The sequence below is a fragment of the Cherax quadricarinatus genome, chromosome 48 (assembly GCF_038502225.1).
Source record: "Cherax quadricarinatus isolate ZL_2023a chromosome 48, ASM3850222v1, whole genome shotgun sequence".
Classification (NCBI taxonomy): domain Eukaryota; kingdom Metazoa; phylum Arthropoda; class Malacostraca; order Decapoda; family Parastacidae; genus Cherax; species Cherax quadricarinatus.
This window is the reverse complement of record NC_091339.1, coordinates 23,190,721-23,305,077: the sequence shown is the minus strand read 5'-3', so window position 1 is coordinate 23,305,077 and position 114,357 is coordinate 23,190,721. Positions and strand designations below refer to the sequence as shown.

Sequence of the window (114,357 nt, the reverse complement as noted above, 5' to 3'; positions counted from 1 at the left end):
TTGACTTCTGGGCAAATAATCAGTAACTTTAGTGTAAAATTCTGACTTGTTCTGAAGACCTTGCAATATTGTTTCAAGTGATCAGACAAAGCTTTGCAATTTTTCTTGACCTTGAGAATTTCTTTAGTTTTAATTTTTTTTAAGCATAGAAGCTATGCTCTATAGATGTAGTCATTGCAAGAAATATTAAAAGTATTATAATTATTATAATCAAAAAGAAGCGCTAAGCCACAAGGACTATACAGCAATATTAAAAGTAAGTAATTAACAGATGCTAGCAACTTCACTGTAAGCCATGTCTAAATCATTCAGCTTTATAGAATTCATATTTTCTACTAGTACAGTTATTATCTTTGAATTCTTCTGACATATAAACAACTTTTAAGGAGTGATTTCACTTATCAAAAATCGAAGAAACAGTAATGGCTGCATTTCAGCTATTGCAAAATAAAGCTCTGGAAATTCTTTTCTCAATCCACATAATGAAGGAGAGTATAAAAGCTCTGAGAATATTAATGAGTCCAAATTTGCAAATGTAATATTAACCAGGTTATATATTGTCATATTTCTACAGCATTGCCAGCAGTGATCTACTGGGATTAGTAATAGGGGGAGGTGGGTAGTAGTAAGAGATGGACCACTGAGAAACATGGGGGTGGTAGTAGTGGGCAGTGGTTGCAGGAGAGGGCAACTGGGAAATGCAAGGGGTAGGATAGGAGTGGGTAGCAGTAGGAAGATAGTAACAGGGAATGGTAGGAGGACAACCAGGAGGACAACCAGGAGTACTTGCAGGTTTCATTGCACTATCTCTAAAAAAGGGAATGCTCAATGATGACTACAAATATTACTGAGTAAAAGGCTAGAATTGGAGTGCTTTTTCACAGCATAGTAGATTGATCTGAATCCTAATTTAGTGGCTTTGAGAAAAAATTCCATAATTTAATGTAAATTAATAGTTTTCATCTTATGTCTGGCAGTAGCATATTATTTTACAGTGAAAGAGTGGATTATGACTGCAAATCCAATATTCTATACCTGAAGAAGGTTTTGGGGGTCAACACCCCTGTGGCCCAGTCTGTGACCAGGCCTCATGTATATTCTAACAAGTTTTAAGTCTGAATTCCTTTTACTTGGAGTTCAAAATCACTGAAACAAATAATAAAAATGTAAGATACTATATACAATAATTTTTTTAACTCAACAAGTAGATATTTTGGTTGGAAGAATTGTTAAGAGTAAGCAGTGCTTACTTTGCTTCTCATAAGTACACACCACTGTTGATAACACATTCCCAGCACCAAAACCCAGCAGATTTTGATAGTACATGAGGTCCCCACTTATACAGCAGGTTAGGTTCCAGGCTACTGATGTAAAATGAAACGGCCTTTTTACACTTTCAAATGCATATAAGAGCCTGATAAAATGTGTATACTATCATGTATTAAGTAAGCAACAGAGCTAGGCCTAAAAAATGCAGTACACACATTACTTTAAATTATTATTATAATCAAAAAGAAGTGCTAAGCCACAAGGGCTATACAGCACATTACTTTAAAATATTTTCATCCCTAGCTTATAGTGAGTGGTGAATGTATTTATTGTAGGAAGTCTGAATAAATGAAGAATAGGTATAACTGAGCTAGGTAGTAGGTTGGTAAACAGCAACTGCCAAGGGAGGCACTACTATCCTGCCAAGTTAGCCTAATATGGAAGCCTGTACTTGTTTTACATGATGGTAGGATTGCTGGTGTCTTTTCTCTGTCTTATAAACATGCAAGATTTCAGGTACGTCTTGCTACTTCTACTTACACTTAGGTCACACTACACAGGTACAAGCATATATATATACACACCCCTCTGGGTTTTCTTCTATTTTCTTACTAGTTCTTGTTTATTTCCTCTTATCTCCATGGGGAAGTGACACAGAATTCTTCCTCCATGTTGTAAAAGGCGACTAAAATGCCAAGAGCAAGGGGCTAGTAACCCCTTCTCCTGTATAAATTACTAAATTTAAAGAGAGAAACTTTTGCTTTTCTTTTTGGCCACCCTGCCTCAAGTGAGATACAGCCAGTTTGTTGAAAGAAGAAGGTATAACTGAAAACCGCAGTACAGTGGACCCCCGGTTAACGATATTTTTTCACTCCAGAAGTATGTTCAGGTGCCAGTACTGACCGAATTTGTTCCCATAAGAAATATTGTGAAGTAGATTAGTCCATTTCAGACCCCCAAACATACACGTACAAATGCACTTACTTAAATACACTTACATAATTGGTCGCATTCAGAGGTAATCGTTATGCGGGGGTCCACTGTACGTATTTGCGAAATGCTGTAAAGCGAAGTACCATAAAGCAGGGACCCTCCTGTACTCCATTTGCCCTTACCACACATACAATTACTTTTTCTCTCCACTCCAAATCTCCTGTCACTTGTTGTACATGTATTAAACTTTAAAACTGTGGTTACTCAGGAAGTACTGTAATAATACTTTCTTAAACAGGATGCCCATATTTTTGCACTTTTTATTTCCACACAGTTATCAGGGCAACAAAAGTTACACCATATCCTAAATATTTAACTTAGTAATAAGGTGCACATTACAATAATGTCGAAAATTTTATAGCCACCACTGTTTTACTAGAGGATGTTCAATTGATGTTTATAGTTCTGTAATATCAGATTGGTGCTTTCAATTAAAACTGTATCTAATTGTATGAATCACAATAATGTAAAAAGTATAAATTATTATTCTTTGTATTATGAAGTGTATATGTATTGTAAAATTTAAATTATATTGTATACCAGTAGTATTACTTCCCAAGGCATTTATTATAGATCTGTGACTGTTTTGAGTTTTTTTGCTCCCATAGCCCAGTCTGGTGTTTGCCTAGTCAACCAGGCTGTTGTTGGAAGCTCACTGTTTCACATATCTATCACAGCCTGGTTGATCTGGCAATTCTTGATGGATCTGGTAGTAGCAAGATATAGCTCTGCTTACTTATTTAAAATAAAAATATTGTTTCACAGGTAGCAATAAGCTTTATCACATCACTTGGCTTTAAACTAGAGAGCAACAGGTTCTTAGAGAATTATGCCACAAAATTATCAGCAATAGGTAACCGTTCACTGGCTACTCATTCTACTTGTTATTTAATTTTAACATACTGTATGTACATGTATTGTTATTTGATTCCTGAATTTATTCTCTTAGCACTAATTATTTTGGCACATTTTTGGATTGGATTTTCTTAATCTGTATTGTGCTTTATCAGAGATTATACCATGAGGGGTAGGGTTCGTCCTAGGAAAGGATGGAGGGAGGAGGTTAAAAAGGTTTTGTGTGAAAGGGGCTTGGACTTACAGCAGGCATTTGTGATCATGTTAGATAGAAGTGAGTGAAGACGAATAGTTTTTGGGACTTTATTAACTGTTGAAGTGTGAGCAGGGTAATATTTTATGACAGAATTTGGGGAAACTGGTTAACCAGACTTGAGTCCTGGGTGTGGGATATTTTCTGTTTAGAGTGACGTCTAAACTGTCATATCTGCACACCTCTGCAAAGACGGTGATAGTGTGAATGATGGTGATTTTTTTTTTTTTTTTTGGGGGGGGGCACCCTGCCTCGGTGGGAGAAACCAGCATGTTAAAAAAAAATTGTCCTAATAAAGTTTACTATATATATTTTTTCTTTCAATTTTCAGTGTCTCATTTTAATTTTGTGTATTAAATAAAAAAAAACTATTGTGAACAAATCAAAACTTATGCTTCTAAAAGGAGAGGATTGCCTTTTGTTATGGTCACATTGCTCTTCTATATTACGTCTAAGCAGTTCATCTCTTACATGGAGTTTTTCAGCAAGGTTCTTCATGTGAGCAGTGCTGTGCATTGGAAGCATTTCAGAAATATACTGATTTGATTGCTTTCTGTACTTATTATTGTATTGTTGCTTATATCTCGTCCAGTCTTTCCAATCAGTTACCTTGTTTAGGCAGCAATCTTGACACAGTGAGGATGGGGAGAGCTTGTATTCCTATGACCCAGCAAACTATGTTAACTGTCACCGTTACAGAGAAGTTCAGCAACATAGTACTATAGTTTTGTAAAGATTGTCATCTCCACCACTGGAGTGGTTATCCAGTGTTGGACGATAGGGCATTCAGACCGAGATACAGTGGGGAAGGAAGTCTTTGGAATGGCATGGGCAACACCATGAACTCATGTTTGGGGAGCTCCTTGGGAATATAAAGCTTGGCAACTTCAGTCCATGCTTAGGTCCATGTCTCTTGGCTCTAAACTCCAGTTATTTTGAATACTACATTACATGTATATGGATTTGTGTGTCACTCCCAGGACTCATAATGCAGGCGATTAGGGCTGAGAGCTACTTCAACCTGGAAGATTACTAATGACTGGTCTACTACCCCAGTCAGTCCAGAACATCTATTGTAACTATCATCAATATGCATGTGCATCAGTACAGATAATGAGAACACAATAATATATTGTTTTACCAATAATATGCTAATATCAAAGCACTGATAAAGCTACATTATGGAGGATACATAACTTGATACCCTCCCACACCTGCTCAATGGTAAAGAGTTTGGGGAAGACACATCCATGCAATGAAGCTTATGCTAAAAAAGGTTCTACATGTTCCTTATCAGATTAAAGTCTGATGAGTTACCAGGCTAGTCATTAAAGAATGATAAATCACCATCATGTAGCTAATTTTTTACGTCTTGCAGCATAGCATGGGGCACCATCTTGCAAACAAAATTTGCCTTGGCACTTCTCAAACTGTCAGGCAAATTGTCTGCTAAAAGAATATGGAATTAGGAATTAGGCTGACGAAGGTCGCATCCTGGGACAGAACTAACCTAATTTGCCCGAAATGCACAGCGTAACAAGGGGCTTTCTACATAGTGGTATGTCATTGATGTCAGCTAGGCCTGTACGATGTACATGTACTTGTACATTATTATTTTATTTTATTTTGAGAAGTAAGGTTTGCAATTTTAGTCTTACTTTATAAACTCAGAATTTTATAGTAATATACTTCAGTTATCATTTAATTTACCTTGCATTTTATTTGTTCTTTCGCTATCTTAACTGAACTACAGTACAGCAATTCAAGATAATATGCATAGCTGGGATACTTGGCAAGTAAATAAAAACAAAGAAAGTCAGAATACAATTGCCATTCCAAATGTATTGTTGCAATTATAATACTGTATTCACAATACTTATTATTATTCCTGAATTTTAAATTAATACCATAGTCTGAGTGCTTAGAAATACCTATTAGTGCTTTTGGGATGAATATGAAAAAATCTTTTGGACAACTACAAGTATTATATTATGTACATGATAATCATTCAAGGCCTGATTTACCATTCATAAACTACATACCGTATTTTCCTGCATATAAGGCGCACGATCATGAGATATATAAGACTGTTTCCAAGCTACCATATATTTTTTAAACTAACCATACTCACTAGGATAATAGTTTAGAACACTCTGAGATATGCTTGGCCAAAGACTACATGTTATGTTCTGACCTTAATTTTTGGCACAATATACTGTACTGTATTACTGCTATGGGTAACACGCAACATGCTTAGAGTTTTTGTTTAAGGGTGATTTAGCCACCCAGTGGCAGTTTCTCACCAGTATATTTTCTTCGTAAGTACAAGAGCTCAGCATAGAGGTTCATTTGAACCCCATCTACTATTTCATATTGGGGATTTAGCATGTTCTCCTCATAGCTGACCAAGTGGAACCCCAAGGCAGCCAGACCTTGTAGAACCTTCATGTAGGAGGCAATGATGGCTTGCCGACTCTCTGGCTCTTTCACATTTCGCAGCATGTCTAAGTGGATCTAACAACACCCAGCACAAGCCACACATGAAAAGCCAAAAATGGCAAATTAGTGAAGTGGCTCAAGTAAAAGAAGATAACACCATTAATAAGAAAACTAGTACAGTAAACCCTCTTATAATGTGACTTCATATTATATGAAATTATTGCAACATGATTCAAGAAGTGCAATAAAGAACTTAATAGAAAGCAAAAATTTTGATATCACGTATGTACTAAAAAGCTTCCAAGAATCTGTTAACTTGTGAAATATTGGAAATATTTGCCATTTCATTAAGTTATACAAAAAATTGGGTACTACATGCCATAGTATACAACTGCAACCCTCTACTGACAATCTACATCACTTTCACTCGCACCCTGGAAGTGTCATTTGCCTAACTTTTTGTTTATGCTGCTATTATGAATATTTTTATCATTATCTGGTCTCTTGGATAGTAACAATGGAGGTGCTAAGAAGAAGAAGCGTGAATCTATGAATTTTCTGAAGAAAATCAAAGCGTTAGATAGGCTTAGAAGTTGTGCATATGTGATGAAAACTGCTTATGAGTTTTGTGTGAATGAATCAACCATTCATACATTTAGAAACAATTAGAATAAACAAGAGCTCATGCATTAAGAGGTCTCTAGCTAAATAAGAATTACTAAATTTGTGGATTGAGGGGACACAAAAAAACTAACATCAAAGACCTGGGAGTGATCATGTCGGAGGATCTCGCCTTCAAGGGCCATAATATTGTATCAATCGCATCTGCTAGAAAAATGACAGGATGGATAATGAGAACCTTCAAAACTAGGGATGCCAAGCCCATGATGACACTCTTCAGGTTGCTTGTTCTATCTAGGCTGGAATATTGCTGCACACTAACAGCATCTTTCAAGGCAGGTGAAATTGCTGACCTAGAAAATGTACAGAGACCCTTCACAGCACGCATAACTGAGATAAAACACCTCAATTACTGGGAGCACTTGAAGTTCCTGAACCTGTACTCCCTGGAATGCAGGCAGGAGAGATACATGATTATATATACAGGAAAATCCTAGAGGGACTAGTACCAAACTTGCACACGAAAATCACTCTACGAAAGCAAAAGACTCGGCAGACGATGCAACATCCTCCCCAATAAAAAGCAGGGGTGTCATTAGCATGTTAAGAGACAACACAATAAATGTCCGGGGCCCAAGACTGTTCAACTGACTCTCAACATACATAAGGGGGATTACCAATAGACCCCTGGCTGTCTTCAAGCAGGCAATGGACAAGCACCTAAAGTCGGTACCTGACCAGCCGGGCTGTGGCTCGTACATTGGATTGCGTGCAGCCAGCAGTAACAGCCTGGTTGATCAGGCTCTGATCCACCAGGAGGCCTGGTCACAGACCGGGCCACGGGGGCGTTGACCCCCGGCACACTCTCCAGGTAAACACTCGCCTCATATACTGAGTGTCCGTGGTTCAATCCCCGGCCGGGCGGAAATGTTGGGTACGTTTCATTACACCTGCTGCCCCTGTTCACCTAGCAGTAAGTAGGTACCTGGGTGTTAGTCGACTGGTGTAGGTTGCATCTTGGGGGACAAGGTTGAAGGACCTCAATGGAAATTAGACGGACAGTCCCCAATGACGCACTGACTTTGGTTATCCTGAGTGGCTACCCTTCTGTGTTAAAAAATCCGAACAAATCCTATGGCAGTACTTGTCCTGATAATGCCAATGCCATATATAAATGATTTGCCTTGATACCAGTGAGAGGCTCTTGATCCAGGGAATCAGAGCTTCTCACGACTTCCTTGACTTGTGATCCAAGGAATTGCACTTATTTTCCTCTTCCTTGAATCAAACCCGAATTCCTCACGTTCCCTAGATGCTGTATGACCCATATAGATTTGGCACTTTCCCAATAAAAATTAATAAAGTAACTCCACTTGCTTGGGTAAAGATTTTGAGTGCTGGTGGCTAGAGCATCCAGTAGGCTTGTGCGAGCATGTTAGGTCAGAGTGAGTGGAATAACCTAGTTTCTTTGGCTTCTGCTGGAGTGTGACCAGGGTAATACTGATGAAAGGATTCAAGGAAACGGGTAAGCAGGATTCATCACCTCCAGGATGCTAAGTACAATGCCTGCATACTGAAGTGGAGGTTAGGATGTTACAATACACAAATAATCTGCACAAAGGAGGATGAAACTTATGACAATGTTTTGGTCTAACTTGGACAATAGTCATTTGAAATATGATGAATGTGTTTCCTTCTGAATCATCCTACCTAGGTGGGAGATAACTAGTGTATTTAATAATAATAAAAATAATACTGTAGTATATAAATGATCTGTCAGAAGGAATAAAATACAGTACTATGTGAATATGACTGTGGATGGTGCAAAAATCCTATGGAGAATAGCTAATAATAATGACTGCAAATCCCTAGAAAAAAAAGATGAATAAATGGAGCAGTGACAGAGGTAATGAAGGAATTTTAATGCTGATTAGTAAAACACAATAGAAATATGAGAATATTATAGGCTGTGAAAATTTTAAAAGCATTAGATACGAATCTAGGTGTAATTATTGACAGAAGATAGTCACCAGATCACATACATGAAATCATAAGAAAAATCACATTTTACCCTGGCAAACTTAAAAGTAGCCTTCAGATACATGAATGCAGATATGTTAAAAAAATTAACAAAGCTAAGCCAAAACTGGTAATGACAAACAGAAAGGGCAGATTCTGTGATACAAATGCAGTACTGTAATAAAATAAGAGATACAATTAAGTTCGAGTAAATTTAAGATAAGATAAGATAAGATTTTGTTCGGATTTTTAACCCCGGAGGGTTAGCCACCCAGGATAACCCAAGAAAGTCAGTGCGTCATCGAGGACTGTCTAACTTATTTCCATTGGGGTCCTTAATCTTGTCCCCCAGGATGCGACCCACACCAGTCGACTAACACCCAGGTACCTATTTGCTGCTAGGTGAACAGGACAACAGGTGTAAGGAAACGTGTCAGAATTTCCACCCGGCGGGAATCGAACCCGAGCCCTCCGTGTGTGAAGCGGGAGCTTTAGCCACCAGGCCACTTTATACCACAGTGCTATACAGTACTGTTACTGGATATATATACTTGCTCAGTGTACATTGCTGTACCTGATAGGTTAGATTATAAAGGGACTCACCTCAAAGGAGAGCTGTGTGACAGAAGCGAGAACAGAGGTGTTGAGGAGCACCTGCTGCAGCACTCCCCACTCCTCACCTTCAATATCCAGCTTCATGTAGTCCACCGGACGTCCTTCATGACCCAGGCTCCTGTAGCGGTGTGTGAGGGTAGTTGTGGCAGTGATTATTGTGGCGGTGTGTGAGGGTAGTTGTGGCAGTGATTATTGTGGAGGTGTGTGAGGGTAGTTGTGGCAGTGATTATTGTGGCGGTGTGTGAGGGTAGTTGTGGCAGTGATTATTGTGGAGGTGTGTGAGGGTAGTTGTGGCAGTGATTATTGTGGCGGTGTGTGAGGGTAGTTGTGGCAGTGATTATTGTGGAGTGTGTGAGGGTAGTTGTGGCAGTGATTATTGTGGCGGTGTGTGAGGGTAGTTGTGGCAGTGATTATTGTGTCGGTGTGTGAGGGTAGTTGTGGCAGTGATTATTGTGGCGGTGTGTGAGGGTAGTTGTGGCAGTGATTATTGTGGCGGTGTGTGAGGGTAGTTGTGGCAGTGATTATTGTGGCGGTGTGTGAGGGTAGTTGTGGCAGTGATTATTGTGGCGGTGTGTGAGGGTAGTTGTGGCAGTGATTATTGTGACGGTGTGTGAGGGTAGTTGTGGCAGTGATTATTGTGGCGGTGTGTGAGGGTTGTGGCAGTGATTATTGTGGCGGTGTGTGAGGGTAGTTGTGGCAGTGATTATTGTGACGGTGTGTGAGGGTAGTTGTGGCAGTGATTATTGTGGCGGTGTGTAAGGGTAGTTGTGGCAGCGATTATTGTGGCGGTGTGTAAGGGTAGTTGTGGCAGTGATTATTGTGGCGGTGTGTGAGGGTATTTGTGGCAGTGATTATTGTGGCGGTGTGTGAGGGTAGTTGTGGCAGTGATTATCGTGGCGGTGTGTGAGGGTAGTTGTGGCAGTGATTATTGTGACGGTGTGTGAGGGTAGTTGTGGCAGTGATTATTGTGGCGGTGTGTGAGGGTAGTTGTGGCAGTGATTATTGTGGCGGTGTGTGAGGGTAGTTGTGGCAGTGATTATTGTGGCGGTGTGTGAGGGTAGTTGTGGCAGTGATTATTGTGGCGGTGTGTGAGGGTAGTTGTGGCAGTGATTATTGTGACGGTGTGTGAGGGTAGTTGTGGCAGTGATTATTGTGGCGGTGTGTGAGGGTAGTTGTGGCAGTGATTATTGTGGCGGTGTGTGAGGGTAGTTGTGGCAGTGATTATTGTGACGGTGTGTGAGGGTAGTTGTGGCAGTGATTATTGTGGCGGTGTGTAAGGGTAGTTGTGGCAGCGATTATTGTGGCGGTGTGTAAGGGTAGTTGTGGCAGTGATTATTGTGGCGGTGTGTGAGGGTATTTGTGGCAGTGATTATTGTGGCGGTGTGTGAGGGTAGTTGTGGCAGATTATCGTGGCGGTGTGTAAGGGTAGTTGTGGCAGTGATTAGTGTGGCGGTGTGTGAGGGTAGTTTTGGCAGTGATTATTGTGGCGGTGTGTGAGGGTAGTTTTGGCAGTGATTAGTGTGGCGGTGTGAGGGTACTTTTGGCAGTGAAAAGTATGGTGTGAGGGTAGTTTTAGCAGCGCATAGTGTGGCGGTGAGGGTAGTTGTGGCAGTGAATTATGTGGCGGTGAGGATAGTTGTGGCAGTGATTAGTATGGAGGTGGGTGAGTGTTGTTAGTAAATTTATTCAGGTATACACAAATAGTTGCATAGATTATCATACATAGCTGCATATGTGTAAAGAACCTAGGATAACCCAAAAAGTGACTTATTTCCACTGGGATAAGTGGCAGTGATTAGTGTGGAGGTGTTTGAGGGGTAGTTATGGTTGTGCTAGTGATTGGTGTGGCAATACTAACGGTCTGTGATAAGATAAGATAAGATAAGATTTTGTTCGGATTTTTAACCCCGGAGGGTTAGCCACCCAGGATAACCCAAGAAAGTCAGTGCGTCATCGAGGACTGTCTAACTTATTTCCATTGGGGTCCTTAATCTTGTCCCCCAGGATGCGACCCACACCAGTCGACTAACACCCAGGTACCTATTTGCTGCTAGGTGAACAGGACAACAGGTGTAAGGAAACGTGTCGAAATGTTTCCACCCGCCGGGAATCGAACCCGGGCCCTCCGTGTGTGAAGCGAGAGCTTTAGCCACCAGGCCACCGGGCCTGAAAGTGTATCAACGTGTGTAAGACAATGTGGACAGGCGTGACAAAGACAAGTACAAAGACATTGTCAGCTTCAAACGTCAGAATGAACATAAAAAATGAACCATCCTGTATACTGAACAGTTATTTTAAAATTCATTATACACGTTTTTTCAGACATGATTTGACACTAAGTACAGTACATATGTTTTTTTTTTTTTTGTAGTTGATCCCTTAAGATAGGTTCTTTGATATCAAACCAGTGAGGGGCTCTTGATCTTAAGAACTGGACCTGTGCTCCCCTTTCTGAGATCAAACTTCCCTACTGGTTTAGCGCTCCCCAACAAATACAATTGTAACAATAATAATTTGTATTTGAAACCAAATAGTTTTACAATAAGTACAGCTGATAAAGGCAAGGAAAAAAAAGGTACCCAATATACTGAAGGGAAGCTACCACTCACTTTGCTATCCACTCTAGCTACGCCATTGTACCCCCCTATATAATAATAATAATAATAATAATAATAATAATAATAGTTTATTTCAGCATGACAATGTTTGTACAAGGGTGAATGACAGGGTATACATGTAGAAAGCCCCTGTATATGAAGAGCATTTCTGGCAAACTTAAGATTAATAAGCATTAAGCGTTTATAATGAATACAAGAGAATTGAATATCGTTTTAGTTCATCCTATATGGCTTTAACAAGTTTAATTGAGAGGAATTTCAGGTTTAATTATTAACATAAAGAGGACAATAATTTTTTTAATAATTAAGGATTACAGATATAAGTAAATCTATAGTCTACATGTGCTCGTGACACTGAGAAAATGCATGTGTAGTTTTCACATATTTAGAATAATAATAATTTAGCTGATGTTGGGATATGTTAGGGAGATAAAGTATTTTTTAACGGTAGTCTTGAAAATGCTGGCCGAGTCAGTGGGTCTGGAGATTTCCAGCAGAGAGTACCAGATTTTGGGTCCTTTCACGTACATTGAATTTTGAAGATTTAGCTCATTACCTTTGTAAATTGTGAGTTCATTACCTCTGTAACTTGCTCAGCTATCAAAACTTTGGAGTCCAGTCCCTGGACCAATTATGTACCTCTGTAATCTTTTGACTACCGCCCACAGGATGGGTATGGGGTGCATAATAAACATATTAAACTAAAACTTATGTCTTTACTGACGATGTTGTAGGATAACCTGAAGAAACTTTAGGATTGGTCCAATATGTGGTTGCTGGTGCTCAGCCTGAACAAGTACTGTACAGTCAAAAATAGTAACTAGGAAAAGGAAACGCGAGATAAACTACAAGATAAAATTTCGTTCGGATTTTTAACCCCGGAGGGTTAGCCACCCAAGATAACCCAAGAAAGTCAGTGCGTCATCGAGGACTGTCTAACTTATTTACATTGTGGTCCTTAATCTTGTCCCCCAGGATGCGACCCACACCAGTCGGCTAACACCCAGGTACCTATTTGCTGCTAGGTGAACAGAACAACAGGTGTAAGGAAACGCGTCGAAATGTTTCCACCCGCCGGGAATCGAACCCTCCGTGTGTGAAGCGGGAGCTTTAGCCACCGGGCCACCGGCCCAACGGGATAAAACTTAAGTCATTGGAAAAAATGACCTTGGGGATAATATCCAACCCAGTATCCATCCTGAGGAGCACAGACTAAAAGAATAAAAATTTTATTTCTTTGTAATGGTTACAGTGTGTAATTACAATTTTGGTTTGCTAAGTACAAAGAAAGCTACTCTCATGTCGGGGCATTTCGAACAGACATATGCAATGCTAGCAAACATAATTACATTATTATATTTCTGCGAGATCTAAAGTCGCAGAAGTCAAGCAGCGTTTGAGGAAATGGGAAGCTATGAAATTCGATCCAAGGAAGGGAAAGTTTGGTCCAGTTCTTTCGATCAAGAGCTCCTTATCGGCATTAAAGAATCTCTCCTTGGGGAGACAAAACCTGTCTTTAAAACAAAATCTCATTCAAGACACTATACACCATGTACCCCACGGCGCCGTATACCCTACAGGGGTTATATAATGCACATATGTCATGTCGGTCATGGTCGATTTACAACCAGCGTGGAGCCTACACCGAGTCAAGCAACCAGGATATTTCTTGATTATTTCTTGAGGTTCAAACTAAAAAAACTGAACCTTCACCATGACTTTAATTAAAGGATGTTTAAGAGTCTCTGATAGAGTGGATAGGGAGTGTTTGATATTATTAAAAAGATGCGCTAAACCCATGTGGGTGATGTAATACCAGTGGTTGAGATGACCAAGGAAAGAACACCGTGCCATATATGTAAAGCTGGACCTTAAGACGAGCCTTAGGAACAGCCCTCGGGGTGCCTTGATGTTGGTGAGGGGCTCTTGATCCAAGGAACTGCTCTTTCCTTCCTTGGATGGAATCTTGACTGCTTCTCTTTCCTCGGAAGTTGAATAGCCCAAATGGGTTAAGCGCTTCCAATAATTGAAACAATAATAAAAAACCTTAAGTACATTAGGAAATACGTTAGACCAAGAGATGTAAAAAAAAAGTGGAATGAAGTATATGAGGTGATGGCAGAAACCAATTCCAAACATGGCTTTGAAAACATATGTTTTAAGGCTCGTATGGTAAGTTTTTTTTACTATACCTGCGAATGTCAGTCATAGTTTGATAGCGGATAAAAGGGTCACAACGGCGGCCTTGGGTCGAGTTCTCGCAGTACCTGATGGAAACAGAAGAAATTTGATAATTTTGTACTGTGTGAATCCTTGATATTGTATTTTCAATCAGTAAAATACTGTTCATAGGGCTTATATGCACAACCCGTCATAGCCCATAAACTATAGCATTACGATACATAAATCAAGCATTTAACTTAGAAAAATCACTTGGTACAATTAAATGAAACATTGGAACACTCTATAGCTACACTATTTAGCTTTGTTCGATCTTTATAACATATAGGATCAATACAGAGTAATCAATATAAAAAATCATGTTATTTACCCTTTTTTTTTATTCGCCGGTATTCTTATTATTATTATTAAAGATTCGCCGGTATTTTCCCGGCCCGGGCCTTTTCCAAGTGGTGGCCCGGCCTTGGCTCCCTCTTTAGGGAGTGTCTGAGACCTAAGTCTCCCATGGGAGGAGGCACAAGTACCTCCTCACGCCGGTATTCTCCCTTGAAGGGAGTGATATGTTAAAGACTGCTTGGTGATAATGCGTTCTGCTCACAACTAAAAGGATCCAAGTTCGATCAAAGGGCAAGCCGAAACGAATGAGCAAGTTTTCTACAACCTGTTGCCCGTGATCTGCCAACATCCTACAGGAGAGGCAATAGGGTTAATAACCCTTCGGGAACAATTCAAAATCCTTTTTTTTTTCCTCCATGCATAATGAATTACTGAAAAATGCACGGGTAAAACAATATATGAAATCTATACAGGGTTATCGAGTGTTGTAATATATTAACGCATAAAATTAACTAGTGGGAGCTCTGCCTGATCTGTAGTAGTCTCAACTGAATTCTCTTTTGGAAACTCAAAGAAAACTGTCAACCATATCCTTCTACTTCGAAAGATTCTCGAAATAGCTTGTCTTGTTACCCTCTAGGATGTTTTGTGTTCCATGAAGTGTATTCAACAAGAGAGGTTGTTGGAGCTTGATCCTCATTCAGGCTGTTGGTTATACATGTACCACCTAAAATTAAACCTTATAAGCTAGCAAGATGGTCACCTTCAAACTCCAAAGCTCAGGGACATTTTCACTCTAGAATAGCTTCATTAAAAAGCCTAGAACAGGGCACACCGTAAGTAGCCTGGGACAAAACTAACTAGAGACAGCCTGGGACAGGACTCACCTGAAGTAACCTGGGACAAGACACACTAGAAGTAACCTGGAACAGGACACACTAGAAGTAACCTGGAACAGGACTCACCTGAAGTAACCTGAGACAGGATACACTAGAAGTAACCTGGGACAAGACTCACCTGAAGTAACCTGGGACAAGACACACTAGAAGTAACCTGGGACAGGACACACCTGAAGTAACCTGAGTCAGGACACACTAGAAGTAACCTGGGACAGGATTCACCAGAAGTAACATGGGACAAGACACACTAGAAGTAACCTAGGACAGGACACATCTGACGTAACCTGGGACAAGACACACTAGAAGTAACCTGGGACAGGACTCACCTGAAGTAACCTGGGACAGGACACACGAGAAGTAACCTGAGACAGGACGTAGCAGAAGTAACCTGGGACATGAAACACCAGAGGTAGCTTGGGAAAGGACTCACCAGAAGTAACCTGTGACAGGACTCACCTGAAGTAACGGGTCCTGGTGCCTATCCTGGTCTTGTGGAAGAAGGCGGTGGGACCGATCCTAAAGTCGTAGATTTCGTGATGTTCGTCGTGGTCGAAGGCGTGTACCTCACAGCCGAAGTCCTACACCATGAAGGCAATAACGAATTATCATTATTATGATCCATTAGGATCATACAGAGGCTAGGGAAGATCCATCAAAGCACCTACATCCCCCGAATGGTTAATGAAGTTTAGCATATAGCTCAAGTTTCATACATAATTAATTTACCTGCATGTGTTCATCAAAGGTGAAGTCGTTGCCAACCCCGAAGGAGTAGACGAGGCAGTGGAGAGGGCGTATCATTACGTCGTCATCCAGGCACATGAGCTGACAAGAGTGGAATAGTATGATAAAGCAAATAAAAAATCAGCCCCTCTTTTAATACCAATATGTATGTATGTATGCGTGTACTCGCCTATTTGTGGCTACAAGAGTCGATTCATAGCTCCTGGCCCCGTGTGTGTGTGTGTGTGTGTGTGTGTGTGTGTGTGTGTGTGTACTCACCTAATTGTGGTTGCAGGGGTTGAGTCATACTTCTTGTGTGTGGATATATATATATATATATATATATATATATATATATATATATATATATATATATATATATATATATATATATATATATATATATATATGTCGTGCCGAATATGTAAAACTGGTCAATTAGCAAGAACTCATTTAAAATTAAGTCCTTTCAAAAATTTTCTCTTATACGTTTAAAGATATATTTTTTTCATTAATGTTAATGTAAAAATTTTTAATTTCGCACCAAAAGAATCTTAGAAAACTTACCTAACCTTATTATAACAAGAACAATTTATTTTAGTCTAACCCAACTAAATATATTTTAGATTTGTTTACAGTAATTTAATACTAAACAAACACAGTGAAATATATTTTTTTCGTTAGGTTCAGAATGATTTTGGCGAAATTATTGCATACACAAATTTTCGCTTGTCCTATATGGCAAGATGAGCGTTGCTATTTAAGCCAAGATTGCAAGTTCTGCCTATTCGGCACGACACACACACACACACACACACACACACACACACACACACACACACACACACACACACACACACACACACACACACACACACACACATATATATATATATATATATATATTCTTTCTTCTTTCAACACACCGGCCGTATCCCACCGAGGCAGGGTGGCCCAAAAGGAAAAACGAAAGTTTCTCCTTTTACATTTAGTAATATATACAGGAGAAGAGGTTACTAGCCCCTTGCTCCCGGCATTTTAGTCGCCTCTTACAACACGCATGGCTTACGGAGGAAGAATTCTGTTCCACTTCCCCATGGAGATAAGAGGAAATAAACAAGAATAAGAACTAGAAAGAAAATAGAAGAAAACCCAGAGGGGTGTGTATATATGTGCTTGTACATGTATGTGTAGTGTGACCTAAGTGTAAGTAGAAGTAGCAAGACGTACCTGAAATCTTGCATGTTCATGAGACAGAAAAAAGGACACCAGCAATCCTACCATCATGTAAAACAATTACAGGCTTTCGTTTTACACTCACTTGGCAGGACGGTAGTACCTCCCTGGGCGGTTGCTGTCTACCAACCTACTACCTATAAATATATATATATATATATATATATATATATATATATATATATATATATATATATATATATATATATATATATGTATGTATATATATATATATATATATATATATATATATATATATATATATATATATATATATATATATATATATATATATATATATATATATATGTCGTGCCGAATATGTAAAACTGGTCAATTAGCAAGAACTCATTTAAAATTAAGTCCTTTCTGAAATTTTCTTTTATACGTTTGAAGATATATTTTTTTCATTAATGTTAATGTAAAATTTTTTTATTTTGCACCAAAAGAATCTTAGAAAACTTACCTAACCTTATTATAACAAGAACAATTTATTTTTGCCTAACCAAACTAAATATATTTTAGATTTGTTTACAGTAATTTAATACTAAACAAACCTTATTATAACAAGAACAATTTATTTTTGCCTAACCAAACTAAATATATTTTAGATTTGTTTACAGTAATTTAATACTAAACAAACACAGTGGAATACATTTTCTTCGTTAGGTTCAGAATGATTTTGGCGAAATTATTGCATACACAAATTTTCACTCGTCTTATATGGCAAGATGAACGTTGCTATTTAAGCCAAGGTCGCAAATTCTGCCTATTCGGCACGACATATATATATATATATATATATATATATATATATATATATATATATATATATATATATATATATATATATATATATATATATATATATGTCGTGCCGAATAAGCAGAACTTGCGATCTTGGCTTAAATAGCAACGCTCATCTTGCCATATAGGACAAGTGAAAAATTGTGTATGCAATAATGTCGTCAAAATCATTCTAAACCTAACGAAAAAAATATATTTCACTGTGTATCTTTAGTATTAAATTATTGTAAACAAATCTAAAATATATTTAGTTGGGTTAAGCTAAAATAAAGTGCTCTTGTTATAATAAGGTTAGGTAAGTTTTCTAAGATTCTTTTGGTGCAAAATTAAAATTTTTTACATTAACATTAATGAAAAATATATATCTTTAAATGTATAAGAGAAATTTTTAGAAAGGACTTAATTTTAATTGAGTTCTTGCTAATTGACCAGTTTTACATATTCGGCACGACATATATATATATATATATATATATATATATATATATATATATATATATATATATATATATATATATATATATATATATCTTTCTTTCAACACACCGGCCGTATCCCACCGAGGCGGGGTGGCCCAAAAGGAAAAACGAAAGTTTCTCCTTTTACATTTAGTAATATATACAGGAGAAGAGGTTACTAGCCCCTTGCTCCCGGCATTTTAGTCGCCTCTTACAACACGCATGGCTTACGGAGGAAGAATTCTGTTCCACTTCCCCATGGAGGTAGGAGGAAATAGACAAGAACAAGAACTAGAAAGAAAATAGAAGAAAACCCAGAGGGGTGTGTATATATATGTTTGTACATGTATGTGTAGTGTGACCTAAGTGTAAGTAGAAGTAGCAAGACGTACCTGAAATCTTGCATGTGTATGAGACAGAATAAAAAGACACCAGCAATCCTACCATCATGTAAAACAATTACAGGCTTCCGTTTTACACTCACTTGGCAGAACGGTAGTACCTCCCTGGGCGGCTGCTGTCTACCAACCTACTACCTAATATATATATATATATATATATATATATATATATATATATATATATATATATATATATATATATATATATATATATATATATATATATATATATATATATATATATATATGCAGAGCAACCAATTGGGGATGGAAATGTTTAGTTCTAGATATTTCGAATTCACGTGCGTCGTCAGGAACTATGCAATGTTGCAAGACAGCAACAGGTATAAGGGGAAATTCTCTGAGGCAAGGCAGAAGGTATCAGAGAATTTCCCTTGCTACCTGTTGTTGTCTTGCAACAGTGCATAGCTCCTGACGATGCACAAGAATGCGAAGGATCTAGAGCTAAAGATTTCCATTCCAATTTGGCTTGTTCTGCGTTGTTAAGATCGCCTGTTTGCAACTGTATTGCATATTTCGCCTGCCCTTTCGAATTCCTTGCATATATATATATATATATATATATATATATATATATATATATATATATATATATATATATATATATATATATATATATATATATATATATATATATATCTTCTTTTTTCAACAAACCGGCCGTTTTTTCTTTTTTTTTAATTTAGTAAAGCATACAGGAGAAGGGGTTACTAGACTCTTGCTCCCGGCATTTTAATCGCTTCTTACGACACACAGCTTACGGAGGAAGAATTCTACTCATCTTATCCAGGGAGAATATATATATATATATATATATATATATATATATATATATATATATATATATATATATATATATATATGTATATATATATACATATATATATATATATATATATATATATATATATATATATATATATATATATATATATATATATATATATATATATATATATATATATATATATATATATATATATATATATATATATATGCAATAGTTGCAAACAGGCGATCTTAACAACGCAGAACAAGCCAAATTGGAATGGAAATCTTTAGCTCTAGATCTTTCGCATTCTTGTGCGTCGTCAGGAGCTATGCACTGTTGCAAGAGAACAACAGGAAGCAAGGGAAATTCTCTGATACCTTCTGCCTTGCCTCAGTCTTACCGTATAGGTAAAACTGGTCAATTTGCAAGAACTCTTAAAATTAAGTCCTTTCTAAAATTTTCTTATAATTTTAAAGATATTTTTTTCGTTTATGTTAATACAAAAAGAACCCTAGGAAATTTACCTAACCTTTTTATAACAAAGATAATTTAATTTAGCGTAATCCAACTAAATATATTTATATAAGTTTAAATAATTTAATAATAAACAAGCACAATGAAATATATTTTTTCTCGTTAGATTCAAAATGATTTCTGCGAAATTATTGCATACACAAAATTTCGCTTGCCCTATTCAGCAAGAGGTGCGTTGCTATTTAAGCTAAAATCGCAAGTTTTACTTATTCGGCACACACACACATACACACACACACACACACACACACACACACACACACACACACACAGTTTTAAGACGAGGTTTGATAAAGCTCATGGAGCGGGGAGAGAGAGGGCCTAGTAGCAACCGGTGAAGAGGCGGGGCCAGGAGCTAGGACTCGACCCCTGCAACCACAAATAGGTGAGTACAAATAGGTGAGTACACACACACACACACACACACACACACACACACACACGCACAAACACACACACACACACACATGCACACACGCACACACGCACACACACACCATCAGAGGATGCAGATGGAGACTCAGTGGGAGGAGGAAAGGGCGAGGTCAGTTTTTGTGTACGGGCTCCAAGAAGCCAAGGGGGCCAACTTTGAAGAAATAAAACAGGAGGAGAACAAAATGATTGAAGGCATCATGAAAACAATAGGGGAGGGCAATATGACCCAGGTGACAAATTTTCAGAGAATAGGGTGGTTTGCGAGTGGAAGGATACGGCCTGTCAGAGTAATTTTCAAGGAAGAATCAGTTCGAACCAGGATTCTGCAAGAGAAAGCAAGACTGACAAAGAGGGGTACCAGAGAGTATACCTCGACCGCGACAGAACACAAGAAGAAAGGACTACACTGAAAGAGAGGGTACAGAGACGCAAGGAAGAACGAGAAGCAATGAAAATGAGCACAGACACAGGAGGAAGGGCAAACACACCCCACAGAATCTCCCACCAAAAGACTCCACCCGCGACATTCCCAACGCAACTGAGCAACCTATACTACAACCCACTCACTGTTCCCTCTGCCACCAACCCCCATATCACAAACCTCACCCCAACAGCTGTCCCTTATGGGCATTCTGACCCCACCCCCATCAACACAAACCCCACCTACACCACAGCCCCATATAGGCCCCCACCAAGGCTCTCGCTCCCCCAACCCCAATATTCTTGCATGACCACAATGATAGAAAAGAAACTAAAGGTTTGGTACACAAACGCGGATGGAATAACGAATAAACATGAGGAGTGGAATGAAAGAATCAGTGAAAAATCCCCAGACATCATAGCAGTCACAGAAACAAAACTCGCTGAGACAATAACAGACACAATCTTCCCAACAGGATACCAGATCCTGAGGAAAGATAGAAGGAGTAGAGGGGGAGGAGGGGTTGCACTGCTCATAAAACACCGATGGGGATTTGAGGAAATGGAAGGCATGGACATGATTGGAGAAAGAGACTACATTGTAGGTACAATTCAGTCCGGAGAACATAAAGTAGTCATTGGAGTGATGTATAACCCACCACAGAACTGCAGGAGGCCAAGAGAGGAGTACGAAGAAAACAACAGGGTGATGGTGGACACACTGGCTGAGGTGGCAAGACTCGAGTCACACACACACACACATGCACACGCACACACGCACACACACGCACGCACGCACGCGCACACACACACACGCAGGAAGGCCTCTGTGGGTACAGAACAGAGGGGGACACCAGCAAGGAATATGCCAATAAGTGTTGGATGACATACATACAAATGAGGAGGAGGTGAACAAGCTGCTAAGGGACATCGATACCTCATAGGCAATGGGACCGGACATCTCCCCGTGGGTCCTTCGAGATGGAGCGGATATGCTGTGTGTGCCACTTACCACAATCTTCAGCACATCCCTGGAAACTGGGCAACTACCTGAGGTATGGAAGACGGCAAATGTAGCTTCCATTTTTAAAAAAGGAGACAAAAAAGATGCACTAAACTATAGACCTGTGTCACTGACGTGTATAGTATGCAAAGTTATGGAGAAGATCATCAGGAGGAGAGTGGTGGAGAACCTGGAACGGAACAAGAGTATAAACGCCAACCAGCAAGGATTCATGGAAGGCAAATCCTGTGTCACAAACCTTTTGGAGTTTTATGATAAAGTAACAGTAGTAAGTCACGAGAGAGAGGGGTGGGTTGATTGCATCTTCTTGGACTGCAAGAAGGCCTTTGACACAGTTTCTCACAAGAGATTTGTGCAGAAGTTAGAGGATCAGGCGCATATAACAGGAAGGGCACTGCAATGGATCAGAGAGTACCTGACAGGGAGGCAACAACGAGTCATGGTACATGATGAGGTATCACAGTGGGCACCTGTGGCGAGCGGGGTCCCACAGGGGTCGGTCCTAGGACGAGTGCTATTTTTGATATATGTGAATGACATGATGGAAGGGTTAGACTCAGAAGTATCCCTGTTCGCAGATGATGTGAAGTTAATGAGGAGAATTAAATCAGATGAGGGTCAGGCAGGACTTCAAAGACACCTGGACAGATTGGACACCTGGTCCAGCAACTGGCTTCTCGAATTTAACCCCGCCAAATGCAAAGTCATGAAGATCGGGGAACGGCACAGAAGACTGCAGACGGAGTATAGGCTAGGTGGCTAAAGACTGCAAACCTCGCTCAAGAAGAAAGATCTTGGGGTGAGTATAACACCGAACATGTCTCCGGAAGCACACATCAATCAGATAACTGCTGCAGCATATGGGCACCTGGCAAACCTGAGAACAGCGTTGCGATACCTTAGTAAGGAATCGTTCAAGACACTGTACACCGTGTACGTCAGGCCCATACTGGAGTATGCAGCACTTGTTTTGAACCCGCACTTTATCAAGTACATCAGGAAATTAGAGAAAGTGCAAAGGTTTGCGACAAGGTTAGTTCCAGAGCTAAGGGGAATGTCCTATGAAAAAGGTTAAGGGAAATCGGCCTGACGACAATGGAGGACAGGAGGGTCAGGGGAGACATGATAACGACATATAAAATACTGCGCAGAATAGACAAGGTGGATGTTCCAGGGAGGGGACACAGAAACAAGAGGTCACAATTCGAAGTTGAAGAGTCAGATGAACCAAAGGGTTGTTAGAAAGTATTTCTGCAGTCATAGAGTTGTCAGGCAGTGGAATAGCCTAGAAAGTGACGTAGTGGAGGCGGGAACCATACATAGTTTTAAGACGAGGTTTGATAAAGCTCATGGAGCAGGGAGAGAGAGGACCCAGTAGCAACCAGTGAAGAGGCGGGGCCAGGAGCTAAGACTCGACCCCTGCAACCACAAATAGGTGAGTACACATACATACATACATATTTTTTTCTTTTCCAACAAACCGGCCGTATCCCACCAAGGCGGGGTGGCCCAAAAAGAAAAACAAAAGTTTCTCTTTTTAAATTTAGTAATTTATACAGGAGAAAGGGTTACTAGCCCCTTGCTCCTGGCATTTTAGTCGCCTCTTACAACACGCATAGCTTACGGAGGAAGAATTCTGTCCCACTTCCCCATGGAGATAAGAGGAAATTTACAAGAACAAGAACTAGTAAGAAAATAGAAGAAAACCCAGAGGGGTGTGTATATATATATGCTTGTACATGCATGTGTAGTGTGACCTAAGTGTAAGTAGAAGTAGCAAGACGTACCTGAAACCTTGCATGTTTATGAGACAAAAAATGGACACCAGCAATCCTACCATCTTGTAAAACAATTACAGGCTTTCGTTTTGCACTCACTTGGCAGGGCAGTAGTATCTCCCTGGGTGGTTGCTGTCTACCAACCTACTACCTAGGATACATACATATATGTATGTATGTATATATATATATATATATATATATATATATATATATATATATATATATATATATATATATATATATATATATATATATATGTAGAGAGAGAGACGGGGGGGAACTTTTTTTTAATTGGTTACACTGGGTAACTAAGCAGATCATCATGATATCCACCTCAGGAGAAATACGTACTATCTTGACAAAATATTCCTTAACTGTACCCACCTTTGATCCATCGAAGGCTCCAAGGCAGGAACGACCCCCTACTCTCACAAGCCTTCTACAAGTGGTGGAAGGCTGTGTTAGAAGACGCAGCAGTTGAATTGTACTCTCTCTTGGTAATCTGGGGCTTTCGTTCACTTTCTGAAGACCATCGTTAAGTCCATAAAAACTCGAACGTTTGAGTGAGTGCTGAATGTCATTCAGACTACCCTCCCTTGAAATACCCACACTCGATAAAGGAAGACTTCCTGGTACTTTCTTATCCAAGAACCCAGTGTGCTTCATATCTTCATTCTCAGGTATTTGGTCAATTTCGTTGTCATTAACAAACGCTCTTTTCTTATTCCTCCCAACATCAGTGGCATGGATAGTTGGCTGTGTTAGGTGGAGGTTGTAGAGGTAGTTAGTTCTTGAAGAAGGTAGTGATGTCTCCACAGTCACCAGTATGGAACTCAACACTAAATATATCATGAGCTGATACAACTCTAGTCTTACATATTCCCTCATCATCTCATCTCAGTAACCATACGTTTCCCAAATTTTAGTAATGTGTTCTTTGCTCAGCCTTAAATTTACTTTCCTTTCACCGTTTGTTTCTTTAAATATTAATATATACAGTATTTTACGTCCGTACTTCCCACGTTCATAGCTTTTCTTGTAGCGATGAATGGGCCCAGATGTTTTTACAGCCCTCACATTCTAAAATAAACTGTGCACATCTTACGGTATATTTTTTCTTCGTCTTTATGAGCTTGCACCAGTTATCTAGCTAGAACCATGTATGTTCAGTGACTAGTTCTCTCGGCTTCCATTACCCACTTCTCTGATGACTGACAAATCCCTCCAGGAAAAGCAAACGGTATATTAAATTTTGGTGTTGTTTTCCTTGAATTTTCATGTTTATACTGTTTATATTTTTTTGTTTTATCTTTACTTATTTTTGGCCCATTTTAATATTATTATTAATGTCATTAAATACACTACATTCCTTTGCCTTCTCCTTTATTATTATTATTATTAGTAGCAGTACATTAATTCACAGGGGTCATGCAACTCCTGGGGAATGGGAGACATTCAGACTCGATCCAAGGAAGGGGAGGACAGGTTCAATTCCTTGGATCAAGGTCCCTTACCAGCATCAAGGCACTTACTTCCCTTGAGGGATTCCTTTTAACCTTCTTAATAAACATTCCCACCTTTCCTCCACTACCCAAGCGAAGTCTTGCCTCGTGTCACCCATCATTCAACAGTTTAAATGTGATAAGGAAAACATGCAGACATATTTCGACCTGGTGCTGGAGGGCTCCATATAAAACAATTTCTCATTGATCTGGAAAGTCAATAAAAACCTTCTGTGTAGATCCAGACCACTACAGAATTCATATATGCAATAGAATTTTTTTATAAATATTTATTTTACTGAAATTGTACTATGTCACTTCTCGGGCAGGTACGAAAATTTTCATACTTCCTTTGTTGCACTTTTTTCAACTGCATGCTACACTCACATTATGCTTCACATTATGCTTCTGGCAAGACAGTGATGGAGTGAATAATGGTGAAAGTTTTTCTTTTTTCGGGCCACCCTGCCTTGGTGGGAATCGGCCAGTGTGTTAATAAAAAAAATTATATATATATATATATATATATATATATATATATATATATATATATATATATATATATATATATATATATATATATATATATATATATATATACGTATATATATATATATATATATATATATATATATATATATATATATATATATATATATATATATATATATATATATATATTTACACAGCAAAGTGTTTACTTCGAAATGTGCTTCTTATCATTAAGAGGGAAATCAAGATTATTTGCAACGTCATCATTATTTTCAACATTATGGATTTTCACCTGGGTTGACTTTCAGCAAACCTGGAATTAATATTATGTAGGTAATACTATTTTGTATGGCATACAACACTTATATTTACTGTAAATGGTGGCAACATCGTCATGAAAAATAAAAGAGAATATAGACTGGTTAACGTGGCTCCAGTGAGGTATTACCACGCGTCACACACATGAAGCAAGATCTTTTTTTGTTTATCACTGATAAGTAATTGAGTGAGCCACTGACGCCACATATACACTGCCTCCCACTACTGCCACTGATCAGCTGATTCGTCAGGTAAATGTCAAAGCTGGAGTTTAAGGATTATATAACAGGTAATACTTGTAAGTTTAGTACTGTTATTAATTTGACTGATTTTAGTAAGCAAGTCTGTTTTTATTTTTAAGTCTTGTACATAACATAATTTTTTAACGTTTACGATTGTTTATGTAGTAAATTATGTATAATTTAATTTAAAATAAGCTAGTAAAGTCAAGCTATGTGGCTAATGGTTTCCCATTTTTTTTACAGTACTGTTCAAGGACCCCAATGAAAATAAGTTACTCGACAATTTTGGGGGGGTGGGTTATTCTAAGTAATTTTCACATATGTTCCTGTGTAAGACTTATAATCATCCAAAATTGTACCTAAACAAACTTAAGGTATATCAGTCTTACTGTCATATATGCAAGTAAGTTATCATTTTTGTTCTAACAAAATAAAAGCTTTATTTCTCATAAACATAGGCAGAAGTTACAGTAACACTGCATTTGGTTAGTTATGATACAAATAAAATCTGATACAATTAATGTTTAAAAGAATGCCATCTATGCAAAGCATTTCTGGCAAACTAATCCTAACACTTACATACTTCTTAATATAATTCTGTCATATAAGCATTATGCAACGGTACAGCATGAGTAACTTATTTCACTTTTAATTAACTTATAATTCATATTTTCTATAGCGGTATCTGGCTAAAAACCATAACTGACATACTACATTATGATTACTTAACCTAGAAAATATCTGTGTATGATAATAGCTAATTTACCTATATGGTAATGTATTTGTTTTTATTAGCATGTACTCTATGGTCATTAGTGATGCCTTATATTGTTTTTGACAGCTCTACTATCCACTTGGTTGGATGGAAGAGTAGCATGTCTGTCTTAAGATTAGTGGATGGAGGATCAAGCCTCCACCACTCCTTGTGCTGAATGGCTCACACAGGTTTAGCACATCACATATTGTGAAAACAGCACTGTAATTTACTATATGTACACCCAATACCCATACTTTATGGTTACTGCTTGAGATTCTTTGTAAAAGGCACTGCAGTTTAAATTTTTAGCTATTCAGAATAGACAAAAGTAAAGTGGCTTGGTTTGAGTGTTTTCTGTTGGCTCTCCTGGAGAAAGTCTGAACAACCTAGCTGTTGCTGCACGTGGCTTGCATGCCCTGGTCTACCCACATATCCATTACAGTATAATGGGGACCAAAGTGCTATCCTTGGTCAACAAAAATACCAGCCTGATAGTGGCTGAAGTGCTATCCTTGACCATTGAGCAACAGGATGATCTCTTAATTTTTGTCATTATGTTATTCAACATGGCAATGACCAAAAAAACCTATTGAGCAAATGAGCTCTCACTCTTTAATGACAGTAACAAATGGTGTACAAAGTACTGGATATTGATGCAGCATCCTTACAATTGCAAGCCTATGGCTATACCAACTTTAAAGACAGACAAATGAAGTAACATAAAACTTAATTATGATAATTCACTACAAGACAGCTTGATAAAGCATTCTTTGAGTGAAACATTTGTAATTAAGGCTTATGCTCTTTCCTTACTCTTTGTCATCTACTTGTTGACTAGTACTCCTACTGATTCTGACTTAACCACAGAGTGGCAAAGTTGGTATACTATGAATTCATGGCTTTGTAGTAAGCAAATGAAATGAAATTGTCTATTTCCTTGCAAAGCTTACAATATGTGGTTTATATACTGTAAAATATTAATTACAAAGAAAGCCACTATCATGCCTAGACATTGCTCCATTGTTTTCTACACACAAAGCAAAGTGTCTCATCATATCATGTCCTTCAAGGGGGAGGGTTACCTTGAATTAGTGAAGGGCTCTTGAGCAAATTTATTCTCTCATTTTCTTAGGTAAAACTTAATTATCTCACACCTCAAGTGGGATTTTTTTTGTTTACATATTGGTGGTTTCTGTAATATGACTGCTGGTCTATGTATATGAGCAAATTATGGATATTGATTGTAGAATGTGACTCATGGGCTTTGAATTGTTTTAATTCTCTACATTGTAAAAAATGCTTTTTGTAATATGAAAACAAATTGCTCACATTAGTAGCAATCTGGTTTTGGTAGTATGTATGTCACACTTGTTTAATTTGGCTGGGCTATCCTTGGATATAAATACATAATTTGTCTTTAATGTTTGCCTATAAAATTTATGTGCAGTATTCAGACCATTGTAATAATTTATATGGTAATATTTTCCTGACAATAATTTGTAGATTTTCTAAGTAAAGTTTATCTTATACTTGTAGTAGGAACTTATGATAGCAATAAACTGGTACTGATAGCAGCATAGGAGTTCTTACAGTTTGTCATATAAAAGTCACATACCACAAACTAGATAATAGAGTATATTTTTTGTCTCTGAGATTTGTTTCAGCCTTCTAAATATTTATTCTACTGTCATAAGTCAAGGTCAGAAGATTTTGAATGAAGGCTTTGTAGGTTTAGTAATATTAGGATCTGTACTTCTAAAATCATAGCTAGTTCTGCTTACTGATTTTTGTTGCATAAATGGTTTCAGATACAATAGTTATTCAATACCACATTGATTCAGTAGAGAAGAGCTTGAGAGGTAAAGTTGATATATGTATTATTCAAGGGAAAAGTTTAGTTACTGGCCTTACCCATCCAGATACTGCCCAATGGCATGTCATGAAAAAAATTGCTAGGGTAGGCAAATAACATTTAAGGTTATTTTGATAAGTTGTGGCATGAATAGTATTAAATATTTTTGTTAATTGATTCATAGGCACTGTATTTTCCACCTCCAGGAATCAAGTCTAGCTAACCAGTTTCCCAGAATCCCTTCATAAAAACTACTTACCTCCTCTTAATCCAATCTAACATACTCACACATGCCTGTTGAATGTTTAAGCTCCGAGCACTCAAAACCTGCTTTACCCCTTCTCTTCAGCCCTTCCTGGGACAACCCAGGAAGGGTTGTAGAGGGAAGGGGTTATATACGTACATCCTCATTGTTGTCCTCTTTTGCTCCATCCTCTATAAATGCTCAAGCTTCGCATTCCAAATTCTTTGCACAGTATTCACACCACTCATTGCTCTCAAACATGGCATTGTCACTGCCTCTAGCGTCCTCCTCACTGTAATTTTTGAAACTCATGCCACAGACCCATATAAGAGTACAGTGGACCCCCGCATAACGATCACCTCCGAATGCGACCAATTATGTAAGTGTATTTATGTAAGTGCGTTTGTACGTGTATGTTTGGGGGTCTGAAATGGACTAATCTACTTCACAATATTCCTTATGGGAACAAATTCGTTCAGTACTAGCACCTGAACATACTTCTGGAGTGAAAAAATATCGTTAACTGGGGGTCCACTGTATTTGTACAGTATATGCAAGTGCCTCAACTTACAATAATGTTTTCTTGAAAATTAAGTGTTAAGTTGATTGTTCAGTACAGTACTCAGAACACATTTTCCCATAACAAAAAATGCAAAATGGGGTTAGTGCCTTCCAGAGTCCTAATTTTTCTTTTAATTCCCAAAAGAATTTTTACCCAACCTTTTACCTTCAACATGCATTTTTTTAACTGCCTATACTGTACATAAATTCAGAGGGCATAGATTTCCTTTTCCATGGTACCTGGGTATCACTACCATTACTCTTTCACTGTTCAGTCATGATGTACTGCTGTTTTCTAAGAGAAATTCTCAAAAAATACAGCAAACACATGGAGGTGAGAGTACACAGCATGAGCAGAATGTTTACTTCTAACCACCAGCCAAAGCACCACCTTCTGCAAATGTTTTTCTGCCAGCTTAAGTAGTCCCCACTGTCGAAGGTATGTCACTTATTCATAGGATATTAATTAGGTCCAAAGTGCCAATGCCGCAAGTGCTAAACTTCGTAACTCGGAACCTCATAAATCGGGGCCCTACTGTACTGTGGTACATTCCCATTATTTTACCTCTTCAGATGCCACAGCACACCGCCTAACTTTTTTCCTTGCCTATCTTGTGGTTCACCTTGTATTTCATAGACACCTTTGCCACTGTGTGTTGTACATATACAGACTGTTAAATAATCTATAATGTAAGTAGCATTTTTGACTGTCTAGAACAGAAATACCTAATAGGTGTAAAAATTTTTTTATAATCCATTTTGTCTTACAGGATTTTATCAGCTTTAAAAGAAGTGTACAGGGTTAGCTGTTTATAATGGATGGTGGAAAGTAAAAGCTGGGAGATCAAATGACAGATGAGGGATTAGGCATACATAAGATTATCAGAAGTGGTGCAATGTACATGGCGAGGTCCAGGCATGCACACATAATAATTGAGTGTTTCACAGTTATATATGATAGTCCTATTTGGCTAGAGATTATACCCTTTATTTTTTATCACTTCTGTTCTTTTATTTACCAAAATAAAGGTCAGAATTTTAAATTTCACAAAATAATTAACTAAAAATGCATTGTGGTTTTAAAAAATTTCTATTTACACTTTTTAAAATTTGCTTCTGATGCTATAATATTTATAGTGATATACTGCATATTTTATAATTTATTACAGACTGTGTTTGCACTATCATTGGACATTATAAACACTGAGGTAAAATGGATATCTCAGAATTGGTACCTCTTAACAGTGAGAAGGAAATAACTAAGCAGTGGCTGGGAAAGCTTCTCTCACAAAAATTTTGCTCTTCAGTTACTCCTCTCTCATGGCAATGTGTGTTACCAACTGTATGTGAAGGATTTTTAAGTGATATTGCCTATGTAAGAGTGAGGTATAAAAGTGAATGTTTGGAAGAAGCAGAAATTCAACTAGTGTTCAAGTTTCTCCCTCAACTTGAAGCAAGAAGGAAGTTTATGTTGGATGGAGGCTTTGCAGAACGTGAAGTAAAATTCTATGAGATAACTAGAAACCCAGAATATCAGAGGATTTGCCTCAAGAGTGGAATGGTCTTGCCAATTCCTGAATGCTACTTCGCTACCTATGCACAGGACTGTGCAACCATCGTGATGAATAATTTGAAAGCTGAAAATCACAAAACAGTGATTATAAAAGAGGGCAGTACATTTGCTCAGACTAAAGCAGCACTCAAGGCTATTGCTTTTATACATGCCACTGGATACATTTTTTTGGCACACAATGCAGACAGAAAAAATCTTGGAGAAATTACTAAACCACTCGACACAGATGTTCTTGACCAGTTTTTCATTCCCAACCTTAAAACACTTGTGGAGATGTATGAAGGTACTCCAACTTCAGAGTCCTTTAAAGCTTTAATACCCGCAACCAAATCTATTTATAGTTACCCACTGAAGTATCCGCTTCTTAACACAATTATTCACGGGGATTTTTGGGCAGGCCAACTTCTATTTTCTGATGATGAAAGTAATGCCATAGTTATAGATTGGCAGTTTTGCAATATTGGTAACCCAGTTGGTGATATAATGTCCATGTTTTTTATGAGCAGTGATATTGAAGTTTTAGACAATCATTTAGAAGAGGTGCTAAAAGAATACTGGTTCATATTCACTAACGTTCTCAAAGCTAATGGAACTGAAGCTGGTATCACTTTTGAGCAACTAGTTGATAATGTAGAGGAACTCTGGGTATGTGGTTTCATTATTCTTGCATGCAGCATTCATGATTTCCTTCCTGGTGGAAACCTAACTCATGAAAGACTAAGAAGAGCCATTAAGTTTTTGGAGGATAGAGGAATGTTTACAAAGCTCATAGATGATATAAACTGTAAACATGGATAAATTTAGTACAGTATAGGTACAATATTTTAAATGGAAGAATGAGGATATGGTAGTTAAATCATACAGCATGCAACAAATTCAAAAACTAATATTCTGATGCGAGCGTGAATAGAAACCTATAAAATGTTTTATGTCTTTAGGTTCTCCTTATGAGCATGTAAAATGGCAGGTAAAGCTTACTAGCTTCTATGTAAGGCCTGCTCTGAAACGGGCAAGAGGTCAATTAAACTTATGACCAATTGACAATTAATGTCTCTTAGACATTAAATTGCAATATAAATAGACAGTGGTTGAGGCTATTTCATTTATACCATAAAGTAATATATCCTTATCAGTCAGTAATCAAACATATGGAGAACTTTTTTATAGTTTGAAGTGTAGTATGCTAAAAGTACATATTTACATGGCAGGTTCATAAAAATTGCTAGCACCTTTTGTTAATAGATATTAGATTTTAAGTACTGGCAGTAAGATAAAAAAAAAGTACAATGTATATACAGCTGAGTTACTCCAGAAATGTGACTGTAATTGCTTACAGCATTATGAAACAGTCTAATATTATGGATGGTTATATTGTATACTAAAGGAACTGAGAAGCAATCTTTATGTTTCAAAGCTTTAAGACTCCAGTTAGAGGAAATATTGCTGGTATTATATAAAATATTTACGTTGAGACCTTTTACATCATTTTAAATAATGTATTAATGTAAAACATGCAGTGCAGTAACATAATTGACGATGTAGAGCAGAAGCACAAAATAAGGAAACAGATAATAGTTGTATCATATATCAAGCCAAATCGCTGTGACTGCCTCTAAACCCACATACAGTACAAATATTTTCAATCATACCTCAGTAACAAACAACAGTATATAGCCATAAATGGCACCTCTTTTTAGTACACAATGAATTTAGTGTCCCTGAAGGTAGCATTCTAGGTCCAGATCAATGATATGCCCACTGCCATTCAAGATCTCAAACCTATACTGTTTGATGTTGATGCAGTTTTTATATTATCAGGCCAAGACTTATTGCAATACATTACAGTCACAGCACAATCTTTATTTCAATATAATATACATGGGAATTACAATGAATAATTTAACAGTTTGCTTGTGCACAGATTTAGTCCAATCTTTTATGTTCAAAGTTATGTCATCACCCACTCAAAGGCAGTTATCAGAATCATCACATTAAAGTTTTTAAGCTACCACTGTAAATGTGAATGCTGTTCATACATACTACTGTTCACTCTATAGTTTTAGAACTGCACTGTAATGCTGATGCTGACCTGAAATATTTCTTGGAAATTTGTAACACAAAACATAGGCTTACACACTAGAAATACCGTTAAATAGGCTACAATACTTTTTTTTATGTCTTTTGTTAGTTTGAACAATTACAGAAATTCTATGCCAATTGAAGGATTAAAATGTAGAATAAGTATCTGATGAATAAAAAAATTGTAACATACTGTACTTGAGGAATTCAAATCAAACCTAAAATAAATATGTACTGTTTCTTTAAATACATAGTTGAATCGTGAAATTTATGGAATTAACCAAAATGAATTTCTTCAACTATAATTTTTTTTTTTTTATAAAGTTACAGCGTTACATTCTACTGCTATCTTGTTAATACACCATGTATCCTTTGTCTTTAATCCTGCCCCTGATTTTAAATTTATTAACTATAGTTTAATCACATCATTATTATTAGTGTTGCCTTTTATTCCTCTCTTGAAACAGGTTACAGTGTATCATGATTTTTATCCTGCCCATTCCACTATTAATTTTGATTCATACATAAATAATATTACCAACAAATTATTTTTTTTCTTGTGAGTTGTGACCAGTGTTACACATGTTTCTTACCTGTCAATATGACTCACGAAATCATAATGACACGATTGCAAACAAACCATACCACAGGCGGGGATAGAACCGGCGATCAGAGACTCTCTGATCGCTGGTTCTATCCCCGCCCGTGGTATGGTTTACCTGTCAATACTTTAACAGCTTAAACTGCTTTATAACCATGTATTTTATAGCATTGTGTTAATGTTAGTTTAAGTCTGCTCGAAATGCTGTGTATAAATGGGTTTCTTTACTATCTCCTGCTAAGACAGGGTGACCCAAAGAAGAAAACAGCCATCGTTCATTCAGTAGCTGTACTCGCTTATTTGTGGTTGCAACGATTGAGGCTCAGCTCCTGGCCATGCTGTTTTGCCTTAAGTGTGCTGACATCTTAATTCAGATTACCCTCCAATTGCAACATCCCCACAGATTTTATTATAATTATTATTATTATGGTATTATTATTATTAGTAGCAGTAGTATTAAATTTAAATTAGTATATGGACTAGTTGCCTGAAAAGGTTAGGGTGAAGGGATGAAAAGCAAGGCCTAGTTAGTGGTGTATTAGGCATGTAGTATATAACAATGATCCTAAACACTGATGCAATGTACATAGTGAGGTCGAGACATCCACACGATGTTCTAAAAAGTTTCACTTATAAATACTGAAGACTTTTAGGGCTAAACATCTTATCTAACAAAATAGTTGTTTGTTTATCATTTGCAAGGGTCATAATTTTTTTAGTTATTTAAACTGATGTCACCCTTGTTTCTGACATATGTATATTACACTAAGTAATATACCAATAAAGCAGTGACATCAGACTGTTGGGTTTATTTCTATTGAGAACCCTTTAGTCCTTTACCTAGGATGTAACCCCACACCAGTTGGCTAACACCCAGGTGTTAGCCAACTGGTGCTAGATGAACAGGGGCAACTGGTGTAAGTAATTATACCGAACATTTTTGGTCCTCCAGGGATCAGTGTGAGGCAGCTATCTTGCTGTTCAATTTTTTTAAAGTATTCATTAATTAATATATTACAATCTACTGCTTAACTGAAAATACCTGTTTACCTGTATCTGTTTACATGTACTTTTATATTTAATTATATTTTTATGCTATAGTATTTAATATTCTTATATTTAATATTCTTTTATGTTTAATATTCTTTTATATTTAATATTCTTATGCTATAGTATTTAATATTCTATTATATTTAATAAACTTATGCTATAGATGTGCAATTCAGTTTTGTACCCATTTACATGAATTGTTCTAATTCATTGCATTGAATAATTTGGCATAAATAGCAAAACTTTTCAACTGGGTATTTTGTGTCCACTTTTTAATTCGTCCTAGTACGTATATTATATTTTTTTGTTTGGTGTTAGATGTTATGTTTCATTACACTGGACTAAATAAATAAACCATATTAACGATTGAGCGGTAAAAAAGAAACACTTTCAACAATGAAATAATTATATTTTAAAGGTTGTCAGCAGGCGATAAATGACATGCCCATGCACTCTGCCCCAGGGCCAGACTCATGGAACTCTGTGTTCATCAAGAACTGCAAGAAGCCCCTATCACGAGCCTTTTCCATCCTATGGAGAGGGAGCATGGACACGGGGGTCGTCCCACAGTTACTAAAAACAAACAGACATAGCCCCACTCCACAAAGGGGGCAGTAAAGAAACAGCAAAGAACTACAGACCAATAGCACTAACATCCCATATCATAAAAATCTTTGAAAGGGTCCTAAGAAGCAAGATCACCACCCATCTAGAAACCCATCAGTTACACAACCCAGGGCAACATGGGTTTAGAACAGGTCGCTCTTGTCTGTCTCAACTATTGGATCACTACGACAAGGTCCTAAATGCACTAGAAGACAAAAAGAATGCAGATGTAATATATACAGACTTTGCAAAAGCCTTCGACAAGTGTGACCATGGCGTAATAGCGCACAAAATGCGTGCTAAAGGAATAACAGGAAAAGTCGGTCGATGGATCTATAATTTCCTCACTAACAGAACACAGAGAGTAGTCGTCAACAGAGTAAAGTCCGAGGCAGCTACGGTGAAAAGCTCTGTTCCACAAGGCACAGTACTCGCTCCCATCTTGTTCCTCATCCTCATATCCGACATAGACAAGGATGTCAGCCACAGCACCGTGTCTTCCTTTGCAGATGACACCCGAATCTGCATGACAGTGTCTTCCATTGCAGACACTGCAAAGCTCCAGGCGGACATCAACCAAATCTTTCAGTGGGCTGCAGAAAACAATATGAAGTTCAACGATGAGAAATTTCAGTTACTCAGATATGGTAAACATGAGGAAATTAAATCTTCATCAGAGTACAAAACAAATTCTGGCCACAAAATAGAGCGAAACACCAACGTCAAAGACCTGGGAGTGATCATGTCGGAGGATCTCACCTTCAAGGACCATAACATTGTATCAATCGCATCTGCTAGAAAAATGACAGGATGGATAATGAGAACCTTCAAAACTAGGGAGGCCAAGCCCATGATGACACTCTTCAGGTCACTTGTTCTATCTAGGCTGGAATATTGCTGCACACTAACAGCTCCTTTCAAGGCAGGTGAAATTGCCGACCTAGAAAATGTACAGAGAACTTTCACGGCGCGCATAACGGAGATAAAACACCTCAATTATTGGGAGCGCTTGAGGTTCCTAAACCTGTATTCCCTGGAACGCAGGAGGGAGAGATACATGATTATATACACCTGGAAAATCCTAGAGGGACTAGTACCGAACTTGCACATGAGAATCACTCACTACGAAAGCAAAAGACTTGGCAGACGATGCACCATCCCCCCAATGAAAAGCAGGGGTGTCACTAGCACGTTAAGAGACCATACAATAAGTGTCAGGGGCCCGAGACTGTTCAACTGCCTCCCAGCACACATAAGGGGGATTACCAACAGACCCCTGGCAGTCTTCAAGCTGGCACTGGACAAGCACCTAAAGTCAGTTCCGGATCAGCCGGGCTGTGGCTCGTACGTTGGTTTGCGTGCAGCCAGCAGCAACAGCCTGGTTGATCAGGCTCTGATCCACCGGGAGGCCTGGTCACGGACCGGGCCGCGGGGGCGTTGACCCCCGGAACTCTCTCCAGGTAAACTCCAGTGAAGACGAGTTTTTTGGATGCCTCTTTGACAGAGATCCTTGTTCTCATTATTTGCTGGAAACCTGACAAAGCTTCCCATTGTGGGTTGCTGTTATTAGATGACCATTCCATTTGTAGAATTACAGGATGATGTTTACCTGGAGAGAGTTCCGGAGGTCAATGCCCCCGTGGCCCGGTCTGTGACCAGGCCTCCTATTGGATCAGAGCCTGATCAACCAGGCTGTTGCTGCTGGCTGCATGCAAACCAACGTAAGAGCCACAGCCTGGCTGGTCAGGAATCGACTTTAGGTGCTTGTCTAGTGCCAGCTTGAAGACTGCCAGGGGTCTGTTGGTAATCCCCCTTATGTATGCTGGGAGGCAGTTGAACAGTCTCGGGCCCCTGACACTTATTGTATGGTCTCTTAACGTGCTAGTGACACCCCTGAGTGATTTTCGTGTGCAAGTTCGGTACTAGTCCCTCTAGGATTTTCCAGGTGTATGTAATCATGTATCTCTCCCGCCTGCGTTCCAGGGAATACAGTTTTAGGAACCTCAAGCGCTCCAAGTAATTGAGGTGTTTTATCTCCGTTATGCGCGCCGTGAAGGTTCTCTGTACATTTTCAAGGTCAGCAATTTCACCTGCCTTGAAAGGTGCTGTTAGTGTGCAGCAATATTCCAGCCTAGATAGAACAAGTGACCTGAGGAGTGTCATCATGGGCTTGGCATCCCTAGTTTTGAAGGTTCTCATTATCCATCCTGTCATTTTTCTAGCAGATGCGATTGATACAATGTTATGGTCCTTGGAGGTGAGATCCTCCGACATGATCACTCCCAGGTCTTTGACGTTGGTGTTTCGCTCTATTTTGTGGCCAGAATTTGTTTTGTACTCTGATGAAGATTTAATTTCCTCGTGTTTACCATATCTGAGTAATTGAAATTTCTCATCGTTGAACTTCATATTGTTTTCTGCAGCCCACTGAAAGATTTGGTTGATGTTCGCCTGGAGCCTTGCAGTGTCTGCAATGGAAGACACTGTCATGCAGGTTCGGGTGTCATCTGCAAAGGAAGACAGGGTGCTGTGGCTGACATCCTTGTCTATGTCGGATATGAGGATGAGGAAAAAGATGGGAGCGAGTACTGTGCCTTGTGGAACAGAGCTTTTCACCGTAGCTGCCTCGGACTTTACTCTGTTGACGACTACTCTCTGTGTTCTGTTAGTGAGGAAATTATAGATCCATCGACCGACTTTTCCTGTTATTCCTTTAGCACGCATTTTGTGCGCTATTACGCCATGGTCACACTTGTCGAAGGCTTTTGCAAAATCTGTATATATTACATCTGCATTCTTTTTGTCTTCTAGTGCATTTAGGACCTTGTCGTAGTGATCCAATAGTTGAGACAGACAGGAGCGACCTGTTCTAAACCCATGTTGCCCTGGGTTGTGTAACTGATGGGTTTCTAGATGGGTGGTGATCTTGCTTCTTAGGACCCTTTCAAAGATTTTTATGATATGGGATGTTAGTGCTATCGGTCTGTAGTTCTTTGCTGTTGCTTTACTGCCCCCTTTATGGAGTGGGGCTATGTCTGTTGTATCTACAAATATCATAGGAAATACGAATAAAAAACTAAACCACACCAATCACGTGATTGTATTTTTTTTGTTGTTGTTGAAAACTCAATTAAAGATTACATGTATGTTTCTGGTTTCATTAAAATGCATACTTATGGGTCTGATGTTTCCAAAAGTCAACGGAGATAAAGGTATGTGGGAAGAAACTTACATTACAGTATCGTACAAATTTAAAGAAGCACAGTGAACTCAGTACATATTATACTACCATGTCTTGACGTAGACATTTGTTTCCCTTAAATTGTGCAGCATTAATACCGTTTGACATATATGCACAATGCATAAATATGTACAAATGTACATACACATACTGTGCTTGCACTAAAGGAGGGGTTTGTGATATTTGCTGTTTAGTGACGTCTAAACTGTGTATATATACATAGATACTATGTATATATGTATGACTCGATCCCTGCGAGTACAATTAGGCGAGTACATATGCTTATATGCATACAATTGTAAGTGTACATGCATACATCGCCCTGCATTATTCTTTTTGCCTTCACTGAGGTAGTGGGGGCTGAACTAAAAGAATACGGGTATTATTTCCCTGATCTCAGTCACCGAAACACATTGTTATGTAATATGCACACTGCATTCAACTTAATGTTGGCAGCCCTGAGCACTAAAACAAGTCTACTGCCCTACATTATCAAAATTAATACCTATGTTAAAATGACTGCCAAGTTAAATTTATCATGGTTAAAGATCATAATTAACGTATGAGCTGTTAATGTAGTTAAGGATTAGAGTAAATGGCTGTGTATGATAAGTACTTGTAAGTTGTTGCTGGCTACTGCTGGCATCTCCACCTAGTGATGGCTGGCCAGGACGATGTCTGCTGTCAGTCTGCTCTTGACCTTCGTGTAGTGAGTGAGGCTGCGAGGTAAATACTGCGTTACTCTATTAATCGTTTGATAGCAATTGCAGTTCTGTTGTGTAAAATTTAATAGCAAGCCATTATGAAACATTACATTTTTGTCTCTTCCATTTTTTTTCCTAAGACCTCTTTTATTTCTTAAGTTTTCGCCATTGTGTCAAACATTTCCTCTCCCCCTCCCATTATTCCTGTCTTGAACATTTTCTTATTTTCTCTCAAAATGTGATTCATCCTCCCCTCTTTTATTTCCTCCTTTCTCTTATTTTAATTTCTCGCTTTTCTATTTCTTTACTCTCATTTCTCCCTCCCATCAATTTTTCCTCGTTTAGTTATATCTATTTCTCCCTCTTCCATTTTTATTCTCATTTCTTCGTCTTCCATTTTCCTCCCATTTTTTCTCGTCTTTTCCACTGTTGCTCTCATTTCTTCCCCCTCAAGGAAGGTTCCTTGATGTTGGTGAGGGGCTCTTGATTTAGGGAATTGGATCTGTGCTCCAGTTCCCCGAATTAAGCCTGAATGCCTTCCACATCCCCCCCCCAGGCGCTGTATAATCCTCCGGGTTTAGCGCTTCCCCCTTGATTATAATAATAATCTCATTTCTTCCTCTTATCATGGTTCCCCATTTCTCCCCTCAAGGGAGGTTCCTGGATGCTGGTGAGGGGCTCTAGATCTAGGGAATTGGACCTGTGCTCCAGTTCCCTGAATACGTTCCACATCCCCCGACAGGCTCTGTATAATCCTACAGGTTTAGCGCTTTCCCCTTGATTATAATAATTCCCCATTTCTCTCAATGCTCTTCCTCTTATCCCTCGCATGCAGCGCTGAATAATGTATGGGTCTGGTGCCCGTCAATTAGAGGTTCTCGATCTAAAGAATTAGATCTCTCCTCCCCTTCTTTGGCTCGAACCTAATTATCTCCCATTCCCCAATTGCTGTATGATCCCCTATGGGTTTAGCGCTTCCTTAGATATACTCTATTTTTTGTCTCCCATACATCTCTCCGCCATCTTCATTTCTCTCCCATCTCCCTTTCCCTACACTGCTATTTCCCCGACTTGTTACTGATTTTCTCTTCCCCTCTGCCATTCTTCACTTTTATACTCTCCACATCTCCCTGTATTTTCCTTCTCCGATTTAGTCTCACTTTTTCACAATAATTATTTCTCCACCTGTTTTTCTTAAGTAATAGAGATAGCGAAATCTCGTTCAGACCTTTAGGTACTAAATAAATCTGATGACACTCATTTAGAACTATCAGAAGGAAAAAGCAATTCAGTAATACGAGATAACATGAAACTCTGAGGAAAGAGGTGCAACACAAATGTGGGTGAACGTCTTTATACCGCTATAGAACACAAGAACAGATTGTCTTAAGGATTTTAACTGAAAAACTGTTCGGTCGTCGAAGAACTGGTTGGGCAAGTAAACCTCAACTTCGATATTCAACTAGATAACATTTTAATTAAAGAGTTCATTATTTGCAGTGCAGTAGCTGGCTATCAGACTGTGGTCACTGGACTCAAGGGGTGGGGGGTTACCTTGATGCTGATGAGGGGTCCTTGATTCAAGGAATTGGATCTATCCTCCATTGAACTTGAGCGCCTCCCATTCCTCAGTCGTTATATGACTGAATTTAGCCTCTTTCTCCGATTTAAAATTCACTTATACTTTTCCCCATTTCATGTTCTTTTTTCCATTTCTCACCCTATCTCGGTTCTCTTTTTACCCTTTCCGTCTCGTCCCTCTTTCCCATTTCCTCTCGCTCTCCATTTCTTGCGCCCACCTTACTGAGTGAATAAGCTGGAGGAGGCCACTGGTTCAGTGACTTGTAGAAGGCTTTGTTATCGGTTTTGGGGAAAAAAAAATTTTTTTGATGCTGTAACGTAAGGTTCGCCTTTTTCTCTCAAGCTCCATGTAACAGAAAAAAATCTTTATACCGTCAATGCGTTTGGAGCTGCCTGGTTAATCTGGATCACATTCTGTGAAGATGACCATGGATGACCAGAACTTTCCTATAAATTTTTTCTTGCTGGATTATCTGTATATTTGATAACATGGGACATTATTCTGCTCTTGATCCAGGTAATTATAGCTGTGTGTTCCTTCTTTGGATTGACCCTATTGCATCCCATTCCTCAGGCACTATATAACCCATACGAGTTAGGCGCTTCCCATGTACATAATGATAATATTACCTCCCTTTCAGGATGCAGACCATGACTACTTGCAACTAATCTAATGTATCAGTTGTGACTCCTATTCTTTGCAAGGAAAGTGTTTGTACACCAGTGAATGCCTCCTGATCTAGGGAATCGGAGCTACCTTTTACTTCCTCTGCCCTTCAAGGATGTCTTGATCCAAAGAATTCGAATTACGCTCATTTTCCTTGGATTGAATCTGATTACCCCCACTCCAATAGGCGCTATGACCTCTATTGGTTTAGCGTGTCTCGTTAAATATTTTAATTACTTCCTCTGTGGCTGTATAGCCCTTGTGGCTTACCGCTTCTTTTTTGATTATAATAATAATAATACTTCCTCTGTGATCTGTATGACCTTCGTGAGTTTAGCGCTTAGTTTTGATTATAATAACTTCATCAGTGATGCTGGGGAGGGCTCTTGATCAAAGGAATTGAACTTTCCCTTCCCTTCACTGGACTGTACCTGAATTCCTCCAGTTCCCCTAGGAGCTGCGGGGTTAGTGTTCCCCACGAATGTATTAATAATTCATGGTATGCCTTTATTCAGTTTTTTTCCAGCCAGCGGTTGTCAGAGTGGAGTTTACCTGGAGAGAGTTCCGGGGGTCAACGCCCCCGCGGCCCGGTCTGTGACCAGGCCTCCTGGTGGATCAGAGCCTGATCAACCAGGCTGTTGCTGCTGGCTGCACGCAAACCAACGTACGAGCCACAGCCCGGCTGATCAGGAACTGACTTTAGGTACTTGTCCAGTGCCAGCTTGACAAGCACCTAAAGTCAGTTCCTGATCAGCCGGGCTGTGGCTCGTACATTGGTTTGCGTGCAGCCAGCAGCAACAGCCTGGTTGATCAGGCTCTGATCCACCAGGAGGCCTGGTCACAGACCGGGCCGCGGGGGCGTTGACCCCCGGAACTCTCTCCAGGTAAACTCCACTCTGACAACCGCTGGCTGGAAGGGGGTAGAGAGCCTTCTGTTTTAATTTCATCTATCCGGAGAGGAACCATAATTTAATAGCATTATCAAGCAGATGCTCTCGTCAAAAATAGTTTCCATATAAGTAAGGCGTGCAACATTGTAGTTTATTGTCGACAATAAAGATACCTAATTGTTTCTCACGTGTATCCTATTCTACATGTAGGTATTGTGTACCAGCAATATAAAAAAAAAAGCTATCGTAATTTTTTTTTCTGCATGTTCACACAAAAATGTCCTCATTCTAAGTTAATCCCTTCAAGGGAAAGTGCTTTGATGCCGATGAAGGGCTTTAGATCCAGGAAATTCGAGCGGGTATTTTCCGTGAATCAGACCTGATTACCTTTCATTCCCCAGGCGTATAAGCCATGCAGCTTAGCCCTTCTGTGGATAATAATTCCAGATCTCTGGTATTAAGCGCTTACATCAGGGCAGTCCGTGCATGCAGACGTTAGGGTTTAGTGAGACATTACGAATATAAACAAGTGGCTCTCCTGAAGCTGCTCATCTCCCTCCTACCACAACTAAGATAAGATAGCCTTCATCTTCTGTAGTCGGCGCTACACCTGAAGGTTAGCTGAGTCACCTGGAGGAGCAGCAGCAGGAGGTGGTGAGGGAGGAATGGGCAGACACTCTCACAGACAGATCCTGGTGTTCGCCTTCATCACTTACACCATCCTCACCCTCACCACAGACATCTTCGACCACAGCCATCCCAAGAAGAACATCTTCAAGCTCGAGAAGCTGGTGAGTGTTCTTATTGTTTGTAAACGCATTTATTGAGAAGCTTTTGAGCTCTTGTTTGTTAGCGCTTTTATTAAGCTGGTGAGTTCTTATTGTTTATTTGTTAACGTTTTTATTGAGACGCTGATAAATGTTCTTGATGTTTATTAGTTATATTATTGAGAAGCTAATGAGTTCTTCTTGATGTTTTTGTTAGTTTTATTGAGAAGCTGGTGAGTGTTCTTGTGTTTATTAATACTATTATTGGGAAGCTGCTGAGTATTCCTGTTATGCTTTCCGTACTATTATTTAAAAGCTGGTGAGTGTTCTTGTTCATTTTTTTTTTTCAAATACTGTTATTGTTATATAAACCTCGTTGTACCTTCCACCTCTTTATTGGTGGTACCTTGATCTAGGTGAAGGGTTCTTGATGCAAGGAATCAGAGCTGCACTTCCCTGGTATCAATCCTGATTACCTCTCATTCCCCTGGCCCTGTATGGTCTTAGCGGGAATATCTAATCATAATAATAATAATAATTACTAGTATAGAGGTCTTTCGCCCTTTCCTTCCTTGTAACAAACTTCATTACTACCCGTTCTCAGTCATTGAGCAAAATAATAATTGGAAAAGTGGGTGACGTAGACAGTAAATATTGATATACAGTTGAGCTTGATGTTGAACTGTGTTGAAATTCTTGTATAACAATTTGATTATTTTATACATATCGTGAACAAGACATTCGTAACAAGACGACAGAGAAGACCCGGGCCGGAAGTACCGGCGAACCTCTAATGAATGAATGAAGACGACAGTCTCAACAGGACATCATCCTCTGGTTTGACGCTTAACACAGCAAAGGACAAAACCAGCAACATCAAATAGACGTAAACAAATTAAAGTTCTCTTCCCTTCGAGGGAGGTCCTTACTGCTGGTAAGAGGCTCTTGAACCAAGGAACTGGACTTATTTCCACCCTCCTTGGATTGGATCTGAATGTCTCCTATTCCCCATGCGCTTTTGATCCCCTACGCATTTAGCGCTTCCCTCTAATAAATTCAGATAGTCTTGCTTAAAGATTTACCGTAGATATGTCTTTCAACCCGTCCTCATAAAGAGATCTTTCGCTTTCTGACCCCTATTACATCGTATATTTCTGAACGATACAGCACCTGCTATTATAATTACATCAACCAAAAATGAGTAAATAATGATATAAACAGTGAGTATGATATCAAATAGCAAAAGGGCTGGGTAATGCCGTAGTCAAATACGCTAGGAACCAAACTCTGGTTATGAGTACACAATACATTTTTAGCCAAATATGCTAAGTGTCATATACACTGCCTTAGGAATGGAAGGCAGTAAGATTCAATCCAAGAAGGGGGAAGGGTTGCTCCGAATCGTTGGATGAAGAACTCTTAACCAGCATCAAGGCACATGTCCCTTGAAGGGTGGTGGGTATGAATTCGGCCAGCAGTGTTCGGCACCTGGGCCTCTGTTAATTCGTTAGTTTTAAGGCCTGTTTACTACCCGAGAGTCATTAATGTCTTGTCTCTATTATTATTGGTGACCTGAAGACTGGCTTCCCACAGTCACAACTTTTGAAGGCCGCTACCAACTACGAGAAAGAAATAATATAATTAATATAAAATCGCTCACCTTCTAATGTAAGCGAAGGGAGGGAGGTCTTGATCTCAGTGAGGAGTTTGTAATCGCAAGACTTCGAGCTACCGTTCCCTTCCTTGGACCAAACCCACTTATCTTTATTTTAAGGTAGACCTTTCTGATATTTAGAATGGTTAGGAATGTGAGGGGGGGGGAGGGGATAGATGAAGGAAGGTAGGGAGAGGGAAGCAGGAGAGAGAAATAAAAAAAAAAGGTCATGAAGGTATGTGGAGGTGATTAATTAGGGCTATTGTAGATTTCAGAGTTTTTTTTTATCTTGCCCTCCGCCTTCTCTAGCTACCTTTTCCTCACACTCTCTGACCTCTTTCCCTTACCCCTCCAACAATACCCATCTCCCATTATCTTATTGCCCTTTATTCCATTGCTGTCACTTATTCATTATTGCCAACCGGTATTTGGAAAATGCCTGAGCTCAAAGGCCTTGAAGAAGAGACCTGGGCGTAATGGAGGTGGAGTTTGCAGGCGTGGTCAACAATAACAATAATAATAAATCATTATATTATTATTGTCATTTTAAATAGGAAACATTTCGCTTAGTTGCCCGTGGCCTGTTGGCAAAAGCTCTCACTTCACACGGTGAGGCTCCGGGTTCTATTCCCGGCTAGGGTTGAAACATTGGACGTGTTTCCTTACACCGGTTGTCTGTTTCACCCATCAGTATAAAATTGACCTCCCCGAAATGCTCTGCATAACAAGCGGCTTTCTATACAGTAGTACATATCTTTGATGTCAGCTAGGCCTGTATACATTTTACATGTACTTGTAGAAATAAAGATTATTATTATTATTATTATTATTATTATTATTATTATTATTATTATTATTATTATTATTATTATATTATTATTATTATTAACACAAATTTTCTAGCACTGCATAAACGTTTTTCTGTTCTTGTACAGCACCTTCATTTCGCTCCTTAGGCTCTCCATAGGAAGTGTACAATATGTATTGGAAAAAGATACGTGAACAAACACTTCAGACATTTATTAACAAGCTTTTCAGTCTTGGGACTGATAAAGCTGAAGTTATGATTTGATAAACTTTAAGATATGAAACTTAAAATCTGCTAAAGATTAAGATTTGAAATAAAGTTGCACTTGTGTCCTTTTACTTTACAGATTAAGATTTAACGAGCAGCGCTGTATGACCCTAGTAGGTTTAGCTTTTTTTTCATAATAATATTGAAGCTTGGTGTCCATGTGAAAGGTCATGTTAATAATGTTGCTACAGTGTCAATTCAATATAGAGAACATAAATTTACCGAGTATGTATACTGTTGAAGTGCTAAACTCATACGGGTCGTACATCACCTTGAGAATGGGAGATAACTGTTGGATCCAGTGAATGGATATTGGAAGCTCCGTTTTTTGGGGAATCAATAGTGCTTAAGCCACGTCAAGGCATCTCACCTCAAGGGTTGAAATTTAATAGTGGTGGTCACGGGTTTAGTGTTTTATTCGTCAGGAAACAAGTGTCTTCTGACACGGGTCTGAATCAGGTTAAGCATCACTGGCGTACCCCAGTTAGGTTTCATACCCCATTTGAAAAAAAAGAATCACTGCATAGTAAAGCAGCTTAGGATATTGTGCTGTCCCTGGTGGGCTTAGCGGTTAGCTCTGATCGTAATAATAATAATAATCATAACTATGAGATATTGTGCTAAGTTAACTTAAAATTTAAGATATGCATTAAATCTTTGATTTTGTCGAAAATTTTGATTTTCTTGAGTATACTTACGTTATCATTGGGATCTGAAAGATCAAACTGCTACAGTGTTTTATCCTGGCTAAATTTTAAGTCTCGAGGAAATTTGTAATACGAAGAGCTGTATAGCCCTTGTGGCTTAGCGCTTCTTTTTTATTATAATAATAATGTAATGTCATGTGGGTTTCTTTAACGTGGATGGGGTAAGAATACTCACATAGGCTGGTAGTACGTATAATATATAACGGGAAATATGGGAAGTGCCAACAGCCGACCTGCCTCTCTCTGCTCCCTATCTTCGACTGACCCACAAGTGCCTACAGGGTGAGGGGTGTTTGAAATCCTGCTATGGTCAGCAGCAATATGAACAGTCAATGATTCACGCAGACGGTTGGTAGTGAGTTATCTACTGGTACACTGGTTACTGGTAACTGGTTACTAGGAACTGGTACTACTGCTGAGAGCTCGGCGACGCTAACGTATGTCGTCCCGACATACAACTAATACAAACTAGAGATGGCAGGTGTACGGCTTGGGCTGATTCTATACAATGTCAAAGTACACAACAATTGAACATTATAACATACATGAGTAGAATATTGGAATGGAAGCTTATGTAATTGAAACTGTAATAAAACTGTAACACATTACAAGGTATGATATAGCACAACTCATCGAATGAAACTCAACATTGGGATTACACAATAAAAGTGATAAAAAAAAAATTTGATCGATTGATCTGTATTCATGTGATCTACGGATTCTGAGGAAGGAATATATACAAAGAAAGAAGTGTATAACAGAAAGGCAGATTCGGTGCACTCAAATCTAGACTGTTAACTCTCAGAATTCGGAGAGAACGTGAACACAAAAAAAAATTCTTGAATACTGATAAGTTGATACTGTAATTATTCATCTATACAGGTTATTTACATTTAACCCCAACTCTGCTAGGGTGAGATTGATATATGCAGAATGGGTGTCATCTCTGGGAGGATCAAACTCCGTTGCACTGGCTAACTCATGCTGTATTTGAGGCAAATCTGAATTGGAAGTAACAAATGAAAGTTTTTCTTTTTCGGGCCACCTGCCTTGGTGGGAATCGGCCAGTGTGATAATAAAAAAATAAATAAATAAATGATACTTGAGGATTTCTCAATACCTGTCGTGTACGTAGGGAATAACGACATTCAGGTTGATCGTCTGACTGAGTATCAGAGGTAGAGAGTACAGGATCAGGAGGATTGTCAGAGTCTGTCACATTAGTCTGGGTTGGAACATCATTATCATCACATACTAACTTCATATGATCTAAATGTGATTCTTTATACTGACCAGTACTAATTTCTCTAACCTTATACTTATTACCAGTGATATGTTCAACTACTCGATAAGTACCAACAAACTTTTGATCAAGCTTAGGCATTGCAGATGTTTTGTTAAAGTTAGTCAGCATAACTCTCGAACCTACTTTGATTTTGGACGGCTTTGCTCGAGTGTTAGCGACTTGTAAATTCTGCTGTTGATTTATGAAGTGTTTCACGGATTCTTCTAAAGACACTTTGAGCTAAGCTGGTACGAATTGCTATGAAATCATCAGGGTTGTAATTTGGTTTCAGATTAGAATATAACAACTCTTAAGGCAAACGTTTATCTACACCGTACAATGCATAATGTTGAGTGTCACCTATAGAAACATTGTAAGCAGAATTTATAGCACACTGCACATCAGGTATAACTTCATCCCAAGTTTCACTGTTGGGATTGATAGTGGCTCTCAAGACATCAAGTACTTTCTTATTGGTACGTTCCGCTAACCCATTGCTGGCAGGATGATGAGGAACAATGGTGGATTTAGAGATCTTGTACAAGGTACACAAATTTTCAAGAATCTCATTACAGAATTCACCTCCATTATCTGTTACTAGGGACTTAGGGGTGGTATGCCTGCAGATAATGCGTTCTTTAAACGCTTTAGCTACTGTCTTGGCAATCTTATCTGCAATAGGAACTAACTCTCAATATCTGGTGAAATGGTCTACCATAACACATAGATGTTTGTTGCCTTGGAGGGAACATTGGAAATTAGTTAACAAATCTAGCGCAACTCTTTCCCATGGTTCGCTAGTACAGTGGACCCCCGCATACTGTACGCATTGCATACCATACAATCCGCATACTGGACGCTTTGATCGCTAAAATTTTGCCTCGCATACCGCCCAAAAACCCGCTCACTGCCCTTCGTCCGAGACGCGTCCAGTGTGCGGCCTGAGCCAGCCTCATACGTTCCGCCGGTGGCATTGTTTACCAGCCAGCCTCCGCGGTAACATCCAAGCATACAATCGGAATATTTCGTATTATTACAGTGTTTTCGGTGCTTTATCTGGAAAATAAGTGACCATGGGCCCCAAGAAAGCTTCTAGTTCCAACCCTACAGCAATAAGGGTGAGAATTCCAATAGAGATGAAGAAAGAGATCATTGATAAGTATGAAAGTGGAGTGCGTATCGCCGACCTGGTCAGGTTGTACAAGAAACCCAAATCAACCATCTCTACTATTGTGGGCAACAGAAAGGCAATCAAGGAAGCTGTTCTTGCCAAAGGTTTAACTGTGTTTTCGAAACAGAGATCGCAAGTGATGGAAGATGTTGAGAGACTCTTACTGGTGTGGATAAATGAAAAACAGCTAGCAGGAGTTAGCGTTTCTCAAGCGATCATAAGCGAAAAGGCTAGGAAGTTGCATGAGGATTTAATTAAAAAAATGCCTGCAACTAGTGATGATGTGAGTGAATTTAAGGCCAGCAAAGGTTGGTTTGAGAGATTTAAGAAGCGTAGTGGCATACATAGTGTGATAAGGCATGGTGAGGCTGCCAGTTCGGACCACAAAGCGGCTGAAAAATATGTGCAGGAATTCAAGGAGTACATAGACAGTGAAGGACTGAAACCTGAACAAGTGTTTAATTGTGATGAAACAGGCCTGTTTTGGAAGAAAATGCCAAGCAGGACCTACATTACTCAGGAGGAAAAGGCACTCCCAGGACATAAGCCTATGAAAGACAGGCTTACTCTTCTCATGTGTTCCAATGCTACTGGTGATTGCAAAGTGAAACCTTTATTAGTGTATCACTCTGAAACTCCCAGACCGTTCAGGCAAAAGAATGTCCTCAAGGAAAATTTGTGTGTGCTGTGGAGGGCAAACAGTAAGGCATGGGTCACTAGGGACTTTTTCTATGACTGGTTACACCATGCATTTGCCCCCAATGTGAAAGATTACCTAACTGAAAAGAAATTATAACTTAAGTGCCTCCTGGTGTTAGACAATGCCCCTGGTCATCCTACAGACGTGGCAGAGCGACTTTATGGGGACATGAAATTCATTAAGGTGAAGTTTTTGCCTCCTAATACCACTCCTCTCCTGCAGCCCATGGACCAGCAGGTTATTGCAAACTTCAAAAAACTGTACACAAAAGCTCTGTTTGAAAGGTGCTTTGTAGTGACCTCAGAAACTCAACTGATTCTAAGAGACTTTTGGAGAGATCACTTTAATATCCTCAATTGTATAAACCTTATAGGTAAGGCTTGGGAGGGAGTGACTAAGAAGACCTTGAACTCTGCTTGGAAGAAACTGTGGCCAGAATGTGTAGACAAAAGGGATTTTGAAGGGTTTGAGGCTAACCCTGAGAGGATTATGCCAGTTGAGGAATCCATTGTGGCATTGGGAAAGTCCTTAGGGTTGGAGGTTAGTGGGGATGATGTGGAAGAGTTGGTGGAGGAGGACAATGAAAAACTAACCACTGATGAGCTGCTAGATCAACTTCAACAGCAAGAGGCCAGACCTGAGGAAACTGGTTCGAAGGAGGGGAGAGAGAAATTGAAGAAATTGCCTACTACAAAGATTAAGGAAATCTGTGCAAAGTGGCTTGAAGTGCAAACCTTCATGGATGAAAATCACCCTCACACAGCTATTGCAAGCCGTGCTGGTGACTATTACACTGACAATGTTGTGAAACACTTTAGGGAAGTCATAAAGGAACGAGAGGTACAGGCCACTATGGACAAATATGTTGTGCGAAAGAAGTCCAGTGACTCTGAAGCTGGTCCTAGTGGCATTAAAAGACGAAGGGAAGTAACCCCAGAAAAGGACTCGACACCTCAAGTCTTAATGGAAGGGGATTCCCCTTCTAAACACTAACACTCTCTCTCCCCTCCTCCCATCCCATCAATCATCACCAGATCTTCAATAAAAGTAAGTGTCATGTAATTGTGCATGCCTTTTTCAGTTTGTGTGTATTAAAATTAACATTTCATGTGGTAAAAATTTTTTTTTTTCATACTTTTGGGTGTCTTGCACGGATTAATTTGATTTCCATTATTTCTTATGGGGAAAATTCATTCGCATACCGAACATTTCGCATAACAGCCAGCCCTCTTGCACGGATTAAGGTCGCTATGCGGGGGTCCACTGTAGTTGGATACACTTGGATTGGATTAGGGCCATTAGCATTACCTTTATGTTGCATGCAGACACTACATTTCTTAACATACTCAGAAATATCAGTTGCCATACGAGGCCAAAAGTATTTCAATCTGGCTTGTTTTACTGAACGATCCATACCAGGGTGCGCAACACCTGGTACATCATGAACTAGCTGTAAGGCTACATTCACTAGTGACTGAGGAATTACTAACTGGTATACTCTTCTGCTAGGAGTACCCAACTCGGCTGTTCGATACAGTAATTCTTGGTTCATGACAAAGTCACTGATGGGTGCTGGTGGCTTCACAGTCAGAATAAGATCTTCCTGGAGCAGGAATCGAATCACACCAGACCACATGGGATCTGTTCGTTGAGCATTCTTTACATCCTCAGCACTAAATGGAGGGTCTGCAGTTACTATACTAACATGTCGCGATAAGGCATCTGTGACTACATTTGACTTGCCAGGTAAGTGTTCAAAGGTGGGATTGAACTCTTGGATAGTCAAGGTCCATCTGGCTAACCTTCCAGTAGGTTGTTTGTTCTGGAATAAAGGTATCAGTGGAGCATGGTCTGTCAAGGCATGAACAGAGTACTGATAAATAATGTCTCGGAAGTGCTTTAAAGACCATACTATTGCTAAAGCTTCTTGCTCAGTTATTGTATAATTACGTTCAGCCTTCGTAAGGACTCGGCTAGCAAATGCAACTGCGTTGTACTTGCCATCGGTCTTCTGAGCTAGTACGGCACCTATGCCAATAGAACTAGCATCAGTTGTCAGATAGAAGGGCTTAGAAAAATCTGGAAATTTCAAAATTGGAGCAGATGGGTATGGTTTCTTTTAGAGTTTGGAATGCTCTTTCTTGACGGAAGGTCCAAACAAAAGGAGCATCTTTCTTAAGCAACTCAGAGGAGCAGCTATAGAAGAAAAATTGGCAATGAAAGATCTATAAAAACCTGCTAAGTCCACAAAGGATCTTACGGCATCAGCAGTTTTGGGAGTTGGAAAATTTAGTACTGCAGTTACTTTACTTTGGTCAGTCGTAACCCCTCTAGGAGTGACTACGTGACCAAGAAACTTAATTTCTGATCTGAAAAATTTACATTTAGACAGTTTGATCTTTAAATTGGCTTCTTCAAGCTTACCAAGTACTACATCAAGTCTTTTCAAGTGTGTATCCACGTCTTTAGACATGACGATTACGTCATCTAAGTACACCATAAGTGCATTACCTATGAGACCTCTAAAGATATTAGTCATGAGCCTTGAGAACGTGATAGGGGAGGATCGTAATCCAAATGCCATAAGAAGGAAGTGATAATGACCTGTAGGAGTGGAGAATGCAGTTAGCTCTTGGCTGTCCTCGTGAAGAGGGACTTGCCAAAACCCTTGTAACAAGCCCAGGGTTGAAAAGACTGTTATCTCTGGTGTTACGTAAAAGATCACCCAGTACAGAGAGTGGGAAGCGATCTGGAATAGTTTTCGCATTTAACTTCCTAAAGTCAATCAATGGGCGCCAAGTACCATCCTTCTTAGGTACTAGGATCAAGGGCACATTCCAAGGTGAATTGCTAGGTGCAATAACTCCATCATCAAGCATTTGATTGATCAATTCTTCTGCGACAGCAACTTGTGAATGAGGCATTCTGTACGCAGGTATACAGATAGGTCTAGTACCAGGTTCAAGTGGAATACGATGGGACAATAAGTTCGTTATACCCATCATCTGGGAAGTCAGCGGGAGCTAAGTCTTTCTCCTCAACTGGTGGAACAGATTGATCCAGTGAAGTGGATGAGGTCTCCCCGGTAAAAATAGCACCGACCCACTGGTCAGGTGACAACTCATCCTCTACCTGAACAGGGTAAGGATAGTGAACAAGGTCAACAAGATTGGTATTTGGTGTTAGCTAGGAAGAAATGGATCTTACTATCTCTTACAACATGTAAGGATGGTTCAACAAATAGACCTTTTACTTTGCAAGAATCACTGTCAACTAGGATGTTATCACCATCTGGAACACTAGGAACAACAACAGACACTCTAGTGAGGGCACTAGCTGCGACAGAAACGTCTTTCTGCAGACGGCATGTGACATCAACAAGAGATGGCATTACTAGTTGCAGGTAATCGTTTTCCGACAAGGCGTCCCCTGTGGAGAAACTACTACTTGAACTAGCAGACATTGCAGGGATAGGCTCAGCACTCAGCCGGGCTGTGGCTCGTACGTTGGTTTGCGTGCAGCCAGCAGCAACAGCCTAGTTGATCAGGCTCTGATCCACCAGGAGGCCTGGTCACAGACCGGGCCGCGGGGGCGTTGACCCCCGGAACTCTCTCCAGGTAAACTCAAGGTAGTCAGAGCGTCCTCGGACACTTGAGGTAACTGGACACTATCTTGCAAGTCTGAAGTTGCAGGAACACAGACAGGAGTGACAGGATCACCAGTGCCTGACCGCTTGGGTACGCTACTGGAAAATGCACTGGCCTGTAAGGACTTAATCCGAATGTCGTACTCTGCGGCAGTATGGCAGATCTCGGATCCAAGCTAGTAACCCCAAAATGGTACGATCAAGTCATCAATTTGGGCATGCCATCGATAAGGGTCGAGCACAATGCGTAAGTCTCGCATGGAAGCAAATCCCAGTAGAAGGTCACCAGGGAAAGTAATCTGGTCGACAACAAGGAAGGAAGCAGTGAAGTCTCTACCTTGGATAGAAAAAGTGAGGGAAGTCCGACCTCGGACACGCATGTGAGAACCAGCTACTCCACTAAGGGAGGACACATGTGTCGGTTCTACGAGAAGGACATGTCGTAACTGCTTATCCCTAAACAAACTAGACCTGATAATATTGACTTGCGCACCAGAGTCCATGAACAAATGAACAGGCGCATTATGAACAGATGCTTGCACTATAGGGCTTATGGTTGCATTGGAAGTTATGTGCAAACAAAAAGGTGGATTGTCATCAGAAAAGATTTGTTCCACTTCATCCCCAAAATCATCTACGTCAGAGACATGTGAAGCAACATGATCAGCAGGATTGTCATTCTCGAGACTGCTTAAGGCTTCAAAGGAATTGTGAACGAGGATGGTGTACTCATTATCACCTACTGTCACCATGGGACGGTTTGACTGGGGTGCTCGAATTCCCCCGAATTGGAAGAATGAGCCTGGTTCTGGTTAGTTTGAGAACCACGATGTCTGTTTCCTCTACGGGTTCTGCGGTTGGAACGGCCACGGAAAGACCTAGAGTACTGAAGGTTGTAGAGAGCATTGCGCTCAGATGTGTCATGTCCATGTATTCTATGATAAGTACAGTAGGGAAGATCTGACTGGTACTCATCATCAGTACGACGCCTCTTAGGGTGACTATCAGGACAATTGCAATATGGCCACGGAAACCACAGTTGTAACAAGTCCGCTGACTATGGTTACTGAATGTACTATGAATACTACGAGGTTTATAATGACTCTGTACACTGGTCCTTGGTGATCGCTGAGATGGTTGATGACCACGATTTGTCGCTGTGGCGCAAACAAGAGTTGGTAGTGAGTCATCTACTGGTACACTGGTTACTGGTAACTGGTTACTAGGAACTGATACTACTGCTGAGAGTAATACGAAGAGAGAACAGGATTATATGCCACACATTACTGATCCTCTTAACAAGTAAATCATCTAAAATGAAATTGTAAATGTAATTCAGTGCTGAAAGTCCTTAGGATCAAACATTCTCAGTTCTCCGCCCGTGAAGAGACACATTGAAGAACAATCTTTTACTGGGACAACGTTTCACTTGGTTTAGAGTTTTACACACAAATCAATAAGTAAGACATGTGGAACAGTTAGGTAACTTTATTCCAAAACGTTTCACCTACACAATAGATAACTACAGTCGAATATAGAGGAGGCAGCAGAAGCAGTAGAGATATAAAGACGATGTTATCAGTCCATCGCCCTGGAAGTCGTAGTTTTGAGGTGGTCAGTCCCTTATCCTGGAGAAGAGTCTGCTTCATAGTCGGAATTAAGATACCTAACTGTTGCACATGTGTCTTACTTATCAACTTGTCGGTATTGTATATCATTATCATATTCACACTGTCAGACACTGCAACAAAACGGTATCTTGGTACAGAGGACATCTTCGACAACCTTATTGCCTGATAACTAGTTACCAGTGAGAAAGGATGCATTTGAGAGGACCTACCCATTAGGTTTGCTACAGTGCCTCTCAGTGATTACATGTTACTTCTGTCAAGATATTCTGCGCCTTACCTTTGACAGTATATAAGTCTCCATTCTGTTGCTCCAGCTTCACATTTTTCTAGACCATGGAGAACTCTTCTCCAGGCTGAGACTGGCCCGGTGGCCTGGTGGCTAAAGCTCCCGCTTCACACACGGAGGCCCCGGGTTCGATTCCCGGCGGGTGGAAACATTTCGACACGTTTCCTTACACCTGTTGTCCTGTTCACCTAGCAGCAAATAGGTACCTGGGTGTTAGTCGACTGGTGTGGGTCGCATCCTGGGGGACAAGATTAAGGACCCCAATGGAAATAAGTTAGACAGTCCTCGATGACGCACTGACTTTCTTGGGTTACCTGGGTGGCTAACCCTCCGGGGTTAAAAATCCGAACGAAATCTTATCTTATCTTACTGACCACCTCAGTGATGAGCTGATTACATCGTCTTCACATCTCTACTGTTCCTGCTGCCTTTGTATTAGACTGAAGCCTACTGTGTAGGCGAAATGTTTCAGAATAAACACCCACCTATTTACACACGTGTCTTATCAACTTGTCGATATTGTATACCATTATCATATTTACATTCAAACCTGTCTCTTCTTCATTATGCACCATTTGCGAAGTATGGTCCTACGGGCTTATCTCTTTCCCATGAAAATAATAATAATGTTTTTCTCTAGTACACTCATTTTGACTAAGAATTCAAAGAGAATTCAAAGCACATTGGTTAGTTAGACAAGTTATTTCCAGTGTCATAATGAAAACACTTCTATGTTACATTATAAAAAAAAACTGCTAAGTGTTATGTTAACTACCAAGTGCAATAGCTATCAGTTATTATGAAATGTTGAATACGTAGGCAATGTGTTGTATGTATGTAGCAAGTGTTAGCCAGTGATAGTTACCTAAGCATGAAACGCCCAGAAATTTTTAGATGAGTGGGGCTGCTGGACAAGAGAGCGGGGTCAACAATGATACCAGTGCTTGAGGCTACATACAGACTTGCAGCGGGTACTAAAGCTTTCTGTCGGGCTGAGTGACGGCAAGAACTGTAGTAATACATCGACAAGCATATGCATCTCTCGGTGTTTATATACCGAGAAGTCTGTAACTTTAACAATGTTAAGAAGCAGGGCCAGGAAGTGGACCTTGATCCTCGCATTAGTAATTCCATGAATAACACACACACAGTTGTATTATAGTTGCGTGTATGAGAGTATCGCCCTTGTCACACCGGCTTTCTATTCCCTGTGACTGGCTTACTATTCCCTCAGTGACTGGCTGTTTACACTCTCCCGCCCTGCATACCATAACCTATATAAACAACCAAATGTATCAACTGTGACCCTTCAAAAGTGAGGCCTTGATGCTAGTGAACAGCGATTGATCCAAGGAACTGAAGCTACCTTTTCCTTCCTTGGATCTGCCCTGATTACCTCCCATTCCCCAGGTTCTGTATGACCTTAGAGTTTTAGTTTTTTCTCATGAATGTAACAATACAGTATCCTCCTTGACTCCTAAGCAGAAGGCACACGTGTGTGTGCCAGGGTAAACCAGTTTTACTTGATAATAACCAAAGAACGGTCCTTCACTGGCTGCAATCACTGCATCATGCAAACTAGGCTGCAGCCGGATTCAGCACTTGAATACTTGATATCAGGATAAGTCATGCAACTTAGCTCTTACCTTGTAAAAAGAAAAGAACATGAGAACTTAAAAGGGTATTGCAGCAGGCCTACTGGTCCATCCTAGACAGGTCCAACGCACACGCATGTACTTAATCCTACCTGTTTTTAAAGCTACCAAAGTTCTCGCTTCCATAACGCTGCGTAAGTTTGCTCCACTCATCGACAACTCTGTTGCCAACCCAGTTCTTTGCTATATCATTTCCTTGGCTTTCGTTATTATAATTATTGAGAGTACGGGGTCAAAAAGTTTTTTATTCATATATAGACATCAAATTTGTATTTATTTTTACATATTTTAGCCTTCAAGGTGCCTTGGTGCTAATGAGGGGCCTCCTGATCCAAGGAATTAGCGCTACCATTCCCTTTCTTGGATCAAACCTAATTGCCTCCCGTTCCCTAGGCGTTATATGGCCAATACATATTTAGAGCTTCTCTGTAATAATAATAAGTGATATGACCAATTTTGTAACAAAACTGGCCATATCAATTGGAACAAAACTTGTCATGCCATTGTAATAAAACTGGCCACACTATTGGTACAAAACTGGTCATCCCATGGGAGCAGAATAAGTTATTCGATTGGTACAAAACTGATCATATAATAGGAACAAAACTATCAATTAAGATTTTTTAAATAACATTAAAATATAGGAGCACTGCAGCATAGATATACTGCAGTGCTCCTAACATGTCCCCCTCAAGGAAGGTTCCTTGATGTTGGTGAGGGGCTCTTGATTTAGGGAATTGGATCTGTGCTCCAGTTCCCCAAATTAAGCCTGAATACCTTCCACATCCCCCCCAGGCGCTGTATAATCCTCCGGGTTTAGCGCTTCCCCTTTGATTATAATAATAATAATCCTAACATGTTCATGTTAGGGACGTCCTTCTCAAATTCATTTCTCATTCATATTTGTCTAACATGTGGAAAAAAGGCAGAAATGCAACATTTAGGACAATTAGGAGACGATGACTTAAACACATGTATAGCATCAGGGTATCTTTGCTCTGTAGACGTTTCACCATCCAGTGGCTTTATCAGTTCGACATAATCTGAACACTAGAAAATAAATAATAGCCAATGGATGATGAAACGTCTACAAAGATACCCAGATGTTGCAAGTGTCTAATTAATATTCCTATCGGTATTGTACACAATTTATATAGACGTTTTGCCCACTGGTGATTTTTTAATTCAGTACGGAGAACAGAAACACTGAATATATAGGGTAAGGAAAATAAGTGACCTGCGCAAGATTGGGTCCAGTGATGTCAGGTGCTTGAACATGTTCCTGCTGATACGTCAGGAACACTGTTCTGATATATAGGTCTTTTCCAGATGGTGACCCATCCTTGGCTCCCTATGGAGTGTTGGTGTTTGTACAAGTGGGATACAGTTTACAGGCCTATGGTGAGGGCCCAGCTTGTCTTGGATGAAAGTGAGGCGCCGTTTATAGCCCTATGGTGGAGGCACCCATATAGTGAGGGTCCTGCGTGTCTTTCTCAGCTCTAGTGGTGTAGCAGTTAGCTACAATCTTTGCAAACGTCCTGTGGTGGATGCACAGCACATCTTTCGTAACGTCTTCTGTCCGGTATGTACGATGGTGCAAGATGTATCCTACTTTTCCTGCTCACACGGAGTGGGCATTGAGTAGCAGAGATGATGGTAAAATAGGAATCAGGGTTGCGTCGTTGGTATCGAAAGTCATATGTTCACGATGTTTTTTTTCCCCCTTTTTTTAAATTTTGATTCATTGGAGGCATCCCCGACTTCGGGTTGCAACCCTAGCACCGGGTGATTCTGGAAGACTGACTGCTTCGTTCTGTGCTGTGAATGCCTGTGATACTCGTGTAATGTGTTGAAGGGTAGAATAAGCTTGGCAAACATTCCCGAGATGCAAAAGCTACCTGAGCTTTGGGCTACTATATCGGAAACCGTTATCAAGACAGCCTCAAGGCTACGACATTTCTGGAGATTGTCTTCATACACGACCAAATTGGCACCTTTTCATCTCGTCAAGTGCTCGTATGAATTCCTGTGCATCAAGCAAGCGTTATTCAGTCAATTCTTACAGCTCGATGTATATTCGCTTTTGGTTTTTACTGCATTCATCGAATACCAGGCTATGATGGACTGAGAATCTACGAAGCTGCTTTATATTTTTTTCTCTTGTCTGTAAAGTAAGATAAGATTTCGTTTGGATTTTTAACCCCGGAGGGTTAGCCACCCAGGATAACCCAAGAAAGTCGGTGCGTCATCGAGGACTGTCTAACTTATTTCCATTGGGGTCCTCAATCTTGTCCCCCAGGATGCGACCCACACCAGTTGACTAACACCCAGGTACATATTTGCTGCTAGGTGAACAGGACAACAGGTGTAAGGAAACGCGTCGAAATGTTTCCACCCGCCGGGAATCGAACCCTCCGTGTGTGAAGCGGGAGCTTTAGCCACCGGGCCACCAAAGTATACATAATATACAAATTTACATAACTGACACCATGTTGATTATATACTTTCTTGCTATGTATGTAAACCCTTCGACTTAAATTTTACTCAAATAAAATTATAAAATATTTGATTATATATTGGTTTCATGAATATTGCATAAACTCTCTTTATAACTATGAGTCACATGGTAATATTAGCTGACCACTTCACAGTAACAAGCTCGGCTATGTAGCAAGAAGGACCTCTGGTTTAGCATATTAACAGCCATATCTCCTAAGGTATGCATTACAACAGAATATCATCAGCAGCTATTCAAGCACAGAAAACCTTAATCGACTTTCAGAAAGTTTCACAAAGAATTATTAAAATTAAATAATCTACGCGTGTCAGAAATGTTCTGGAATATGCACCTTGGAGACCACACCAAATAAGTTTGTCGCAAAAACTAAAGTCCAGAGATTCACATCAAGACGGGCCCCGGAGCCGAGAGAGCTGATATATGAGGAAAGGCTAAGAGAACTGAACCTGACGATCTTGGAGAAAAAAAGAATCGGGGAAAACATGATAATAACGAACAAGATACTTAGAGGATTTGATAGGGAAGCCAGAAATAGATTCTTTAGAAAGCAGGGATCGGGGACAAGGAGATACAGATGGAAGCTAGTGACGAAAAGGAGTTACAGAGCCAGGAAGTGGGAGTAATATTCATGACACAATATATAATGATCTGAGTTTAGGAGAGATTTTAACCACTAATCAACCGTGATGACTTCCAACTGTATAGGTTAGAGACGAATACATTGAAATTGATGTGTAGAGCGCGCTTCACTACTCTCCTAGTGCGTTTTTTTTTTTTTTCCTTTTTTTTTTTTTTTTTTTTTTACACAGGGTTTAGCCCTTGTGGCTTAGCGCTTCTTTTTGATTATAATATTAATACACAGGGTTTGACAAGGTTAAGGATCCCTAATTTTATTGACAAGCTATTTACAGGTTAAGGATTCCTAACTTTATTGACAAGCTAAGAGCTGTTACCTACATCAGCTCATTTGAAAGCATTTTTATTGTTATGAGACATACAAGTAGGGAACAGGATGAAGTTGGAGCCATCTGTGGGCCAGCATTTTCATTTGATCAACTGGCGTTATCTCGTTGACATCATTATGCTGTGCAGCGCTGTATAGCCCTTGTGGCTTAGCGCTTCTTTTTGATAATAATAATAATAATAATAATAATAATAATAATAATATTCATTATGCTGTACGAATGTGTTCCATACTCGAGTCATCCTGGATATATATGATCTCAGATGGAGTGATGCTCTGGAGAAGGGTACAGCCAGAGTGAAGTTGCTGCTTTCTGCCCGTCTTGTGGCATAAAAGCTTGTTTCACGCTGTCCTCAAAGTGGATCCAAGTGTGGTACTTTGACAATATTGGCCTTATACATAACAGTAAGGCCACCCACATCCCTCCTGTGTTGAAGGCTCTGCTGAAATGACAGATCTATCCAGGATGGGTCCAGGCGAGAGATGAGACGTCTTGCTCTGTTCTCCACTCTGTCAAGCAGTCGCAGATGAGAGGAGGGCAGGCAAACCAAGAAAGTGGAGCATACTCAAGGTGTGAGCGTACTTGTGTCTCGTACAGAATCTTGCAACCCCTACTGTCAAGCAGATGCGAGATACGGCGAAGTGCTGTAAGCTTCCTGGCTGCCTTGTTTGCTAGATTTACAACATGGTTCTTCATGGTTAGTTTGGAGTCAAATTTCACCCTAAGGATATCAACTTCTTCTCCAGGTGCCAACACCCTCCCGTTCATCCTTACTACTGCACCAGCATTGCCATCATGGTGCCTAGAGACGATCATCATTTGCGTTTTCTCAGGTGCAAATGTTACTTGCCATCTATTTCCCCAAGCTGATATAGCTCTTAGCTGGTGATTGATGTAGCTTAGAGCAGCTGGCATTTCTTCTCTTGGGTAAGTGAATGTCAGTGTACAGTCGTCTGCATATGCATGTGATTCTGGGATGAGATGAAGAAGGTCGTTGAAGTAGACATTCCATAACAATGGTCCCAGCACGCTTCCTTGTGGAACACTTGCCCCAATAGGATGTCTTGCTGATTCCGTTCCATTGAGAACTACACTTAGAAATCTACCATGAAGGTAATCACTGAGGAAACATAGCGTAGAGCCTGCAGTTCCCAGTGCTTGAAGTTTTGCTACGAGGCCCTGGTGCCACACCCGGTCGAAAGCACCAGCAATGTCCAGTGCTACCACACAGCTGACTTTGGATTCATCCAGTGACTGGTGCCACTTAGTGGAGAGGTTTAACAACAGATCAGCAGCAGAGTAACCTTTCCTGAAGCCATATTGACGATCACAAAGTAGTGAGTGGTAGTCAAAAAGCTGTCATTTGTCTTGAGATTATTGTCTCAAGGATCTTACCAGTGATTGACAGGAGTATTTTACCATTTTCGATAGACCAATAAAATTTACAGGTGCCGTATTACACCTACAAGTTTAATGCTTCCCTGTGAATATAATAGGTTAGGTAAGGTTCGTCAGGAAACAGGACAAATGTTTCCTGACGCGGGTCTTAGTCAGATGATGACCCGCCTTTGGAGCTTTTGGTCATCTGACCGAGGCCTTCCGCTGGCTTACCGGTCCACCCCTTTAAAAATTATGGTCATTTATAACCATTGTTTTTTTTAATGTGTGAATATAATAATATTTATTGTTTCCCTTATTCATGTTATAATTTTTTTCTGCAATTTACGTGTGCATCTATGCAAGGGCACCATTATTTTGCCGCCATAAATTGCTAATTATAGCTATATTTAGTTGTTTTTAATTTTACCATCCTAATTTTTATTGTGTATTTAGTATCTTGGCAAACTGTTGTTTAATATTTAATTAATACTAAAACGTGACCATTGTATACGGTCTGCTTCCTGGGAATTTCACAAGCTCATATGGTTATTTTTTTCTTCTCAAATTTTTGAAGCTTGTAGCCTTTCGTATTTAAGGTTTATACTCGTGATTAATGAGTAAAGGTTGTGCATATAAATAATTTAGGAAAAACTACTAAAACTCATCGTAGCATGTAAATCAGTATAGTATTTATATATATTCAAGCCACGGATATATATATATGCGCGCTGAGTACGCGTATATATGCAAGGATATTAGTGTCATGCAAATTACTAAAACTAGAAGCGCTTATATGAATGAACGAGAAGGCACTGGTGATATTTAAGAGTAAACGCTATAGGTATCTAGGGCCCCAGTGTACATAAGTCACATTGACTTTATTGGATTATCCTAAGTTAAATTCTGCTTAATATGCTACATAAAACTATTGTAAAAGTTTCAGACTATGTATGATGCCTAAATATTTAAAAAACTTGGTACATTTACAAAGTACATTACACTTTTCATTAATAATCGACACTAAGCTTGTAAAGGCATCTCATGGAAGGTTAGGTAAGGGTCGTCAGAAAACAGCACAAGTGTTTCCTGACGCGGGTCTTAGATGATGACCCGCCGTTAGAGCTTTTGGTCATCTGACCGAGGCCTTCCGCTTGCTTACCGGTCCACCCCTTTAAAAATTATGGTCATAGGTATAACCACTTTGTGTCATGAAAATTCGAACTTTCATTGAGCAAAACACAGCAGCACGAAAAGCTTTGAGGTTGACCAAGAGAGACATTTTCCAGTTATCGCACGGAATCCAACGATTCAGTTTTTTTTTTTTAACTACGTTCATATATTGGCAAAGTTGCACCTATTGGATATTATCCTTCTCAGATGGTGCGGTGCACCATCCAATAGGAATTGAGGCCATTCCAATGAAACATACAAAATATTTCATTGAAAAATGCAACATCATTTTAAAAACAAAAATGACAATTTGGCACCTACACTTTCGATAATTCCAACCTTCTTCTTGATAGGATACCCTAGTGTTGAGATTTGAGACCGAGCAAAAGAGGCTTTTTTTTAAGGAACTTCACGTAAAACGAAACAGAATAGTTTACATAAGATGAAGCAGAGAGCACATGCACATACCATTAGTTGCATGAACCTTTCTGTTCATGCAACTAATGGCATGAGGCGTTCTCAAGTTTATAAGCGAAAACTGTCAAGGAATAAAAAATCAACCGCTTAGAGGTATCTCCGAGGTAATAAGCTGTATAGCCCTTGTGGCTTAGCGCTTCTTTTTGATTATAATAATAATAATCCGAGGTAATAATAACCGAACAGGTAAGGTCACAGATTACACTGTTTAATTCACAAATCATATCACTGTCATTACCCAACACTATTATAACATTAAGGCTAACCTCCTTTCACTCTGTATTATTGACAACTGCACTTTTTTTTTACACAGTTCAGTTTACAAGCCAAGAGCTATTATCTTTCCTTAGCTCATTTGAAAGCCAAATCCTGATTATTTAAAGGTCTACTACCCATTCTCAGGATGCCACCCACAATAGTCCAACACTGGGGAAGAGGACAGAACGACCCCAGCGGACATACGTAACACTGCTTGACTTTCTAGAGTTATCCTGTTAATATTCCTCCGGGGTTAATAACCCGAAGAAAACTTCTGCTCTTCCTCACCTCCTTCCTGAATGACTCGCTCTGTATTCTAACAGCTTTTAATCTGGTGATTTATTTTCAAGCGGCAACCTTAGCATCACTTGCATAACAATATTTAATCTGAAGATTATATATATATATATATATATATATATATATATATATATATATATATATATATATATATATATATATATATATATATATATATATATATATATATATATATATGATGCAAAATAACCACAAGGGAAGTTTAATGATAGCTCTAGGCTTTTCGTGCTGCAATCAACACTATCAGGAGCTTGCAGTGTTACAGAAATGAGTAAGAGTCCAGGCAGATTCGTTCAGGAAAACGACTTTCTCCAGACACCTACCTGACAATAACTAGTTGCTTCCCTCATTAAGTATTCCTTGATCTGTTGTAGTGCTTTTCCTGTAATTCCTGCCTGGTGGCTAAAGCTCCCGCTTCACACACGGAGGGCCCGGGTTCGATTCCCGGCGGGTGGAAACATTTCGACACGTTTCCTTACACCTGTTGTCCTGTTCACCTAGCAGCAAATAGGTACCTGGGTGTTAGTCGACTGGTGTGGGTCGCATCCTGGGGGACAAGATTAAGGACCCCAATGGAAATAAGTTAGACAGTCCTCGATGACGCACTGACTTTCTTGGGTTATCCTGGGTGGCTAACCCTCCGGGGTTAAAAATCCGAACGAAATCTTATCTTATCTTATCTTGTATCAATCAGTCTCTTGTGGGGTACTGTTTCGAATGCCTTCTTGCAATCCAAAAACTATATAGTCAACCCATTCCTCTCTTTTCTGCCGAACTTTTGTTACCTTATCATAGAACTTCAGCAGATTCGTGAAACAGGATTTACTATCACGGAAACCTTCCTGGGTGTTGTTTATGAATCCTCTCCTTTCCAGGTGCTCCACTATTCTGGTAATCTTCTCCATAGCCTTACATACTATGCATGTTAGTGACACTGACCTGTAATTCAGTGCCGCCTATTTGTCTCTTTTTTTTTTCTTTGTTTGTTTGGAATATTGGGACTACACTAGCTTTTTCCGCACATCTCCGGTAGGTTCGACCTTGAGGTGGCTGCATAGTACTTGAATGAGAGAAGAGGTGATGCGTTGTTGGTGGGCAAGGCATTATTATGCTTCATGTTAAGCTCTAAAAACATGTGGGTCATTCAGCATGAGTGGTGTAGGCTCGATCATGCATCTGATATTAGTGAGAAAGGCACGCTAGTTTAGTTATTTAACTTTCGTGGTCAAGAGAAACGTTTAGTATGATACAGAACATTACACAACGAAAATCGAAGTTATGATAAAATGACCAAACGAAAGAGAAAAATATAACAGATGGCAGGACTGACAGTCAAGCAGGCTTCCCGGGCATCTAGGAAAGTCAAGTCATGCCCGGGCATCCCGGGCATGACTTGAAACTGGCCAAGAACTCTTGATCCAAGGAATTGGAGCTACCCTTCCCTTCATCTAATTATACCAGATTATCCCTCCTATTTCCCAGGCTCTATATGATCCTAAGGGGTTTAGTGCTTCCCCGTGCATATCGTATTATCTGAAGAGAACATGCACTTCAATTATTGACTGTGACAGTGATAGCACACTAGTGTACCAAGCAAGCCACCATAACAGTCACTAGAAAAGTCTCTGAAGTTTGTCATTTAAGAATGGAAGATCTCCCTCTGGCAAAACGTAGGTGGGGAAGGTGACAGGGTAAGGGAGGGGGTAGGGGAAGGGGTTGAGATTAAGAGTAGGGGGTGGGGAGGGGAAGAAATACGTAATGAAGATTTAACAGGGAAGAGTTGAGAATTTTGTTTTTAAATTTAGCAAAATTGGATGCATCACTAGTGTGCTGCTACCCCATTCTGTATGATAGATAATACAGTTGGAACAAGGCTTACTGTTTCCCCGGTCACGTTCCACCACGCAGAATGGGTTTCATGCAAAGTGTTGAAATCTGTCACACGTAATACGAGCTGGTATACCTCTAGGGCAATGAGGATATTATCAAGCATTCCATTAAGGGTTCATCAGTTTCTATCAGAGCTGAAGTTACTATTACTAGGGAACTGAGGAAAAAAGTGGGGAGAGAAATTTGATGAGGGAAGTGGTGAGGAAGGGGAGCCTGTTACCTTGCTCACAACCTGTCTGAGTAACCGGATTTTCCACGTGGTGGTGGTGGTGGGGGGCGGGGAGGTGGAGTGTTTGTAGTGGTGGTGGGAGTGATGATGGTAGTGGGTGTGGTGGTGGTGGTTGTTGTGGTGTTCGGAGTGATGATATAGTAGTAGTGGGAGTGGTGGTGATGGTTTTGGGATGCTGCTGATGATGGTGGTGTTTTTGGGATGATGGTAGTGGTGATGATGGGATAGTTATGATGAGTTTGGAAGTAATAATGGCGGTAGTGGGTGGTGGTATGAGTCAAGCTAAAGCTCCTGGCCCTGCCTCTATTTTTAATCGACTCACAAAATTGGTTCACAAAATCCCATGGGCACTGCCCTCTCCACTTTTAACTTTATATATTTACCTACTACATTTTAGCTTCTACTTTTTTAGTATTATACTGAAAATGTTGATTCTAATAAGCCTTTTGTTCGCCGGTGTTTCTTCCTTCTGATTTTCTTAATATTAATTATCTCTAGATTTTTTTTTTCATATTTTAGTTCTAAATCGGAAATAATAAACTGCAAACATACACTCAGGACAAAGACAGGAAAGCAGATGAAAAAGGTAAACAAATTATTATTATTATTATAATCAAAAAGAAGCGCTAAACCACAAGGGCTATAAAAGGTAATCAAAAAGACAGATACACAGACGCAAATATGCATCAATAGACAAAGCAACGGTAATTTATATACACTAACAAGCACACGCAGATACAAGTACAGACACACAGACGACGTAGGCATGCAGACACTGACAGACATGCAGACAGTAACAGACAGGCACACAGTGACAGACATGCAGACAGTAACAGACAGGCACACAGTGACAGACAGGCAGATATAAGCAGAAAACGAGAGCAGTACATTACCCTCTTCACCTGCATCACTTTCAAAATCGTAAAGGAGAGCATCTTCGTCTTCAGGAACAAGTGACCGATAAGAACCTTTTTTTTCTTTATCTGTCAAGTGTCTGCTTTCTCCCCACCAAGGACCCTCTTCCCCAAGCATTCGTTTTACGGGTGTTAACGAACTCTGACCCACTTTACTTTGTACCGCCTGTGACCGAGGTCACTGAACTGACAGCTGCCGTTATGCCAACTGTGTGTTTCGTCCTGTCTCTGGGAAATTCGTTGCACCGACACAGCGACTACCGCAAATGATGGACTGTGTTTCGTATGAAAAAGTAGACAGATAATATGTGCGCGAGCTCACACATTAGAAGCGAAGTTGTATAACCACAAAGGTTAGGGAAAGGCAAAAACCAGAATGTGTGAGGGTGAAGTGCAATAAATGTTTCTCATCTTGCTGGAAAACGTGTTTCTCTCCCTCCACCTCCTGCTTTATTTCAACGTAATATTGACTCTAGATCTGATGAATGTAGTCTTTGAAGTTGTTGAACTACAAAACCTATACACTTCGAGAGGGGCAATAATTATATAATAATTACGGGGAAGCGCTTATTAAAACCCGGAAAGCTCATAACAGCGCCTGGAGAGGTAAGCAAAAGAGAGTGGCCCTATTTCATTGGATCAAGCGTCTTTCAGCGGTGTTAATGCACTTCTCTCGAAGGGTTCAGATTACCTTTCACTCTCAAGCGCTTTATGGACCTTACTGGTTTAGCGCTTCGCCATAGTTATAAATAATACCGATCCCATAGTGAAATAGTATCTAACGGTATTCTCATCGCGGTACAGCTATTATTCTCAGCTCTGGCTGACACATTCCGTTTTTAATAAATGCAACTCATCCTGTATGAAGGTATGTGTCAAGGGAAACATAGCTAGCTTTTGTTCCCACTGTGTTATATGCAAAAGCCTTCGACAAGTGTGACCATGGCGTAATAGCGCACAAAATGCGCGCTAAAGGAATAACAGGAAAAGTCGGTCGATGGATCTATAATTTCCTCACTAACAGAACACAGAGAGTAGTCGTCAACAGAGTAAAGTCCGAGGCAGCTACGGTGAAAAGCTCTGTTCCACAAGGCACAGTACTAGCTCCCATTTTGTTCCTCATCCTCATATCCGACATAGACAAGGATGTCAGCCACAGCACCGTGTCTTCCTTTGCGGATGACACCCATCTGCTAGAAAAATGACAGGATGGATAATGAGAACCTTCAAAACTAGGGAGGCCAAGCCCATGATGACACTCTTCAGGTCACTTGTTCTATCTAGGCTGGAATATTGCTGCACTCTAACAGCACCTTTCAAGGCAGGTGAAATTGCCGACCTAGAAAATGTACAGAGAACTTTCACGGCGCGCATAACGGAGATAAAACACCTCAATTACTGGGAGCGCTTGAGGTTTCTAAACCTGTATTCCCTGGAACGCAGGAGGGAGAGATACATGATTATATACACCTGGAAAATCCTAGAGGGACTAGTACCGAACTTGCACACGAAAATCACTCACTACGAAAGCAAAAGACTTGGCAGACGATGCACCATCCCCCCAATGAAAAGCAGGGGTGTCACTAGCACGTTAAGAGACCATACAATAAGTGTCAGGGGCCCGAGACTGTTCAACTGCCTCCCAGCACACATAAGGGGGATTACCAACAGACCCCTGGCAGTCTTCAAGCTGGCACTGGACAAGCACCTAAAGTCAGTTCCTGATCAGCCGGGCTGTGGCTCGTACGTTGGTTTGCGTGCAGCCAGCAGCAACAGCCTGGTTGATCAGGCGCTGATCCACCAGGAGGCCTGGTCACAGACCGGGCCGCGGGGGCTTTGACCCCCGAAACTCTCTCCAGGTAAACTCCAGGTATAGAATAGGATACATTTGAAATGATGTGTTTCAGGGATAATCAATGAACGCTTTCAGTAAATGATACATGGATTTACTTTGATATCAAGGAACTCACGTAGTATAACGTGCATTATAGAACTTGCCGATTTGACTTATTCGGCAACGATCGTTTCCTCAAATAAGGTTAGTTAGAGTAGAAATCAATGAACGATAATTACGGAACTAAATGTTTTAATTTAAGACAGGTTGCATCAGTGGACTATATCCATATATCCATGAAGCCATGGATATGTATGTCTTTTACGTATAATACAAAAAAATGCAGCAGCAGGAACCTTTCGTTACCCAAAATCGTTAACCTGGTTTAAGTGTTACGTTTTCAGTGTTCGACAAGAAGCGGGGCCAGGAGCTGTAACTCGACCCCTGTAACCACAAATAGGTGAATACACACACACAATATATATATATTGTGTGTGTATTCGCCTATTTGTGGTTACAGGGGACGAGTTACAGCTCCTGCCCCCGCCTCTTCGCTGGTCGCTACTACTGTGTGTATTTATATATGCCCCTGTATACCTCAAAGGAACGGAGGAGCTTTATGAAGTCTGTAGTAACAACGAAGTAAGACCTTAAATATTCCGTCAAGAGTGAAGTGGTGGGAGGCGATGGGTTATGTGGTGGGGTGTGTAAGTGAGAACTTTTGAATTGTCACGCTAAATTTAGTTCCGCCCAGCAATAATTTATCAAGAAGTGGGGCAATATTAAGTGAGTCCTGTGGCTCTGTTGCACTGTGAAAAAAAAAATTGAACCATAGCAACCTTCAACACTTTTATATCATGGCTTGGAACAACGACGATTAATTAATCAAAGAGGAAAACAGAGGATAATGCCAAGAGGCGACTGTTATCTAGCTTGGACACATCTAACATCGCCAGACGAGTACATATAAAGCATCCTGGTGCGATTCTTCCTTTACCTTGCTATCCACACTGGTCCTCTGCACACCTTACAGCATGTATACACCGTGTGAAAATTTGTGTGGACTGCCTCGAAGTGAGTCGCCTACCCTAGCAAACTCTGTTGACACCGAGCTCTGAGGTGGGTACCTCAGCCTCACAAGTGGCTTATAGGACAGATTTTCACAAATGATTGATGTTGCAAGAAACTCGCCTGCATGCACGTATAAAGGGCTAACTTACTTGGTGTTGCAGCATATATCCTGATCTTCAACTTCCCTAAGCTTAGCCTTAGCCCCTCTGGACTTTCCCTCAGAAACCACGTGCAACCGGGAGCCTTAATTCCTGCAATATTCAATTGTTATTAGTGTCCTGCCTGCACCTCAGAAATTCCTATATCCAGGAGGGTATGTATCCCCTAGTATAACTATGCAGACACGGACACTAGCTTCCAGACTGCCTTGAGACACTGGTACTTACTGGGCATGCACTGCCAGCTACAACACAGGCCCACAGATCAAACTCACTCACAATTCTCCCCAGACACTGGCCAGAAATCTACGAGATAAAGTGGAGGTCTTGTCTTACTGTATGGGCCTGACAGAGGAGGTCATCTACGGTACATCGAGGTGCCTCTACCAGATTTCCCTAGGTCTCAAATGTGAAGACACGTGGGGGGCGCCGTTTGCTGATCACGGCATGTCTTGTCCAGTTGGTGTCTGTCTTAAGAAGAACGAGCTGGTCTCTCTTCCAGACCCTCGTCTCTTCGTTCAAACTAGGGCTGCCAGTTCTCCCTAGCTAACTTATCCTAGTGTTTGCCTACATTATCGGCCTATTGCTACCTATGTTAAGGTCTTAGGTCTACATTATTATTATCTACAGTTGCCCCAATGATCCTAATATTAGTGTACTACCAGTAAAACTACCTACTCCTTCCCTGAAGGGTAAATCTATAAAATAAATAAGCTTACCAACAATCCACGCCAACTAGAGAATGCTTTGTTTTGGGTGGGGTATAAGGGCCACCCAGCTCAGCCGTTCCATTACGGCCATGTCGGATCGGTCCTGTGGAACTTTAGGGACCAAATAAATTTCCACACACCGTGTATATATTAATGTATACGCACTGAGTTTAATTCCTATTTTATAGATAAACCATAAAAATCCCCCGTGGAGATTGTTGTAAATGGGGTTTAAGGCTGCAGGGTAACCTGTTTACCTCAAACAAGAATACCTCAATCTCTCAGCATATTTGTGCTGAGAGAAATACACTATACAGTATATCCTATGAGTGGAAATACACATATAATGGGTTTGTTGGGTTATTTTTGGATTATTTTGGCTTGTGACCATAACAAGACAAAGATCACGACAGCTAGGAGGATGACGGGGTAGGTATTGAGAACTTTCAAAACAAGGGAAATAATGCCAATGGTGACACTCTTCAAATCGCTAGTGTTCCCTCATTTAGAATATTAATCAGTGCTGACGACCCCGTTCAAAGCAGGAGAAATATCAGAGCTGGAACAAATACAGAGATCGTTTACGGCTCAAACTGAGATAGTAAAGCACCTACATTACTGGGAACGCCTTCAAGTCTTGAACATGTATTCAGTGAAGCGGAATAGAGATACATGATAATATACACCTGAAAAGTGCTCAGTGGAATGGTCCCAAATCTGCACACTACCATAACAACATACTGGAGTGAGAGATACTGGAGGAAGTGCAAAATAAACCCAGTGAAGAGCAAGGGTGCGGTGGGGACAATAAGGGAACACTGTATCAACATCCGGGGTCCCAGACTCTTTAACATCTTACCAAAAGATATCAGAAACACGGCTGGAACAAGTGTAGAAGCCTTCAAGAGGAAACTGGACAAGTATCTTCACCAGGTGCCATACACAAATAACCCGATCAACTACGACGCTTTCGTCCGACTAGATATACTTTGTCAATGGTCGGACCGAAACGTCGTCGTCTCCAGCGGGTTAGTGTATCTTCAATAGATCAACTAGGTTGACAGCAGCAGCAAGCACCAGGCAAGCACCAGACGAGCCTGGCCCATGGCCGGGCTCCGAGAGTAATGAAACTCTCGAAACTCTTCAAAGGTATATCAAAGGTTGTGTATTGAATAATAATAATACTGATTAAATAATTATATAGTGTCACTGCTGTATAGTTTGTGTAAGATGCAACAATGCAAATTCTTTATATGTAAAACTTTTGCATTGGTAATTCAGCTTTATACACAAATATATTAGGACATTCTTCCAGAAAACAATGACAAACAGTTTATACGTCAAAGCTGTCAAAACTGCTACAGTTTAAAATCCACTTTAAAAAAAAAATCTCGTCAGTCAAAAATTAGTGACCTTGGACAAGCCACAGGCTTCCTGGACGCCCTGAGGGTACTAGACATGGCTGGTATACAAGAAAATGGTATCATTCGATTGTTCGTTTTTTATCGATTTCGTCCCTTCAAGGGAGATACATAAAAGACGATGAACGGCACTTGATCCAAGGAACTGACTATCTTCCCTTCCTTGAGTTAAACTCGAGTACCCCTTATTCTCAAGCTGCATAGCCCTTGTGGCTTAGCGCTTCTTTTTGATTATAACAATAATAATCCTTATTCTCAAGGCGCTGTATGACCCCTACGAGCTTAGTGCTTTCCCGTGAGTGTAATGCTATATGTGATTCGGTTGCTCTGCGACCAGAGAACGAATCCCCGTGTTCCATAAACTCAGGGCGGTCATAAAATTGTACAGTAAAATAAAAAAATATTTTTGTTTGTGCTTATGTAAGTGTGCAATGTGGTCATGTAGGTGTGTACATGTTTACCTGGAGTTTACCTGGAGAGGGTTTCGGGGGTCAACGCCCCCGCGGCCCGATCTGAGACCAGGCCTCATGGTGGATCAGCTGATCAACCAGGCTGTGCATATGTAAGAATGTACGATTGTATATTTTCGCATATGTATACATGCATATGTAAGCATGTACGGATGTATATTTGTGTATATGTATATATATATATATATGTATTTTTACGTGGCCAAGATGAGAATGATACTCCTAAAAAAATATTAATTAAATTAGAAAATTGCAAGATACAAAGACCACTAAAAAATTTAATCTTCTCTAAGTAAGGCATACTAATGTTTTAAGTTAAATCCAACCAGAAGAAACTTTCTCCAGTTATCGCATTGAAACTATCATTTCCAAGTATATTAACAATGTTAGTAAATTAGGAGGTATGTCAATCAGAAGAGGCGTTCTCCAGTTTGGGAATGGAAAGCAATATCACAGTTTGTTTAATAATAATAATAATAATGGCAAGTTGGAACTTGCACAACCTCGCAGTAACAATGCTAACCTTCTGTTGAGCAAAACACTGCAATGAGAGAAGTTTGAAGATGGCCAGAAGAGGCATTCTCCTCAAGTTATCACACAGAAACCAACGTTAACATGTTAATAAATTGGTAAATTACCAACTACACAGCTTAGACGTGCGTCGTATTATCCTTTTCATAAAATGAAGACGATCAGTATCACAGTTTTAGTAAAATTGGCAAATTGAGGCATACACAGCCTAATAACAGACAAACCTTCCACTGAATAAACTACACCGATGTTAATAGTGAAGTCTGAAAAAAAAGTGATCACATGGAATCCAACGATTCCAAGTTTTTTTTTTTTCACTTTCTAAACTGGTAAATTTTCTCCTGTACATCCTATAACTTACAGAGTATCGTCCTTTTCATAAAATGCACTAGCCATTAATGACTGAAATCGTTCAGATGAGGTGTATTAAGATATTTACAGAAAATAACGAACTATTTTAAAATCCATTTGGCAAGCTGTCACCTACACACCCAGTAACAATCGCAACCGTCTTTTAGGTTACATCAGTACTGAAAGTTTGAAGCCGATCAGAAAATGCTTATCAGGTTAGTCCACGGAAACCCGAAACTGAGAGAGTAAATAATAAGTAAATCTGTTTTTAGACTGTGGGTATAGTACATGTAGTTTTTACTATTTTTTTTTGAGCACAGATTATTATTAGGATGAGTCAATAAAGTCAGTGTGACTTATTTTCACTGGGATCTACATAACACTGACCTGCGCATGTAATAGTTTCGGAAATCTTTCCCTAATTACAGTACATCCAACACAGAAACTGAAGTATATGGGATGAGGCGTTCTCAAGTTATAAACAAAAACCTTGGACAGGAAAAAATCAGGCACCAACTTAAAAGTATCCCTTCAGAGATACCTAAATATATAGATTTCGTGCGCATCCGGAGACACGGGGAATAAAGATTAGGGAGAAAGAATTATTTACTTGCAGAAAATCAGTACACTCTTACGAGCATTCAAAGATTAGGGAGAAAATTTCATTTTATTACTTTTCCGTGCATCTAAACATCCCCATGTCACCTGCGCCACTTCGTGCTGGCTTCGTATTTTAGAGCTTGATACTGTTAATGTATTCTTCCATTACAACAATGTTATCTGGGGATCTCGCCTATGTTGCGTGTTGGGTAAGGTAACGGTGCTTCCACCTGCTGGTTGAGGATGCGGGGGTGGTGCCAGGTTCCTCCTGGCCGCCCCCCTGCGGGCATTGCATTGCATGCGCCCTTGCCCGGGGACCTGGGAACATATTTTATATTTATTGAGGCGCTAAATGCGTATACGAACATAATAATAATATCTTTATTTCTACAAGTACATGTACATGGTGTACAGGCCTAGCTGACATCAATAATATACTACTATATGGAAAGCCCCTTGTTATGCTGAGCATTTCGAGCAAGTTAGGTCACTGTCCCAGGATGCGACCCACACCAGCCGACTAACTCCCAGGTACCCATTTTACTAATGGGTGAACATAAACAGGTGTAAAGAAGCACACCCAATGTTTCTACCCTGGCTTGGAATCGAACCCAGACACTCGCCGTGTGATGCGAGAGTTTTAGCCATCAGGCCTGATGAATAGAAAGTAATCAGGTTTGATTCTAAGGGTAAGGCAGCTCTTATTACTCGGATCAAGATCAAGATGGGTCATCTTATATCACAAGAAAGAGGTAAAAATCGAATGTGTTTTATACAGCGCCAACCATAGAGCACATCTGTGAGAAACTAGTCTTTATTACTGTTCTGCAACATCCCTCTGTTTGCAGCCAGTCTAAGCAACCATACCACGGGTGGGGTTTGATCCCGCGATCAGTCTCAAAACTCCAGACCGACGCGTTAGCCACTGGACCAGCTAGCCACAATAAAATTCGTCCAAGTATATTTCTACACCATAGGAAGGTTTCGGGAGTCTAAGCAACGTCTGTATTTCACTGCCTGAAGACAGTCGGATGTGTAACGTTGATACTAGAATAAAATAGTGATTACTTGAATGCTGCTCGGCGTATCCCCGTTTTTCTGGTCACGTTTGAAAGTTTAGTTTTTTAATCGCTTTTATTGGCGTTACGGTATGGGCAGTCGACATAAGTTTTAGGAGGACTGTTTACTACTTGTGCATTCCTTTAAAATTGTATTTATGTGAAGCGCTAAATTTGTGTGGGTCATTAAGTGCAAGGAAGTATGAAGGCTCAATCCCCCGTTTGCTTATCACACAGCAAACTACATAACTGTAATTTACTTACCGGTTTATCTGCATTATGAACCCACATGAAGGCTACACGTCATATGAACCCTAACATCAGTAATACTCTAATCCCTAGTTATTATTTTCCCAATACAAAGCTAAACCCATTGTGTCATGTACTGCAGCATAATTCCTTAAATAAAAATTAAAGCTAACTCTTAGTGTATATATACACGGATACACCTCTCCGTGTATATATGCCCTAACAGAGCCCATCAGATTAGGAAACCGGAGCATCAATTGATTGCAGGTGTTGCCCACAAACTGGAACCAGAGACGCCGAGAACACTGGTAGTAGGGTGCTGAGACAGACCTCGAGGCGTATCCAGTATAACTGACCTCTCAACGTTTTTTATACAGTTCATCTATTCAGACTGACCAGTTTTCACATCTTGACATATTCCAAACCCAAACGTAGCTTCTTATTCCAGTGGGCGAGCAACTTTGTTCCTGCTAGTGAATAAAGTAGCCGTTGTTGATACCCTTACCACCACCATTATTACCAACAACCATTACTGCTAATTAGGCCAGTTATTATTACTACACACCCATCTCGTAGGATAATATTCATGGGGAAGCGCCTGGACAATAGCAAATAATGAAGTTGGTTTCGAGGAAGGGAAGATTGTTATAATCATGGAGGAACGCTAAACCCGTAGGATTATACAGCGCATCTAGGGGAGGGATGGAAGACATTCAGGCTCAATTCAGGGAACCGGAGCACAGATCCAATTTCCTAGATCAAGAGCCCCTCACCAGCGTCAAGGAACCTCCCTTGAGGGGGAGGAAGGGAATTATGATCGTGGGGAGCGCTAAACCCATAGGATTATACAGCGCTTGTGGGGAGGGGGATGGAAGGTATTCAGCCTCAACTCAAGGAACTGAAGCACATCCAATTCCCTAGATCAAGAGCCCCTCACCAGGGGAGAAAGGGAAGAGTAGTTCCAATTCTTTAAAACAGTCCTTCAATATTAAGACACCCCTCCGTGAAGGGACCACTACCCAGGCAATTTTGCTAAAGCTGGCAATAAATTCAAGCTTTTTTTCTTTTTGCTAGGAAAACTGAACCTTTCTAGCGGAATTTAGGTTTTATTATCCCCTCGAGGGGGGTATGTCCCTTGATGTCGGTAAAACGCCCTCGGTCCAGTGAACTGGACCCGTTGTACCTTGGCACGAACCTGGTTGCCTCCTATATTCCGTATACGCTGTGTTACGTCTATGGGTAACATATGATGACTCAGTGAATTTTTGTTTTTATTTTATTCAGAGGGAAGCGCTAAACCTGTAAGGGTCATATAGCTTCTGAGAAATGGATTATAGCATCCTATTGGAATGATCGTGCTGTAGCCTATTAGTAGACCGTGTAGGATGTTAGTAGGCTTGTTATTTTATTATTGTTATTTAGCCTCTTGCTAGTATAATTGTCTAACCTGCTAGTAGGTTTGTATATTCTGTTAGTAGGCTTGTGATGTAGCATCTTGTTTGTAGGATTGTGTAATATTTTAGTAAGCTTGTGATATTGCCTCCATTTAGTAGGGTTGTGTATGTAGCCGTCAGTTAGTAGGCTTGTAATGTAACCTTCAGTTAGTAACCCCTCAAGGAAGGTTCCTTGATGTTGGTGAGGGGCTCTTGATTTAGGGAATTGGATCTGTGCTCCAGTTCCCCGAATTAAGCCTGAATGCCTTCCACATCCCCCCCCCCAGGCGCTGTATAATCCTCTGGGTTTAGCGCTTCCCCCTTGATTATAATAATAATTCAGTTAGTAAGTTTCTGTAGTGTATCAGTAGGCTTGTGGGGTAGCCTCTTGTTAGTAGGCTTGTGATGTTGCCCCTTGTTAGTAGGGTTGTGATGTTACCCCTTGTTAGTAGGCTTGTGACTGTTCGATGGTCATTGCCCCTGCGGCCCAGTCTAAGATTGGTAGGAAGTAATTCCATTGTGCAGATTTAGGACTAACTCCAGTATTTTCCATATGCTATATGGATTATGGTGTGCTGTATCTTTTTATCCAGCATTCTAGGAAAAACAATATAAGGAACTGCTTAGCCTGTGATTTAATTTTTAATTTGGTGTTTATCTGTTATTGTCCTAATTTAATATGTGATACATATATGAAGCATACACTTCAACACAAATTATTTTAACAAATTTTCACTAAACACTCACACAAATTATTATGCAACCAAGAGCAACAGCTAATATACTCTAGCAACGGTGAGTGTAAAAGATACAGTTCTAAATATGTACTGCGGTGTAACTGCTGCCTGTAAATTGGTCATATAGTATAGAGTAATCATTGCACTAATTCTCTTTCCTGTTGACAGATCTTACGTGAGGGCGAAGAAATCCAGCTAGTTGCATTTCAACAGCGGAAGACTCGGATCAAGGAGGTTTGCACAGCGTGGGGCGCATATTCCACTAAAGCTAAATTCCTCAGGTCGGGCCAGAAGCACACAGGAGACAAGCTTAAGGATGAGATAATTAGGGACAAGACCGATCTTTCACAGTCCCAGCTTGAGAGAATTTGGCAGCTGAATAAAAGGTGAGATGATGATAATTTGGGGAAAGGACACATGTTTAAAGGTTGGAGAAAGAATTAGGACTGCACTGTGAATTACATTTTTCCCTCAAAATAGTGATAAATCACAAGTTACCCATAAAAGGGCCTTAATGAATTATGTTTCTCATATTACATGAAAAGAAAACACATTGTTGTCATTGTTGAAAAATATAATGCATTTTATATAAAAACAGTTCTAAATACTTTATGCTTGTACTCATGTCAGATGAGATAAGTCTCAACTAAATTTAGAGATTTAATTAACAGTGTACTGTACATCTCTTGCAGGTCAACATTTCACCAGATGTTTGTGGATCAAGAGCATAGCCTCACTTGGTGTAAGGTTCCAAAAGCAGCAAGTACTAGCTGGCTTCATGCCTTACTTGAAGTAAGCCTAATATAGTGATAAAAAAACTTATGAAACAGATTAAATCTTTGAATAAGTGATAGGCAGTAAGCTGTGAAAATTCATCCTAATAGGCAATACTTGTATGCAGTTAGGAGTCTTACTGTACCTTAATTATAATTGTATTCAGGAGAAGTACATAGATATCATACAGCACCTGAGGAAAGGGAGGCAATCAGTTTTGATCCAAGAATGTGATCGAACCTACTCCAAATCCTTGGATCATTGAAGAATGTAAAACATTCAAAAAAATACAGCTAGTGTAGTACATGTATTTATTATGAGGCAGAAGGGAGAGGATCTTGGAAGGAAACATAAGAATGTTTTATACAGTAGGTACTTTGTTGGCCTTGGTAAAAAAAATTTTTACAGGGCAACACAATTTATGGTACACTAGATCCTCCTCAACATGTGAATCCCAAACATGCTTATATGCACAACTATAACTTTCCACCAAAAATGTCAAGTGTTGTTGAAATAGCAAGCAGCAGTTTTGCATCTTAAACATACCATATTCCACAATTTTGTATGCATATTTATTATGAATCTCCATGGGGAAGTGGAACAGAATTCTTCCTCCGTAATCTTATTTTAACTTTGGCCCAGGATGAGTATGGGGTGCATAATAAAGATATTAAACTAGAGACAGGCTGGATATTTTATTTATATTACTGTACGGTATTCATGTGCAGTACGTATTAGTAATTAACCTATAAAATATTTTTAGTGCATGACATATACAGTACTCAATAAATAATAAATTAATAATTGAGTAAAATTTGCATGTTCATAGAAAACATGATAAAAAATGTATGTATACTAGTACAGTACATGAACATACTTAGTACAGTATTAACGTATTCATGGGAAACTAACCCATAGTTGCCATGTGGTGCCTGGATAATGGGAGACTTATTATACTAAGGGGAAGCTCTAAACTCATAGGGGTAAAAAGATTTGATTAGAGGGTAGCTCCAGTTCCTTGGATCAAAGCATCTCACTAACATCAAAAGAACAGACCAATTATAGTACAGTCTGAATGACAAGACAGTTTTGATTATATTATATAACATATGATGTTCTCTCAGGTGGCAGGAGTGCAGGATGTAGCCTCAAAGGATATGGCTGGAAAGCATGCTTTACTAAGGGAAAAATACCCACTATTGGCCACTGCTCTTTTAAAGCGTATAATGCCAACTACACTGAAATTTATGGTTAGTGTTAGTTACTAGTCTTAATTATATTTTATTAGTTTCTTCCTTCTATCATTTGAGGAAAACTTTTTCAGATTTAATAACTTAGTGGCCATTTCCTTCACAAATGAGCCTACAATTAATCAAGCAAAAGTTTAAAACCTTGCCACTGTCTCTTTTTAAAGTTTGGTGCCCTAGTACCTGGCAGAACCTAAATAAATTTGTAGATCAATGGTTCAGAGAACCGTCAAGTTGATAAATTAGACACATGTGCAACTCATGGGTATCTTTATTGAGGAAACGTTTCGCCACACAGTGGCTTCATCAGTCCATACAAAGGAGAATCTTGAAGAACAGGAGGAGAATGAGGTATCAGTCCCTCAGCCTTTAGTCGATGTGGTCAGTCCATCAATCTTGAACAGAATACGGCATAAGTGCGGAGAAGGAGCTTATAAACCTTAGGCAGGAGAGGTGCAGCAGTCGTAGGTGTTGTCACATTTGTTCAATGTGGAAGTAGGTCATGCCCAAGGGTTAGGCAAGCAAAGAATTCCCAAGTATTAAGATCCCAAGAAGTTGCAGTGTCTGACAAAATTGTAGATCAATGGTTCAGAGAACTGACAAGTTGATAAATTGAACAAATGTGACAACACCTACGACTGCTGCACCTCTCCTGCCTACGGTTTATAAGCTCCTTCTCCACACTTATGCCGTATTCTATTCAAGATTGATGGACTGACCACATCGACTAAAGGCTGAGGGACTGATTACCTCATTCTCCTCCTGTTCTTCAAGATTCTCCTTTGTATGGACTGATGAAGCCACTGTGTGGCGAAACATTTCCTCAACAAAGATACCCAAGAGTTGCACATGTGTCTAATTTATCTAAATAAATTTGTTTAAGCTTATTACAGTATATTTTTTTTTTTTTTTTTTTCAACGAGTCGGCCGTCTCCCACCGAGGCAGGGTGATATTTTAATTATTCTTTAATAATATTCTGAAGTGTAGATGGAAGTGACTATATTTAAGTTTTGTAGTAATCTTTTTACTTATACAGTGGTACCCTGAGTTTCAGCTGCCTCCCAACTTGAACAATTATGTAAGTGTATTATTGAAAGTGCTTTTGTAAGTGTATTTTTGGGGGTCTGAAATGGACTAATCTAATATACATTATTCCTTATGGGAACAAATTCGTTCAGTAACGGCACTCGAACAGCCTTCTGGAATGAATTATGGCCGAAACTCGGGGTTCCACTGTATGTATGTACATATATAAAAGAACAATTTTAGTATATAAACTCAAGAGACATGTTCAGTACTGAACCTAGACAAAAAAGAGGTTTTGTTAAATACAAAAATGCACTAAATGCCCTAAAAACTGCTGAAATAGTAAGAAATGTTGCTTTGGAAAAAATTATATTTGGAGTGAAAAATGCTGTAGCACTTCATAATGTCAAGAGGGATTAATTTGTTTGAAACAAGCCATGCCCTCTACTAATTTTGCAGCTACATAACTGCAACACTACTATTCTGTTACATTAACTTTTAACACCATTTCCTGTGACCTTTTTCTAGGTGGTTCGTCATCCATTTGAGCGTGTTCTCTCAGCATATCGAGACAAATTGGAAGATTATGAACGAGATATAAAAGACAGGTAAAGGCCAAAGTAAAATTTTAAATTATCCTGTTTGGTTATAATTTTGCTGAAAATATTGATACCTTTTTGGAGAGGAATTAGTTACCATACTTTCAGTTCATTATGTGATTATTTATGAGTGAGGTGAAAGTCTTGAATGATGATGAGAGTATTTTTCTTTTTGGGTCACTCTGCCTCAGTGGGAGATGGCCAACTTGTTGAAAAAAAAAAAAAAAACTTTCAGTTCATCATTATTATTACGTATTATTATTATTATTTTTATATAGCCGGACTTGAGTCCTGGAAATGGTAAGTACAATGCCCGCACTCTAAAGGAGGGGTTTTGGGATATTAGCAGTTTGGAGGGATATGTTGTGTATCTTTATACGTATGTATATGCTTCTAAACTGTTGTGTTCTGAGCACCTCTGCAAAAACAGTGATTATGTGTGAGGTGAAAGTGTTGAATGATGATGAAAGTATTTTCTTTTTGGGGATTTTCTTTCTTTTTGGGTCACCCTGCCTCGGTGGGAGACGGCCGACTTGTTAAAAAAAAAAATTATTATTGTGGTAGGGCAATCCAAAGAAGGAAACACATTCACAGTCGTTCACTCCTTGTCTTGCCACAACTGTGGTAACATTACATTTCAGATAACCCTCCACTTCCAAAATCCTCGCCTCTTTCAAGAGTGCAAGCACTGCCCTTCCCACCTTGAGGACTCGAATCTAGCTTACCACTTTCCCTGAATCCCTTTGTAAATGTTCCCTTGCTCATACTTCAACATCATGTCAAGCATTAAAATGCACATTCTCACCACTCCAGTCTAACACATTATAATAATATTATATTACATGTATTAATATTATTTATTATTTGTATAGCCACAAGAGAGATTAACTACTTTTTGGATCAGTCTTTAGAATAATTATTACATAAATATTTAGGAAATACTATACAGTACAAAAATTCTAAAGTTGGCCAAAAATTTTAAAGGTTTGAAGCTTTTTTTTAAATCTGTTGAGAGTTGAACCCATTTGTTGCAATATCTATGTTCATTTAAAAATTAGTATTATTGCAAAGATTGCCTAAGTGAGATTTGTAAAAAAATATGAGGGTAAATATACACTAAATGCTGTGAAGTCTATATTGGTATATTATTATTATTACAATCAAAACTAGGTGCTAAACTACCGGGGTCATACAGTGCTGTATATTGGTAAAATAGCTCACCTATGAGTGGACAATAATAAGTACTATACATAGATCAAGAAAACTTTAACCTATATAGGGCATCAGGTGTAGCTTTATAATATTATTATTTTTTTTTTAACACCAACTGTCTGCCACTGAGGTAGGATGACCTGATAAAAGAAGAAACACTTTTGCCATCACTCACCCCACCACTTATTATTATTGCAATCATAGCTAAGTGCTAAACCCACAAGGGTCATACAGCACTGTCACTCCATTACTGTCTTACCAGAAATGTGCTGATATTACAGATGCCCCTCCAAACCGCAATATCCCCACCCCTCCTTCAGAGTGCAGGCACTGTACTTCTGATGTCCAGGACTTAAGTCTGGCTAACCAGTTTCCCTGAATCCCAATATTATTATTACATGGGGGAGCACTATACCTCTAGAGGTCATACAACACCTCGAGGAATGGGAGGCATTCAGGTGCAATCCAAGGAAAGCGAGGGCAGGCCCAATTCCTTAGATCAAGAGCCCCTCATTGGCATCAAGGAATGCCCTCAAAGGGTTTTAAAAATGTGACTGACAACATCAAGTCCCTAGATAAGCAAACTTATAGGTTGAGCAAATATGAGAGAGAAGGGTAAAATAAAGGTTGGATAAATACGAGGAAGAAGGGTAGAATATGACCAGAACCTGCTTATCATGGGCCAGTTAATGAATATACCGAGTTTTTGCACTGCAGGAAGCCTGCTAGCCTGTACCAGATTTCCTTTGTTCCAAGATGAGATGTCTTTTATGGGAGTTGCCAAAATTGGTATACCACAATTTTGTTTTATGGTGTTATTTAGTATGATTGCAAACACCTGCATTTAATCTTTTTTTTTATTCTTGAAACTTTAGCCTGGCTCAGTCCCACATCAGGATATTGACAAGGAGTAGGTGTTTTGGCATCTTATTTACCACTTGTTGGCTTTACACCTTTATTCAGTAATAGTGATATTGGATTGAGTTTATTGCAACTTTTCATCTATATAAGCATGCAGTAGAGTACTTGTTTTTTCCCAAGCAAAGCAAACCAATTGATAATTTCTAATTAGAAGCATACCACTCGGATTGTCTTTTTATTTTTTGAGAGTTATTATACATTAATGGAAAGTGCTTAACCCCTGTGGGTCATTGAAAACTGAAGTAGAACAAATTGATGCTTTTATATCAGTAAAGCTAAATGTAATGCAGTCCATTTTAAAAAATCAGTTATATTATTAAGATTTTAGCCCATTTGATATATAGGTACAGTACATGCAAAACTTTAACAAATATTTTCACATTGTGTACTATGTATTACAATGTACTATACTGATCATTTTGTGTTACAATATTTAATTTTTATTACTGAGAAAATTAATTCCTCTACTGTATATCTCTACTTCCAGGGGTGGATATTACTATGCAATTTATGGGAAAAGAATTGTTAAAGCCTACCGTAAATTCACCTCAGATGATGAAAACCATACCTACAGCCTGAGAAAAGAACCAACATTCAGAGAATTTGTCCATTATCTTCTCGACACTGATGTGGAAGAATATGATGAGCACTGGAGGCCAGTCTCCCTTCTGTGCACTCCTTGTCATATAAGGTATGATATCATTGCTAAAATGGAAACCCTCTCAAAAGATGCAGACTTCATCCTCTACCATCGTGGCCTTTCCAGTGCAGTACACATGGAGTGGTCTCACAAAACAGATCAAACAAAGAAAACTTCTGATGTGGCAAAGACATATTTTTCCCAGCTGACTTCAAATGAAGTTAAGCAGCTTTACTATAAATATATCATAGACTTCTTAATGTTTGAATATGAACTTGAGCCTTATCTGAAACTAACTTCAACTGTTTCAGTAAAGCATTCAGTAAGTGTAGATGAAGATGAAAAAAATGATTATTACCAAGAGGAGGAGGAGGAGGAGGAGGAGGATGAGAATGACCTTAATGAAGAGGAGGGAAATGATCTTGAAGAGGAAAATGATGATGTAGAAAAAACTGATGCTAATGGTAATGAATATGAGAATGAACCTGAAAATGAATACGAGAATCAGGCTGCACAAGAAACAGTAGACACACTTGACAACAGAGCAGCTGGTAATGGCATGTAATTATGAATGTTCTTGCTCAGAGAGAGGGGTCAATGGATAAGGATTTCTGGATCTCAGTATGTTAGGTAATTTTGTATACATTACTTTTAAAGATCATATCCTCAGTTTTAAATTATGATAAAGATGACATTCTATACTATAATAAAAGTATTAAAAATTTGTATTTTCCTTAAAACTGAATGTTAGGGACATTAAAATGGTTATTCCTGAAAATTTAAGAATGTTAGGGCAGTGAGACAATCATCACAGTATCAAAAACCCTTGCTCTAAAATTTTGAAATGAGATGTTAGAGGTACTTTAACAAATTACTGTAAGAAATGTGAAGTTAAGCACTGTAACAAACATTGCTATAAGTGTGATTTTTGGGACACTGTAGCAAACATTATTGTAAGAAGTGTGATGTTAGGGACACTGTAACAGTCATTACTGTAAAAAGTGATGTTAAAAACTGAGATAGTTAATGTGATCATAAGTGTGATGTTAAGGGGCAGAGACAGTGCATAAAATGTTAAAGGCACTGAGTTAATCATCACTTTGTAATCAAATATAAGGGACATAGAGGTGTTTATCAGTGTATAAGAGATGCTTATAGTAGATTTCTTTCACTCCTCTGTTCATTCTCATCTCTGGGAATGATTACAAAAAATTAATGTATATTACTGCTACATTCACTTATTTGTTTTAATTATTTAAATACAGTGGGGTGTGGAGTGAATTTTTTATTTCACTACTGTGTTCATTGTAATCTGTGATACAAGTTATTAATACAGAACCAGTGCAGTGATTAGCATGTTTAATGTGAACTGGTGATGTATTTATTGTGTAAATTGACTTTTTAATAATTTAAGTATATGTAATTTTTATAACCTGTCATCTGTGAGCTGCATAAATAGAAAAACCATTATTTTTATAAAGTATATACATACGTTTATACCCTGTGGGTGAGAATCCTTTCCCAATAGTTGTACTATAAAAGGTACTGAAGCCAAAAAGCCATGGCCAATGGATTGGCTATCTCTTACCCTGCACTCAAGCAAAGGACAAAAAACTTTATGTGTTTTGTTCGTTGGGTGATCCTGATATGGTGGGAAATAGCCAATGAGAAAAAAAAATGTAGTACAGTGTACATACATTTTTTTTTTTTTTCAACAAGTCGGCCGTCTCCCACTGAGGCAGGGTGACCCAAAAAAGAAAGAAAATCCCCAAAAAGAAAATACTTTCATCATCATTCAACACTTTCACCACACTCACACATTATCACTGTTTTTGCAGAGGTGCTCAGAACACAACAGTTTAAAAGCATACACATATAAAGATACACAACATATCCCTCCAAACTGCCAATATCCCAAACCCCTCCTTTAATTAAAGTGCAGGCATTGTACTTCCCATTTCCAGGACTCAAGTCTGACTATATGAAAATAACCGGTTTCCCTGAATCCCTTCACTAAATATTACCCTGCTCACACTCCAACAGATCGTCAGGTCCCAAGTACCATTCGTCTCCATTCACTCCTATCTAACACGCTCACGCACGCTTGCTGGAATATACATGTAATATAAAAAAAAAAATTAGCCTCACTGTGGCCAGGAATCAAACTCATACCATATCTTACCAGCCATGTCAAAAACATAATACTGTTCTTCCATACAGCCTACGAGATCTTTCATTGTTATTATGGATTTTTCTTTCGTCTCCAAATCAAGGGGTCACTGGTAAGGTATAACTGAACAAGAGGAATGCCTGGGCAACATCTGATTTAAACAAAAAGAGAATGATAATCTTCCTCCATAAGCTATGCATGTCGTAAGAGGCAACTAAAATGCCGTAAGCAAGGGGCTAGTAACCCCTTCTTCTGTATGTATTAGTAAATTTAAATAAAGAAACTTTCTTTTTTCTTTTGGGCCACCCTGCCTCAGTGAAAGAAGAATGATAATGTAAAAATGCCAGGTAAACCTGTACAATTAAACTTCACTGTAATAGTAAATAACTAAAACAATCATTATTACACTTAAATACCAGGCAGTCTTCCAAAGTGATTCCACCCTCCACAAAAGTTGGGTAGCTCTTTACCAATGGTCCACCATTTTCATAAAATCCCAAGTGCTTTGTGTAGTATCAACAACATGGGTTTAAATGCCATTGTGTAAAGTATGGAAACAGATATAGAGGTTTCATTGTATTAGGTAACTCCCAAAAGAGAACAGAATATGTATAGCAAATCAGGAATTTTTTTTTTTACCAACACATCTATTCTGACTGTATTCAACATTTATAATGCTGGTGTATCTTAAAGGAAGGCTTGAATTGTTATTGGGCAGTGTAGGTACCAATTTGCTAATTCTTCTTCTTTCTTCTTTCAACACAATGGCCGTATCCCACCGAGGCAGGGTGGCCCAAAAGGAAAAATGAAAGTTTCTCCTTTTACATTTAGTAATATATACAGGAGAAGGGGTTACTAGCCCCTTGCCCCTGGCATTTTAGTTGCCTCTTACAACACACATGGCTTACGGAGGAAGAATTCTGTTCCACTTCCCCATGGAGATAAGAGGAAATAAACAAGAACAAGAACTAGAAAGAAAATAGCAGAAAACCCAGAGGGGTGTGTATATATATATGCTTGTACATGTGTGTGTAGTGTGACCTAAGTATAAGTAGAAGTAGCAAGACGTACCTGTAATCTTGCATATTTACGAGACAGACAAAAGACACCAGCAATCCTACCATCATGTAAAACAATTACAGGCTTTCGTTTCACACTCACTTGGCAGGACGGTAGTACCCCCCTGGATGGTTGCTGTCTACCAGCCTACTACCTAATAATTTGCTAATTATATAAATGAAAATGGTGTAATGGTTTCTGTGTGATAACTTAAAAATACCTCTTTTGAGGGGCTTCAAGCTTTCAATGCAGGTGTTTCCTACTTGAAGGTTCGGAGAGTAGGTGCCAGTTTTATTTAAAAAATGTGATATTTTTTCAGTGTAAAACTCAAAAATGTATCTTTGGATCTTACAACACTGAAGCATTTAATCAAAAGAAAGGCTCAGTACAGCCTTCGGCTATGTAGATACAAATTTGCTATTTTATAACAGAAAATAGGGAATATTGGCTTCTGTGCAATAACTGGAGAATGCCTTTTTTTTATTAGCTTCAAACTTTGTGTTAATGTATTATGCTCAAAGGTTACAATGTTATTGGGCTTTGTGCCAATTTACTTATTTTATTTACCTATTTATTATTCTATGCAATGCCTAAGGATGCTTCTTCTGACTAACTTTAAACTCTCAACACTGGTGTATAGTGTTTAATGGAAAGTTTAGAGTGGTTGTAGAGATTCCAATGTGCCAGTTTTATTGAACAAGTTGGGAAATTGTTTGCCATGCAATAACTTATGCATGCTTCTTTAATTGACTTAAAACCCTCAACACTGGGCTATCCTGCCTAGTGAAGATTCAGAATTTTTTATTGAGTTGGCAGCTTTTCTGAAATGCTAAGGAACTCTGACATCAAACTGAATATCATACTGTCTTATTCTGTACCATATTATATTTTCTGCAATTCCCTCTGGATGTTTGGAGTGCAATTTTTATTCAACATTCCACATTTCAGAAAACTATGCTTATTTAACCTTTTAATTATGATGTTTTGGTGTTATGCTGTGGCACATCATGCTCAGGAAAATAACTGCCATTGCACTCCATAAAGATTAGTCTACTATCTTCCATGATATGCTACCAACACTAACTCCTTGAAAACTACTATTATCTCCCTGTCGTGGTCATTCTTTCAGGAGAAAATTCTGTTGATGTGGATGACCTAATGCTCAAGTGAAAAGTAAATGTGATTTTTTTTTTTAATGTTTAAACACTATCAGATACAGTACCTACTATTTTAGTGTTCAGACCTGACATATTGTCAGCTCATAGTTTGGCTAATTAATCAATGTGTGATGCAGAGACCATTATAGCTTCTCCAGTAAAGCAAAATATTTATTTATGCAAATATCTTAAGACTGGTTTGATCACCCAAATAAAACTGATGCCCAAATTTTGAAGAGAAATAGTAATATTGTACTGAAATCACTTGTGCATATTAGTGTAAATTTACAAAATAATTTAAAAAAATGGGTAGACAATTTTGAAGACCACAATTATGTTGTATTCGCAAGAAAAGTTAGTTCCGTGATATCAGGTCTTGCATCAAGGCAGTTTCTCTGCACAGATTAATCACGATTACTCCTGTTTTAATTAGGGATTGTATGTGTGTACATGTGTGCACAAGTGCCTGTTTGCTGAGACAAGATCAAAATGCAGTGTGCTTCATTAAGAAAATTACTTGTCTTAGGATGGTTAAAGAAAGTCATGTTTCAAACACAAAATAAGGTTTCATTAAGAAAAAGAAAATAACAAGGCTTGATTCCTAAGTACAGTATAAAGAAAGCACAAGTACTTAGGCATTATCTCACTATAAACTGCAACTTAATGGTTACTAATAAGAATACAACCAATAAAAAATATTTTATGAACTTGCATAATCCTGAACCAATAACTTGACAGTATTGTATTGTTACATAGCTCATACAAAGACTAACAATCAATTAGCTTATACATAGAAAAACAGGGATACAGTTGTGTAATGAGAATCCAAAAATGCACATGATTTAAGTATTCAAAACATCCTCTAGAAAATAAACATATGTGTACTTTCACAATTTTTTTATATTTAAAAATAGACTGAGCCTTAATTTTCTTTAATTTATAAAATAAGCCTTATTTAAGATGTAACTTACATTTGTGAATCTTTAATGCTTGATATTATGTTATCACACAGAATATTTATTCATTATTGACTTATGCAAGATGTGCAAGCCTTCTGTGAAGGTTTACTTCCTGCAACTGTAGTTCCTTAACATGAAGTGTAAACCTGACATCATCTTGACACTTCATGCAACATGAATAAATTGCCAATGAAATTCTTCTTTTTATATCCACAAACTATCTCTAAATAAAGATAAATACACAAAGTTTAATATATGTACCAAATTGTGTGTTGAAAAAGGTTTAGAAATAGGTAAAATTTATTTTAAGAAAAAAAGAGGATAAATAAACAGAGAAGATATGAAATGAAACAAGAGGATAAGTATATAAAAGGTATGATGATGTGTATGACAGCAATTTGTCTAACTATTTATTAGTGAGTAAAAGGTTGGTAGGTAGACTCTTGGATGTACGTGTTTCTAGAGGAGTGAGTGAAATCTCAGATCATTATGCTGGTAGTTACAGTAAGAGGAAGAGGCAGGTGGAGTACAAGAAAAATGATGTCTAAGGGTGTAAGAGAAGTAAAAATTTAAGTAAAGAAAGGGGCAGTTAGTGAGTGATACATGCAATTACCGAGACAGGTAGGCTAGAGAGAGTATAGGTGATAAGGAGGTCGAAGTGTTATGAGGCAGACATAAGATATAGTGCTCAAGTGTGCAACAGACAACTGTGGATACAGGAGTGTGGGTGGGAAAAAGAATGATTGGTAGAATGACAAAGTTAAGAAAAGTGAGCTTAAGAGAGGTTTTTACAGTATAAAAATGATATGTATATGGAAGGTAGAGTATGTATATAAAGAGAAAAATAGAGGTTTGGAAACAGTGTTCAGAAAGTGAAAAAGGAGGAAATGAATATACTGAGATATTTAGGATTGGATCTGTCAGCCAATAGATCTTCAAATGATAAGGTAAACCAGAAAAAGACAAGGGAAAATAGGTAGGTGGTATGTTCGAGGCATTTGTGGAAAGAAAGAAAGATGCTTATCTACAGAGGCAAAAAAAAAGATATTATACTAGAGAATGGATATAACAATGCTTATATAGGTGTGAGGCATGGTTTTTAACCCTTTCAGGGTCAGTGTTGTACTAGTACGGCTTGCACGCCAGGGTTGGTGCTGTACTAGTACGCGTAAATTCTAGGGCCTTCAAATCTAGCGAAAGAAAGCTGGTAGGCCTACATATGAAAGAATGGGTCTATGTAGTCAGTGTGCACAGTATAAAAAAATCCTGCAGCACATAGTGCATGAGAAAAAAAAACTCCAACCGTGTTTTTGGTTTAAAACAGCGAATTTGCAGTGTATTTTCGTATGGTATTTATGGCTGTATTCTAGTTTTCCTGGTCTCATTTTATAGAGTGGAAGACATATTACAGAAATTGAGATGATTTTGATTGGTTTCAGAATGAAAAGTACCTTGAAATTGAGCTCAAAATAGCAGAAATGTTCAATTTTTGCCAATGCTCAAAAGTAAACAAATCATGCCACGTGTCCAATACACGTCAACTGGTGAGTCTAATATTCTTTTGTAAGTGTGCTGATGTTATTTATACTGTTTTACACTAATGCAGTAGTCTGCATAACAGTAAATCTTCTATTTTTTGTGAGAATAAAAATTCAAAGTGGAAAGCAAAAGCTATGTAAGAGGAGCCTGGGGATGTGACTAATGAACAGAGAAAATGTTATTTTAGTGCCAGGAATGTCTGTCTTGTTTATTCTGGACCCTATTTGGAAATTGGCATGTTTTGAAATTTGTGTGAAAATGACAAAATTGCCAATTTCTGACCACTTTATTGGATAGTTGAAATCAGTAAAAGTGTGGTTTCTTGTACTCATTCGATAGAAAAAATGGAGTTCCAGTGAAATAGTTATGACTTTTGTCAACTGGTACATTGGAATTAGCCGAAAATAGGGCTCAAAGTGGGCGAAATCGCCGATGCGTAAACATCGTCGAGACCGCTAATTTCGCAACAGCATAATTCCGTAAGTTTTCCATCAAATTTCAAACTTTTGGTGTCATTATGATCAGGAAAAGATTCTCTATCATTTCATAAGAAAAATAATTTTTATTTTTTCGAAAAATTTTTGACCCTGAGAACAAGTTTAGGAGAGGGCCTCTCAACCCTGAAAGGGTTAAACACTGTAGCGAGGAATAGACAGGAGGTAGTGAATGTAATGTTTGAGAGAAATGTGTAGTGTGAACACAATACAGAAAATTTAAGGATGGTGTGGCATTACAAAAGGTAAAATTCAAAGGAGGAGGAGTTGTTTAGGTGGTCCAGCCATTTAGAAAAGATGGAGCAGAACTGGATATCAAAGAGGGTGTATAAATCTAGGATGGAGGGAATGAGCCATAGGCATTGCCCCAGAAAGGAAAGAGGGAGTGGGTGAAGGAAACTTAAGTGGTAGAAGTTTGGGCATCCAGCAGGCATGTGTAAGTGTATTAGATCAAAGTGAGTGGAGGTAAGTGGTTTTTAGGGTTTGACTTGCTGTTGAACTGTGAGCAAGATAACCTTTATAAAGGAATTCATGGAAACCATATCCCCCTCTGAAGTAAGGGGATGTTGTCTAGAGGGCCAAGTTCTTGAATGTGTTTTCTTTTTTGGGTCGCCTTACCTTGACGGGGGATGTGGCCAATGTTAAAGTACGTATTACAAAAATCATGGTATTATGAAAATGTTACATAATGTACACATACAGTAATAATTTATCAAAATGCTTATTAAATATCTGTATGGTAAATTACTAAATATTTATTATTATCACACTGGCCGATTCCCACCAGGGCAGGGTGGCCCGAAAAAGAAAAACTTTCACCATCATTCACTCCATCACTGTCTTGCCAGAAGGGTGCTTTACACTACAGTTTTTAAACTGCAACATTAACACCCCTCCTTCAGAGTGCAGGCACTGTACTTCCCATCTCCAGGACTCAAGTCCGGCCTGCCGGTTTCCCTGAACCCCTTCATATTTTATACATATACTATATCTTTACCTTACTACAATATTATTAAAGACTACAGTCTACATTGTTTCCAAGCATCATCTTTACTATCAATATAAAACATTCTATTATATGACTTAGCAAACTTTGAGCTGCCATGGGTATTCCCAGTTCTTCCGTACGTGCTTCTCAACAAACTCTCCATTCCACTTAGTGGCAGCAATTTGTGGGCTCTCATCAAGATCTTTATCCTCCACCTGCACTTCTTTAGAGTGTAGAAATTCTCCAGTCTCCTGAAAGAGATAAAGGATTTACTGTTTGACCATTACATATTACAGTAATAAAACTACAAACACTGAAGATTGGGCTACATGCCCAAGACAAACTCAAAAGAACTCATGCAAAATATAGTATACAAGACAATCTAATATGATGGGAAATCAAGTTTTCATTTTAAACACTTGATAAAACAATAGTATAGCAATGTGACACGCCTTGGTACAGTGCACTGGACACTGAAGTGTCAATTTTGTTTTATCTGCATGACTGGTGATCTGCTATCCAAGAATGGTGTTCTACTATCAAAGAATAATTACCCAAAAACAAAAATACATTTGCCATCACTCATTCCATAGTTGCCATTATTTTTCTTTTTTTTTCTCTCTCTCATATATACAAAATACATGTATCTTTGAGCAAGATTTATTCATTCATTCTCTCTCTCTCTCTCTCATTCTCTCTTTCTCATTCTCTCTCTCTCATTCTCTCTTTCTCTCTCTCTCTCTCATTCTCTCTCTCATCTCTCACTCCTGAAATAATTCTACAATATACATTACATGTGTTACATATTTCATTTTCTGTGGCACTGGGGTATCACTATCACTGCTCCTGTGCTTTCCAAAACAGTGAACACTGGGCGGTGAGTCAACAATATGAATGGACAATATTTATTACCAGCAGTAACTCCATCTTCCTCTGCATAACATCCTTCAAGCCTCTGCCATCGTTAGTAGTAATTTTCTTCCACATGTCAACACTGTACAGCTACTCCCATATAAATACTGTACACTGCTTTCCTTTAAACTCCTAGCATCCATTCTGACTACTACTATTTCATTTTCTAGACTTTGTAATTAAACCAATTACAGTAGAACTCCTGTATCCATGGAATCAGTTTCAGTAGTTTCAGTTATCCGTAATTTACCATGCTCTAAAATAACTCTTAATTTTGATTAATAACAGGCCCAAAAAGCAATAGTAGTAATGTTAACAATTCTTCAAAGCTTAAGAAAAGCCATGAAAAAGTGAAATCAGTGAAAAAGTGCTAATTCTCGACTAACTGTACATAATGTATAAATTTTAAGCTTTATCATAGGCATGTATGTAAATGAAAAATGACTATTACTATACAGGATTCACTACTATCCATGGTTTTGGGTATCCACAGTAGCTCTTGGAATGTATCCCCGATGGATACGGAGGACTACTGTATAAACAATAGGTGCACTTATAAACCCTTTACCTTTAAGAAACAGCATCTGGGGTCAACATCATCAGGAAGGTCTGCAGGTACTCTTATAGGTGTGATTTTGACAAGATATTTCACTTTCCACAGCATTGCATTAATTTCAGGAATGTTCTTGACAATTGCAACTGTACTTCTCTGTTAAAATAAAAATAAAATAAGTAAAATTCCATTAACTTGCTTGTAATCAGATGCCTATATCTATGAATTATAAAATTCATTAAAGAATATTAATCATAAAATGTTCCCTTTTTACCAAATACGTACAGCTCTTTACTACTTGCTAAAAAATATTCTGTATTTTAAATCCTTGAAACAGCAAATGCATAATGAACCTTGTGAAAAAAACTAGTGAAGGTAAGTTCTTCGAACACTAAACTTACGCCATTAGCAGTTTTTTTATATTTTTTTATTAACGCATCGGCTATTTCCACAGAGGCAGGGTGACCCAAAAAAGAAGAAAAATTTCCATCATCATTCACTCCATCACTGTCTTGCCAGAGATGTGCCTACACTAGTCACAAAAATACAACATATCAACACCCCTCCTTCAGAGTGCAGGCACTGTACTTCCCACCTCCAGGACTCAAGTCCAGCAACCGGTTTCCCTGAATCCCTTCACAAGTGTTACTTTTTTCACACTCCAACAGCATGTTATGCCATAAACTTGCACCTATCTAACATGCTCATGCACATCTGCTGCAAGTCCAAGCCCCTCCTACACAAAACTGCCTTTACCCCCTCCTACACAAAACTGCCTTTACCCCCTCCCTCCAACCTTTTCTAGGGCAACCCCTACCCCACCTTCCTTCCACTACAGATTTATATGTCCTCCAAGTCATTCTATTCTGTTCCATCCTCTCTAAATGTCTAAACCATCTCAACAACCCCTCCTCTGCCTTCTGGATAATACTTTAAAAAAAACCCACTTCCTTCTAATCTCTATTCTCTGCATTATATTCACACCACACATTGCCCTCAGACACATCTCCACGAATTATGGTCACAAAAGTGGTAAAGTCAAGAAACCTCATATATGTACGTACTACAGTATTTTTATCACTAATGTTCCTATACCATTGGAAGACAGGTACTGAGGATATCCAACTAAGAAAGAACTCGAAATAATGGATTTAAAGTGGATAAGTTTAGATTTAGAAAATTTTGTAGGAAAGTACTGGTTCAGCAGGAGTTAATGATGAATTGAACAATCAGCAAAGTAGGGCCACTGAGGCTAAAAATACAACAGACATGGAGAGCATATAAATCTGTAGAGGAAGGAAGGCGGGGTACCTGGAGGTTACCTGGAGGTTATTCCGGGGATCAACGCCCCCGTGGCCCGGTCCACGACCAGGCCTCCCGATGGATCAGGGCCTGATCAACTAGGCTGTTACTGCTGGCCGCACGCAGTCCGACGTACGAGCCACAGCCCGGCTGATCCGGCACTGACTTTAGGTATCTGTCCAGCTCTCTCTTGAAGGCAGCCAGGGGTTTATTGGCAATTCCCCTAATGCTTGGTGGGAGGCTGTTGAACAGTTTTGGGCCCCGGACACTTATGGTGTTTTCTCTTAGTGTACCAATGGCGCCCCTACTTTTTATTGGCGGCATTTTGCATCGCCTGCCCAGTCTTTTACTTTCGTAGGGAGTGATTTCTGTGTGCAGATTTGGGACCATTCCTTCCAAGATTTTCCAAGTGTAGATTATGATATATCTCTCCCTCCTGCGTTCCAACAAGTACAAGTCAAGTGCTTTCAAGCGTTCCCAGTAGTTAAGGTGCTTGACAGAACTTATACGTGCAGTAAAGGATCTCTGTACACTCTCTAGATCTGCGATTTCACCTGCTTTGTATGGAGATGTTAATGTACAGCAGTATTCCAGCCTAGAGAGAACAAGTGATTTGAAAAGGATCATCATGGGCTTGGCATCTCTCATTTTGAAAGTTCTCATTATCCATCCTATCATTTTCTTTGCACGTGCGATCGTGGCACTGTTGTGATCCTTGAAAGTGAGATCCTCAGACATTACTACTCCCAGGTCCCTTACATTATTTTTCCGCTCTATTGTATGGCCGGAGTCAGTAGTATACTCTGTTCTAGTTATTATCTCCTCCAGTTTTCCATAATGGAGTAGTTGGAATTTGTCCTCATTGAACATCATATTGTTTACCGTTGCCCACTGGAAAACTTTGTTTATATCTTCTTGGAGGTTAACCGCATCCTCATCAGATGACAGCCTCATGCAGATCCTAGTATCATCCGCAAAGGATGATACGGTGCTGTGGTGTATATCTCTGTTTATGTCTGATATGAGGATAAGGAATAAGATGGGGGCGAGTACTGTGCCTTGTCATCCTCGAAAAGGTTGGAAGGAAGGGGTAAGGAAGGTTTTGTGGGCGAGGGGCTTGGACTTCCAGCAGGCGTGCTTGAGCGTGTTCGATAGGAGTGAATGGAGACGAATGGGATTTGGGACCTGATGATCTGTTGGAGTGTGAGCAGGGTAATATTTAATGAAGGGATTCAGGGATGAGGTTAATCATAGAACTGATGAAGGAAAAAAGGTGAGTGGTGCATTGAAGTATATGTGGAGGCAAAAAAATGTTATCTATGGAAACAAAGAAGGGAATGTATGAAAGTATAGTAGTACCAACACTTATATGGGTGTGAAGCTTGGGTTGTAAATGCTGCAGCAAGGAGGCAGTGGAGATGTCCTGTCTAAGAGCAATGTGTGGTGTAAATATTATGCAGAAAATTCGGAGTGTGGAAATTAGAAGGTGTGAAGTTAATAAAAGTATTAGTCAGAGGGCTGAAGAGGGTTTGTTGAGGTGGTTTGGTCATTTAGAGAGAATGGATCAAAGTAGAATGACATGGAGAGTGTATAAATCTGTAGGGGAAGGAAGGCGGGGTAGGGGTCGTCCTCGAAAAGGTTGGAGGGAGGGGGTAAAGGTGGTGTTGTGGGTGAGGGGTTTGGACTTCCAGCAAGCATGCGTGAGCATGTTAGATAGGAGTGAATGGAGACAAATGGTATTTGGGACCTGACAATCTGTTGGAGTGTGAGCAGGGTAATATTTAGTGAAGGGATTCAGGAAAACCGGTTATTTTATATAGCCGGACTTGAGTCCTGGAAATGGAAAGTACAACGCCTGCACTCTAAAGGAGGGATTCGGAATATTAGCAGTTTGGAGGGATATGTTGTGTATCTTTATACGTATATGCTTCTAAACTGTTGTGTTCTGAGCACCTCTGCAAAAACCGTGATTATGTGTGAGTGAGGCGAGTGATGAATGATGATAAAAGTATTTTCTTTTTGGAGATTTTCTTTCTTTTTGGGTCACCCTGCCTCGGTGGGAAACGGCCGACTTGTTATAAAAAAAAAAAAAATGTATAAATATTTAAGTGAGAGGGTTTAGATTTGAGGACTGGCTTAGCATAGGTCAGCAGGTCTGCTGAAATTCTCCATTCTTATATTCTTAAACTTTCTAATCAGCAACCACAATTTTTTTTTTTCAACAAACTCCCCATATCCACCATTCTTATATTCTTAAATTAAACTTTCTAATCAGCAACCAGAATTTTTTTTTTTTCAACAAACTAGCCATATCCCATTGAGGCAGGGTAACCTAAAAAGAAAAATGAAAGTTTCTCTTTTTAAATTTAGTAATGTATACAGAAGGGGTTACTAGCCCCTTGCTCCCAGCATTTTAATCACCTCTTACGGCCAGAAAGTGGTTACCAATTTACTGTAGTTCAGCATAATACTGTAATTCTAATCTTTACTAACATTGTCTGCTTGACTACATGGTAGTACTGTACCAGTACATAAAAGATTGAAGGGAAGACTTTTCAATGTACAATACATGCCACACTGTCAGAAGAGCCACTCACATAACTTATTTTTATAGTAGGGCAAGTGATTACTATTATTATATCTATAGGGAGTAATACACTAATAAGATTCACTTATCACTACACAGCAGAAGTACTGTGAAAAGATAGCTACTAAAGATATCTACTAAGTGATGATGCAAGTTTTCTCGAATATAACATGTTGTAACCAAGGTAGTAGGTTGGTAGACCTACTACCTGAGTGTAAAACGAGAGCCTGTTTTACGTGATGGTAGGACTGCTGGTGTCCTTTTTTCTGTCTCATAAACATGCAAGATTTCAAATATGTCTTGCTACTTCTCCTTACACTTAGATCACACTACACATACATGTACAAGCATATTTATACACCCCTCTGGGTTTTCTTCTATTTTCTTTCTAGTTCTTGTTTATTTCCTCTCATCTCCATGGGGAAGTGGAACAGAATTCTTCCTCCATAAGCCATGCGTGTTGTAAGAGGCGACTAAAATGCCGGGAGCAAGGGCCTAGTAACCCCTCCTGTATAAATTACTAAATTTAAAAAGAGAAACTTTCGTTTTCCTTTTTGGGCCACCCTGCCTTGGTGGGGTACGGCTGGTTTGTTGAAAAAAAAAAAAAATGTTGTAAATTACCATAACAAAATTATTAGCAATACAATATCTTTTAATATTTATTAATAATTTGTCAAGCATCTACACTTTAAAACTGTAATCTGTGACTGGTGAATGGTTTCAAGAATTTGGCTTCTCTCACAGCCCAGCCTGAAGTCAGGCTTCAGGTTGGCTTTCAAGCCCATACAGCTACAGTATCACAGCCAGTCTGATCAAGCACCACTTGCAGGAACTTGTCTGGTTTTGTTTTGAAAACATCTTTCTTGTCATTCTAGTAACATTTCTTATACTGTACTATATTTGATTGTAAAGCAAAATGTTGAAAACTTGTGGAATTCAGATACTAAGTCACTGCTCTCTTAACTGTTCTTATGACACCCAAGCTTCTTGATAGATGTTTTACACTTCCCTATTTGTGTCTCACTTCGGTAAGAGGCTACTTTAATATGCATATTAGGAATCAGGCCCTTTAAGTATTTTCTATGAACAATATAGATTATGAGACATTTCTTATGTATCCAGTACAGAGAATATATTTACTAACTTCAAGCAGTCCCAGCAGTTTAATTAGTTTACAAATTCTATGTATCTTTTAAGATCTCTTCATATTTTCTAGTAAAGATGCATCCCATTTTAAAAGCATATGTGAGTACAAAACATCATGAACAGTATTCTAAATAAGTGCACAAATGTTTTGACAAGTAGTCAGTTTCATGGTATCCCTATAGTTTTCTTAATCCATTCTATCACTATCCTGGCCATGGTTTGATTTACACACTTTGCTTTGCTCTTTAAATGTTAGATCACTTCACAATAATATTCTTAAATATTTGTATACCTTTGCATCGAGGCCAAGACTTCTCATGATCTCTTTGTCCCACCATGGCTTATGCTTGAGACATCTCACTCTGGTAACGAGGTGCAGTGGTGCAGGATCATAGGGAGGATCCACCTCATCCGGGAACCTAAAAGCAAGTTAATGATGAGTTTACTTCATGTTTTTTGTTTGTGTGTGATTACTTATTTGTCAATACAGAAACATAAGTTCACTTATCTTTTACAACTCAAAATTCTAATGAATTCAATAATATGTATGTAAAAGAAGGAATTTAAAAGTGAATATGGTAAACAGCAAGATGATGAGGGTAACAAAAAATTTAGGTAATGAAAGACTGGATATCAGATTGGAGGAAGTATGGAGGAAGTGAATGTGTTCAGATATTTGGAAGTGGACTTATCAGCAGACTGGTCTACGAAAGACAAGGTGAACCAAAGAACTGATGAAGGAAAAAAGGTGGGTGGTGCATTGAGCCATCTCTGGAGACAGAGAACATTATCCATAAATGCAAAAAGGAAAATATATGAGAGTACAGTGGTGCCCCAACACTCTTATATGGGTGTGAAGCATGGGTTATGAATGTTGCAGGAAAGAGGAGCCTGGAGGCAGTAGAAATGTTGTGCCTGAGTATTATGCAGAGAATTCATAGCTTGGAGATTAGAAGGCAGTGTGGGGTTACTAAAAGTATTATCTAGAGGGTTGAGGAGGGACTGTTGAGGCATTTCGAACACTGAGAGGATGGAGGAAAATAGGATAACTTGGAGGGTGTATCAATCTGTAGTGGAGGGAAGGTAGGATAGAAGTCACCCTAGGATGGGTTGGAGGGAGGGGGTAAAGGAGGTTTTAGTATGTGAGGGGGCTTAGACATTCAGCAAGTATGTACGAGTGTGTTTGATAGGAGTGGAAGGAAGTGATTTTTATGACTTGACGTGCTGTTGGAGTTTAAGCAAGGAAACATTTATGAAGGGATTCAGGGAAACCAGTTAGCCAGACTGGAGTCCTGGAGATGGGAAGTGAAGTGCTCACACTCTAAAGTAGGGAGGTATATCTGCCTTTTGGAAGAGCATCTAAACTGTTGTACTGGCATGCCTCTAGCAAGACAGTGATTGAGTGAGTGATGGTGAAAGTATTTCTTCTTTTTCAGGTCACCCTACCTCAGTAGGATGACCTGAAAAAAAAAGTTTCTATTAATGTTATAAATAATAAGTAACGTTTTAATCAAGTTAAAAGAAAGACAACAAACCACATATAAAGAGATGAAGAGGATATACAAATTTAAAATAGAGAGGAATTAATTTTTTGTCTGGGTACATGACTTCAAGATGTAACTTTACAAAATTAACTACATTATGAAGCACTGTAGGTTGTATAGCCATATACTAGGTAATGGCCTCAAATTTATAGTACTTTAAATTTAATAGCATGACAGCCTTTTAGTTTCAGTAGTGAGTGAAATCTATAAATCATTAAAATTATCTGGTAATAATAAAAACCAAGAAAAATGGCAGAGCCAGTACATGTAATTAGTTACTCAGTTATTAAAGCCTAAACAAACAGTGGGAAAAATGAATGGAAAATAGAGTACAATATGTGATTTAAACCAATACCTTGGATAATACTGAAATCCGAAATACTGCCGACCACCATCTGGTAGATCCTGAGGGTATTCTCCTTTATTCCCGATAGGACAATCTAATGGGGCTGGGTGTGTTAATTCCCCAGATGACCAAGTAACTGGTGAGGTTTCTGATTTCTTTATTTGTCCAGTATACCAAGATTTTGGCTTCTTACAATAACGGTAGCGCACGCCTACAATACTTATGCATTCTATCTGCCGTGTAGCGATCCGCAGCATCTGCCGAGTACAAAATCAGCGAGATATAAAATGCACATATATGGAATTTGAAAAAACAAAATTAAATAGTAGAGTCTTTCTTGCATAACAAAACCATCACAGTACTTTAACCCTTTGACTGTTTCGGCCGTACAGTGGACCCCCGCATAACGATGGCATCGCATAGCGATTTTTCCGCATAACGATTACTTTTATCGCAAAATTTTTGCCCCGCATACCGATTAAAAACCCGCATACCGATTTTCGTCCGAGACGCGTCCAATGTGCCCTCACATGTGCCGGCCGTCCCATTGTTTACCAGCCAGCCTCCGCGGTAACATCCAAGCATACACTCGGAATATTTCGTATTATTACAGTGTTTTCGGTGGTGTTTCTGGAAAATAAGTGACCATGGGCCCCAAGAAAGCTTCTAGTGCCAACCCTGTGGTAAAAAGGGTGAGAATTAGTATGGAAATTAAGAAAGATTTTGAAGGGTTTGGGGCTAACCCTGAGAAGCCTATGCCAGTTGTGGAATCCATTGTGCCTACTTCAAAGATTAAGGAAATGTGTGCAGAGTGGTTTGAACTGCAAACCTTTATAGATGAAAATCACCCTGACACAGCTGTTGCAAGCCGTGCTTGTGACTATTTCAATGACAATGTTATGGCCCATTTTAGGAAAGTCTTGAAGAAACGGGAGGTACAGAGCTCTATGGACAGATTTGTTGTGCGACAGAGGTCCAGTGACTCTGAAGCTGGTCCTAGTGGCATTAAAAGAAGAAGGGAAGTAACCCCAGAAAAGGACTTGCTACCTCAAGTCCTAATGGAAGGGGATTCCCCTTCTAAACAGTAAGAAGATAATGCTCTCCCCTCCTCCCATCCCATCAATCATCACCAGATCTTCAATAAAAGTAAGTGTCATGTAATTGTGCATGCCTTTTTCAGTTTGTGTGTATTAAAATTAACATTTCATGTGGTAAAAAAAATTTTTTTTCATACTTTTGGGCGTCTTGCACGGATTAATTTTATTTCCATTATTTCTTATGGGGAAAATTAATTCGCATAACGATTATTTCGCATAACGATGAGCCCTCTTGCACGGATTAAAATCGTTAACCGGGGGTCAACTGTATATGTATATGTCTTACGAGCCAGTGTTTCGGACATATACACCTACCATCCAACTTACGACCGAGTTCGGTTCCGAGAAACCGGTCGTAAGTCGAAATGGTCGTAAGTCGAACTTTACTACTGAATATATACAAAACATTTTTGTAATGACTTTATTTTATTGTTTTATTTTGGTATTTCATGTTTTACTTTACTTTTATGTTGTTAGTACTGTATTTTATACTGTAAGGTTTAGGATAAACAGTGTACAACACAAATAGTTGTTTATTTCCCAGAAATTTGGCATAAAAAACATGGCCGTAAGTCGAGTGGTCGTAAGTCGAGCAGGTCGTAAGTCGGGTGGTAGGTGTATATGTATACTCAATAATTCTAGAGGCTTCAAATCCAGCAGGAGAAAGCTGGTAGGCCTACATGTGAGAGAATGGGTCTGTGTGGTCAGTGTGCACTGTATAAAAAAATCCTGCAACACACAGGGCATAATGAGAAAAAAACTCCGACCTTTTTTTTTTTGGATTAAAACGCCAACTTTGAGGTGTATTTTCATATAGTATTTATGGTTGTATTCTCGTTTTCTTGGTCTCATTTGATAGAACGGAAAACACGTTACAGAAATAGAGATGATTTTGATTAGTTTCACAAAGAAAACGACCTTGAAATTGAGCTCAAAGTAGCGGAACTGTTCGATTTTTACCAATGTTCAAGGTAAGCAAATCACACCACACGTCCAATACACGTCAACTGGGGAGTCTAATATTCTTTCACTAGTGCAGTGATATTATTTCTACCAGTTTTACAATAATGCAGTAGTCTGCATAACAGTAAATCTTCTATTTTTTGTGTGAATAAAAAATCAAAATAGAAAGCAAGAGTAATATAAGAGGGGCCTGGAGACTTGACTAATAAACAGGGGATATGTTATTTTAGTGCCAAGAATGTCTGCATTGTTTATTCTGGACCCTATTTTGAAACTGGCATCTTTTTTAATGTGTGTGAAATTGGCCAAATTGACAATTTCTGAACACTTTATTGGTAAGTTGAAATTGGTAAATGGGCAGTTTCTTGAACTCAACTGATAGAAAAAATGGAGTTCTAAAGAAATAGCTATGAATTTGGTCGACTGGAACAACGGAATTGGCCAAAAATAGGGCTCAAAGTCGGCGAAATCCCCAATGGGTATATACATGTATTGCCGAGATCGCTAACTTCGCGGGAGCGTAATTCAGTAAGTTTTCAATCAAATTTCGTACTTTTGGTGTCATTACCATCGGGAAAAGATTCTTTATCATTTCATAAGAAAAAGTAATTTTTTTGTTTCCAAAAATTTTGCAACATAAGATGACAGTTTCAGAAATGGGTTTGCGACAGTCAAAGAGTTGAAGCCACTTCTTTCAAGCTTTCAGAAAGTTCAATCAACTTCTCCATTATTTAACAATACTCTGGTTATTCTCTGCATGACTAACATGCCACTCCTCCAGGTTACTGTGCTAATTGTAACTTATATGTAAACACACTATTGCCACACACATATATATAGAAGTATATACTATGTAGTTTTACCTTACTATCATAAGGTATACAGCTAGTATACTGACAAACCTGTGCTTTCTCTAAATTTATTTAACTTGAGTCCCTTAATGAATAAGATATATGTGCAACACCTGGGCATCTTTATTTAGAAACATTAACCCCTTGACTGTCGCAACCCCCAATCCTGAGGTGTCTCCTGGTGTCGCAAAATTTAAAAAGAAAAAAAAAAATTCTTATGAAATGATAGAGAATCTTTTCCCAATTGTAATGACACCAAAAAAACGAAATTTGATGGAAAACTGACGGAATTATGCTCTCGTGAAGTTAGCGACCTCGGCGATATTTACAAATCGGCGATTTCGCCCACTTTGAGCCCTATTTTCGGCTAATTCCATTGTTCCAGACGACCAAACTCGTAGCTATTTCTTTAGAACTCCGTTTTTTCTATCGATTGAGTACAAGAAACTGCCCATTTACCGATTTCAACTACCCAATAATGTGGTCAGAAATTTGCAATTTGGCCAATTTCACAAAAATTAAAAAATATGACAATTTCAAAATAAGGTCCAGAATGAATAATGCAGACATTCCTGGCTCTAAAATAACATTTTCTTTGTTCGTCAGTCATGTCTCCAGGCCCCTCTGATATTACTCTTGCTTTCTATCTTGAATTTTTATTCAAACAAAAAATAGAAGACTTACTATTATGCAGACTACTGCAATACTGTAATAATTGTATAAATAACATCAACCCATTCATGACTGCATATTAGAATGGCTAGTTGGACATTTATTGGACAATGACTTCATTTGTTTACTTTTGAACATTGGCAAAAATCAAACATTTCCCCTACTTTGAGCTCCATTTCCAGGTTCTTTTTATAGTAAAATCAATCAAAATCACCTCTATTTCTATAATATGTTTTCCATTCTATCAAATGAGACCAAGAAAACGAGAATACAACCATAAATACTATACGAAAATAGACCACAAAGTCGGCATTTTAATTAAAGAAAACGGTCGGAGTTTTTTTTTTCTCATTATGCACTGCATGCTCCAGGATTTTTTTTATATGGTGCACACTGACCACACAGACCCATTCTCTCACATCTGGGCCTACCAGCTTTTTCCTGCTTGATTTGAAGCCACTAGAATTTATGAGTATATATACGTCAAACACGGTACCTCATAAGACGTATATATACGGCCGCGACAGTCAAAGGGTTAATAATAATAATAATCTTTATTTCTACAAGTGCATATACAACGTTTACAGACCTTGCTGACATCAATGATGTACTACTATATAGAAAGCCCCTTATTATACAGAACATTTCAGGCAAATCAGGGCAGTTCTGTACCCAGGATGCGACCCACACCAGTTAACTAATGCCCAGCTACCTATTTTACTGATAGATGAACAAGGTCAGCAGGTGTCTTAGGGAAATATGTCCAAATGTTTTCACCCATACTAAGGATCAAGCCACAGACCTCAACATGTGAGCTGAATGCACTAGAAATCGAGTAATGGGATGCCTCATTTCATCCACCAAAGGTTTTATTAATAGAGATATGAAAATGGAGATCTTCACAGCAGAGCCAGAAGTAGTGGAGTGATGCAGCAGCAGCAGCAGATGTAATCACATATGGGAGGGGCTCACTAGTTGAAGTAGGTCAAGCCCACAAGATTGACCATGATTTAGCAATTGAGTTTTAGGGACATCCTCTTATTTCCTTGTAGGTAACAAAGGTAATGAAGGCCCTGGTGAATGAAACATCTCAATAAAGATACCCAGGTGTTGTCATGTTTCAATAGTAAGTAAGCTTATTTAGGCACAGGTAGACCTAAGTACAATATTAATCATACATAGTGTAAATTACCTAAGATAACCCAAAAAAGTCATACAAATTGACTTGGGGTTCTTGTTGGTTATTATATATGTACCTTTCATCTAATTAAATCCCTTACTGCATGTGAAACCAGAATGGAGACATACAGCTGATTATTATTATTATTATTATTATTATTATAATTATTATTATACAGCATTCACAATGAGTGCCAAAACCAATGGATCATTTAGTACACAGCTAGACAACTACACTTCACTAATGCCAGCTTGAAAATTCTTAAATCTGATACACAAGTGTTTAAATCATCCTACAGCAGTCATACTATGTCTGAGGAATGGAAGATAATCTGGTCTGATAAAGAGCAGAATAACTCCAGTTCCTTGAATCAAGAGTCCTGATCTGACAACAAGGAATCTCCTGTAAGGGCCAAAAAAATAAGTCGGTATAAAGCACACAATATCAACGACAAACAGTGTCCATGGCAAGTCAAACCTCATATCCTCTTATGGAAAAGCGATAAACCTATAAGTAAATAAGTTTATCTAGGTACAGTTACACACAAGTACGATTATCATACATAGTGTAAATTACCTAGGATAACCCAAAGAAGTCAGACACTGACCTATTTCCACTGGGGTCCTAGACATACAGTGATTAATGAATAGCTTACCCTATGTTATCTTATCTTATCTTGCCCCATTTTGCTTTTATTTTAAAGTAAACTGCTGTATCTTCGCCATCTCTATTCAATCACTTCAGAAAACTGAAGATCATTGAACCAGTTTGAAATAATATGCAATTCTTTTGTAACTGGCCATTTGCCGTTAGCTACCTGTCTTACTGTACTTATGATGGTAGTTAACTACATAAGAAATCCTACTTAATAGTCTATGCCTAGTTCTTGAGTAACATACATGTATATACCTTAGGATTAGTTGCCCGAAATGTGCTGCATAATTAGAGAATCTTTTGTGCCTACCATTGTATCAATTCATTTAAACTATATTATTTGTATGGCATAAAGGAATAATAATAACTATTATTATTATTACACTATTATTATTATTATTATTATTATTAAAGGCAATCCGGTTTTAATGCAAGGAACTGGAGTTGCCCTCCCCTTCCTTGGATCAAGCCTAAATGCCTCCCAGGCATTATATGACCCTTATGGGTTTAGTGCCTCCCCTTAAGTATAATAACTGTTCTTCACACAGTAGAGTTACTTAGCACTTTTTAACTAAGATTTTAACAAGATATTACAAGGACCCCAATGGAAATGTCACAAAATTTCTTGAGTTATCCTATGTAACCTACACATATGCTACTATGTACGAATTTATGTAACTTTATTAATATATACATGTACCTGAATAAACTTGCATACATTTCCAAGGAAAAAGGACACGTCCATTTTCTTGGATCAAGAGCTTCTTACCGGCATCAAAGTACCACCTTCCCCCCCCCCCTCCCAACCATTTCCTTTATCTCCATTAAACAACATGCTGTCATTTTAATGTAAGTAATTTTTAAACCCAAACAGAGGAGACTTACTATAAAAAAAAACAGGAAAACTACGATACAGCTTCCTCCTTCTTCTTCCAGTTGAGTTTATAAGGGATATGAACAGCTTATTCTCTCTCTATCTTTACTTCTCATTGTTAGGAAATATGATAATAATATCTTTATTTCTACAAGTACATGTACAGGTCTAGCTGACATCAGTAAACAATAAACAAGTTTATTTCTTTGTATAAGTTAGAGTGTGTGAATTATAAATTGTACTACATCATATTAATAATAGAGTGAAATATTGACTATTTGGATTCTACCACTCTTCACCTCTCTAAACTTAAGTTAAGACATATATGCAACATCTGGATATCTTTACTGTAGACGTTTCGCCATCCAGTGACTTTATCAATACAGATTCTAGGACATAAATAGAAGACAGTAGAATTATATGTTATAAGAACATAAGAACATAAGAACGAAGGAACACTGCAGAAGGCCTACTGGCCCATGCGAGGCAGGTCCAAGTCTCCTACCGGCTTAAGCCAATGCACCCAACCTAGTCAGGTCAGGTCACATTGACTTAAGGGAGGAACACGGCAACCGACCTGGTAGCACAAGCTATCAGGTCTAACTCACACCCACCCACATCCACTCATGTATTTATCCAACCTATTTTTAAAGCTACACAACGTTCTGGCCTCTATAACGGTACTTGGGAGTTTGTTCCACTCATCCACAACTCTATTACCAAACCAGTACTTTCCTATATCCTTCCTGAATCTGAATTTTTCCAACTTAAAACCATTGCTGCGAGTCCTGTCTAGGCTAGATATTTTCAGCACACTATTTACATCCCCTTTATTTATTCCTGTCTTCCATTTATACACCTCAATCATATCCCCCCTAATTCTACGTCTTTCTAGAGAGTGCAGATTCAGGGCCCTTAGTCTATCCTCATAGGGAAGGTTTCTGATACATGGGATCAACTTTGTCATCCTCCTTTGTACATTTTCCAGAGAATTTATATCCATTCTGTAATAAGGTGACCAAAACTGTGCAGCATAATCTAAATGAGGCCTAACCAAGGATGTATAGAGTTGAAGAACAACCTGAGGACTCCTATTATTTATGCTTCTTGATATGAAGCCAAGGATTCTATTAGCTTTATTGCGAACACTTATGCACTGTTGTCTTGGTTTCAGATTACTGCTAACCAGAACTCCTAAATCTTTTTCGCAATCCGTAATATTAAGATCTACATTATTTAGTTTATATGTGGCATGGTTATTGTCCTGTCCAACATTTAGAACTTTGCATTTGTCTATATTAAACTGCATCTGCCACTTCTCCGACCACTGCATCAGTCTATTCAAATCTTCCTGGAGTGCTCGAATGTCCTCGTCAGAATGAATTCGACGGCCTATTTTGGTGTCATCGGCAAACTTGCCGATGTCGCTCTTTATGCCCTCATCTATGTCGTTTATGTAGATTGTGAACAGCAGGGGGCCCAACACTGACCCCTGTGGAACACCGCTCGTGACACTTCCCCACTCTGATTTCTCCCCATTTATGCAAACTCTCTGCTGCCTATTTGTCAACCATGCCTCTATCCAGGAAAAAATTTCTCCTCCTATTCCATGTGCTTTAATTTTCCTCAATAGTCTCTGATGTGGGACCCTGTCAAAAGCCTTACTGAAGTCCATATACACAATATCATATTCATTACCATGATCTACCTCCTCAAATACCTTAGTGAAAAAAGTTAATAAATTCGTAAGGCAGGAACGCCCCTTTGTAAAACCATGCTGAGATTCGTTGATTAATTTATGCTTTTCAAGGTGGCTACGAACTGCCTCGGCAATTATTGATTCCATAAATTTTCCCACTATGGAGGTTAGGCTTATTGGTCTATAGTTCGAAGCTAAGGACCTGTCACCTGTTTTGAAAATAGGTATCACATTTGCCATTTTCCACTTATCTGGCACCATGCCAGTTTGTAGTGATATGTTGAAAAGATTAGCCAAAGGTGTGCTAAGCTCCTCTTTACATTCCTTTAGAACCCTTGCATACAGTTCATCAGGGCCTGGGGATTTGTTAGGTTTTAATTTATCTATTTGCCTAAGGACCATGTCACTTGTGACCCTAATAGTACACAGTTTATTATCGTCCTGTTCTACATAATTTATCATTACTGGAATATCGCTGGTATCCTCCTGTGTAAAAACTGAGAGGAAGTATGTGTTAAAAATTCTACACATTTCCTTATCACTGTCAGTGAGCTGACCCGAGGAACTTTTGAGTGGGCCTATCTTGTCCCTGATCTTACTTCTGTATACCTGAAAGAATCCTTTTGGGTTAGTCTTCGATTCTCTTGCAACTTTAACCTCATAATCTCTTTTTGCTTTTCTAATTCCCTTTTTTATTTCTCTCTTTAACTGAATATATCGATTTCTCAATTGCCCCTCTCCTCTTTTGATTTGCCTATATATGCCTCTCTTTTGACCAATCAGATATTTTAATCTATTGTTCATCCATTTAGGATCATTTTTGTTTGATCTGATTTCCCTATTTGGAACATAATTTGACTGAGCAGCTAGAACTATGCCCTGGAAAGCATCATATCGGCAACCATCACCACCTACCTGACCCTTAGTCAGGTCATTCCAGTTCAGCCCACCTAAGTAATTTTTCAGTCCTATGAAATCAGCCAAGCGAAAGTCAGGGACGGAGACTTGATTGCCATTATTAGGGGAATTCCATGATATATTAAAACTGAGTGATTTGTGATCACTTTCCCCAAGCTCATCATTAACCTCAAGATTATTAATTAGTGTTTCCCTACTGGCAAGAACCAAGTCAAGGAGGTTATTTCCCCTAGTTGGCTCTGTCACAAACTGTTTTAAAAAACAATCCTGGATCGTATCAAGAAAGTCACCTGACTCTAAATTTCCTGTCAAATTGCTCCAGTCAATCTGTCTATAGTTGAAATCTCCCATTAGCACAACATTTTCGTATGTAGATGCCTTACGAATTTCGTCCCATAGAAGTTTACTGCACTCCCTATCAAGATTTGGGGCCCTGTAAATCACACCCAAAATTAGTTTTTCTCGGCCCTCGAGAAGCTGTAACCAAACAGATTCAGTGGCTGACGCTTCTAATTTAATATCTTGTCTAACACAACAATTTAAATTGTCTCTGACATACATCGCTACTCCACCACCTTTCCTGTTGACCCTGTCAGTGTGGAATAATTTATAGCCTTGTATGTGACATTCAGAGGGCATCTCTCTATCTTTCAGATTGAGCCAGGTCTCTGTTATAGCAATAATATCTATGTCTCCTGCACTTGCAATTAATCTTAGCTCATCTATCTTATTTCTTACACTCCTGCTATTAGTATAGTAAACCTTAAGGGAGCTAGTCCCTTGCTGCCCTCTGCTGTCCCCCTTTGTTTGCTGACCTGATCTATTGTCTTTATTTATAACTTCATGCTGAATGCCTTTTATACATTTACTGTTTCCAACCCAAGTGTTGCAACCTGCTTGTTTCCCACACACACCCATACCTCTATCTTCCATCAGTTTAAAATCATAGGCATTTCACCAATGGCCTTCTCAATCGAGTCTGCAAGTGCTACCACCCCAGCCCCAGAGAGATGTACCCCATCCCTTGCATACATATCATGTTTGCCATAAAAGTTGTTCCAGTTGTCAATGAATGGGATTGCAAGTTCCTTGCAGTATCTGTCTAGCCAGCAATTTACACCAATTGCCCTAGACAACCATTCATTTCCTACTCCCCTTCTAGGCAAGATGCTACATATGATTGGGATCCCTCCCTTAGACTTAATGAAATCTATAGCTGACCTGTACTTATCTAGCAGCTCTTCTCTCCTACCCTTCCCAATATCATTTCCACCAGCACTGAGACAGATAATGGGCTTGCTCCCATTACCTGACATGATATTATCCAGCCTGTTGACAATGTCCCCAACACCAGCTCCAGGGAAGCACACTCTATCTCTCATCTTCTTATTCCTATTACAAAAAGCACGGTCAATGTATCTTACCTGAGAGTCACCAACCACAAGAATGCGCTTACCTCCATTAGCAGGGGCAGTAGTACCCTTACCTTCACTGGCCACTGAAGTACATTCATCCTGAAGAACAGAGAAGCGATTTCCTACCTTCAGATCTTCACTCTTAACTTTCCTTACTCTGATGCGCCTTCCATTACTGTGAACTACTCGCCACTTGTAGCAGGTGCTGGGCTGCACCTCACTGCTGGTAGCCGTTGCTGCCTCCCCAACTACAGCCTCCTCACAGCGAGAGACAGACTGCACCTCGCTGCTAGAAGCCTCATTCCCCACAACTCCAGCCACCTCACACTCTCTCCCAGACCCATTGAGGTGGACCTTCAGCCTCCTAATCTCCTCCTGGAGAAGCAAGACCTCCTCCTTCAACTCTCCAACCTCAATTTTTAAAACACTGCAGAAGCAAGCCATGCTTTGTAACCGTCCACACTAATCCCCAAGGCAGCTCAGGGTCTGTGACCTCACGTGACGACTGACCACTGAGTACTGACGACTGACCACTGAAGGTATAATTGTTAGATTTATTTGTTATTTAAATTACTATACAAATATAATGGTACAATATATGCTACTAATTATATATGGGAGTTAAAGGAAGGTTGGAGAAAGAGCAGGGACAGGACTAGATGAAAACAGGTTTTGTATGTTGTCGTGATTACATTAATAGATAAAGCCAGTGTGTGGAGAAACGTTTCCTCAGTAAAGATTCCCATATGTTGCATAAGTGTCTTATTCTTCAATTTGTCGGTTTTCTAAACTATTTACCAGGTCTGGTGGCTAAAGCTCCCGCTTCACACACGGAGGGCCCGGGTTCGATTCCCGGCGGGTGGAAATTCCGACACGTTTCCTTACACCTATTGTCCTGTTCACCTAGCAGCAAATAGGTACCTGGGTGTTAGTCGACTGGTGTGGGTCGCATCCTGGGGGACAAGATTAAGGACCCCAATGGAAATAAGTTAGACAGTCCTCGATGACGCACTGACTTTCTTGGGTTATCCTGGGTGGCTAACCCTCCGGGGTTAAAAATCCGAACGAAATCTTATCTCTTATCTTACATCCATCTGAGTCAACAAGAACAGGCTTTCCAAGTCCTCTGATTAGGCAAATGATGCTGTGATCCACAGTAGACAATAATAATAATAATAATAATAATAATAATAATAATAATAATAATAATAATAATAATAATAATAATAATAATAATATCTTTATTTACTACAAGTACATGTACAAAGCATACAGTCCTAGCTGACATCAATGACATACTACTATATAGAAAGCCCCTTGTTATGCTGAGCATTTCGTATCCCAACACCTGAAACCCATTCTCTTTGCTGACGACACGACTTATGTCATCTCTCACCCTAATCTTGCCACCCTCAACACCACTGTGAATGAGGAGCTGATCAAAATATCGATTTGGATGACAGCCAATAAACTTACGCTTAACACTGACAAAACCTACTATATTATGTTTGGTAGCAGAGCAGGAGATGTACAAATTAACATTAAGATTGACAACACTCTAATTACCAGAAATAATGGGGGCAAATTCCTAGGCCTATACCTTGACAACAACCTGAATTTCAGCACCCATATCCAGCATATAACCAAAAAAGTATCCAAAACGGTTGGGATCCTCTCCAAGATACGATACTACGTGCCGCAAAATGCCATTCTCACACTATACCACTCACTTATTTATCCATACCTCACCTATGCTATTTGTGTTTGGGGATCAACTGCAGCAACACACTTAAAGCCAATAATAACCCAACAAAAAGCTGCAGTAAGAATAATCACTAAATCCCATCCCTGGCAACACCCCCCCCCCACTCTTCATAGACCTAAACTTACTCCCTGTTCAGTACATCCACACTTACTACTGTGCAATCTACATCTACAGGGCCTTAAACTCTAATATCAACCTTGACCTAAAACGCTTTCTTGATAGTTGTGACAGAACCCACAGGCATAACACCAGACACAAACATCTCTACGACATTCCCCGTGTCCGACTAAACCTTTACAAAAATTCAATGTATGTCAAGTGCCCTAAAATCTGGAATACCCTACCTGAGAACTCTAGAACTGCAGACACATTCATCACCTTCAAAACTACCATTAGAAAACATCTTATCTCCCTGATACACCCTGTCTACTAACTACACGAATACCACCTGGTGGTTCACACTTACACTCACTCACTCATTTGACCATAAACAGAAATATTAATCTCAATCTTAAAATAATGAATCCTGTGATACTCCAATACTGAAATTATGTACTGTGCCAAAACAAAAGCATTTACATTGCTAAACTCACAAACTAGTATTTAGTCACTTAGCCATAATACCAACTTACCTCATAATTTGTAATATTTTACAATTAAGAATAAAACTAAGTCTGCTCGAAATGCCTAGCCATGCTAAGCGTTCTAGTGGTACACTCTGTAATCACTATTTTACTACATGTAAACCACACAATAACCAAATTTCTGTAAACTAAGCATTGTAATCCTTATAGAGAATAAACTTTGAATTGAATTGAAGTGTCCCAGGATGCGACCCACACCAGTCGACTAACACCCAGGTACCCATTTTACTGATGGGGAACATACACAACAGGTGGAAAGAAACACACCCAGTGTTTCTACTCTGGCTGGGAATCGAGCCCAGGCCCTCGCTGTGTGAAGCGAGAACTTTAACCACTAGTAAGTTTATGAGATATATACAAATACAGTTACATAGATTATCATACATAGCAGCATAAATGTAGAGAACCGAGGATAACCCCAAAAAATCAGACAGAGTGACTTATTTAGTCCAGGTAT

At 39.1% G+C, this 114,357-nt stretch overlaps 5 protein-coding genes across 14 annotated transcripts in view; 3 read left to right on the top strand and 2 right to left on the bottom strand.

Moving 5' to 3' along the window:
• Positions 1 to 3,364: 3,364 nt before the first annotated feature.
• On the bottom strand, positions 3,365 to 25,466 carry LOC128696084 (uncharacterized). Of its 2 annotated transcripts, none has more exons than XM_070094981.1 (6): positions 24,095 to 25,466; positions 15,825 to 15,923; positions 15,555 to 15,676; positions 13,875 to 13,949; positions 9,130 to 9,182; positions 3,365 to 5,884 (listed from the first exon to the last, which is right to left on the bottom strand). In XM_070094981.1, the coding sequence occupies exons 1-6, from the start codon at positions 24,599 to 24,601 to the stop codon at positions 5,766 to 5,768; spliced, it is 975 nt and encodes a 324-aa protein (XP_069951082.1). In that variant the 5' UTR covers positions 24,602 to 25,466; the 3' UTR covers positions 3,365 to 5,765. The 2 variants fall into 2 exon arrangements, with proteins under 2 accessions (XP_069951082.1, XP_053643116.2); XM_053787141.2 differs by having other exon boundaries at positions 9,053 to 9,182; positions 24,095 to 25,052.
• Positions 25,467 to 26,057: 591 nt separating this feature from the next.
• LOC128696085 (uncharacterized) lies at positions 26,058 to 35,145 on the top strand. 6 transcript variants are annotated; one of them, XM_053787145.2, is made up of 4 exons: positions 26,058 to 26,311; positions 26,508 to 26,667; positions 30,000 to 30,117; positions 30,848 to 35,145. In XM_053787145.2, the coding sequence occupies exon 4, from the start codon at positions 30,892 to 30,894 to the stop codon at positions 32,047 to 32,049; it is 1,158 nt and encodes a 385-aa protein (XP_053643120.1). In that variant the 5' UTR covers positions 26,058 to 26,311; positions 26,508 to 26,667; positions 30,000 to 30,117; positions 30,848 to 30,891; the 3' UTR covers positions 32,050 to 35,145. The 6 variants fall into 6 exon arrangements, with proteins under 6 accessions (XP_053643120.1, XP_053643122.1, XP_053643121.1 ...); XM_053787147.2 differs by lacking the exon at positions 26,508 to 26,667; XM_053787143.2 differs by lacking the exon at positions 30,000 to 30,117 and having other exon boundaries at positions 26,061 to 26,273.
• A 4,322-nt stretch (positions 35,146 to 39,467) lies between these two features.
• On the top strand, positions 39,468 to 90,479 carry LOC128696025 (carbohydrate sulfotransferase 11). 3 transcript variants are annotated; one of them, XM_070094978.1, is made up of 7 exons: positions 39,468 to 39,554; positions 43,269 to 43,461; positions 78,161 to 78,378; positions 78,685 to 78,784; positions 79,891 to 80,016; positions 81,569 to 81,648; positions 84,260 to 90,479. In XM_070094978.1, exons 2-7 carry the CDS (start codon positions 43,336 to 43,338, stop codon positions 84,975 to 84,977), a joined length of 1,368 nt encoding a protein of 455 aa, XP_069951079.1. In that variant the 5' UTR covers positions 39,468 to 39,554; positions 43,269 to 43,335; the 3' UTR covers positions 84,978 to 90,479. The 3 variants fall into 3 exon arrangements, with proteins under 3 accessions (XP_069951079.1, XP_069951080.1, XP_069951078.1); XM_070094977.1 differs by having other exon boundaries at positions 39,488 to 39,554; positions 43,118 to 43,461; XM_070094979.1 differs by lacking the exon at positions 79,891 to 80,016 and having other exon boundaries at positions 39,487 to 39,554; positions 43,118 to 43,461.
• Positions 89,345 to 107,585, bottom strand: mRpL30 (mitochondrial ribosomal protein L30). 2 transcript variants are annotated; one of them, XM_053787149.2, is made up of 5 exons: positions 107,471 to 107,585; positions 101,178 to 101,425; positions 99,571 to 99,697; positions 94,259 to 94,399; positions 89,345 to 93,029 (listed from the first exon to the last, which is right to left on the bottom strand). In XM_053787149.2, exons 2-5 carry the CDS (start codon positions 101,423 to 101,425, stop codon positions 92,874 to 92,876), a joined length of 672 nt encoding a protein of 223 aa, XP_053643124.1. In that variant the 5' UTR covers positions 107,471 to 107,585; the 3' UTR covers positions 89,345 to 92,873. The 2 variants fall into 2 exon arrangements, with proteins under 2 accessions (XP_053643124.1, XP_053643123.1); XM_053787148.2 differs by lacking the exon at positions 107,471 to 107,585 and adding an exon at positions 107,286 to 107,345.
• A 6,573-nt stretch (positions 107,586 to 114,158) lies between these two features.
• PCID2 (PCI domain-containing protein 2) overlaps positions 114,159 to 114,357 on the top strand; it is a 15,903-nt gene continuing 15,704 nt past the window's right edge. Inside the window, exon 1 of the mRNA XM_053787134.2 lies at positions 114,159 to 114,237. The gene's annotated coding sequence lies outside the window, so the exon portion shown is untranslated. The remainder of the gene's footprint in view (positions 114,238 to 114,357) is intronic.

What these genes read in the sequence shown, in the direction of transcription:
- mRpL30 (XM_053787148.2), bottom strand. Translation starts at nt 107,330, where the DNA reads ATGGACGTGTCCTTTTTCCTTGGAAATGTATGCAAGTTTATTCAG. An exon ending in ATGTATGCAAGTTTATTCAG is followed by an intron (nt 101,426 to 107,285) that starts GTACATGTATAT and finishes TGTACTCGGCAG; the next exon opens with ATGCTGCGGATCGCTACACG. An exon ending in GGATTTCAGTATTATCCAAG is followed by an intron (nt 99,698 to 101,177) that starts GTATTGGTTTAA and finishes ACTTGCTTTTAG; the next exon opens with GTTCCCGGATGAGGTGGATC.
- LOC128696085 (XM_053787146.2), top strand. Translation starts at nt 30,892, where the DNA reads ATGGATATCTCAGAATTGGTACCTCTTAACAGTGAGAAGGAAATAACT.
- LOC128696025 (XM_070094978.1), top strand. Translation starts at nt 43,336, where the DNA reads ATGGGCAGACACTCTCACAGACAGATCCTGGTGTTCGCCTTCATCACT. An exon ending in CAACTACACTGAAATTTATG is followed by an intron (nt 80,017 to 81,568) that starts GTTAGTGTTAGT and finishes ACCTTTTTCTAG; the next exon opens with GTGGTTCGTCATCCATTTGA. An exon ending in GAACGAGATATAAAAGACAG is followed by an intron (nt 81,649 to 84,259) that starts GTAAAGGCCAAA and finishes CTCTACTTCCAG; the next exon opens with GGGTGGATATTACTATGCAA.
- LOC128696084 (XM_053787141.2), bottom strand. Translation starts at nt 24,601, where the DNA reads ATGATGAGGGAATATGTAAGACTAGAGTTGTATCAGCTCATGATATAT. An exon ending in GAGCCTTCGATGGATCAAAG is followed by an intron (nt 15,924 to 24,094) that starts GTGGGTACAGTT and finishes CACTCTTGTCAG; the next exon opens with CTCATGTGCCTGGATGACGA. An exon ending in ACTATGACTGACATTCGCAG is followed by an intron (nt 9,183 to 13,874) that starts GTATAGTAAAAA and finishes ACACCGCTACAG; the next exon opens with GAGCCTGGGTCATGAAGGAC.